This window comes from Larus michahellis, chromosome 19 (assembly GCF_964199755.1).
Source record: "Larus michahellis chromosome 19, bLarMic1.1, whole genome shotgun sequence".
Classification (NCBI taxonomy): domain Eukaryota; kingdom Metazoa; phylum Chordata; class Aves; order Charadriiformes; family Laridae; genus Larus; species Larus michahellis.
The window spans coordinates 4,592,536-4,727,967 of record NC_133914.1 but is presented as its reverse complement, the minus strand read 5'-3'; the positions used below and the strand labels follow the sequence as shown (position 1 = coordinate 4,727,967).

Below are 135,432 nucleotides of genomic sequence, written 5' to 3'. Positions count from 1 at the left end.
GAAGCCGGTTTGGGCTGCTCCGACGCTGGGGGTGGAGCGCGATGCCTCGCAGACAACCCTCGTCTGGGCAACCCAAAAAAAAAAAAAAAAAATTAAAAAAAAAAATTAAAAAAAAAAAAAGCGCCCCCACCTCGACGCCCCGAACCTTCCGTGGGGCCCCTCTTTTTTGTTGGTTTTTTGGGGTGGGTTTTTTTTTTTTTGTGTGTTTGGGTTTTTTTTTTTTTTCTCTCTTTTCGCCGGGGCCGGCTCGGTCACCCCAGCCAGCGGTTGAGTCACAGCTGAAACTTTCGAGCCGTTGGAGCTTCCTCCGCCCGGGGCCCCTCTCCGAGGAAGTGGTCTGCCGGGGCGTCGAGCCCGGTGGGGCGGTTGCCCCGGCCTCGGCGGGTGCAGCACGCAGGCGCGGGCAGCCGGCGCTGGAGGTTGAAGCGTGGGAGATTTTTATTTCTTCCCCCCCCCACCACCACCCCAACCCCACCCCACCCCCCCCCCTCCCTTGCCTTTCCTCCTTCCCTCCACCACCGCCTCCGCCGGCCCCGCTGCCAAGCCTGGGGTGGGGGGGACCCTTCAACGCCACCCTCCCGCCCGTCCGCAGCTGGCCACGGTGTCGTCCCCCCCCCCCTCTTCCGCTGCCTCTCCTCTTCATCCTCCTCCTCCTCCTCCTCGCCTTGAGCTGTGCTGCCGAGGGACTGCAGCTCCCGTGGATCAGGAGGAGATTTAGGTCAAGCGCTCGACTGAGTCGAAACAGCCATCTGTGTGCGGAGGAAACCGGCCACCCAGAGCCCCCGGCGCGGCTGGCTCCGGCACCGCCGCCGGGTCCCGGCACTGCCGGCACCCTCCGAACCCCACAACCGGGCACGCCGGCTGCCTTTGTCTCCTGCAAAGGGGAAAAAAAACCCAACAAAAAAAACACAAACCAAACGAAAATAACCCACCCTACGATTAAATCAATGGGGGAAAACATCCCCCCTGCCCACCCCTTCCGTCAGCCCTCGCTCTGCCGTGGGCATCGCCGCCCAGCGCTGGGAGGTTTGGCACGGAGCGGCCACGGCACGGCTCCAAGGTCGCCCTGACACGCCGCGGGAAGGTGCGCACCCAGGGGAAGGGAGGCCGTCGGGAGCCGGGTTGGGGATGCGGGTGCCCAGGGCCGGAGCCGTCCCCGGGCGGCCGCGGTGCAGGCAGGGCGGGAGGCGCAGGCAGGAGGGAGGCGCTGGCTGCCTGCCCGGAGCCCGGGCTCCTGGGTTCCTGCAGGAACAGGGTGGAGCGGGAGGAGGCCGGGGAGCTGGTGTCATCCCGGCCACGGCTGGTGGGGGGGGGGAAGAGCGTTTCCCTCCCCGGGAGGGTGTGTGGGGGGGTCTCCGCACGCATGACGGTATGCCGAGCTGCACCCCACCTGCCGCCGTGCCTCAGTTTCCCCAGGTGGGGAATCGCAAGGCGGCAGCACAGCCAGGCACCCTGGCGAGGTGGGGAGCCCCGGGTGCCCCTTCGCACCCAGCGCCGGGGTAGGGGCGGCCGCGGCCCCCTCCTGCTCTCCACCTGCCCGGCTTCTTCTCGCTTTCTCCATTTCCTTCCGGAGCCTTTTTTCGCTCGCCGGTGTCTCTGTCGCTGCGCCTGTGCACACGCCCGTGCGCAGGGAGAGGAAACGCCGCCGGTGCCGTGGGAGGGCCGGCGTGCGCCGGACCGGGACTTCCCGCCACGGTGGCTTCGCTGCGTCCCAACCGTGCGACAAGTTGTGCCTGGTCTCGAGCCGGAGCTCGGCCGGGCGCAGGGATGCTCCCCGGCACCTCGCCCCGTCCTCTGCCCACCCGGGGCTCTGCCCGCGCCCCGCCGGGCCCCTCGGCAGCCCGTCGATGTGCCCATCGTGCTTGGTAAGGAGCTTTGCCCACAGCCTGTTTGCACGGTAATCCCACTTTGGTTCGGGGGGATTATGCGTGGGGAGAGCCGTGGGGGGCCTGGAGCGCCCAGGGGCTGGCAGCCAGCTTTTGGGGATCGAGATTTCCCTCATCACCACGGGTTTTGGCCGGGGACATCCTCGTGATGGAGCGGGTCCTGCCAACTGGGGACCACTGGCGTTCGCTGCCAGCTTGCCCGGCCGTGGGGCAAAGCAGGCGGGAGCCCGGCGTCCCTGCGGAACTTCCCTGCGCCGAGCCGTGCCGGGGCTGGGGTCGGTGCTTCCCTCCGGTGGGACGGCGGCGAGCGTGGCTGCATCCGTCGCCGGCATCCCTGCTTCCCGCGGCGCGCCGGCCCGGCGGCGTGCAGGCACGTGCGGGCAGCGTTGAGGCGAGGCGGCCGCAAGCGGGGACACGCAGGCGGCACAGAGGAGGACGTGTCTGGCGTGGGGATGCGGGCTCTGATCGGGGGGTCCCATCCCGGCTTCCCCACAGCCCCAAGTCCCCCAGGGAGGGGGCTCGGAGGGGGGCTCGGTGGATGCCGGGAGCTCGGCGGTTCTTTATGGTCTCAAAGGGCTCCATTAATTCTTTAAATATCCAGCCTTTCCAGGTGGGTTTTGTTGAAAATTAATTTCCGGAGCTATTTTAATTTTGCTGTATTTAATTTGCTGTTTATTTTAATTAATTAACGTCGGGAAAATTCTCTTCTCCCCAGCATCCTGCAGCCGTCTGGGGTGGCTCCACCCCAGGAGGTGAGAGCAAGGGGGGTGTCGGGGGCGCGAGGGGCAGCGGCGGGGAGGGTGCTCGGCCCCCACGGTGCCCACCCGGCTCTGCCGCACCTGCGCCCACCTGCCTGGGCAAACAGGGAGGCGGCGAGCTGGGTTTTTTCCCAACTCCGTCCCCAGCTCCAGGGCTCATCCCAGGGTTTGCTGGTGGTCGTTGCATCTTCCCGCTTGGGTACCGCTTGCAGCCGCCTTCCTCCTCCTCCTCCCACTGATGGCGGGGGACCTGGGGGTCTGGCATCCCTAGGGATGCAGCCTGCCGTACCATGCCGTGCCGTGCCACGCCGTGCCGTGCCAAGGGGCAGAGCCCCGATTTCAAAGCCCAGCACGGAGCTGTTTCGCCCCACACCCACGCAGAGGGATGCGGGGCCGAGCTCAACCTCCCGCTCCCATCCCTGCATCCCACATCCCCCCCCAGCCCCGCTGCTCGATGCTCCGGACTGATGTTCGGACCCCTGCGAGGGGGTCCCTGGGGGGAGATGGGCAAGGGTTTGGAAGGCGGGGGGGGGAGGGGGGGGAGGGAAGGGAGGGAGCTGCCTTCCTCCAGATCAAGGCCTCTGGTCTCTCGCATGTCTAGACGCTGCCACACACACCTAATGTGGTTCTTGGCAGGAGCCGCGGCTGCTCTCTCGAGGTTAATTGCTGCGCGCGGAGCTCTGCAGACAGAGAGCCCGGCACCGCGCTGCCCCCGGGACGCCCGCCTCGCCCAGCCCCTGCCTCGCCTGCAGCCCCCCAGGGATGCCCAGACCCCCCGCAGATGCTCAGACACCCCCCCCCCCAGGGATGCTGGGACCCTCCCCAGGAATGCTCGGGCTCCCCGCAAGATGCTCAGACACACCACCACCCCCCACCCCCCCACCCCAGGGATGCTCGGACCCCGCGCAGATGCTCGGACCCCCACCCCAGGGATGCTCGGATCCCCGTCCCGGGGTAGAGGAGCAGATGGGGGATGCCGAGGGGATGCCGTGATGCCCAGCCGGGCGGTTTGGGGTGCAGCACCGAGCAATGAGGGGGGGTGTGGTCCCCTGGTTTTGGGGAGCAGGAGGGGGTGGAGGAGAGGTGCTGGCAGCGCTTCGTAAGGGGTAAGGGCGGCCCCGGGGGCTTTGGAGCCGGAGCAGGAGAAGAGTTAACGGCCTCTCCCTCGCCGCCGTCCTGCTGCCTGCTCTTGGCAAGGCGGCTGGGCTAGATAAGGGGAAGCGCGGCGGGGGGAGCCGGACAAAGGCAGAGCCTTATTCAGCCTGCGTGGCCGGATCCAGCCTCCGGAACGGGAGCCGGAGAGAGAGAGAGAGAGAGACAGAGAGAGAGACACGGCGGGGACTGGGGTGGGGAAGAGCCGTTTCATCCTCCAGCCCCAACATCTGGTGGAAAGCAGGGCTGGGGAAGGGGGGACGCCGGGGGTGCCGCAGGGATGAGTCCTGGGGTTCGGCTGGATCCGGACTCCTGGGGTGGGCTGGAAGAGCAGGGAGGTCTCCAGGACCCACAGGGAGCTTAGTGCAGCCGGACACTGGCACATTCCCGGGAGTAACACGGCCGAACGCTGCCATAACGCCGCGCTCGGAGCCGTCGGCACGGTGAGCCCGGTCTCTATATGGCCCCGTGCGTAGGGACCGGCTTCCCCAGGGGCAAACCAGCGCCTTGCCGGGCCCGTTGCTGGTTCCCGCATGCCATCGTCGAGGCCGAGCGGGGCTGGAAGTGGTGCATCCCGAGATGGGAAGCGCTTTGGCTCACCAGAGAGAGATCCCCAAAGCACGTCGTCCCCTCGCCTCGCACGTGGCCGGTGCCGGTGTTGGGGTCCGGGCTCGGTCCCGTGTCCCAGGACCGTGTTGGGGTGAGCCCCAGCCCCGCACAGGATCCCCGGGGGAATCGGGTGATGGTTTCGGTCTGAGCTGTGTTTTGGTTTGGGGTTTCGTCATGTTTTCATGGCAGGGAATTTCCGTTCCTAACCAAAGACAAGAGAGGAAAAAAAAAAAAAAAAAAAGAAGAAAAAAAAAACCAAAACCAAAAAAAAAAAAAAACAACCAACCAACCCTGCCTTGAATTTTTGCCAAAAAAATGGGATGTTTCCATTCTTGTTTTGGCTTTTGGCAGCCCCAGACTGCAGCCAGTGGAAGAAAATATCTGTGTGGAAACGCTGCCGGCCTCCTCCGCGCTGCGCAATGGCTGTTTCGGGGCCGGCCGGGCTGGGAGCTCCTACCCCTGCGGCCGGGCGGCTTCGGGGGATTTTGGGGAGACTTTTTAGCGTAGGGAGAAACTTGCGGAAGGCGTGAGAAGGAGCGTGGCCACCGGCCGCCGCGCTCTCCTCCCCGCGCCGTGCTCTTCGCAGAGGATGTTGCCCCGAGAAGGGGCCGGTTGTTTTGCGGGGAGCGTGGCCGCCAAGCCGGCGGGCAGCTGCAAGGACACCGGTGGCACACACGAGGCTTGCGGTTCCCGCGTGTCCTTGCAGCGGGTCGCTCTCTCCTCCCCAGCTGGCGGCAGAGCCACGTTCGGCTCCGGTGCCCGCCGTCCTCCCCGCCGCGCATCGCCTCCCCTCCCGGCATCACCCCCTTTCTCCCTCCCTCCCCACCCGGGCTTTTGGGGGACCGCGATGCTGCAGCGGGGAGGGTTTGGAGGAGCGGCCGCTGCAATGCTTAAATGAGGTTGGGGTGGTGGTTTGGTGGGGGGTTTTTTGGGTTTTTTTGGGTTTTTTTTTCCACCCTCCCCATCCCCGCTAGGAAGAATTACAGTCGCCCAGGCATCTGTTCTGGCAGAGTCGAGCTAAAGAGCTTGTCCTGGGCTTGGCAAACCGCAGCCGACAGCTTTTCCAAGGGCAGCCTTGGCGGATGCGGAGTGGCAGGTTGACATTGCAGGGAGAGGAGCCCCGCGCCGCAGGCCACCGCCCCCCCGCCCCCCCCCCCCCACCTCTCTGCTCCTGCCCGGCTGCCCGGGGGGACGGGGGTCCCGTGGGGAGGACGGGATGCAGGATGCTGCAAACCCCCTTCCCCAAAAAGAGCAGCATCCTCCGGCAGGTCTTTGTTCGGAGCGGGGAGAGGGCAGCCAGCGCCAGCGCATCCCGGTCCCCCCGTCCCCAAGGGGTAGGGAGGACGGCTGGTGGCACCCGGTACCGTGGGAGGGGGGCAGGATCAGTCCCTGAGTAGCCCTTTGCCTGGCCGGGGCAGTGGCTTGCAGACCCCTGCAAGGGGCCACCACCAAAAAACCCCCGCCATGTGCAACCCAGAGATGTCCCCCGGTGTCCCCAAGCTGTGCAGCATCCCCCGTCACTGCGCACCTCGCGGCCACCCCACGGATTCCTGCTGTCCCCCGCCCTCCGTGGAGGCGCCGCAGGTGGGCATGGCGGTGGCACCAGCAGATGTCAGAACCACGGCGTGCCTGGCTGGGGGGCTCGGCCGCCCCTTGTGCCACCCCCAGCCCCGCCATGCCCTGATCCTGCCCAGGCCTGCGCGCACAGCCGCCGTGCAGCTAATTAGCAGTAAATCTCCGCTCGTCAGCCGGGCTTGGCACCGCCTGTGGGGAGGATGCTGTTTGAAGGCACCTTTGCGACCGCCCGGCACCTGGCACGTCGCTGTACCGGTGCCATGGACCCGCCGCCGGTACCGTGCGAGGGCCGTATCCCTGCCCCGATCCGGCAGCGATGGAGGCAGGGAGGTGGGAGAGCCCCGCCGGAGCGCCGGGCTCGGGGCTGGAGCGTGTCAGGCACAGATGGGATCGTTAGCGCTGGTAAAAATTATCCAGCCTCTCTTAAAAACCCAGGCACAGCAACTCGACGCCGCGGGCTCCAGTGGCGGCCATTCCCACCGGAGCGGCGTCGGAGTTTGCTTCCCCCGCCGCCGTTTTACCCGTCCGTCCCCAGGCTGGGATATGGGGACACAGCCGCCCTTCACGCGTCACCACGTCCCCACCGCCTGGTCCCAGGCGAGGTGACCCCCTCGCCTTCCCCTCTGCTCCGCCGGGACGTGGGCTCGCTCCTTCCCCCGGCTCCGGGAGTGGGCACCCTGACCCCGCACCCATCCCCGGCCCCGCTGCCACCGGCAAACCCCATCCCCGCGGGCACCCCCACCCTCCCATCCCATCCACCCCAAACCATTTCCTATTTCTTTCTTAATGCGCCCGAACCTCCTGTTTGCTTTTTTTTTTGAACTGCAGTAACCACAAGAGGGAAGTTTCGGAGCGGTAGGAGCTGGGCTCCGCTGGGAAGGGAGAGCCGCCGCCACGCTGCCGCCCAGCACCGCGGCACCGCCACCGCGGGCTTTGCCGGTACGGCCCGGGAGGCGCTGGCAACTCGCGCTCTCTCCATCCCCCCTCTCCCTGCCCATCCACCTCCAACCCCTTTCTTCTTCGGGGTGGCGAATTTAGGGCTGGTTTTGGCGTCGCCGAAGGGACTCGGGGAGGCTCCCCCCTCCTCTCCCAGCGCCGATCGATCGCTCTTGCTCGCTCCCGCTCGCTGCTTTTTTTTTTTTTGCCTTTTTTTTTTTTTTTTTTTTTTTCTGTTTGTTTGCAGCCGCTTGAGGGCTCTTGTGATGAATCCAGCCTGGACAGATTTCAAGAACAGCTGAAACGCAGCCCGGGGTGGGGGTGGGAGTGGGGAGGGCAGCGGGGCCGGCCAGCACCAGAATGCAAAATGGTGCGACGGGTAGAGCCGGGACGGCAGGACGGACTCAGGCCGAGCGGCGCCCGAGGAGCTCCGGGGGTTCCGTGGGTCGGCGGAGCGTTTGGGGTGGTGATGGGGAAGCGGGTTCAGCCCCCCACCCCTGCCTCGCTGCCCGCGGCCGGCAGCTGGGCTGCGCTCCAAGCCAGCCCCTAATTGCACCTCTAATGGCCGGTCCCGCTGGCCGGGCTGTGCCGGGGCTCGGGGTCGCACCTGCGAGGGGGCCGGGAATGGGGGGGACGGGGGACGGGACACACAGGGACTGCGCCGTCTCCGCCGCCCGCCCCGCCATGCCAGGTGCCGTCCATCCCCGAGCGGCCCATGGGGACCATCCGCCCGGCCTTCCAGCGCTGTAAAATGGCGGCTTTTTAAGAAAAAAGGAAACCCTCCCAAAAAAATCCCAGCATAAGGAGGAGGGCGAGCATCCCCCCCTGCCACCCCATGTCCCCAGCCTGGGGACGCCAGCTTTGCCGGGGCAGGGGGACGGGGGGGTGACGGCAGCAAAGGGGGGGTGCGGAGATGCACCGAGAAGGACCGAAACATGGGGGGCAGGAGGAAAACCAGAGCTTTGGAGGAAATCTTCCCCATCTGCGGCGGTGCCGATGGGCGAGGGGGCGGGTGCCGCGGTGCCGGGTGCCGGGGTGGGCTGGGATTTCGCAGGCGTGAGGCCGGGAGGGAGAGCGGGACGCGCGTGTGCGCGCGTGTGCGTACGGGTGTGCGCGCAGGCGGGAGGAATAATTAGTTCCTACTATAGCACTTCTCACTCAAAGTGCTTTTTAAAAGCCTCCATTCATTAGTCTTCACGGCTCCCCCGAGGTGTCGTGGCCTGGTTCTCTCCCCTTCTCCGACTCCCCACCTTCCCCGGAGCAACTGGGGATCCTGAACTGGGAACGGGGAGGGCGACGCTGATGGCAGACGTCCGGTCTTTGTAGAAGCCGAGGACGCGGCAGCGGGGTTTTTGGAGACCTTCCCGGCATCCCCCATCCCGGTGGGGGCTGGTGGGGCGTCGCAGGCACGTGGGTGTCGTTGGGAAGTTCCCGCCAAGGCTGGGTTCGGAGCACCAGGGAGGAGAGCGGGATGGTGGGGAGGGGGCGTGGGTCCGGTGGGTGCCGCCGCCGGCTGCACCCAGGGAGAGCAGTGCCCCTCGCTGGGGTGCCAGGGAGTGTCACGGCGGTGCCGGTCGCCGAATTACCCAGCGTGTGCCGCGCTCCCAGGGGTCACCAAGCAGAAGGAAGGAAGATGCCGGAGGGTGCCGGTGCTGCTCAGCCCCCGGACCCGAGTGGGGGGGTGGCTGGGCATGTGCCCCCGGCGGGGCGCGGAGACGGGTGGGCGCTGGCGAAGGGCCTCCTCTGCAAACCCTAACCTTATTTTCCCAGGTCCGACGCCAGTTTCCATGGAAACAGCCGGGAGCAGAAACGGGGAACCAGAATCCAGAAATGCGAAGCCTCCGGTTCCCCGTTCGCCTTCCTGGATTCCCGCTCCCCGCGGCCCCGGGACTCCGGCTGGGTGCCGGCCACGGGGCACCCAGGCTGCTCCCACCGCGTCGGGGTGAAGGGCTGCCCCCCCCTCCCCCGGGGTTGGGGTGCACCCGTGTCCTCGCACCCGTGCAGGGTGCCCCGGCGTACGGCGATGTGCGCGGTGTGTGCACGGCAGGGAGGCACAGCAGGCGGGGGGTACCGCGGGATGGGGCTACCACAGGCAGGGGGTACCGCAGGCAGGGGGTCCTGGGGACAGGGGATACCACGGGCAGCATGTACCGTGGGCAGGGGGGACACCGAGGTGCCACCCCATGGGTGCCAGCTCCTACGAGCTCGTGCGGGAATGCAACGTGCTGCCGCAGACGGGAGGGACGGCGGGGCAAGGCGGTGCACACGCATGTGCGAGGCGAGCGCGCGTGTGCGAGGCGAGCGCGCGCGTGCAGGAGGTCGGCAGGGGGTATTGCGGGCCAATTGGGACAACACCTGCGCGCGTCTGTGCGTCTTCGGCGGTGCGCGAGGGCGGGTGTGCGACGTGCGTATCGCTGCGCCCGGGCAGGGGCACACGCACGGTGTCGGTGTTGGCGGGGGGAGGGTGCGGGCACAGTATGTATTGGTAAATGTCTGGTCTGGGGGTTCCGTGTTACTGGTGCGCACTGGGAGGACCCCAGTCCCGCAGTGTTTCCCGGTCCCCTCCCTGCCCTGACGTCCCCGTCCCCAGGACGCGGAGGGGACGGGGGACACCGGGAGCCCGGAGCGGGGCAGCACCAGCTGTCCCTGCGCATGGGGAGCTGGGTGCTGCACCAAACCAGGCGTGTGGCAGTGGGGGGACGCCCTGCTCGGGCCCCCCCGGGGCTGGGAGCCCCCAGACTGCTGCCGGGTAGCCCAAGTAGGGCCATGTTTGCGTCCCATCGTGCCATGTCCGTCCAGCCTGCGCTTTCTCCGCCGTCCGCCGACCTCCTGCACGCCGGTGCCCGCCTCGCACACGCGTGTGCGCGCCTCACCCCGCCGTCCCTCCCGTGTGCGGCGGCACGTTGTGTTCCCGCATGAGCTCGTAGGAGCCGGCATCCATGGGGTGGCACCTCGGTGTCCCCCGGCACATCCCGGCATCGCTCAGCACCGTCCCAGCGCCGTCTTTGCCATCCTTCCCCACAGCATCCCACAAGCCGATTCCACCCCAGCGGGCCGGGGCACGGCCGGAGCCGCTCACGGCTACCAGATCCCGGTACCCATCCCTCGCTCCTGGGGTGGGGGCGATGACGGCAGCGTGGCGACGCCTTTTCATCCCCTCTCCGTCGCGGCACGCGGGCCCCGCCGCCATTGCGCGCGGGCGCGCAGCCGTAATACATCATTTGCAGACGGACAGGTATTAAGATACATTATGGATAACTCGCCGCGCGAGAGGGAGAGACGCTATTAATAATACAGACACATACAGAGGGAAGAAAAGTGCACACTTGATTTCCATGTTGCTACCAGGAGTTGCGAGGCTGGCGCTGGCTGCCTCTTCCCACACGTGACTGCAACACAGTGGGTAGCTGACAGCCCAGAGAGCCTGGCTTGGGGCCAGGAAAAAAGCAGAAAACACAATGTCTGTGCATATCCTCTCTCTTAAAATAACACTCCAACACCGTCTGAGACGAATTAAAATAAGATCAGGAGCGGTCCTCGCGAAGAGAGAGAGAGAGAGAGAGAGAGGAAGGCGAAGAGGGGAAAGGCAGGCAAAAAGGGGGGATCGGCCGGGGCTGGGCGGCTTCGGATTCCCCCCCCCGTCTGCCTCAACGCCGCCGCCGCCTTCTCCCCGCACTCCTTGGCAGGGCAAGAGCTTGTTTTGCAAAGGGTTGGAGTTTAAAATGAAAAAGGCTGATGGAGGAAAAGAGAAGGCGAAGAAGGAGAAGCGGATCCCCCCCCCCCCCACACACACACACATACCCCGGGTGGGGAGGGGAGCGATGCTGGCGGCGGGGGTGCGAGGAACGGGGGGGGGGACACTGGCTGTCCAAAGCACATGGCTTGTCCTTTGGAGGGGAGCCGCGGGCAGGGCGGGGGATGCGAGAGCAGGCTGCAATGATGGAGAGCATCAGGAATTTCCTGCAGCTGAGGAACACACCAAATACCAGAATGCAAGAGCGAGCGGAGGAGAGCAGGGTGCCGGGGAGGGAATGAGGAGGAGGAGGAGGAGATGGCGGGGGGGGGGGGAAGTGGAGGGCTTGAAATAACCGGCGGGGAGAGCAGCGAGGGCAGGGGGCAGCGGGGTTTCGGGGACGGGGGGGAGTGGGGGAAACCTGGCGCTTTGGGGCTTTTTCCGTCTCTTTGCCTTTATTTTTATTGCTGGGTTTTTTGAACACCCCGCGGTGCTGCCTGTGCCCGCAGGCCCCTCTCCCTCCTGCCCGAGCGGGGAGGGGGGTGTGTGTGTGTGTGTCTGTGGTGGTTTTGGGGTATTTTGAGGGGGTTTTTACGTCTTTCCTCCCTTCTCTGCCCCACCCCCGGTTCTCTGGCACGGTGCCGGGGGACACGGGGGTCGGTGACGGCGGGGCGCGGGGTCCCGCAGACCCCTGCCGTGGGGTCGGATCCGGGTTCGGGGAGCCTGGAGAAGGGGCGCATCCCTGCGGGAGGGTGTCCCGGGAGAGCGGGGACCCATCGTGGGCGTGGGGACGGACGGACGGACGGACGGAGGGAGGGACGGAGGGACACACGACCCGCCGTGCAGGCAGGGAGGGAGGGCAAAGGCTGCCCGAGGAGCCATGGCAGCGCCTCCCACACGTGCAATGAGTTTGCCAGGCGCCCTGTTGGCCCCGCTCCTGCTTCTCCCCGGGCCGGGCTGGGTTAAACACAACCACCCCAAAATCCCCAGGCGGGCGGCGAGCTCCCCCCCAGCCCCCCGACTCCCCGCCCCGAGACCGGCCGTTGCATCCAGGTGCAGCCCGACCTCTCCCTCCTCCTCCTCCTCCTCCTCCTCCTCGGCCACCCCCGGCTCCCCCCCTCCCCGCCTCCCTGCATCCAGCTCCTGGCTGCATCCAGCTCCGGCTCCCCCGGGGATGCTGGGGGGCCGGAGGGGAGGGGAGATCAGAGGGGGCATCTTGCAGTGCCGGCTCCAGGTAGCCAGAAGGTCGCACTGAAAATCTGGAAGTGGAGTTTGGAGCTCAGCAGAGCGGTGAAAATCCCGTCTTTGCTTGAGGGTGGAGAGGAGGAGGAGGAGGAGGAGGGAGAAGGATGCGGTGAAGGGAGCAGGAGGGAAAGGGGCTGCGTGTGTCCCCCCCCCATTTTGGGGGGCTGGGTGTCCCCAGGTGGATGCCGCGCCCTGGATGAGGCTCCGCCGAGCAGCGCAGCGAACCGGTTTGGGGGGGGAGGGGGGGGCTGGGACCGAAGGGCGATGAAGAGGAGGCAGCAGCCCCCCCCCCCCCGCCCCCGAGCGAGTGCCGAAGGCTTTCGCAGCCCCCTCGCCAAATTCCTCCCGTTTTCCCACCGATTCCAGGCCGCGGCGTCCCCCCCATCCCGGGGCCAGCGGTGACCCACACCTGCAGCTCCCCCCCCGCCCCCCCCCGCAGGGGCCCGGGGATGCTGAGAAATGATGCTGAGCTCATTAACAGGCTCCAGCCTCCCCAGCGCCGGGGGTCAGGGAGCAGCAGCCCGGGGCGGGGGGAGCGCGGCTGCAGGCGCTTTGTGTGGGCTGCTGGCCCCCGCCATCCCGCTCGCCAAACCGCCGCCCCCCCCCCAGGGGAGTCATCCCGGCTCCTGCCATGCTTGTCCCCAAGGCTTGGGGGTTGCGGTGTCACCCATGGGGGTCTAAGCAGGATGGGTCCCCCCACCCAGCACTACACCCTGATGTGGTTTTTCCTCCCCCCACCCCGCACCCCTCCCAAAGCACCCAGTTTCCTTCGTTGCAGACCACGAGCTCTTGATCTGGGTGCTGGGGGGGGGGTGAGGGGGACCCCGTCACCCCCCGGGGCGGGGGGGGGTCCCAGCATGCCAGGAATCCAAGCTCACTGAGCTTGATCTCCAGCACTGCCAGGGGCAAGAGGGGTGCAGAAAGATGGGGCTGCAGGTGGGGGGGGGGGGGAGCTCAGGCAGCTCAGAACATCCCCCCCCCCCCGGGTTAACAAACCTGGGGACATACCTGGTGTCACCCTGCCTGGGCAGGAGACCCTAAGCCTGTGCTCACCCCAAGGTTGGGGTGTTTCTCGTTAGGTATCAGCTCCTAATTGGCCCCTCTGCAAAGTTGTGCAATGGGAGGGGTGGGGTGTGTGGGTGTGTGTGTGTGTGTGTGTGTGTCCTTTTTCCCAGGTGCCTCCCCCCCAGATCTGCCCCATCCTGGCAGGGTCCCCCATCATTTTGGGTGGGTGCCTGGCGTAAATGCCCCGTGGGGTGCCCACAGGGGACGTGGCACCTTGGCTGGTACCGTGGCATCAGGGCACGCTCCTCCACCACCCCTTTGGCTGGGGGGGGGGGGGCGGGCGACGACGCAAACAGGGTGCCGGTACCTGCCTTTGGGATGGGGACAAGGTGGGATTTCACCGTGCAAAACCCCACCAAGGGTGCCCTGATGTCCCCAACTCCCCCTGACCCACCCGCCCCCCCCCCCCCCCCACCGGCCCCTCGCTGCCTGCACATGCCTTTGCTTGGTGGGGGGCTCGCCGGTGGGGTGGCCGCTGGCCGTGGGGGCCGGAGGCAGGCGATGGCGGGGAGCCGGTGCGGGGGTGTGGGGGGGGAGATACTGGCTGGAGCAAGTCTGAACCTGGCATCTGTCGAATGTCACCTTACCCAGACAGTCTGTGCTTCCCTGTCTCCATATCAACCGTTCTGCTCCAGCCACCTGCGGGGGGGTGCGGGGGGTGGGGGGGTGGCAGGGAGCGCCTTTGGGGAGGAGGAGAGCTCACCTCCCCGCTCGCCTGCTCGCCGCAGCCTCCCTTCCTTCTCCCTTCTCGCCCCTCCACCCTGGGCTGCGAGGCCCCGGACTATAAATCGTGGCGGAGGCGCACAGCGATGCTCCTCCGGCCACCTGGGATGTGCTTGGGAGACCGTGGAGGTGGTGGTGGTGGTGGTGGGGGGTGACCCCGGAGCTGGCGGCTCCAAATTGCATCGTCTGGCTCCGCCGTGCCTCAGTTTCCCCTCCCAGGGACGCAGCGAGCCCCTACCTGAGCCGGTGCCTCCCATCCCCGGTGCAGCTGCGGCGCAGGAGGGGCGTTGGGGCTCGCTCCACCCCAGCCTGGGTGGCCAGGGCCTCTTCCAACAGCTCTGCACATTTCCCCGGACTGTCCCTCTTCCCTGCGACCAGATGTTCTCCTCCTCCTCCTCCTCCTTCTCCCAACGGGGTCCCGGCCAGATCCAGCTCCCCGTGGCCGCTCCGGGACGGACACCGCCTGCCGGCATCCCTCCTCCTGCCCCGCACCTGGATGGCGGTCGGGGACGAGGGACAGCTAGTGGCGTCCTCCCGTGTGGCCGTGTCCTGGCTCCCAGTGCTCCCCAGTATCACCCCGTCTCGCCCCAGTCGGGCTGTGACAACCCCAAACGCATCGGGGAGCTGAGCCCGGTCGGGGCTCCTCGGTCCCTTGTGCGCGTCAGGGATGGGATTGCAGCACCGGGGCTTTGGATCTGGGGGGATGCTGGAGGATTTGGGGGGTGCTGGGGCATTTTAGGGGGATGCTGGAGGATTTTGGGGGGGGATGCTGGAACGTTGGAGGGACGCTGGAGCATTTTGAGGAGATGCTGGAGCATTAGATGGGGATCCTGGAGTATTGGAGGGACGCTGGAGCATTTTGGAGAGATGCTGGAGCATTAGATGGCAATCCTGGAATATTGGAGGGATGCTGGAGTACTTGGGGGGAATGCTGGAGCATTTTGGGGGGGGTGCTGGAATGTTGGAGGGACGCTGGAGCATTTTGAGGAGATGCTGGAGCATTAGATGGGGATCCTGGAGTATTGGAGGGACGCTGGAGTATTTTGGGTGGGATGCTGGAGCATTTTGAGGGGGATGCTGGAACATTTGGGGGGATACTGGAGCATTTTGGGGGGACACTGGAGCATTTGGGGGGGATACTGGAACATTGGAGGAATACTGGAACACTTTGAGAGGGATGCTGGAACATTGGAGGGATGCTGGAGCATTTGGGGGAGATGCTGGAGCATTAGATGGGAATTCTGGAATACTGGAGGAATGCTGGAGCATTTTGGGCGGGTGCTGGAGTATTTTGGGGGATGCCGGAGCATTTAAGGGGGATGCTGAGGCATTAGGGGGGATGCTGGAGTGTTTGGGGTGGGGGTGCTGGAGCACTGGGGGGGGATGCTGGAACATTGGAGGGATGCTGGAGCGTTTAGGGAGGTGCTGGAGCATTTGGGATGGGGGTGCCGGGGCATTATGGGGATACCGGAGTATTTGGGGGGATGCTGGAGCATTTGAGGGGGGGATGCTGGAGCATTATGGGGATAGTGGAATATTTAAGGGATGCTGGAGCGTTTGGGGCGGGGGTGCTGGAGCACAGAGGGGGTTGCTGGAGCATTATGGGGATACTGGAGTACTCGGGGGGATGCTGGAGCATTTGGGATGGGGGTGCTGGGGCATTAGAGGAGATGCTGGAGGATTTGGGGAGATGCTGGAGCATCGCGGGGGCTGCCAGAGCGTTTAGGGAGGTGCTGGAGCACTTGAGGTGGGGGTGCTGGGGCACCGTGGGGGTTGACACTGGAGATCTGGGGGGGACACAGAGTGCTCTTCTCTGGTTTACCCCTGCCCCAGCGCCAGGGCGGGCAGCGGAGCCGAATTCCCGTGCGGCGTCGTGGCCGGGGCGCACGTGGGCGCGCGTGTTCCTCGCGGCTGCGTGTGCACGTGCCAACACGCGTGTGGCGCCGAACGACGCGGGGCGGGATAAGCCGGGGCCGCTGCTGGTGGGACGGCGGGGATGGGAACGGGAACGCCATCCCAGCCACGTGCTCCAGGGGCATCTCGGGAAGGCAACGGGGAGCGCGGCAGGCCCGGACGGATGGATGGATGGATGGATGGATGGATGGGGATGGCCACGGCCACCCGCTGCCTCCTCTCGCAGCCGTGCGCGGCAGCTCCGGCGAGTGTGTAATTTCACCACAGTGCCTAAACGAGGGACAGAAGTAAATTGACCTTTTAACCCGTTTTCCTACCAGGGGGATTATAGCCTGTTTCCTGTTAAATCTCTCCAAGAACTGGCTCCATCCTGCTCATGGAGCTGGCTGGGGGGGGGGGGAGACACCCACCCAAAATATGCGTGGGGGGGGACGGTGTGTGTGTGTGTGTGTATGCTTTGATTTCCCTCCCCATCTCCCCCCAACTCGCTTTTCCCGCCCCATCCCGTCTCCCGTCTCCGCCACCTCTCTTTCCCCCGTTCGATTCTTCTCGGGGCGCGAGGCGCGGGGCCGGGGTGGTGTTTTCCCCAAACCCCGGGAAAGAAAAAAAAAAAAAAAAAAAAAACCCCAAAAAAAAACCCCAACGTGGAAAATTGCTGGGAGGAAGGAACCGAAGGCGGAGAGTGATAAATATTGAAAGGGTGGGATTTCGATGTAGGCTGCAACAGCTGTGCCGGTTACAGTGTCACACTATCTCTCCACAGGTTTACTGACCCATTTCCATTCACACGGCTGCCAGTATCTTAGCAACTGCAACAGTCCCCCAAGAACAGGCATATTGCCTGCTATTAGTGACTGCTGCAACTGTGTCAAGGTTAGCTCTCTCCCTCCAAGCCCTGCCGGGTTTGTTTTTCGCCCCAAGCCAGCCAGCGGGGGCCGTTGGGTGACACGGCATCTTCCCCCCTCCCGCGGGCAGCCGGCTGGGGTCTTGGGACGCTCATCTCTGGCACGACGGGGTCGGTGGGGTGATGGCTGGGGATGCGGGGTTGGGCGGTTGGGATGGAGGGGGATGCGGGTCGGGAGCACCGGGAGATGCAAATCCATCCCTTGGTGCAAACCCATCCCTGGGTGCAAACTCATCCCTGGGTGCAAACTCATCCCTGGGTGCAAACCCATCCATTGGTGCAAACCCATCCCCAGGTCCAAATTCAGCCCTGGGTGCAAATTCATCCATCGGTCCAAACCCACCCCTAGGTGCAGACCCGGCCGCAGGGCTCTGCACCCCGTTATTTCACCTTCCAGCCAAGCCCCAGCACCCCTCTCCTTCCCCCGCTGCCCCATCCCACCCCAGTGCGGGGTGGGCGCCTGGTCTGGCTGGGTGTCAGCGTCGCCCCCGCGCAGCGCCGAGCACCAAGAAGTCACCCAGAGGTGGCTGCGGGCTGGTCCTGCCTGGGGTGTGACGAGCGCGGCCGGCCTCAGCCTGCACCCTCGGCGGCTCAGCGCTGGGTGCTGCCATGGCTGGGCATGGGCCAGGGGACAGCGCGTGTCCCTGGGCTCGGTGGTGGCACCGGGGGGGCTCGCAGGGGGAGGCACGCGTCCGTCCATGCTGGTGGAACCCTGGCACTGCCATGCACCGGCTTGGGACAGAAGTGCCACATCGGTGTCATCTGCTGTCACCACCTGCGGGAACAGGCTCAGCTTCGGTGAGGGACCCACTGGGGTCCCCCCACACTGCATTCCCCCCCCCCCCCCCAGCCCCTGCTCAGCCCCAGCGCTTGTCCAGGCAGGGCTGTGCCTTGGGGAAACTGAGGCACACGGGGCATGGGGCCAGCAGGGTGCTGTTCCCTCTGCATCCCTCTGCAGAGCCGTAGCCACAGCACGAGAAGGGACTTGAGCCCCCTTAATGTCCCCCAAAACACAGTGATATTGGGGTGACCGAATCCGCAGAGCAGGGAGAGGCGCATCCCTAAAGCCACCCATGCCGGAAGGGCGAGGGTGGGGGGAAACTGAGGCACCCTCCGGGCAGGCGGAGCACCCCATCACCCAGCTCCCGGGTGGGTGCTCCGCTTGCCGGGGGTCTCGCAGCCGCCCCTGGGCTGCACCCGCGGGCGAGGAGCAGCGAGGTGGGTGCTGGCGTGGGCAGGGTGCGTCCTGACCGCTCCCCCCCCCACCACCACAACCCCTGCGCCAGCTTGGTCCCCCCCCAGCACACCCCGGCAGCGCTGCAGACAGCAGGCTCCACACCAGCGCGGCCGCGGGGACGGCTGAGAGGGAAGCCACAAAAATGATTTAAGGGGCTGGCGGGATTGATTTATTAAGAACAATTAAAAGCGCTAAATACGCTTAGCTCAGCCAGACGCCGAGCAAGGGAGCCTGGGGGGGGGGGCGGGGGGGGGGGGGGGGAAGAGACCTGTCTGCTGCATCCGGAGGGCGAGGCTGGCAGCGGGAGGTGGGGGGGGAACGGACCTGCGGCACTTTGCGGGGGGAACGGGGTGGCACTGGGGTGGGATGGGGCAGCGGGGGAAGGAGAGGGGCGCTGGGGCTTGGCTGGAAGGCGAAATAACGGGGTGCAGAGCCCTGCGGCCGGGTTTGCACCCAGGGGTGGGTTTGCACCCAGGGGTGGGTGCGCACCCAGGGCTGAATTTGCACCCGGGGATTAATTTATACCCAGGGCTGAATTTGCACCCAGGGATGGGTTTGCACCCAGGGCTGAATTTGCACCCGAGGATTAATTTATACCCAGGGCTGAATTTGCACCCAGGGCTGGATTTATACCCAGGGCTGAATTTGCACCCAGGGGTGGGTTTGCACCCGGGGCTGAATTTGCACCCAGGGGTGTGTTTGCACCCCAGCTGGAGGGCTCATGGTGGGACGCCGGGGGACAGGAGGTCCCCAGGCAGCGCTGAAACTCAGGAAGCTCCTTAGGGACGGTGCGAGCTGCAGGATGACCCCAGTATGACCAGTAAGCCGTACTGGGCAGGGTGTAGCTGCCGCAGTGCTGCCCGGGGAGCTCAGGGCGGGTTCATGCCAAGCGCCGGTGGCGTGCTGGGCAAGGCATTCGGCAAAGGGAGGAGGTTTAGTGGCCACCGGCGGCGTCCCACGGGACCCCTCGCCCATGGGTACCCGTGGGGCCGCCAGCTGCATGCGTGGGTCCGAGGAGCTCACGGGGCAGAAATCACGGAGTGTTGCGACATCCGCAAACCCGCGTCCCGCTCAGGAAATCCCGGCTGAGAGTCCTTGGAGGCTGGGAGAGTCCCCGGCCGTGTACAGACCTGCCCTGCCCCGGCTCCTTCCCGGGCACCGGGGGGTGGGGGGGGGACGACAGGAGAGCTGCACCCACCGTGGCACTCCCGGGGTGCTGTCACCCTGCAGGATGGGCTTTACCGGGGGTGGCGGTTCGGTGTCCCCACCGTGCTGCTGGGACGCCGAGGGTGGGGGCAGCGGGCTGTGCTCTGCGTCCTCCCAGTCCCTGCAGCTGCCCGCACTGGGAGCGCTGGTTTTGTACCCATTCCCCAGTGCAGGATCCGTCCCCCCCCGGCCTCGGGGCTGGCTGCGCATTGGGGCAGCAGCTGGGGACCGGGGTGATGCTCAGGGACATGGGGATAGGGAGCCATGCTGCCTTCCTCCCCTCGCCCCCTCCCTCCGCCGCACCCCAGTGCTATCAGGGCGGGGGGGTCCGGTTTTCGGGTTTGGGTTCAAATCCCCCCCCGCAGAGCAGCCGCCAGCTCTCCCCGGTCACCCCACCTTGGGGCAGGATGCGCCCACGTCCCCATCACCGCATGGGGACGTGGCGTGAGCCACGCTGGCCACCTCCTGCCTTGCCCAGGAGGCATCTGCTAGCCAAAACCCCCGGTACCGGTGGGGGGGCCCTGCCCTGGCCCCCCTGGAGAGGATCTGGGGGAGCCGGGAGGTGCTGGGAAAGGTGCTGAGCGGGAACAAAAGGTGCGTGGGGCGGCTGGAAGGGGCGAGCAGCGCCGGAGGCTTTCTGCTGACCCTGCTCCGGCTGTCCCGGCCCCCTGGCCCCCCCCACACCCGCTCCTGTCGACGTCAGCGCTTCCCGGCAGCGCTCCCAGGTAGAGGAGCCGGCCGGGAGGTGGAAAAGCCATTTCTGCCTCAACCCCGGCACTTACGGCTCCGCCAGCCATGCCGAAGCCTCCTGGGGCGGGGTGGGGGCTCGTGCTACGTCCCCAAGCGTCACCGCGGGGCCACCGCGGGGCCACGCACCCTTTTCCCACGCGATGGAGCCGCGGCGAAGGTGCGGAGTGTGGCATGGGTTGGGTGGTGGCCACGGCATGGGTGCTGTTGGCCCCCTCCGCCTGTGCCCCGCAGCCTGCTGCGCTAGCCAGGGGCACCCGTGGGGCCAGTGGCTGGGGATGAGGGTGGCAGAGGATGGAGGTGACATGGGATGGAGGTGGCCCTGCCCTGGCAGCCCTGGCACTGCCGGCGTTCGCCTCCATGCTCCTGCTTGGCCAAGGGCTGGCACAACCGCCGGCAGCGGGGGCAAAGCCAGAGCCCACAGGGCAAGGAGAGGGGCTGCCCAGGGTGACCCCGCTGGCCGTGGCCACCAACTGGGAGGCACTGGGGTCCCAGTAGCCACCCTGGGAGAAGGCGGGGCATGGGCCCATTAAGGTGCCTTGCCCAGGGCCATGCAAGTGGGGCGGTGGCAGAGGTGGGCCAGCCCCAGGGTGCTCGGCAGCAGGTCCCTGGGTGCCCCCCCCGGGCCTCGGCAGCGCGCCCGCCGCTGGCTGCCCAAGGGTTAACGAGAGTTTGCTGCTCCTGCAGACAATTAGTGACATCTTTGCTGACAACGCCACACTGAGCCCTGCTTGCCCGCCCGCCACCGCCTCCCCCGGCAGCACCAGCCTGGCCGCCCCCGCGCCCCGTGCGGCCCCCACATCGCCACCGCCTGCCTTCGGCCCCGCCGTCCATCCCGGCACCTCGCCCCGGCACCTCGCCCCGGCGCCTTTTTCGGCACTGGCAGCACAATCGCAATCCCAAGCGGAGCAGCCGGCTCCCCTCGCTGCCCTCTGACCCGCTGTTGCTGTGGAAACTGCATCCCACGTAGGATTATGGAGCCTGAATCCGCAGGCTCCGAACTCCCCTGGAAAATCCAGACAGCCCACTGGGGTATCCGTCCATCCCTCCGTCCGTCTGTCCGTCCCCTGCCCGCCGTGCCACCCCCCCTGCCCGCGGTGCCCGATGGTGGCTGGGTGCTGGAGGAGGTGGCAGCAGCGCTCCCGGGTCCCCTGGTTGGCACCCACCGGCTGGTGACACTGCCAAAGGTGCCGCGGTGTCACCAGGAGGCCATCACTGACCCCTGGCCCCTCTGCTCCCCCGAGCATCGCCTCCCCGTGTGCCGCCATCCCTGCGTCCCAGAGGGGTGGGGAGAGGTGTGGGGGTGCCAGCAGGACCCCCCCCACACACCCAACCAGCAGCCAAAAGCACCCTGGGGAGGTGGGTCCACCCCAAGGACCCATCCCCAAACCGCGTCCATGGGCACCCAGCACCTCTGGGGCAGCAGCGGGAGCCGGGCACCCCCCAGAGCCCCCCACGTCCCCAGGGACAGGCAGTGTGGCTCCCCCAGGGCCGGGGTGCCCGCGCTGGGGGGAGAGCAGGGAGGTATTTGGGAAGCTCTCGGGGAGGGGGGGGGGTTGTGTTTGTGTCTCAGCATCTCTCCCCGCCACCCGGGGAGGTAGGAGCTGAATTAATCGCCATCAATTAGTGCTGCTTGCAGTCCCCGGCCTCCTCCCTGCACCAGCTTTGTGCCGTCGCACCCAGCGAGGGGGGCCCTGGCGTCCCCCACCAGCAGCCGGGCGCCGTCGGGGACCGCAGCCCCTCCGCACCCCGCCCCCGCCGTGGCGATGGTGGCGGGGGGGGACACAAGCAGAGCGTCCCCCAGCCCGCCCGGGCACCCGCCGCCATCGGCGAACACCCACGCCGTCAAATTTGGCGGCGGTGACGACGCGGGGACCGGGCCGCGTGAACCCCCTCGAAAGCCCCTCTGCCAGGGGGCTTGGAGGGGGATGATGCTAAAGGGAGGTTGGCGGGGAGTGGTGGTGGGGGGGGGGGGGGGTCCCAAGCGAGCGGGCCGCATCCTGCAGTATACTGCAGCAAATGCCCTGCAATCTGCATCCCAACGAATCCCACCTTTCCTTCCCCCGCAACGTGCTGCCCTGGGCTACAGCTAATCTATTGTGCGCTGGGCTGCAGCCAGCACAAGCTGCAATACAGTAAATCCTTCTGCAGTATCCTGCAAGGGGACCGAGCCCAGCCGCAGCCGCTCGCCGCCTGCCAGACAAAGCCGGGGTTGGGGGGGGGAGTTGGTTTCGGGGAGAAACGGGGTGTGGGAGCGGGGGGGGTGGGGGGGGGAGCCGCACGGGGACAGGGCTGCAAGCGGGTGGCGGGGAACCTCGGCGTCGTGCGGCCGAAGCTGGGAGGATGGAAAACACACACACACACCCCACACACACCCCCTTTCCCTGAGCGGGGTGGGAAGTTCCCCCCCCCCCCCCAACCCCGGGAGTTTTGGCAACGCCGTGGATTCTCCCCCCCTACCCCACCCCACCCACCACCACCCCCCCTCCTCGCACCCCTGCACCGCGGGACGGGGGGATGCTCCGTCCTCCGCACCCCCGCCACCCTGAGCGTGGGGTTGTCCCTAAAGGCTGTCACCACCGTGGGGTGTCGTCGTCGTCGTCGTCGTCCCCCCCCAGAGTGCCGGTGCGAGGCGGGGGTTTGCATCCCCGCCCTCTCCCCGGGCATGGCGCAACCTGCCCCGTGCCTCAGTTTCCCCACCAGCGCAGGTGTCGTCCCCCCCCCAAGCACCTCGTCCCCCTGCCGCAAGCGGGTACACGTGAGCCCCGCTGCCCTTTGCCGAGGGATTCTGCTTGGATACTGTTATTATCGCTATTATTACTATTATTATTATTATTATTGGGATGCTGGGGGGGGCTCTGCGGCTCTGCCGGACCCGTCTTTGGAGAGCGAGGCATCCTTCAAAGGGAAGGCGCTCTGTCACCGCCCCACAGCAGCTGCGTTCTCCTCAATTAGAAGAGGTAATGAAGCAATTTATGGGCATCTACAAAGTGATGTGTGAGTGACAGGCTGTGTACGATCCGCGCCGGGGCTCTGCCGGCAAGTTGCGTTCTTCCAATTTTAATGGAAAGCTCCCCAGCGAGGAGCAGGGGCGAGGAGGCGGGGGGGGGGGAAACGGAAAAAATAGGCGTATCTATAGGTGTGTGTGCTCTGAGGCTCCTACGTGGCTGGATCAGTGATGCCGGTGGGTGGTGGGTGGGTGCGGGGAGAGTTGGGTGCCCTGATCCCCCGTCCCTGGGGAGCTTGGCTCCCCCCCCCCCCCGCCCCGGAACACGCCGTGCCACAGCCTGGCCCAGGCGCGGCTGTAACCGGAGCCGGGAGGGCAGCTGGGTGGGGGGAGCGGAGCCGGGGGGCTGGGGTGGCGCAGGACACCCGGCTCCTCTGGGAGTGTTGGCTGCAGCTCCCTGTTTCCATCCGCAGCCGGGCCACATCCCTGTTTCCATCCGCCCCGCTCCCTGCCTCAGTTTCCCCATATATACTCATCGCCCCGGTTGCGTGTCGCTGCCGGACCCCGGGCGCTTCCCCTGCGTTCGCACCGGCGATGGCCCCCTGGGTGCGGGATGGGGGTCCACAGTTGCCAGCCTGGCCGTATTGGGGGGGGCTAAGGGGACCCATGGGTGCTGCCTGGGTGCCCGGCTGGGGCCGCCAGTGCCGCGTGGCCGGGAGGGTGCGGGGGCACAGCGGCGCTCGTCGGTGCGTTGTGCCCCCCGCGGGGGCGCGATCCTGCGTGTGGACGGGAGGTGGGTGCTGCACACGCCTGTGCCGTCACCCCTCCTGGGGGGGTGCAGCTGTGTGCCCCCGGGTGTCGGTGTGCACGCTGCGGCCTGGCCGTGTTCTGTACCTCCGGGTGCCCCCGCACACGCGTAGGTGTGCACCTGTACCCGCGCTTGTCTGTGCGCGTGCACCCCTGGGTGCACAAGCCTTCCTCCAGGGATGCATCCACACGTACACAATCCTTCCCCCATGGGTGCACCCCTGGGTGCACAATCCTCCCCGCTGTGGGTGCACCCACATGTGCGCAACCTTCCCCCCATGGGTGCTGCCATGTGTGCACAATCCTCCCTTCGTTGGGTACACCCGCGTGTGCACAATCCTCCCCGTGGGTGCACCCACGCGTGCACAATCCTCCCCCCATCGGGTGCCGCCACGCGTGCACAATCCTCCCACTGTGGGTGCACCCACGTGTGCACAGTTCTCCCCGCCGGGGTGCTCCCGTGGGTGCACAATCCTCCTCCCATCGTGGGCACACCCGCGTGTGCACAATCCTCCCTCCGTGGGTGCACCCCTGGGTGCACGATCCTCCCCGTGGGTGCACCCACGTGCGCCCAGTCCTCCCTGTGGACCCATTGCGCGCCCCTGGGTGGGCAATCCTTCCCCTGCGGGCGCATTCCTGGGTGCACGATCCTCCTCCCCGCGTGTGCACCCGCACCTGCACAATCCTCCCGCCGTGGGTGCACCCCTGGGTGCGCGTTCCCCCCACCCCCGTGCCCGTACCCGTGCCCGCACCTGCGTGCGCGCAACCACCCCGTGCACCTGCAGCCCCCCCAGCACCCATGGGTGGGTGCATCCCCTCCATCCCCACCTGTACGCGGGATGCCAGGCTGCCGCCGACGTGCCGGGGCAGGGGTGCGGGGAAGGGGGGCGGGGGGGGGGCAGCAGCCCCCCCCCCGCCCCCCTTCCCCGCACCCCTGCCCCGGCACGTCGGCGCTGGCATCGTCCCCAGTGGCTCCCACACCCCAGCTCGGCCCCAGCATCTCCCAGGAAACAGGATCCGCAGCCAGGAGTTTCCGCTCAACTCTGGTTGTGTGTCTGTGTGTGCGCGCGCGCCTCTCCCGCAACAAAAAAAAAAAAAAAAAAAAAGAAAAATTAAAAAAAAATAAAACCGCCAACCTACCCCGACACCAGCCCGGCCGTAAATCCTGCCCGGCCCATTCTGCTTTTCTTGTCGAGCCAGTTTCTAAAATTGGCCGAGGGAGGAGGCAACTGGCTGCGCTCCCCCTGCTTGTACCCCCCCTGTCACCACCACCCCCCCACGCACCCCCCTGCCACCTCCCCTGATCCCCACCTGGCCGCCCCCGGGGCGGTGTGGGCACCCACGGGGTGCAGCGGCCGTGCCGCCCGGCTCGGTGGGTGCAACCTGGACCCCGCCACGCTGCGAGGGGAACCGTGGCGGTGCCCGGTGTGTGTGTGTGGTGGTGGTGGTGGTGGTGGGGGGGTGGTCCAGGCCCCCGGTGGGCGCACGCTCAGCATCCCCGCATCCCGATGGGCGCCCCTTTGGTGCCTTGGGCAGCCGCTCAGCCCCAGCGCCTGGGGTTGTTGTTGGGGGGCCGGGGGTGCGTTTAGCCGGGGGGGAGCATGGCGGTGCCGAGCGAGCCTTCGGCACGGGCACGCGTCCATCTGGCGCCTTCCAAATGTTACTGGCCTCGCAGGATCCCGGCCCCGCTTGGCGTTAACCCGCAGCTCACCGCGGCCTCGCAGGCGGCTGGGGACGGGGAGGGTGGCGGCGGGAGGGAGCTGAGTGTCGCCTCTGCGACCCCCCCGCAAGACCCCCAGCAGGGTGTTGGGGGGGCGCTGGGTGCCGCGAGCGGTGGGGTGAGCAGGGGACGGAGCCCCCCTCCACGCCGGGGCGGCCGCGGGTGTTACATGACCCGGCATGGCCGGCGCTGGGCAGGGACACACCGGGGCTGTGACTCATGCTGTGGCTATAACAGGGAGCTCGGAGAGGGGGGGGTCACGGCCGTCTGTGCAGCCTCAGGCCTGCCAGTGTGTTTTTTTTGGGGCGGGGGGGTGTGGTGTGTGTGGACACGACACCCTGGGGCACGGTCACCACGCCGGGGCAAAGCACCCCACGGCCGTGGCACGGAGACGTGCGTAAAAAATACCCGGCGCCCCGAGGAGCCCCCGGCACCCCGACTCGGCACCCTGAGGGCTGGGTGATGGGGTGTCCTGTGTGTTCCCCAACGCCCCCCCCCACCACCACCACCCGGCCCTAAAGCGGGGAGAGGGCAGGGGAGGGGGCCAGGCCGGCTGCTCGCCTCCCGCGCCGGCTCGGCGGGGCGGGGGAACAAAGCTGGCACCGAAGAAAGCGGCTAAATTTAGCCCGTTTCCCTGCTCGCTCTGAACTGCGGCTCTGGGCTCCAGCCGGCCGAGGTGCCACCATCTCTGCAGTCCATCTGTCGAGCCGTTTCGCCGCCCCCGGTCCCCCCCCCGGCTTCAGCCCCATCGCCGCCTCCTGCCCCCCTCTTCCTACCCAGCCGGCGATGGGGGTCAGACCCCTCTGGGGATCGGGGTGGGAGAGGGGGCTGCGGCCACGCTGGGTGGTGCCGCTGGGGCTGGGGGCGCCTGGGCACGGAGGGGACCGTGTCCCCGGGGTGGCTGAGGCCACCCGAGGCTGTGGGGTAGGGGGAGAGGGTCCTTCCCCGGCGAAATGGGTTCTTGCAGGGGGAGATGATTGCAGGGGACGTGGTCGTTGAGGGAGGGATGGCTCTTGCAGGGGAGGTGGTTGTTGCAGGGGAGGGTTTTTTTTTGTGGGGGAGATGGTTGTTGCAGGGGAGATGGTTTCTTGGTGGGGAGATGGTCATTGCGGGGAGGTGGTTGTTGCAGAGGAGATGGTTTCCTGGGGGGGAGATGGTCCTTGCAGGGGAGATGGTCATTGCAGAGGAGATGGTTGTTGCAGGGGAGGTGGTTCCTTGGGGGGCAGATGGTCATTGCGGGGAGATGGTCATTGCAGAGGAGATGATTTCCTGGGGGGGAGACGGTCCTTGCAGGGGAGATGGTCACTGCAGAAGAGATGGTTGTTGCAGGGGAGGTGGTTCCTTCGGGGGGAGATGGTCGTTGCAGGGGAGATGGTCGTTGCAGAGGAGATGGTTTCTTGGGGGGGAGATGGTCATTGCAGGGGAGATGGTTATTGCAGGGCAGATGGTCGTTGCAGGGCAGATGGTCGTTACAGGGGAGATGGTTTCTTGGCGGGGGAGATGGTCACTGCAGGGGAGATGGTTGTTGCAGGGGAGATGTTTTCTTGGGGGGGAGATGGTCATTGCAGGAAGGTGGTCGTTGCAGGGGAGATGGTTATTGCAGAGGAGACGGTTTCTTGGGGGGGAGATGGTCGTTGCAGGGCAGATGGTTGTTGCAGGGCAGGTGGTTTCTTGGGGGGAGATGGTTTCTTGGGGGGAGATGGTCATTGCGGGGGAGATGGTCATTGCAGGGGAGGTGGTTTCTTGGGGAGATAGTTGTTGCAGGGGAGATGGTTGTTGCAGGGGAAATGGTTTCCTGTCAGGGAGATCGTCGGTGCAGAGGAGATGATCGCTGCAGGGGAGATGGTTTCTTGGGGGGAGATGGTCGTTGCAGGGCAGACGGTCATTGCAGGGGAGATGGTTTCCTGGGGAGATGGTTGTTGCAGGGGAGGTGGTTATTGCAGAGGAGACGGTTTCCCTGGGGGGGACACAGTCATTGCAGGGGAGATGGTTGTTGCAGGGAAAATGGTTTCTTGTGGGGGAGAGGGTCGGTGCAGGGGAGATGGTTTCTCATGGAGGAGATGGTTGTTGCAGGGGAGATGGTTCCTTGCAACAGGGGGAACGGGAACCTGTCCAGGTGGCCCTATCCCTGCCCACCTCGAGGGCACCGTGACACGTTACGGAGCTGAGGGCTGAACCCATCAAGGGTCCCACCGGCTCCAGGACCACCAGGCCCTGGGATTGCCACCAGCCAGGCTGGGGACTGTGCTGCAGGACGCCTGGGGCCAGGCCGGAGAGAAGGGCTGTGTCCCCCCAGTCCACATCGTCCCCAGCAGCGTGGGGTCATCGGCGTCCCTGGGGTCCCCGTTTCCAGAGCCAGCCGGGATTTGGGAGCTGTTTGGGAAAGGAGTTTCCCACCCTGCCTTGATGCGGTGCTGGGTGGTTGGGGGGATGCCAAGACCTGCAGCCACCCCCTGCTTATCTGCCGGTGCTCCCAGAGCTCCCTCCCCGGTGCTGGGGGGGTGCCTGAGCCTGCCCCGGGGACGTGGCACCCCGGGGTGCCGTGGGAGGGTGGCTCCCAGCCCCACTCTCCCTTGGGGCCACGTCTCCCGGGTACATTTGCCCCAGGTGCCAGCCAAGCCCTTCCCAGCACCATCTCCCGCAGCAGCATCACGTCTGGGGGGCCATGTCCCCCCACCAGCTCCCTCCTTAGGGGGAGAACCCCCAAAAAACCCTCTCCTCTGGCAACCGACAGCCCCGCCAAGGCAACCAGCGGCCGAGCAGCTCGTCTGGACCCGTTACCTAAGATGAAACCCAGGCGCCATCTGCTCCGTCTCCTAATTACCAGCGTGGCAGAGAGGGCAGGGCGGCGGGGGGACGTGGTGACAGCCAGCTTCCAACCGCAGTGGGAGCGGGGTGACACCCGACGGAGAGCTCAGGGCTGCCTGCAAGCACCCTGTGCCCCAGCACCCACCCGTGCCCACCCCTCCGGACCCCCGCCTCTTGCCCTGCTCCCAACCCGTGCGCTGGTGGCATCGCAGGGTGGTGGGTCCCCAAGGCGGGTGGGTGCCCAGGAGGGTTTTTAGGTGGGATCCCAAAGCACCCCTGGTGCTGATGGGTGCCCCCGTGCCGGAGGCAGGCAGGGTGGTGGCAGGGGACTCCCGGTGCGTGGGGGCGCAGGCAGGGTGACGAGGTGCGAGGAGGAAGAGGAGGGAGCAGGACCCATGTGCTTTGGGGTGCCGAGGTGAGGGGGACACGGAGGACGGGGTGGCGGGAGGGGGGGGCGAAGGCGGGGGGTCCTCCTGCCTGCCCGACCCCCCGCACGGCGCAGGGAGGAGGTGGCCGTGGCGGGGGGCTGGCTGGGGAACACGGAAACCCTCGGAAAGCGCCTGCCAGGAAGCTGTCACTGGAGGGGATTTTCCATTGGTGTCAGCAGGCGCAGGACGGGCTCCGGGGGACTCACGGGGAGGGGGGGCCGGGTGCGTGTCAGCGAGGAAAGGGGGGAGCGCAAGGGGCAGGGCACAGAGGGGACAGCAGCAAATCGGGGTGGGGGGGTTTGCAAGGGAGGAAAACCTCCGCCGTGCCCCAGTGTGCGAGGGAGAGGCACCGCCACAGTGTCCCCAGGCTTGTGCAAGGCGTGGGGACACCCCCATCGTGTGTGTGTGCGAGGGGGGGGCACCTCTGCAGCGCCCCAGATGTGTGCGCGCACACGCAATGGACAGCTGTGACTCCCAGCACAACAAGGGCGATGGGGGTGTCCAGAGACACCCCCCCACACACACCCCCATATGGGGGTATTTAGGGCCACCGCGGTGCCCCGGGACGCGGGAGGTGTCGGGGCGACGGGCAGGACCCCCCGTCCCCGGCGCTGCCGCCGCGGGCAGCTGGGCACGGTGCCCCGGCGGGGTGGGAGGCGTCGTGTCGGCGTGTCCCCATCTGTGTGGCGGCTGGGTCCCCCGCCGCCCGCCTGTCTCCCGGTGGCATCTCCGGCCCCACCCTGACGTCTGGGTGGCCTCGGAGCCGGGCACCAAACCACGTCCGTGTCTTGCGGGGCCATCCCTCTCCGCCGCAAGCTGCCGCCACGCCGGTGCCAAGCGAGCCCTTCCGTGCCCCCCCCCCCCCACCCCCCAACCAACCAACAGCGCTGGGGGTCAGGGCTGGGCGCCAGCACCCTCAGGGGACCTGCGTGGAGGAGGGGGGACACACACACGCACACACACACGCACACACACACAGCAGCCCCTTACGCCCCTCGCGGTGCCACATCTCCCACCCTGCCACCCAAGCGGGAGCCCGGCGGGGGGCGAGGAGGAGGGTGGTGTTGGGGGGGTGGGGGGGGGGGGACCATGGCGCTCGCCGCCAACCTCTGTCAAGCCTGAAACCGTTAAACTAATTAAAGCTTTGCAGCAGCAGGATTAAGCCCGGGCAGGGGAGGTGGCGAGCCCAGGTAGTCGATTAGTTCACCAGGCGAGGATATTGGATTTCTGCGAGGCGAGTCAGCAGTCTTCGGGGGCTGTTATCTTTGCAGGGCTGCGGGGTCAGGAGGTGGGAAGCGGAGGTGACTGCAATCTCGCCCGCTTTCCACCCCCCCACCCCCCGCCCCCCACCACCTCCCCGACCCCCCCTCGCCGCAGCACCCAGCTTCACCGCCTCTTCCCCCCCGCTACCCGCGGCGCCCATCTATCTCCCCTTCGCCTTTCCTTCCCTCCGTCCCTCCTCGCTTGTGTGGTCTGGGCTGGTGTTTTGTAACCAGCGAGGAGGGGAAAAAAAAAAAAAAATTTAAAAAAAAAAATTTAAAAAAAAAAAAAAAGGGGAAAAAAAAAAAAACCCCAACCAAGAAGGAAAAAGGCCCTACCCCTGGCGAGCGAGCCAGGAATGGCGAAGTCCGGAGAGCCTAATGCGAAACATGTGGCGGCTGCCTGGGGCTGAGCAGGGAGGTGAAAGTGAGCGCGACGGCGCGGCCAGAGCATCCCGGCGCGGCCGGCACCCCCCCGCAGCCCCCTCCCCGCCTCCCTGTCCTGCGCCCCGGGCCGTGGCGGGGTTGGGGGTTGGCGGGTGCTGCCCGCTGGGCGCAGGTGGTCCCCGCCGTGGGGGGCAGCGGGGGTTTGGGAGGAGCGCTGGCATGGCGCGGGGAGCGTCCCCCGCCTTGTCACCGGACACGTGGCCCTGCTGGGCTGGGTGGTGGTGGTGGTGGGGGGGGGGGGTGTTCGAGGGCAGGAGCCTGACGCCGGCCAGTGTGGGGTACGAGGTGGCTGGACGGGCAGAGGGGACACGCTCATGGCCCCTGCAGCCATGGGTGCACGCCGGTGGGTGCCACGCACCCCATTGGGGAGCCCCTGGGCATCCCGCAGGGTTTGCCAATGCATCCGCAGCTCCACGGACGCGTGGCGGGGGGGGGGGGGGGGGGAAAGACGACGACGCCGGGGCAGAGGTGGCGGGGGCCTGTGCCCCACGATGCCCCCATCCTCCCCGTCGAGCCGTGCGCAGCCTGTGCGGCGGGGACCGGCTCCCAGCGGCTGTTCTGGAAAACCTCCCGTTTGCTTCCTTCCTGCTTGCCCTCCCCTTTCCAACAGCTCTCCGGGCACATCAGCAGCTCCATCAGAGACTAGACCGGTCTTTCTAGCGCATATTTTCCTGCTTCCACATTGCCCTTGGTGTAACTCTACACCGGGGAGGCAAGATGGGGGGCTGCGGCGTTTGCCGGAGAGGTGCCCGCGTCGCCCCCGTGCCCAGCGCTGCGCCCCAAGGCTCGGGGCGGTGTTGGGGGGGGACGAGGAACACACACTGGGAGAAGGGGGTGGTGGTTGGGATGCGGATGGACTGACAGGTTTGAATTCTCTTTCCCTGCCTTGTTGATAAGTTGTCACGCTAATCCAGACACCGGGAAGAGCCTGGATCACGCCGAGCGGCTGCGTGTGTGTGTGTGTGTCTGCGGGTGTGTGCTGGGGGAGGGAGCCAACAGGCAGGGATTCACACGCCGGGGGTGGCAGGGGGGAAACAGGCGGACACGCTGGCACAAGGGGGACCGTGATGGGGTTGGGGGGCTCTCGCCGTGCACCCCTGTGCCGGATGGGCAGCTGCTTTGGGTGCCTGGCCCCCCAGCACGCCGGGATCACGTGGGAGAGCAGGGTGCCCCGCACGCACACGCGTGTGCAACACAGCACGAGCGTGTCGACGTGCACACGCCTCGGCACCGCAGCCCGCTGGGGAGGTGCCCTGCTCGGGATGGGGCTCAAGGCACGGCCACAGTGGGGAGGAAAGGGGTGTCCTGCCCCAAAACGTCACCCCGTGCCCTGGCACCCCATCCTGCGGGGTGGAGGGGACGGCGTGGGTCCCTGGGTGTCCCCGTGGGCGCTGGCTTCCATGGGGCGGCGTGAACCGGGGTTGGGGGGGGACGGAGGAGGACGGGGGGCACCCAGCGTGCCCAGCCCTGCGGTCACCCACCTTGCCAGCCCCGGGGCAGGGGGTGCTCCGTGGGGAGGGGGGGTCCGCCGGGCTGACGCGTGTGTGTGTGTTGGGGGGGGGGTGGGGGTGTCTCTGTGCTTGCTCGAGCAGATGGGAGCTCGGTCGCCTGCCAGCCCGTCGCACTGGAGAACGGTGCCAGCCCGCCAGCCGAGTGGTTCCCCCGCGCCCAGGGCTCCGGCCCCCGCCAGCCCGGCAGCGACGGCGACGGCAGGAGCTTCAAACTGAACCTCCATTGCAAACACCCCCGGCCCAGGTAACCCGGGGGGGCCCTCGCCCCGGGAACGGGGAACGGGGGCTGCACCGGGAGGGAAAGGGGAGGAGAGGGTGGCAGGAAATCTTGCCTCTGCTCTGCCCGGCCCTGCCTTGGCGGGAGTAGGGATGGGGGGGGGGGGCTGCGAAGCATCCCTGGGGATGGCGGGGAGGGAGGGGGGGGGGTGCTCTGCTGCTTTGCCTTGGCTGGGGTGGGAGGGTGGGGGGGGCAAAGAGGGATGCCCTGCAGCCCCCCCCCCCCCCCGGGGTGCAGGGTGGGCTGTGCAGTGGGTGCCTGGGCCCCGTGGGTGCCTGTGCAACGGCCCCCCCCCGCAAGCCCTCGCATTGCCAGGGAGGGGAAACTGAGGCAGGTGCGGGGCGGGGCGGGGCGGGGTGTGTGTCCCCAGGGGCTGCAGCGTCACCTCGGGTGGGTGGGTGGGAAGGAGGTGGGGAAGGGGGGGGGAGCGGAACATGCTGAGCCCCCTCCTCGGTCACAGAACTCCTTCCCCGCTCCCCGCCCCCCCTCCCCAGCCCCTTCCTCTTGGTCTGTCTGTCTGTCCCTCCGTCCGTCGGCCGGGCCGGGGCGCTGGGGGCGGGGGGCGGCGGAGGGGGGCGGTGGGGGCCGGGCCGGGGCGGCGGGCGGAGCACGGCTCGCCGGGGACACCTAGCGGCGACACGGCCGTAGGGCCCCCGCCTCGACCCCCCCCCCCCCGCCTCCGCCACCCCCGACCCCCCCCCCCCCCCTCCCCCAGCGCCCCCCGGCCCCGTGGAAGGGGTTGTTGGTGGTGGTGGTGGTGGTTGGGAGGGAGGGAGGGAGTAGGGGGCGGGGGGGGGGGGGAAGGGGGTAAACCTGTCACCCCTCTGTCCCCCAGATCGGAGGCAGCTTCCCCCCCCTTGCCCCGTCTCCCCGCCCCGCTGGCAGCCCCGACGCCAGGGTGATGGGCGGGCGCTGCCCTCTCGGCTGTGGGAGCTCGGGAGGATCGGCCCCTGGTATGTCCCTTGCAGGGACTGGCACCGAGACGAAGCCGTGGGCACCCGCCTCCCGCGTGTCCCCCCCGCTCCCCGGCTCGGGGCTAACCCTCCGCACCCCTTCCTTTGCAGAGAGCTCAAGTGCAACAGCAGGAGCAGCAGCAAAGCCGAGGGTAAGTCCCAGCCCCGGCCCCGCCATGGCTCCGGACCCCCCCCCAGCCAGCCCTGCCTCATGGCGGGGGACGGGGCAGCCCAGACCCCCATGGGCAGAGCCACCCCGGACCCCCATGGGCAGAGCCACCCCGCTTCCCCGTGCAGGTGACTCTGCGTCTGGGTGGCAAGCCATGGGGCTGGCATGGGTGGTCCTGATGTGGGGAGGGCATCCAGCCCCCCGCCCTGAGCAGGGGAGGGAGTCGGACCCCATTTCCCCACCGCTGCGGGCTGGGGGTGGCGGGGGCAGGTTCCCGCGGTGGCAGCCGGGTCCTCGCTGGTGAGGGGGCAGGGGATGAGCCGGGTGGGCCGCAGGGATGGAGCGAGGCGCTGCCGGCTGCTTTCGGCCAGCGGTGCCCTCGGAGCCTCACTGTCCCTCCCCCCCCCGCCCCCCGCTTCTCTCTGCCCCACGCAGGTCCCGGTGTCACCTTCCCCGACCCCCATGTCAGCAACTGCTCGGCCAAGCGGCACGCGGGGGAGGAGGAGGTCAGGATGCGCGTGAAGCCCCCGGGCCCAGTGGTAACGACCAGCGTTGTGCGTGGCTCGCCCGACTACGTCCGAGAGCCCAAATTCTACCCGCCGGGGCACCCGGTGCAGCGGCCCCCAGCCTGCCCGGCGGAAAAGGCCTTATCCTGCAGCGTGCTGAGCTTCCCTGAGGGCTCGTGCCCCGCGCTCGGCCGGGAGCACCAGGCAGGCTCGCTGCTGCACGGCGATCCGGCCGACCGGTGCCAGAGCGTGCACGGGGGCACCAAGGCGGCGGAGGACTTGCTGGGCTGCGCCGGCGAGCCCCGGATCCTGGGGGGCAGCGGGGAGGAAGCAACCGCCCGCGACCGGGCGCCTAAAACCTTCCCCAACGCGACGCTGGCCTCGGGCCGCTGTAACGTCGACAGCATCCTCGCCTTGCTCCGCAGCAAGTGCGGCAACGGGCACATCAACCTCCACCCTGTGGTGCAGCTCATCGACATCATGAAGGACCTCAACCGCCTCTCCGAGGACCTCAAGAGCAGCGGGGTGCACCTGGACTGCGGCAACCTCCGCGGCGGCGGCGGTGGCCACGAGGACAGCCGCCTCTTGCCCGCCGACCGCGATCTCCAGTACAGCTTCTTCTCCTCGCCCTCCCTGGCCAACAGCATCCGCAGCCCCGAGGAACGGGGGGTGCTCTGCAAAACCGAGCCGCCGCGGCATCCCCGGCCCCCGGCTCGCGATGGAGAAGCCGAGGGTGGCGGGGGGAGCGCCCCGCAGCCCCCCGGCCACAGCGGGGGCGTGGGGGGGGCCTCCAAAGCGCCGGCGGAGGAAGCCGGTTGCTCCCAGCCCGATGCCGGCGATTATTCGGACCTGGCCGAGGCGGATATCCTCAACGAACTGGCCTCCCTGGCGTGCCCGGGGACGCAGCTGCTGGAGTCGCAGGCGATGGAGCCGCAGCCCCAGTTGCTGCCAGCCCAAGAGCTGGACTCCCAGTCCCGGCTGCTGGATTCTCAGTCCCTGGAGTCGCAGCCCCAGCTGCTGGATTCGCAGAGCTTAGAACCGCTACCGGAATCGCTGGAGCTGCAAAACCTGGAGCCGTTGGGATTGCAGTCGCTGGAGCCGCTCTCCGAATCACTGGAGCTGCAGTCGCTGGAGCCGTTATCCGAGTCGCTGGAGCTGCAGTCGCTGGAGCCGCTGGCGGAGCCGCTGGGGCTGCAGACGCTGGAACCGCTGCCGGGGACGCTGGAGCCGCCGCTGCTGGACGCCCGGACCCCGCTGCTGCCCGCCGAGCCCTCGCTGCTGGAGACGCAGCCGCTGGGGACCGTGTCGGAGCTGCTGGAGGCTCAGCCGGGCGCCGGGGACCCGCTGCGGCCCCACGGGCTGCAACCCCGGCTGGGGGGTTGTCCCCTGGGCAGCGTGGTGAAGCGGGGACCCTGCGGGGGTCGGGGGGCCGGGCGGTGCGGCGAGGACCACCGCAAGTACGCCCTGCGCCGGACAGACAAGCCAAAGATGCTGTGCCGCCGGAGGAGGGCAGGGCGAGGGCGCCGGGTGGACATCACCCCCGAGAGCCGCGTCCTGTCCCCCCTCGCCCTGCCTGCCGAGGTGCCCCCCGGGCCCGAGGAGCCCGGCGCCGCGCTGCTGGCCCCCCCGCCGCCGCCACCCCCTACCACCCTGGACCCCGACGAGGCGCCCAAGGTCCCCGCGCCGGGGAAGAAGAGCAAGTGCCGGGGGGTGAGGAAGATGGTGGTGAAGATGGCCAAGATCCCCGTGTCCCTGGGGAGGAGGAACAAGACCACCTACAAGGTGTCGTCGCTCAGCAGCAACCTCAACCTGGAGGGCAAGGAGCTGGCGGCCAGCAGCTCCATGGAGCCCACGCCGCTGCTCAAGATGAAGAACAACGGGCGCAACGTGGTGGTGGTCTTCCCCCCCGGCGAGATGCCCATCATTCTGAAGCGTAAGCGGGGCAGGCCGCCCAAGAACCTGCTGCTGGGCCAAGCCAAGCCCAAGGAGCCGGCCCCGGAGGTGAAGAAGAGGAGGAGGAGGAAGCAGAAGCTGGCCTCGCCCCAACCCTCCTACATCGCCGACACCAACGACAGCAAAGCCGACTACTCGGACGTGCTGGCCAAGCTGGCCTTCCTCAACCGGCAGAGCCAGTGCTCGGGCCGCTGCTCGCCGCCACGCTGCTGGACCCCCAGCGAGCCCGAGTCCATCCACCAAGCCCCCGACACCCAGAGCATCTCCCACTTCTTGCACCGCGTCCAGGGCTTCCGCCGGCGCGGCGGCAAGGCGGGGGGCTTCGGCGGGCGCGGGGGGGGTCACGCCGCCCGCGCCGCCCGTTGCTCCTTCAGCGATTTCTTCGAAGGCATCGGGAAGAAGAAGAAAGCCCCCGCCGCCCTCCACGCCGACGCCGTGCACCCTCGCAAGCGGGGCCGGCCGGAGCCCGACCCCGTGGGCAAACCCAAGCGAAAGCGACGGGCCCGCAAGAACGGGGCCCTCTTCCCCGAGCCCAACCCCGGGCAGAGCTTCGGCGACGGCCCCGCCGAGTGGGCCAGCGGGGAGAAGGGCAGCCCCTGGGCCCCCCACCACGGCCACCCCGGTGGCCAGGCCGGCCGCAATGGCGGCTACCAAGGTGCCGAGGCCAGGCCTTTCCACACCGCCGGCATGGAGTCGGGCTCCTCCGGCCGGGCCGGCTTCTACGCCGGGAGCGCGCCGTCCTCGCAGACGGAGGCCGGCCCGGAGAGGCACAGCCTCTTCACCGGCTACTTTCGCTCCTTGCTGGACTCGGACGACTCCTCCGACCTCTTGGACTTCGCCCTCTCGGCCTCCCGCTCCGAATCCCGCAAGTCGGCGGCTGCCTACACGGCCCCGCCGGCCGCCCTGCCGGGCCAGCGGGGCCTGGCCGCCTACCCGTCCCGGGGGGGCAAGGTGGCGGCCGCAACCCCCGGAGCCGAGGCCGCCTTCCACGCGGCGATGCAAGGCCGGCCGGCATTCCCGCCCGGCCGCGCCGCCGCCGCCGCCGCCGCCGCCGCCGGCTACAGTGTGGCCCAAACCTCCTCGGAATGCCGGGGTGCCGAGTCCTTCCCTAAACTGGCACCACCTTCAGCCGTCTCGCGGTCGCCCACGGCTCACCCGGCGGCCAGCGGCACCCCCGGCTACTCCCCGTACGGCAGCTACGGCGCCGGGCAAAGCGTGGCGCCCGCCAGCGTCTTCCCGGCGGGGAAGCAATACCCGTCGGCGCAGGACTGTCCCAACAGCAAGGACTGCAGCTTCGCCTACGGCAGCGGCAGCAGCCTCCCGTCCTCCCCCAGCAGCGCCCACAGCGCCGGCTACGCGCCGCAGACGGCCGGCCCCAGTTTGCCACTGGGCAAAGCCGCCTTCTTCAACAGCGCCGAGCAAGGGGGACAATTCTCCAGCGCGGCGCACACCCCCTTACGCTGCGATAGCCGGGCCAGCACCGTCTCGCCCGGCGGCTACATGGTGCCCAAAGGGTCGGCTTCTTTCCAACCCTCGCCCGAAAATTGCCGGCAGTTCCCCGGTGCCGCGCCGTGGGCTTTCCGGCAAGGCTATGGTGGGTTGGACTGGAGCTCGGAGGCCTTCAGCCAACTCTACAACCCGGGCTTCGAGTGCCACCTCAACGAGCCCAACGTCATCCTGGACATCTCCAACTACACCCCGCAGAAAGCCAAGCAGCAGACGGTCTCGGAGACCTTCTCCGAATCCTCTTCCGACAGCACCCAGTTCAACCAGCCGGCCGGCTACCGGCGCGCCAACAGCGAGGCCTCCTCCAGCGAGGGCCAGTCCAGTCTCTCCAGCCTGGAGAAGCTGATGATGGACTGGAACGAGGCGTCCTCCGCCCCGGGCTACAACTGGAACCAGAGCGTCCTCTTCCAGAGTAACTCCAAACCCGGTCGGGGCCGACGGAAGAAGGTGGACATGTTCGACACCTCCCACCTGAACTTCTCCTCCTCTTCCTCCTCCTCCTCCGTGTATCCCTCCAAGAGGAGCACGGGACCCCGGCAGCCCCGGGGTTCCAGGGGGGCTTGTGCCTCCAAGAAGGAGAGGGGGACGGGCAAGGCCAAGTTCCCCACCAAGTCGCAGGCGGTCAACCCCCTCTTCCAGGAGAGCACGGACCTGGGCTTGGACTACTACAGCGGGGACAGCAGCATGTCCCCCCTGCCCTCCCAGTCCCGGGGCTTCGGGGTGGGCGAGCGGGACCCCTGCGACTACGCCGGCCCTTACTCCATGAACCCTTCCACCCCTTCGGACGGGACCTTCGTCCAAGGTTTTCAGAGCGACTCCCCCGGTTTGGGGCAGCCGGATTTGGAGAGCAAGCACTTCCCTGCCCTCCCGCACCAGCTGGCCGCCCCCCCCGGCCAGCAGACTGTCTTCGAGGCCGGCTTGCAGAAAGCCTTCTCGCCCAACTGCTCCCCGACCTTGGCCTTCAAGGAGGACCTCCGGGCGGGCGACCTCCGCAAGCTGCCCGCCTGCGACTCGCTCAAACACAGCATGCAGGGGGGGGCCCTGCCCCACGCCCCCCACCTGGCTTGCCGCGATCTCCCCATGCCTCAACCCCACTACGATTCCCCCAGTTGCAAAAACCCACCTTACTGGTATTCCCCCAACGCCAGCACCCGCAGCCCCTCGTACGACGGCAAAGGGGGGGCCGGTATGCTGGTGGACTTCATGGGTAGGACGGACCCCCCGTGTCTCAACCCCCACTTGAGCAGCCCGAGCGGCGCCCACCCCTCCAAGGGCGAGAAGGAGCCCTTGGAGATGGCCCGGGCGCACCACCGAGGACCCTACGCTTGTCCCTTGATCAATGACTTGAACATCTCCCCCGTCCCGAGAGACTCAATGCTGCAGCTGCAGGACAACTACAGGTACCCCAGTTTTGCACCCCAAGGGCACCCCGTCATGGCCCCCCCCCAGAAGAGCGGGTTTTTGGGCCCCATGGTAGAGCAACAGCACCCCGAGGACACTTTTACGGTCACCTCATTGTAGTGTCTGCTGACGTGCCAACCGGACAACGAGGTTTTGTTACAGGGTAGGTGGGGGAAAGCCCTCGGGGCGAGGGGTAGGGGGGTCCGGGGTGGGGTGGGGAAATGGGGCGCACCCCCCCCCCCCCGCCCCCCTCCCCGGGCCCTTCTCATCGTGTGTTTCCCTTCCCATCCCCCTCCCCCCCCCTTTTTCCCCTTTCTCTGTGTTGTGTTTCTCTTGCAGAGGTAATTTAGCCAGCACTTTTTTTCTGGAACACTTTTCAAGTTCTGTATTTAACTGGGATTGGAACCGTTTGTTTGTTTTCTAAAAAAAAAAAAAAAAAAAAAAAAAAAAAAGGAAAAAAAAAGGAAAAAAAAAGGAAAAAAAAAGTTAAAAAACAAAAGGAAAAAAAAATATAATAACGGACGAAGAGAGAAAAAAAAAAAAAAAACCCACCCGTTTTTTTCCCCCCCCTCCCAACACCTCCGCGCTCAAACCCGCTCCGCCTGCCTTGGCTCTGCTTTCCGGACTGCCGCCCCCCCGCCTCCCGCCCCGCAGCAGGACAATCGGACGGATGGACGCATGGATGGACAGATGGACGGCACCGACACCCCCCGCCCACACACACACCCCCCCCACCACCCCACCCCCCCAAAATCCCCCCAGCGCAGGGCAGGGGCGCTGGCAGGGGGGCAGGAGGCGACGCGGGGCCTGGGGGTCAGCGGCTGGGTGCCCCCTGCCCGTAGCCTGGCCGGGGGGCCAAGGCAGCCCCCTTGGCCACCAACCCCCACCCCCACCCTGGGGTTTGGGGGGGGTGGGGGGGGGTCTGGTTGGGGTATTTTTTTTTTTTTTCTTTTCCCTCCCGTCCGCTCGCTTGCCGGGGGTGTTTTTTCTTGCCGGATGGACGCCGAGGGGTGTTTGGGAGAGCTGACCCCCAGCAGGCTCTGGCGGCTTCGCCAGCGGGGCTCAGAGATGCCACCCGTCACCCGGTAAGTGCCACCCAAGTCCCCACCCGATGCTCGTCCCCCTGGGAGGGGCGGTGTGGGGTGGGGGGAACGCCGGGGGGCAGCGGGGGTGAGCTGTGCCCTCCGGTGGGGTTTCTAACCCAAATGGCACCCAGTGAGGTTCGCCCACCGGGTGCCCCCAGCCCCTACGAGCATCAGGCTGGGGGGCCCCATCTGCCCCAGGGTCTGGGGGGGCAGAGGCTGGGGTGGTGGGGTGCCGGAGCCCAGGGTGCGCTGCGTGACAGACCCCGGGGTGGTGGGGTGCTGGGTGCTGAACGCTGGGTGTGCCACAGCTCGGGGCGGGCGGGGGGGGGTGGGAGGTGGGTGCCCCAGAGTTCTGGGTATGTGGGTGACATGTGGGGGGTGGGCAGGACCCCAGGCCCCTGGGTATGTGGGTACCAGACCCACGGGTAGGTGGGTGCCATGTGGGGGGTGAGCAGGACCCCAGACCCCTGGGAACGTGGGTGCCATGTGGGGGGTGAGGAGGATGCCAGACCCCTGGGTATTTGGGTGCCACTTGGGGGGTGATAAGGACCCCAGACCCATGGGTATATGGGGGGTGAGCAGGACCCCAGACCCCTGGGTAGGTGGGTGACAGATGGGGGGTGATCAGGACCCCAAACCCCTGGATATATGGGTGCTAGATGGGGGTGATCAGGACCCCAGACCCCCAGGTAGGTGGGTGCCATGTGGGGGGTGAGGAGGACCCCAGACCCCTGGATATACGTGGGGTGAGCAGGACCCCAGACCCCTGGGTGTGTGGGTGCTGGCTGTGGGGTGAGCAGGACCCCAGACCCCTGGGAATGTGGGTGCCATGTGGGGGGTGAGGAGGACCCCAGACCCCTGGGTATTTGGGTGCCACTTGGGGGGTGATAAGGACCCCAGACCCATGGGTATATGGGGGGTGAGCAGGACCCCAGACCCCCGGGTTGGTGGGTGCCATGTGGGGGGGTGAGCAGGACCCCAGACCCCTGGGTACATGGGTGCCGGATGGGGGGTGAGCAGGACCCCCGCCTGTGGGTCTCCATCCCTCCACCGCGGGGGGCTCCCACCACCCATTTTCCACCGAGCGGGTGCCCCGGGACCCCCAACCTCACCCCCGGCCCCCCCAGCCAGGCCCGGGGGGGCCGCGGCGGTGGGCCACTCACCCTTTTCTCACCTCTCCCACCCCCCCCCCGACACCCCGACCTCCACCAGCCTGCCCGCCAGCCACAGCACCCTCGGCCCCGCGCCCCCCACCCGTCCCGGCCACCGGCGCAGAGAGGAGAGGAGGGGGTCACCGCCGGCGGGGTACCCCGACCCCCGTCGCCCCCCCAGCTTCGCCTGCCGGCCCCCCACTTCGGCCGTGGCGCCGGCGCCGCGTTCTCTCTCCTCCCGACCAGAAGCAGAGGCGGTGGCGGGGGGGGGGGACTGGGTGGGGGGGGAGACTCTCTTTGAAATTTTATTTTATTTTCTTTGATTTGAGGTTTTTTTGGTTGTTTTTTTTTTTTATTTGCCGAATTTTTCATTTTCTGCACAAAACCAGCAATTGTAAATAACTTTTGAAGAAAAGAAGGAAAAGAAAAAAAAAAAAAAAAAAAAAAAAAGAAAAGGAGGGGGGGAAAAAAAATAATGTTTAAGGACAAAAAAAAAAAAAATTTAAAAAGCTGAAAATTCACGGAAAAAAAGAAAAATTAAAAGAGGGAGAGAGAGAGAGAGAGAGCCGCGCACCGGAGGGAGAATCGCAAAAGTGCCGGAGAGGCGAATACGCAGGAGAGAAGAGCAAAAACCCACCAGTATGCACTGAGAAAAAAAAAAAATAAATAAAAAAAAGAATAAAAAAAAAAAATTTATTTACAGGTCGAGCGACGGGGGGAAAAAAAAAAGTAAAAAAAAAAAAAAAAGGAACAATAACCCTATTTATTGTATATAATGTTTTATTATAAATCGTGTCTTGTATATTGCATTCTGTACATCTGCTGTGGTTTTGTGGTGTGCAACTTGCATGGGCTCCGTGGGTTTCCGTTGCCTTTTTTTAAAACGCCGCCGCCGATTTGAGTTTTATTTTTTATTATTAATTATTATTATTATTATTAATTATTATTATTATTATCGAGAAGAAGAACGAGGCGGGTTTGAGGGGGGATTTGGGGGGTTTGGTTTGGTTTGGTTTGGTTTTTTCCCGCTCGGGTTTTTGTTTTTTTTTTTCCGGTTCGTTTTTGGTTTTGGCAGTACACACCCAAAGATCCAAATTTGTATTAAAAAAACAAAAAAAAAACAAACAAAAAAAAACCCCAAAAAACCCCACAACAACAACAGCAAAAAGAAAAAAAAGAGTTTAAAAAAGAAAAAAAAAAAAAACGACAAAAAAAATTAAAAAAAAAAAAAAAGAAAGAAAGAGAAATCAATCACACACCCTCTCGGGGCGGGGGGGGGGCCGGGCATGGTCTGGGGCAAAGGTTGGGGAGGGGGGGGCCACCGGTTTTCCTGTGGCCCCCAAGGCGGCGGCGGCGATAAGCTCAGGGGGTGGGTGCACATGTGGGTGCCGGGGGCGGGGGGGGGGGATGGAGTGGCGAAGTAGGGGGGGGGGGGGCTCTCCTTCCCCCCCCCCCTTCCTGCTCGTGTGTTTTCCCCCCTCCCCCGGGGTTTGGCAACTTCTGTACAGCTTGGATTGTGCAAAAAAAACCAACAACGACAACCCCCCCAAAAAAAAAGAGAAAAAAAAAAAATGCAAAACCCACCCTGAAATGGGGGGGGGGGGGGGGGAAGAAAAGGGGGGGGGTGGTGGGAAAAACACCCCCACCTGGATAAAATAGCCCCCCCCCCCCCCCCGTTTGCCCCCCATCGCCATCCCGTGCTGCCCGTCCCCAGCTGACCTGCGCAGTGCTTGAGCGGCCCCCCCCCCCCCTCCCCCCGTCAAGGCGAGCCCCCCCCCGGCCCCCCGCTCTTCCCCTCGACGGGTCTTTTTGTGTTATTTAGGAAGGAATTTTTAATAGGCACTTTTTTTATATTAAAAAAAAAAAAAAAAAAACCAAAACCAAAACCCTATATATTGAGCCATGGCCGCTGCTTTCTTGCTTCTCTTTGGCTGTGCCGAGGGGGGGCGGGGGGGGGACACGGGACACGACACTGGAGGGAGGCCGACACACGTCCCCGTCCCCCCCACCCGGCCCTTGGATTTGGGGGGGATGCCAGGATCCGGCCTAAGGTGGGAATTGCGGCCAGAAAGGTGAATTTTGGTGCATTTCGGGGTGCGGCGTGGCACGGGGGGGGGTCCCGCTGCTGCTCCCCCCCCCCCCGCCCCCCCCCAGGATGGGGTGCCAACGCGGCTCCTGGGGGACATGGCCTGGGTAGCACCTGGAGCGCACCAGGGATTCGCCGCCCTCCCCGGTCCCCCTGCTTGGGGCTGTGGGTGCAGGAGTTGTGCCTGGGGGGGGGGGGTTTCTTCCGACGGGCAGGGGGGGTGGGCACCACCCCCCCCCCGGCACCCATGGGCATCACCAGGGACATTGCCGGGGTGGCCGGTGGCACCTGGAGCATGTTGGGGACTCGCTGCCCTCCCCGGTCACCCTGCTCAGGGCTGTGGGTGCAGGAGGTATTGCTGGGGGGGGGGGTGTCTTTCTTTTACCAGGTGGGATGGGTGCTACCCCCCCGAGTGCCCACCCCCCCAGCACCCATGGGGGTCCTGGGGGACATTGCCAGGGTGGCAGGTGGCACCTGGAGCACGCCGGGGACTCCGCCGTCCCCATTCACCTCCTGCTCAGGGCTGTGGGTGCAGGAATTATTGCTGGGGGGGTTTCCTCTGCTAGGCAGGGTGGGTGCCCACCCCCCCCCCGGCACCCATGGGGGTCCTGGGGGACATTACCAGGGTGGCCGGTGGCACCTGGAGCACGCCAGGGAATCCGCCGTCTCCGTTCACCTCCTGCTCAGGGCTGCGGGTGCAGGAATTATGGCTGGGGGGGTTTCCACCACCAGGCAGGATGGGTGCCCACCCCCCTGCCCACCCCCCTGGCACCCATAGGGGTCCCATGGGACATTGCCAGCGTGGCCGGCGGCACCTGGAGCACACTGGGGACTCGCTGCCCTCCCAGTCACCTCCTGCTCAGGGCTGTGAGCGCAGGAGTTATTGCTGGGGGGGGGGGGTTCCTCTGCTAGGCTGGATGGGTGCTCACCCCCCCCAGCACCCAGGGGGGTCCCGGGGGACATTGCCAGAGTGGCCAGTGGCGCCTGGAGCGTGTTGGGGACCCCCTGCCCTCCCCAGTCACCTCCTGCTCAGGGCTGTGGGTGCAGGAGTTATTGCTGGGGGGGGGTTCTGCCACCAGGCAGAATGGGTGCCCACCCCCTCCCTGGCACCTATGGGGGGTCCCCGTGTCGCAGCCGGGGCGGCGGGGGCGGGGGGGACACACACACGCAGACAGACACAGGGCCGCAAGACAGCTTTGTGGCGATGGATGGGGGAAAGCGGCAACGCCATAAAGAAGCAAAAGGGAGAAAAAAAAAATAATTAAAAAAAAAAAAACCCAATCAAAATACTATTAAAAAAAATAATCAAAAAAAAAAAAATCAAAAAATCCCCCCCCCCAACTTTTACAGGACTGGGAAGGCGAAGGCTTGCAGCATCCTCCGGGCGAGGAGGAGGAGGTGGCGGGGAGCCGTGGGGGGGGGAGATGGGGACGGGGAGGGGGGGGGACCGGCTACCTGTGGGTGGGAGAGGTTGGCGATCCCGGCGGGGTCAGGGCTGCTGCAGCGAAGAGCTTGTGCAGCGCTGGGGGGGGGGGGGGGGGGGGGGCGGCGGGGGGGCGGGGGGGGGGGGAGGAGGTTGGGGGGGAGGCAGGAGGTTGCTATGGAGAAGAACACACGGTGCATACTGATGGCCGGGGGGGCGGGGGGGGTGGTGTGGAGGGGGAGTTGAGGGGGGGGGGGCGGGGGGGGAGCGGGGCTGCCAGCGCCGCCGCAGCCTGGGAAGATGCCGGTGTTGTGCGGGGAGAGCCCGGGGCGGGGGGGGGATGCTGGGGGACCCCCTCCTTGCTGGGCTGGGGGACCAGTAAAGCCCCCCTGCCCCCCCCGGGACATGCAGCTGGGTGGCACCAAGGGTTCAACGCAGGGTTCAACCCCCCCACACACCCCCCCCCTGCAGCGTTACAGGGTGCGAGGGGCACCCAGAGCACCCAGCCGGGCTCATGGGACCCCCCCCACTCCCCCACCCCGCACCCCGGGGGTGCCGGGAGGGAGACGGGGCGGGTGCCGGTCCCTGTGCCCCAGGTGAATGTGGTTGGGTGTTTGGAGGGGGCTGTATTTCCACCCCCCCCCACCCCAGGGCCCTGCAAGTGCCCCTGAGCGTTGCAATGGGGGGGCTCGGGGGGGGGGGCATGGGGGGTGCTCTGTGTGCTGGTGGGTCACGGACCCTCCCCAGCGCTTGGGGGTGTTGGGCGGCCGCGTGTGTGCATGGGGTGTCCCCGCTGGGGACGAGACGGGTCCCACAACGCAACCACAACTCCGCAGGGGACAAACTTGGGGGGGGGGGACACACATTGCTCCTTTGTACCCCCCCCCAAGGTGGGTGAGCTGGGGGAGGTGACGGTGAGGGCTGGGGGGCTCTGTTGGCGCAGGGGGGACCCTGCAGAAGACGCTGCCTCCCCGCCCCGGGGTCCCATGGGTGCCACGCTCACTGTGAGCACCCTGGTGCTGGGTAGGTTTTTTTTTTTGGGGGGGGGTCACTTGCACCCCGAGTGCCCCACACTGGAGCTTCAGCCAGGGACCCCCATCTGCTTCCCGTGGGCTGGTTCCCGCTGGGCTCCCGGTGGCCTCATCCAGGTTGGGCCATGCCAGGATGACCTTGAGGGTGCTGGCACAGCTGGTGGTTGCCTCCCCCCACCCCTGGGTGCTCCCCCCACCCCCCCAGGGTGGCTGCAGCACTGGGAGGCTGCTGGTGGGGAGGGGATGGAGGCTGGAGCACCCCTTCCCGCGGTCCTCGCGCAGGGTGTAGGCAGGGTGCTGTGGCCAGGGAGAAAGGCGGGGGTGGGGGGGGCACCCCATTGCTATGCTGTCACCAAACACCCCCGAGGGTGACGTTGCTCAATGGGGAAACTGAGGCACGGGAGGAGGGGAGGGGAACGGGGTCATCCCTGCCCACGCCACGGCTCTGCCTGCATCCTGCACCCATCCTGCGGATGCCGGACCCCCCCCCTCCGGCCATCTGCCCCACCGCCGTTCCTGGAGGGGGGTGTCTTTTGGGGACTGTTCCCACCTTGGCTCCATCGCCATGCTTCCCACCAGCATCGAATTCGCTCTTTTCCCCTGATTTCCACACCACACACACCCCCCCCCCCCCGGCCCTCTTTCCTTTCAGGTCACCAAAAGCAGCGGCGAAGGAGGACGAAACCCGCCGTGGCCTGATGAAACTCCCCCCCCCCCGGCAAAGCGGGTGCAAACGAACGCAAGCCCGCTGGTGGCACTGGGGCGAGCTGGGAGAGACACCCCCCCCCCGGCCCCGGGGAGGTAAATCCCTCTGGGAAGCATCTCCTGGCACGGCCACGGCCTCGCCGGGCACGGCTGGCTGCTCGGAGCACAGCTTGATTTTATTTATTTTCTTTTTTTTTTTTTTTTTCCTCCTTTTCTTTTCTTTTTTCTTTTTTTTTCTTTCTTTTTTTTTTTTTTTTTTTTTTTTAAAGACTCAATTAAATCTATCAAGCAGCGTGTGCCGTTTCTGAGGCTGAAAAGCCTCGTGATTGGGCTGATTGCTGGGGGGTTTATCAGCGCAGCCCAGCGTCGCTGCCGTGCCCGGCTCTCGCCCGGCTTTTGCCAGCGTCGGGGTGGGGTGGGGTGGGGGGGGTGGGGGTTGAAAGGAGAAAAGACTTCAAAATTTGGTGAGGAAATGGTCATTTTCCTACTTATTATTTGCGCAATATGGGTTTATCGAAGGTTTCTGGATGACGCTCGCAGGGACACGCGGGGGGATGCCGGCACAGCCGCGCTGCCACGCGGTGCCCCAGGGTGATGTGGGATGAAGTGGGAAAGGAAAGGTGGGTCCCCGGGCGCCTGGCTGTACCTGTCACGCCACCTCCCCGGGATGGAAATGATTATTTTAATTAAGCGGCTCTGCTGGGAAGGAGGTTTCTGGCCTCTCATCATGCTAACGATGCCGGTGCTGGTGCTTGGGGCCCAGTGACGCTGCAGGACGATGGGAACAAGGGATGCTCCGTGTCCTGGGTACCAGTAGAGGGGTACCAACGGCGAGCCGGAGCTTTGCCCGCGTGTGCCGTGGGGAACATGGCTCGTTGTGCCACGGTGGGGATCCGGCATGTGCCGGGGTGGGGAGGGAAGGCAGCTTTGCCGCCATTTCGACTTTTTCCATCCCCTTGGAAACAAGGCAGGAATTTGCCCTCCTCCCCCTGCCCATCGCATGGGGATGGATCCCGGGAGGGCGGAAAAAGGCTGGGGAAATGCCCCCCCCCGTTCCCGGGGAGGCGAGGGGTGAGGACGGTTTTCGTGGATTCACACGTGTTGCGCGCCCAGCCCCGGCACCGGGAAACACCCGGGATGCCCATCCCTGTGCCAAGCTCACGCCGGTCCAAGCACCCGGCACCCGGCTCAGCCGCTGCCCCCCGGCACCCGGAGCCGGGGCCAGGACCACGTCGCCCACCCCAGCCCTGGGGTCTGACCCCGGGGAGGGGCGGGGGGACAGCGGCGGGGACCCTGCTTTCACCCCGCGGGACCGGAGCCGCCTGGAGCTGCCCAGGAGGTTTGGACACCCCCTTCTCCTTCAAATTAATGGCTGTGCCGTGAAGAAAATTGAAGCCATTATTCTTAGCTCGCATCCTTTATACCCACCAACTTCAACCACTTGACATGCTAATCACAAGCTAACGAGGAAGGGAGGCGATTTCCCACGTCAGACCTGCAATCCAGTGCATCTGGCAGCCCGGGGTGGCGAGCATTTCGTGATTGGGGGTCACCGGCACCCCCTGCCCCACCGCCGGCACCCCTGCTGCCCCACCGGCCCTTCCCGCCGCCAGCCCCCCGGGCAAACAGCCCCTTTAGCCCTGTCGAAGCCCCCCTCCCCACACACACGCACCCCATGGCTGGCGTCACCCCATGCTGTCCTTGGCCCCCGCTGCGGGACAGCCGGGGAGGGGGCGCGGGGCGGTGATGGCGGTGGTCCCCAGGGCCGTCCCGCCGCAGGCAGCCCGTGCCACGTCCCCGCCATCGGATCAGCCTCCTGCGCCGGCAGCGGGGGCGGCGCGGAACCCAGCTGGACGACCAGACCACCCCTGCTTTTCCCAGAGGAAGGGCCAGGCCCTTGGAAGCTATTTCCACCCCCCACCCCCCCGCACCGTGTGTGTGTGTGTGTGTGTGTGTGTCCCACCCTCCTTCCGCTCCGCCAGCAGCAGCTCGGGGCCCCGTACGCGCCCCCCCCCCACCCCGCTCTCGGGTCCAGCTGAGCCCTGGCGCACTCATTGCACCCGCCTGCCCATCCCCAGCCACCCCGGAGGCTGGATTCATCCCAGCCGCCGGCCTGAGCAGAAAGCTCTGGAGTCCATTAACATTCCCCCGAGCGATCTAATCCCCCTCTCTGCCCTAGCTCTGGCTTTTACTCCGTTTTAATCAAGCCCAGCCTGGCGCCTTTTAAATAACCGGGGGGGGGGGGGGTGGGTTGCACCCCTGCACGGCACATGGGTGCTGCCGTCCCCGGTGGAAGGAGGCAGGCGGGTGGGTGGGTGGGTGGGGGGGAGAAGGCAGGGGGCGGCCGGGGGCAGAGCGTTTTGCAGAGGTCTCCGCTCTCCAGTAATTTTAAAAGGCGTTTTGGAGCCGGAGGAGCTGAGATCAGCAGAGCGGGGGCCAGGAAAGCCGGGGAATAAAAGCAAAGGCTATTGCAGGGGTTGTTATTAATATTTGCTGGCTGATGATGGCTGGAGGCGGCGGGGGGGGGTGGGGGGGTGGGAGTGGGGGGGGTGGGGGTGTAGGCTATGCGCCCGCCCCATGGGGAAAAGGCAGGCTCCCCATGGAGGGAGGGGGATTTGGCAGCCGGACCCCGCTGGGTTCCTTCCCGGCACCCGGGGATGGGGTGGGGGGGTGGTGGTGGGGGTGGTGGTGGTTGGGGGGGGGATGCAGGAGCCGTGCCAGTACTCCCGGGTGCTGCGGGGCCCCGGCTGGGGCGCGAGGCGATGCTTTCCGCACCGACACCCCTAAACCAAAGCCTCGGGGCACAGCCGGAGTGTGTCGGGGGGGGCAGGGGGCAGGACCCCCCTTAGGGGTGGGGGCACCCAGGGGATGTCCCCCTTGGGGGCCAGAAGGGTGCGAGGGGAGGGCACCCACGGGGGTCAGCCTGCAGGGGCTTCACCACGTCCCTGCTGCAAAGGGAGCAGGAGCCTAGGGGAGCAGAGCCCCCATGGGGGTCCCGGATGCGACCCCCCCTGCTGTGGAGGGGGCAGCTGGGACCCCCCAGGCGGGTCTGGGGGCTCTGCGGGGCCGTGGTGGCCAAAGGAGCCAGGACCGGTGCCGGTTCCCCCTAGGCTGGCTGGGGGGGGGGGGATTTGTTGGTGCTGGGGCGGAGGGGGGAACCAGGGGGCAGCACGGGGGGTTTTGGGGGGGCAAAGCGTGAGCCCGAGCGTTTGTTTTTGCGGGGGCCCCGGCGGTGCGGAGTTATCAGCGGCGGCAGAAGCGCGGTGCTTCCCGGCCGGGTGTGCACGCCGGCTCCTCGGGGAGGGATTAGGGGGATTATATTATTATTTGTTATCACTGAGGGGGGAGAAGGAAGGGAAAAAAAAAAAAAAAAGAAAAAAAAAGAAGAAACCTCCATCGCTGTGGACTCGGCCTAATCGGAGCAGAGATTAGCTCCCTGCCTCCCCCAGGCCGGGCTGGGACGGGTCTCACAGGCACCGGGGCTGCCTGGGATGGGGGAGTCCGGGGGGGCTGCCCTGCGCCTGTCCTGCCGGCAGCGGGGTGGCATGGGGCCAGTGGGTCCCCGGGAGCCGCCTCGCCTGCGAGCCACGTGTGGGACCGGATTTTGAAGGCGATGGTTACTGCCCGAAGCGGTTGGCGGAAGAAATGGCGGCTCCTCTTCCAGCATCACCCCGGGACCGCGGGGACTGTCACCCTCGGCCAGGCGCGGTGGCACCCCAGCCCTGGGAGGGGAGGGACCATCCCCATGGTTTGGTGCAGGACAAGGCGGGAGTGATGCTCTGTCCCGGGGATGGCGAGAGCCGCCTCGAAGGCTGCCGGCGAGGGCGAGCTCGTGGCCATGGCTGTGGTTTTCCATCTCCTCTGGCCGTGGCGGGGGGATCCTGACAGGCCTGGGGGGGAGCAGCAGCTCAGGGGGTTTGTGCCTCCCCTGGCATCGGGATGAGGGCGAGTGCCCCCAGCGACACCCCAGCATCCCCGGAGGATGAGGACAAACTTGGCTGCGGTCCCCCCGTCCTGCACACCCCAGGTAACTGGCTCCCAGCCCTGAGCCGCAGGGTGAGAATTGAGCCCCGGGAGGAGCCAAGATGGGTGCCCGGGCAACCCCGGGGCTCCCAACGGGTGAATCTCTCCCCGCCGCAGCGCTGGGACGTGTTGGTGGCCCTTCCTCCCCATTTTCAGCCACCTTCGCCTTCCTCTCGCAGCCGCTGCGTGGTGAGCGGTGAGGGATGCCACTGCCAGGCTGCTGGGAAAGATGGGTGGCTCGGTGGGGTGACAAGCCATGGGGTGATGTACCATGGGGTGACAAACCATGGGGTGATGTGCCACAGGGTGACATGCCATAGGGTGATATGCCATGGGGTGACAAACCATGGGGTGATATGCCATGGGGTGGCATGCCATGGGGTGACGTGCTATGGGGTGATGTGCCATGGGGTGATGAACCAAGGGGTGACGTGCCATGGGGTGACGTGCCATGGGGTGATGTGCCATGGGGTGACGTGCTATGGGGTGATGTGCCATGGGGTGATGTGCCATGGGGTGACAAACCATGAGGTGATATGCCATGGGGTGATGAACCATGGGGTGACAAACCATGGGATGGCATGCCATGGGGTGACATGCCGTGGGGCATCCCCGGGGGTGCAGGGGATGGAGGCTGGGCTGAGACGGGGTGCTTGGGGGCACGCTGGCATGCGAGGACGCAGGGGAGACTCGGCAAGTCAGCGTGGGCTCTGCCAGCCCCACGCCTGCCCCCCGTAAGGGCTGGCAGGGGAGCAGGAGGATGAGGAGGGTCCAGCTGAGCCAGGTCCCCATGAACGTCAAAATTTTGGGATTCCCAAGCGTTGTGAGCCTCCCCTGGTGAGCATCCCCTGCCCGGTGGGCTCCGGTGGGCTGGGGATGGAGATGGAGGTGCCCTGGGGCACCCGGCACAGAGGGGCCACCCCTGCCCTGCTCCCCGCCAGCTCCATGGGTCACACCGTGGGGCAGAGGAGGTGTGGGGCCTCTCCAGGAGCCAGTGTGGCCATCTCAGGAGATCAGGTTGGTTTTTTCCCCCCCTCTTTAAGCCCCCAGCTCTGTCTGCTGGGCCGGGAGTCCCCCAAGGCCATCCTCACTCATTACGCTGCAGCTCCCAAGTGCACGTCTCGATTTTTTTTTTTTTTTTTTCCCTTCAAAACCCCCAGTTTCCAGCAAGCGGAGGCCGAGGCAGGTTCAAACGTGGGGCGCGGGCATGGGACAAACCCCTCTGCGATTTTGCCTTGCCTGTAGCGAGGCCGAAGCCGCCGCCGCCACCGCCGCCGCCGCAGAAAGCCCGTCATTAGAGCTGCTTCCGCGCACCCTTTCCGCTGATGGACCGCGCTATTTTCTTTAGTCTTTTATTTACACTTTATTGCTCTTGTTTTTGCACCGGCAAGCGCTGCTGGAGTGCACAGAAATCCTTCAGATCTCGGCTGGCAGCAGAGCTCTGCCTAATCATAGTCATTATCTGGAAGCAGGTAATGGGCATCTTTCCCATGTTAATTTGAAAACAGAATCGGCGAGAGCAGGACACCGGGGACGGAGCACGTTCCCGGCAGCCGCCGCTGCCTTCGCATGATTTTTGGGTGCCGGTGGCTTCGGTGGGTGCTGGCCGCCAGGCAAGGGTGGGTTTTGGGATGGGGACACACGCAACCCTGAGCACAACAGCTTGTGCCGAGCCTCGCGGCTCGATAAATCAGCCGGGAAGGGGTTGCTGGCCGGCATCCCGCATGGCCAGAGCCTGTCCTTGCTGCCACAGCAATAAAATCCCCCTGGCCTTGTTTTTTTGGCAGCGAGGAGGATGGCGTCTCTCTCTCCTCCCCGCCGCAACCCTCAGAACTTGCCCCCGGCTCGGCCCAGCGTGGCTGGGTCCTTCATTAACAAGGACTCGTCCCTTTTATCCCCATCGGCGGGAGGGGACGGGGATGGAGGTGAGAGGCGAGGATTTCTCCCGGGGCCGGGAGGGGAAGGCTGGGTGGCGTTGGAGTTTCGTTTGCTGAGATACCATTAACGAGTGAGCAAAGGTTGCGGAGTCTCCATGGAGACAAGACAGCAAGCGAGACGGAGCGGGTGTGCAGCTGAGGTTAGAGCTGATTAGTAAATGTCAGCGGCGCAGCAACTGCCCGCCGCCACGCTGGCTCGGGGACCCGGCGGGCAGCGGGTGCCCCGGGCACCCCACGCACCCCTGGGTACCTCGTCTGCATCCCGGGCACCCTGCGCAACCCGTCCCTCCTGTGTGCCCCGCTGCATTCCAGACAACCCGTCCATCCCATGCACCCTGTGTGTCCTCTGCATCTTGGGTACCACCTGCATCCCACGCGCTCCATGTGTCCTCTGCATCCCATGCACCCTGTGCACCCCGTCCATCCCATCTGCTCCATTGCATCCCGGGTACCCTGTGCATCCCACGCACCCCATGTGTCCTCTGCATCTTGGGTGCCACCTGCATCCCATGCGCTCCGTGTGTCCTCTGCATCCCCGGCACCCTCTGTGCCCCATCCATTCCATGTGCTCCATTGCATCCTGGGCACCCCATGCATCCCATGCACTCCATGTGGCCTGTGCACTCCATCCATCCCGTGTGCCCCTTTGCATCCCGGGTACCCTGTGTATCCCACGCGCTCCATGTGTCCTCTGCATCCTGTCCAACCCCTGTGCCCCATTGCATCCCAGGTACCCCGTTCATCCCATGCACCCCATGTGTCCTCTGCATCTTGGGTACCACCTGCATCCCACGTGCTCCATGTGTCCTCTGCATCCCATGCACCCTGTGCACCCCGTCCATCCCATCTGCTCCATTGCATCCCAGGTACCCCATGCACCCCATGTGTCCTCTGCATCTTGGGTACCACCTGCATTCCATGTGCTCCATGTGTCCTCTGCATTCCAGGCACCCTCTGTGCCCCATCCATTCCATGTGCTCCATTGCATCCTGGGCACCCCATGCATCCCATGCACTCTATGTGGCCTGTGCACTCCATCCATCCCGTGTGCCCCTTTGCATCCCGGGTACCCTGTGTATCCCATGCACCCCATGTGTCCTCTGCATCTTGGGTACCACCTGCATCCCATGTGCTCCATGTGTCCTCTGCATCCCCGGCACCCTGTGCACCCCGTCCATCCCATGTGCTCCATTGCATCCCGGGTACCCTGTGCATCCCATGCACTCCATGTGTCCTGTGCATTCCATCCATCCCTTGTGCCCCATTGCATCCCGAGTACCCCATGCATCCCATGCACCCCGTGTGTCCTGTGCATCTTGGGTACCACCTGCATCCCACGCGCTCCATGTGTCCTCTGCATCCTGTCCAACCCGTGTGCCCCACTGCATCCCGGGTACCCTGTTCATCCCATGCACTCCGTGTGTCCTCTGCATCCCGGGCACACTGTGCACCCCGGCCATCCTGTGTGCCCCATTGCATCCCAGGTATGCCATGCACTCCATGTGTCCCGTGCGCCCCATCCATCCCATGTGCCCCATTGCATCCCAACATGCCCCATGCCCCCCGGGTACCCCATGCATCCCACACACCCCAAGTACCCTGAGCACCCTGAGCATCCCACATAATCCAGGCACCCCATGTGTCCTCTGCATCCCGGGCACCCTGTGCACCCCGTTCCATCCCATGTGCCCCATTGCATCCTCTGTGCACCATGCATCCCATGCATCTGGGTACCCCCTGTACCCTGGGCATCCCACATGCCCCACACATCCATGGGGCACATCCTGGTGCCCCATGCACCCAGGCACCCCAGCTCATGGCTGGGGCCCAGACTGATGCCAGGGTGTCGTGGTCCATGGGAACCAGGGATGCAGGAGAAGCCTGGAACACGCCGTTAGGTGCACATTTCCAGAGCATCCTCACAGCTCTGGCGCCAACAGCTCCAGCTCCTTTCCCTGGATGGCCCTGGCTCCTTTCCCACAGGGAGCAGGGATGCAGCTGGAGCTGCTCTGCCCTCATGCCACGCTGCCGTATGCTGCAGGGGCTCCTCAGCCATTTTGTGACATGCAGGAATGGGATGGCGGGGCTGGGACAGCAGCAGTCGGCCGGGGAGGGGACACCCGAGGCTCCCCAGTGGGTGACTCCAGGATCGCTTGGTCACCATCCCTGGGCAAGGACGTGGCCTTGGGGCAGCACACAGGCTGCGATAAGCTGCCACCTCCTCTCTCCCGTGCAGGATGACCCCTCTCCCCCTCTTCCTCACGCAGAGGAAGGCTGAGGCTGGACCTGCTGCATCCCACCTCATTTTTGGCAGAAGCCAAGCCCAGGCTGAGGGAAGCTGGGTTGGGATGAAGCCGGAGGTGGGGGCAGCAGTTTGTGCCAGGGTCTGCCTGGGGTTATCAGGGGCTTGGAGCCCAGCTGGGAGGGAGGCGGGAGGCAGGAGCAGCCCAGCTGCCCTTCCCCATCCCCGGGAGCATCATTTACCTCCAGCAAAACGCAGGGAGGCACCTGGCAGGCGAGAGCATCCCTCTTGCAGAGAAACAAGTGTCAGGGGGTACCGCGGCGAAGGCGGCGAGGGGGGGTGGGGAGGGGGGTTGGATCCTGCAATTTAGCAGGTATTATTCGGCAGCTATAAACAGAGCCTCTCACACAGCCGGGGAGAGATAAAGGTTGCAGTGCAGATACAGATTAGGTGGTTCCCTTGAGGCTGTGACACCTTGAGATAGAAGCAAGATCTTCTTCAAGGGAACGGCTGGCTGGCAGCCTGGAAAACCTGGAGCCGAGCGGCCTCCGGCAGCACCTCGACCCTTGCCTTGCCCCCACGGAGGGGGAGGTTCGGGGGGTGCTGGGGCATCACGGGGCGGCCGGCGGGTGCTGGGGGCAGCAGGAGATGCTGAGCGTCGCACCCAAGGCGACGGCGCGTGGAGGGGGGAGCGACGCAAAACGGGCAAAAAATGGCTGTTTGCAACACGTGAACGCGCCCGTCTCGCCCAGGAGGAGCCGAAGGAGACGGCAGCGGCGGCAGAGACAGCCCATGAGCGGCGAAAAGCTGTGCCATGGGGCAGGGTGGGCAGGAGTTGTGGGCAAAACGGGCAGGGACGGCACACACCAGACACCCCCCGCCCCGGGCTCTAAGTCGGGGCCAGCGGCTCTGCCCGTCGGCGATGCCTGTGGCCGGGCTGCCATTCCCCGGCTACCGCAGCGCTGACATGGATTTGTTTGCTTCCCGTCGGGGGAAGAGCCGGTGATTTACTCCCTGCGGTTGGGTTTAGAGCGGGAGCGCCGGGAGCACCGCAGAGATAGATGGCTGCGCCCGCCGCCCTTCGTCCCGCTCCTTCTTCCCCCTTCTGGAGGCATAAACGAACCCGGAGCTTAATGTTAATAATCAGGCAGGGGAGGAAAGATTTAATAGCCAGGTGTGCAGGCAGGGCTGTGTGCTGGTAATTTTTGACCAAGTCTTTGCTCCCGCGGTTTCTGAGGGGGCCACGAGCATTGCTCCGGCTCTGCCAAGGGCTGGCCTCAGCCGAAGGGTGCTGCTGAGGTCACCCGGGTTCGAGGATGGGGCTTTTCCGAGCCCTGGCACACTCAGCCGGGGCTTTTCCGAGCCCCAGCCGTGCTGCCCATCCCTGCGTGACCCCCGCTTGCTGCAACCACGGCGCGATGTCCTTGTGGGACCGGGATGCATGGCGGTACCCACTCAGCGGGTCCCAGCCCCGTGTCCCCCCCATGCACACGCTGCCAGCCCCTTTCGTTAAACCAGGCTCGTTAACATGGTGACTCCCCGCCTTGTCAGGCCGTGGGGAGAAACCCAGGCGGGAGCCAAAATCGGCGTCACCCGCCTGCTTCCAGCAGCCACCGCCCCTGCACAGCCAGCGAGGAGGGCGGCTGGCTGGCCCCGTGCCCCCCAGCTCCGGGTACCCCTGTGCTGGGGAACCCTACCCTGTTTTTGGGGGTGGGAGGTGGCTGGGGACGCCCCCCTGCCCTGGTTTGGGGACTGGAGGTGGTTGGAGGGGGCTGGGGACCCCCCCACCTTGGTTTGGGGTTGGAGACGGTTGCGGGGCTGGAGACGGATGGGAGGCTGGGGACCCCCACCCTGATTTGGAGACTGGAGGTGGGTGGGGGGCTGGGGTCCCCCCCACCTTGTTTGGGGACTGGAGGCAGATGGGGGTCTGGGGACACCCCCACCCTTGTTCAGGGGCTGGAGGCGGTTGGGGGGGCTGGGGACACCCCCTTATTTAGGAGCTGGAAGCAGATGGGGGCACTGAAGACGCCCCCCTGATCCAGGGCTGGAGGTGGTTGGGGGGCTGGGGTGGGGACCCCCCCCGCTTTGGGGCTGGAGGTGGATGGGGGGGCTGGGGACCCCCCCAGTTTTGGTGCTGGAGGCGGATGGAGCCCCTCTGGGTTTGCAGCAGGGGGACAGGCCCCGCTCCCACTCGCCAGCCCAGCACTGACCCTGTCACCTGCGCCCCCCCACCCCTTCCTCCTCCAGCCCTGTCCCCTAAGCCCCACCCCACATTCCTGGCCCCCGATCCCTGCCCCACAGCTGCGCCCCACCCGCCATGGAGTGACACCCCCACTCCCCCAGGTGGAACTTTCCTCGCAGGGCGTGAGACCATAGAGGCGAACGGCGACACCAAAGGGGAGCTCTCTGGAGCGGGGAGAGGGGGACACGGAAGAGACAGAGCCCCCCTCTCCTCCAAAGCCACCGGAAGGATATCGAGATCTGGCGCTCACAGACACAGACTGCCGTTTTAGAAATGTCGTGGATGTGCGTGGTGTCGCGATTCTCCTCTCAGCCCTGGGAATTTGTCCCAAAGCCGCGCGGGGATCCCCCCATCTAGTCCCCCCGATGGTAAGTTCCACTCTGTTTACTCTTTTTGCGCGGCCGGCTTGGGTGGGGTTCTTCTCCTGCTCCAGTTTCGTACGCAAGTGGCGTAGGGCGGCTTTGATAGACATTAGGGAAAGCCAATAGTGTGGCAGCATCTTTGGCCGGCGAGCCAATGGAACAACGGACCGGCGGCCGGGAGGAGGCGGGGCGAGGCTCAGTCAGGGCAGGGAGGGGGAGCTGTGGAATGGCGGACGGCCGGGCTGGCCCGCCCTGGTGGTAACGAGCCGAGGGGGCCGGAGGGGACAGCCGCGGAGAGGGGTGAGTACGAGAGGGCCGAGCGGCGACTCCCCGGGCCTCCCGGGCCGTCCATTCCCGGGGGAGAGAGGCGGAGGCGCTGGGGTGGGCTGCTAGGCCCTTGCCAAATAGTGAGCTATTCGGTTGAGCCGGGTACTGTTTCCTGCCACATAGTGAGTCTCCAGGTGGTGTGGGCCCCGGTACCCCGGGCTGGAGGGTGTGGGGCCGACCTGGCCCCGGCCTCGGGACGGGGAGAAGGAAATGGCTTCATCCCTGGACTGACATTTACCCAACCCCTCCCAAGGGCCATGGCTCAGTGCAGGGTGTGTGCCCTGAGCCGTGGCCGGGCTGGCCGGAGGGGCTGGGGTGTAGTGGGGGAGGGCTGGCCTGGAGGCCTGGGTGTCCCAGAGCCCTGTGTGGGGTTAAAGAAATGCCGGTCCGCTGGGCTCTCCCGAGGCCTCGCCGGTGTCTGCTGTCCTGGGGCTGTTACAGAGGTCTGACTTAGTGTGGAATGGCCTGGGGGAGCTGGGGAGAAGGGGGGGTGCTGCAGGGTCCCCTCTAAGGGAGAGGCAGTGGTGTTGTGCTGGGGGAGAGGGGTCCCTCCCTTTCCAGGCTGGTTGCAGCCTCTGGTGTGTGGCTTTGCTATCAGTGCTTGTACAAACGTGTGCGTGTCTGTGTCCAAAGTCTGCCTGTCTGGGTGTGAGCTGGCTGCCCTCGTTGGTGCAAGTTCTGGTGATTGCACTCATGGAGCGTTGCTGTGAAAGCGACTTCTCCCTCCTGGCTCTCTCCCTGCCCCACAATTGGGTGTACCCTTTAGTGTGTCCGGCTACACTTTAAGGATGTGTGTGAGCCCCTTGACTATTAACTGTGGGCACACAAAATGTAAAACTAGTTCGGGTGAGACTCTGTGGATGCTGTAGCATGCTTTGGAAAATGTTTTCCTGAGTATTAAGTCCCTAGGCTCTCTGTGAAAGGAGGCTTTGAAAGGCATAATGGAATATGGTTGGGTAGTTTGGTCAAACGCACTGACCTGCCAGTGACCTCAGACCATATTTCTTCCAGAGAAGAAATAAGTTGTTAGGGAATGTCCTTGGGGTTGTACCTCACCAGCATTTAGGTTTGTGTTGGGGTACTCCTTTGGCATACAAATAGCATATGTCCTTTGGAGAAAGGTAAGAGACTGCAGTTTCTTCCTGTTAGCTATTATTTGACCTCAAGGACTTTCCCATGGTGGGATTTTTTTTTTTTCCTGCCAAAAGTTTCACGTTTGGCATTACTCTTTTACTTTCTTTAGTAGCAACATCAGAATTGGGCACCTCTACATAGATCAGACCACTGGTGGGACTGCGTGATGTGTCAATGCCAGGAGTAGGCCTGTTCGATAAGACACTAGAAAACACTGAAAGTCTAAGTCTTTCAGCACTGCAGATGTTGGTGGATGTGAGATTATATTAATAATGGTAAAAACCCCTTGTATTAAGTACACCTGCTGAAGACAGGGTCATGATTGATGGACCTCTCTGTAATCCTCGCACTTCCACGTCCTTCCCAAAGACTTGTGAGATTGAAAAATTGAAAGTAAAAGATGAGAAGCCAGCAGGGTGTGTGTGCTTCCCTGTGACAAAGCTGATGCAAAATGTTACTTTATGGGAAGTGCTAAAGTCTGTATGCCTGGTCACATGAGGAAGGGAAATAGTTACATTTTCCACCCATTTTAAACATCTGCAGAATCGGTTGTTAAAGGCTGCAGGAATTTAAAATGCTGCGTTGCGACACTTTTCATTCTGACTTGCCCCTTATTGACCTTGAGTGGGTTTTTGTCATAGAAACCGATACAGAGTTTAATCTAAAACCTAGTTAAAAACAAACCAAAGCTAACATCTACCCACTGAAAACACAGACAGCATGTTGATAGAGTGACTTTGAAAATCCACTTGCATTCACAGCCAAGGACAAGCTTTATCCAGGAAGTGGGGTGGAGCAGGCCGGGAACTCCAGTTATTTATTTATATATATATATATGTATATATACATTAAAGTATTGTGCTTGAAAACATGAAGTTTAAGTGAGAGAGTTTGACCCAAGCTTTCAAGACCCACCTAATGCCGATCCTTGGTCAAGCTACGGTTGTCAGTATTGTCCCTGGGTGGGCTGGTGATGGTGGGGGTCAAACCCAGGACTTCCAACTTCCAAAGCATTGATCTCTACTTGGTTAAAAGCCTCATTATTTTTGGGGTGAGGAGCAGGTTTACCAGCTCCCCGTGTAGCCCCGCTGAGGCAAGGTACTTTGCTGTACTTTCTAAGTATGGGTTAGAAGTATGGGTTGTAAGAGGATACACTTTCAGGGGTGAACTGAATGTAAACTTTTCCCTAAACTGCTTATTTTCACTACTTTTAAAAAGAAATATGCTATTTTTTTTTTATTCGTCCGGTAACAAGTTCAAAAAGTAAATGCCACAATTTCCATTTTTTTTATTTAAAAAAAAATAAAAATCAATCACCCTCTGATGGCTCATGCCTGTCAGACTCCTTCCTCTTCGCAGCTGTGAAGATAAAGCCTTTCCGAGCTGTCTGCTGCTGATCTGGTTTTTCCAAGCGGCTGCACAGGAACATTAGCAAGACCCCTGCTTCATTTCACTGTTCCCACACCTCTGTCCCCAGCCCCCCTCCAAAAAAAAAAAAATAAAAAAAAAAATCAGCGGTGCAGCAGTGCGATGCCACTGCCTGATCCCAGGCTGGGGCTCGCCCCCCAGTTCTCACTTCAGCTTCTCTCTGGTCTACATTCCTAACAAATCTTTCAAGCTCTGGTTTTACAAAACTATGCTAGGGGGGTGGGTAGGAGGATGCAGGCTAAGGTTGCGGGGGGCGGGGGGGAGGAAAGAAGGAAATACAGTGTGTTTCTGGCTACTTTATTTTGTACGAGTCCTGTTTGAAATGTGTCGTGAAGTGAATGGCTTCCTGAAGAAGGGTCGAGGCTGGAGCTGCAGCCCTCATGTCTTTAGAGATATCACTGCTGGGGTTTGAAGTGATGAGTTAACAGTGAGGTTCTTTTAAGCGGAGTATAAAACTGGTTTCCCTGTGAATAATGTGACACACCGAACAGAAATGGTGTATTTTTAAGTTACAGCTCAGAAGGTATTTGTGAGCAGTGATTCATTAAAAAGAATACAACCTTTATGATAACTACCAACCCAGTTTCTCAGCATGCTTTGAATATATCTCATTCTTCAGGGCTGGTCTAGGAAAAGTTGATTTCATTCACAAAGCTTAGATAATCACGTAGTGTGGGTGGAGGGGTTAAAACTTCAGTGATTGCCTCATATGCATATAGTTACAGCAGCAAATCCATCTCCTGGTTTTTGGTTTGGTTTTTTTTTTAGTATTTTTTGTGGTGATAGAAGAACAAAAAGAAGGTTGTTAGGATTAATGTTTCCACAAAATCAAGTTAGTTTTCTTTGACAGACTGTAATAGGGAAGATTTGAACAAGTGTAAGACTGGGCTTTAATCCTTCTAGATGGTTTCTCTCTGTGGGCTTTCTGGATTCAAATGTTTAATAACTTTAAATGTAAGGTTTGTGTTTTGTCTCTGCTAGGTTTGATGATAATACTTAGCCCTTGGTCATTCAGCTGAGCAAAATACCTTGCTGCGTGTGCTGCACGAGTCGGTCACAAACCAGGAAAAGGACTGAATAGCAATTGTATTTGCATGTGTATAAAGTTCCCGCTGTCCTCATACAGGGTGGCACACCAGCACCCAGCAAAAGCACTGCCAAAAACTTCTTCTGAGGATTAAAATAGCCAGAACAGGCCACCGTCTTATGGCTTAGCGCTGGGCTTGCTCCTTTATCTAGTTTCTAAAGTAATACTGTGCAAAATGCACAGGAGGCAAACGAAAAGTGACACTTTCACTGTGCAGAAATCTAGGAAAGCAAAACGCAGCTATTTTCCCAGCCTGTCTTATGGTGTGTTACTGTTTTCAGCAGCACTCTTGCTTCTGATGGGATCTGTAGTAAGAAATAGTGTATTTGAATATTTATTCTCACTGTGCAAGGATAAATATTTGTGAGATCGGGCCCTTGGTTACCACCGATTAACATTTATTTAAATATTTTAGGTATTTATAAACACTGGATTTAAAAAAAGGCATGTGGAAATGGCTTCTGGGTAATAAGCAAATGACTGCTCAGAACAGAACTACCCTGGTGACATTTACTTCCTTTGTATTTTTGCAACTCTGTGTAATAAAAAGACCTTGTGTTTTCTTTTTGAGGAGGGGAGGCTACCGGTGCTGCCGATCGGGCTCCGCTGCGAAGGGTGTGCTTGCTAACAGGAGCTTCTGCAGAAGGTTATCAGATTCAGACCTGATTCTGATTTATATAGCATTTGTTTTTCCATCTGGAGGTTTACAGGACTTTTTTTTTTTTTTTTTTTTTCCTCTGCCGGGGAGGCTGTAGCAGGCAGGTCCCCTCCCAGAAGAACTGAAACGTGAATTTCTGTGTTATTTTGTCGAGCAAGCGGCACAGCGGCAGTGCAGAGCGTTAATCACATTCTCCATCCCGAGCTCGCCTTCGCTGCAGTAATGGGCCTGGGAAATAGTTCCTCTAGATCCTACCCTAATTCTTGAAATCGCAGTAAAGCTTTCTGGTATTACGTTGCTGCTGGAGAAGTGGCGGAGCACAGGCATATCTCACGTATGCATCTGCCAGGGACTTTGATGAAGAAAATTTAAAGGACCAGGAATCTCAGCTGGTCTCCCAGGAATGGGGTCAGTGGTGACCTGCTCTGTTCCTTCAACGCCTTCTGTGTTGTCTCTTCTTATAGAGCAGTTTCCCAGACCTGTTTTGGGGAGAAGCGGTGGTTTAAAGGACGCTGTGATGCTAAGAGGGGAAGGAGGGAGATGCCTGTGAAGCAGCAGCAGTTAGCAGTTGTTCTCGAGGGCTTAAATGTCTGCATGGGAAGCTCCACCGCTTCAGAAGAGCTGCTCTGAGATCACCTGTTGTCCTGGGGGGTTTTGGTTCTCCTGCGTTACTGTTGGAAAAGGTGCACAGTCCAAAATGGAATGGACGACACACAAAGAGCTGCCCTCTAAAAATAATTTGTTCTTACCGCTGCCGCAAATCAAACCTAACCCATGAGTTTATTATTTTGGTTTCTGCTGAAAGTGCTCAATAAGAATTGAGAGCTTCCTTTGCGTTGTCTGATGCAGGCAGATAACCTTCTCGGAAGGTGCTTGTTTAGTATGAATGGTGATGCATTTATTCAAACAACTCCTTTATGAAGCAAAGACACACATAGATTGGAGATTAAAATCTCCTAATTGTAAGGTGAAGGGCATAAAAGGAAGCGTCTTTTCACCTAGCCTATGATAAATGTGGGACTTGCTGCCCCGGGATCTCGTGGATGCTGACTGTTTAGTTGAGTTCAGAAACGGATGAGACCAGTTTATGGAAGTGAAATCCATAAAGGTCAATTAAATGATAATGTTTGTTTCCGCGTGGCCTTAAGGTGCGGTGGGACGCTGCAACGTGGAAAAGGACAGCAGGGAGAACTGTTGCTCTGTGCTTGCCTTGTTTCATGCTCTTTTCTTTATGCATCTGATATCTGGCTACCGATGGACGGAGGATGCTGGTTTACCTGGAGGCTGGATGACCTAGCATGGCTATTCTTAAGTCCTGCGGCTTAGAGTTTCTTCTCTTGTTTGTTCGCTGACGTTGCCGATGATGTTGCAGAGCAACCTGCCTCTTCCCAGCCTCCATTTTCCCCCCCGCTCATAAAACTGGGCTAATGACTCTGACCTTTTGTTTGTAAAGCAAAAGGAAAAGGATCAACAAAATACTGGGGCTTATTTACTATCATTACTGAAATGATGAGCAATGCCACTTTGCGCTACTTCAAAGAGGCTTCGCTTATAAGATGCTGGAAATCCCTAGAGAGAGAAAATGTTTCAGATGGAAAAGGAGGAGGGGGGAATATTCCTCCTGTTCTCATCTCGTAAGTGTACTCTCCCGCAAGGCGTGGAGGTGGTATCTCCAGCCATCTCCTCTCCCAGCTGGGCTATTTAAAATAGCCCCTGACAATCTCTGCTTTTTTCCGTACTAGCCAAACTGGCTGCTGTCACTGATCGCGTAGGAGCGAGTTCTGCATAAATTGTTCACATGCTGTGGAGTTTTGCGAAGTACTTTGTTGACCTATTGTATTACCACTAATAAGATTGAATGTGGTTTTAATTTCTCGTTTCCTCTTTTCACTGGATGCCCTTTTCCTACTTCTTAGAGTCTTACTTCAAGTCTCTGTGTAGCAAAAGTCTTTTTCTGCCGCTCAAAGAATGAATGATGCTTTGCTTTCAGGCAGCTCCGCACTGGAGGGCTTTAAGTGGCATTCAGAGAAGGCTATCAGCCACAATATCTGATGTATTGGTGTAGCTGCGGTTCATGCATGGAGTGCAAAAAATGGGATTTAATTGGGAGGGAGGGGGAATAGCGGCCCTGGCTGAATGGATGGGTGAAAGTTCCCCGACCACCCCTTAGCCCGGCAAATAGTTCGTTGAGTGCTCGCCAGAGCGGAAGCGAGTTCCCTTTCAGGCACCCTGCTTTTGTGCGCCGTAAGAAAAAGCACACACTCTTATGGTTTTGGCCTTGCAGCTGCAAAAAAAAAAAAAAAAAGTGAGAGAGAACGGTGCACACACCCAGATCCTGTTCTTTCAATACCAACAGCTGCCGAGCCCATCCTTTGCTGGAGGAAGGCATATAGCTATAAACACAGCTTGTGTAAAACCTTTACCTTCTGTCTAGGGCAGCATGAAATAACTGGCCGCTTCCCTTTTGGAGGCTAAATTAAAGACGCGTGTAATTAACTTATACAAAATAGCCTTTTGGTTGCTATTGAGAATTCAATATTGTATCAAGGAGGTTACATCTAGGGTCTGGCTTCACATGAGAGGTTTCCATAAAGCAGCTTATTATAGACCTTGTGGTGAGCTTTGATAGAACGACTTGCATCTTTAGCATCCCTAATACGGTCTAATCTCTCTCCTCCCGAAAAGATTGGTTCAATGAAGTGATGGTTTCAAACCCTCCGAAATAGTTTTGGATGGGCCAGAGCCTGGAGTTTGCGCTGCAGATTACATAAGGTGAGATCACTCCTGGGCTCAGAACATGCAAAATGGAAACAACTACAGCTCGAAAAGAATATTTTTCTGACTGTCCCAAGGAGATTACACAGGCATCTGTCACCCCGTCCAAGCTGAAATTTGACCCTGCTCTGTCAGACCGGGGGGCTGATTGAAACAGTGGGGCCTTGCTGAAGTCTGCCTGGAAGGTTGTTCGGTCCCGCTGGCTGCCGGGATGGAGAAAGTGACTCCAAGGATTGTCATGCTGTTGAGCAAAACCAGAAGACCGCTACTCGCGGCTTCCTGCAGCTCTGCCTGCAAATCCCAAACGGCAGCCCGGGATCATGCGCCGTGCCCGTACGTTGCACAGATGGCTTGTGTGCACACGAAAACCAGATTGGGTGTTCCTGTGGGGTCTCCTGGCTGGGCACCTCTACGGAAGAACTGTGTAGTCCCAGATATGGGATAGGATCCTTCTCCCCCAGCCCTGGTTCCTCTTCCCACCCTTGGACAGGACAAACCATAGGCATGGGGGAGGAGAACTGTCTGGAAAACCCCAGATACTTGGTGGCTTTTGGTATTGGTGGGGTTGGGACCTGCCTGTTCACCCAAGCTCATAGTAGTACCCATCTCACTTGACTCCTGAGATCAAAAAAGCATATTCAGGGTCTTAATGTGGCATCATGTATATCTCTTTCTTTTTTTTTTTTTTTTTTAATTTTCCCCCCTCTGCAATAGAAAACCCATGTGTTATTTTGACTTTATTATAAAGACGCTGCTCATAAACCATTTTAATTTAGATGCTCAAGGCTGTTCTCTTGGTTTTTTGTGACACAAATCCCAGCAGATATAACACTTCTGGAAAATATCAGGGAGTCGGTGTCTTTTTTTTTTTCCCCTCCTTGTGTCAAAGGTTAACTTAAAATATTAATGTTGCAAAGATTCATTTAAGATATTAAAACTGTTCAGGCAAGAATACATGTACATATTGTAATTACTTCCTTTTTCTTACAATTAAAGTAATTGGATTATATTTAATGAGCTATTTACATTTAATAATTAAGAAAAGACTTATCTTTCCAGCATTCCCCAAGTGGAGCAGAAGGGTGGGGGCACTCGGAGCTGTGATATAATTATCTAGGCGTGAGTTGAAACTGAAAGAGCAGTTGAGCTGTATAGAAAACACTTGGAACTGGTTTGTTCCTACTCTTTCATTAATCAAAATAGTTTAGTGTGTGTTAAAGGAGGGGAGGCCGAGCTTTGCTGCAAATGAGACAGAGTTTATCTGCTGAAAAGGAAGGTTAAAATATGTTCAGACTTCAGGAATAAGTCATTTAGAAGAAAAACCACACCCTCGCTTTCCGTATTAATTACCGAGCGCTGCCCTAGAATGAAAATGTGCTGATGTATTGTGAGAGTTGTGCTTTGCACTGCGCGCTTTGTTAGCGCTAACAGGCACAAGCCTTTCCTCTTGCTGGAGGAGGCTGGTGTGAAGGAGAGGAAGAAAACACGCTATCCTCATTAGCAGTAATTCAGCCCGGCAATGAGCGATTCAGCGGTGTTTGCTTTAGCAGCCGCGCACCATTTGCAGAAGTCGGGCTGTGGTTCTGCGCAGGAATTCCGCAGCGACGGCGTGAGGCTCGGAACCCGCACTCCCTCCAGATGAAGCTGTTGGGAACGACGCTGCTTGGGTTGCCACCTAAATTGCATCTCTTCTAGTCAAAACCTTTACGGTGAATTCAGTGCTGTTACGGACTTTGGGGCTTGGAAAATGAAATCTTGTGACTTATATCCAGAGCTCGTTTTGCCTGGACTGGGACAGAAACAAACGGATGATTCTGCCAAGGAAAGCTCCTCAGCCTTGACCTTTAAGGACTGGCTTTTGGGACAAAATGGCAACCCCGTTTTAGTAGGCATCTCTCTCTCGGGTCGCTGTCACTGCTCACCCTGGTGGCTGTTACTGCTCAGGGGACCCGTCTCCTGGGACAGGTTGAGGCTGATTCCTTGAATAGTCTCATTGACTTGGACAATGGTTTGGGCTCGGTGATGTTGGAGACCTCCTGCCCGTGGACTGAAACCTGCCCATGGACCAGGCCTCTCCTCGCATACTCCTAAAATATTTGAGAGTCGATAGTGGGTTTCCTGTACTTGAGTACGCCAAAGCTACCTGTTGATCGAAGCTTGTGACAGTACGTATTATCACTGACCTTGTCAATCCTTGCCAAAACTGTCCCTAGGTTGAACAGAAAGCGTTCTGCTCCCTTTGCTGCTCCCGTTTCCTAGGAAGCAACAAAGCCAGAGCTCCTCTGGCGCTGAAGGAGCCCTGCCTCTCTCCTGATGTATATCCTCACGGCAAAGACCTTGAAACCTTTCTGTTTCGGAGCTTTAATTCCTGTTTAATCAATAGTTCTGTATTCTGAGAATCAAATCCCTGTGACAGCTCTCTTTAATTGAGCTAAACTGCCTTTCTCTTGTCACATCTCTTCTAGAGTTTTATTTAAATGCGTTTGTTCTGCCTGTATCCTCGTCAGGCATTGATAGGAACACCAGGTGACCCTCTTTGTTTAACTTGTTTTTCAGCTAAATGAATGGAAACATTAATTAGGGCAATGGTGTGTTTTTTAGGAATAAAAAAAAAAAGGAGTCTAGGTCAAACTGCTGGCTGTATTTGCACTCCAACAGAAGCCGGGAGGATCTGCATGTTCCCTGTGAGTGACGCCCCCATCCTTCCACCCCCAGCTTGATTTCTGCCAGCAGCTTCGAGCGAGTCCCTCTCCAGGAGAGCAGGCTGGCATTTGTTCCAGCAAGATCGTCTTCAGCAAAGCTGATAACAAAAGTTTGAAAGGAAGAGCCAAATTTTCAGTCACACCTGTGCAATCCCCTTGAGGGCAGTAAATGATGACGATAATGTGTGAGCCAGACAAAAAAAAAAAAAAAAGAAAAAAAAAAAGGCAGAAAATGGCTTTCTGAGCCTCTTTTGCATTTTTCAGAGCCAGCAGACTGGAGGGAGGGGGGGTGAACAGGGGAGGAGAGGAGGAAAAAAAAAAAAAAGAGTATTTTTACTCTGGGAACTGAGCGGGCTGGGTGTTTGTTGTCTCAAGGACTCCACAGCGCGCTGTACAATGCTTCGTTATTCTGCGAGATCAGGGCTGACGTTTCCTAGTGTCAGAACATCGCTGTGGAAATGTGCAGCGCTGCTCTTGCCCCACGCTATTACCGAAACACCTCTTTCGTAACGCCGGCAGATCGTATCTGCGAAGTTCCCGAGTTGGTGATTGAAATGGATTATTAATATACAGAGGGGTTATGTATGGTGGGGTTTTTTTTGGGGGTTTTTTTTTTTTTTTGCGGTTGGCTAACTGTGGTCTCCTGAAGGCCCCGTGTTTTCGGTAGATCCTGCTTCAGGAAAGCTTTTGTGCGCTGGTGGGTGAAAACGCAGCCTGCGCTTTTCCATCTTAGCTGCTGGTAAGAGATGGTGGGCAACGTTTTCCCCGGTGCCTGGGGTTTTTTTTTTTACCAGTGCATCTCCCTCCCCTGTGGCTTTTGGGGGAGAATAGACCACTGTGAAAGGAAGCAGCCCTGCAGCTGCCCTTCACTGCTGACTCCTGCTCAGCTGCTGGCAGGCTGGGCTGTTAATGACAGATGAGCCTGTGACGCGTTTTTGGGAATGAATACTTGTTACAGCTGGCGGGATGGAGTAGTTTGTGGCATCACATGGCAGTTTGCTCTATAATTTCACTCCCTATTGCTCGGATGCAGCACTGATTGCTAGGTCTCTCTCCGAGTGGGGAACTGTAGCATTTCTGATTGCTGCATCCCACTTCTCCGTGGCTGCATTGTGAGCTTGGATATAGCCCTGAGCACTCAGCAGAGCCTTCTGCTGAATTTTTTTTTTTTTTTTCTCAGTTCTCCGTGTGTGCGTGTGTGGCTGCTGCTTCCCTTTCTGCTAGTCTTTTGGGGTTACATAAAAGCCAGTCTCTTTCTGGCCATTACAGCTACATGGGGGAGTAGTTACTGCTGAGAGAAGCTTGAAATTTGAAGCAGAGTTGTCACAGACATTAGAAAGAACAGTCAGTCTGCGTTGGCAAGCTACTGAGTTAAGTCTCATTTCATACTGATGGGAATTTCAGATCTGATTATCTCCTTCCTCCCTCATTCCCAAACCTGCTGGTGTGTCTAATCCCCCGATGGGTACTCCTAAAGGCTGCTCTCCAAGGCGCTTAGCTGAAGGCTTGGTCTCCTTGGCTATGCTGCTTGTTTGTGTCCGGGCAGAGGATTTTCGAAGCCTTGCTGAGGGCAGGGTGATTGGTCACCCCGACGTACTTGAAAATCAAGCCTAATTTCCCTCCCCTTCCCCCAAAATGCGCTCTGTCCTCCTTAGGTGCTTTGTGCTACACCAGACACTATGACAGATGATATCACTGCTGGGGTCCAGATTTATTTGCAGATGGTCCCTGATCTAAGAGGTTGTGTGTCACATTGAGTGGGGAATTACCCAGGTGACTCCCAGTAATGCTATGCTAACTGGTCAAATACCAGTGAGAAGAACCTTGCCAGATCTCTCCCTCCAACTCGCCTGTTATTTACAGCTCTTTGTGTGCGTCGCGTACGCGCGTCTCACCTTGTAGTCCTGCCTGCCTTCTCCTCTGCACCGTGGTGTTGACTCTGCTATCTGCCTGCTCTACGAAAATAATTTTTAAAAAAAAAAAAGAGGCTGGTTCCTCTCTTGCTGTGCAGTGCTGTTTTCTGCTCTGCTCCAAACTGCTTGTTAAGGAGTATTTGCTCCGAGTTGCTGTTTTCAGTTGACAGAACTCGGCGTTGGAAAGCAAATACTCAATCCTAGAATGTCCCTGTATTGCTTCTCAATACTTGTAATCAAAGGCTGTCTCCTTTATTGTTCGTAACAATTGTCCAATTTTACTGTGCCAGCCCTATTTATTAAAAATAGTCAATAAGATGCAGCTTTGCGCGCGGGGTTTATAGACTGGCAGTTCTTGTTTGAGACGAACCAATTGTACTTGATTCTAATCCAGAACTGGGATTCCTGAGCGATCTGCTGCAGCAGAGCTCATGGGGAGAGCGGTCGATGACTTGCTGATAAGAAATCTCAGAGCGGCACGCTCTTCTTGAATTTACCTCGTGCTTTGCTCAAAGCGCTGGATTCGGAAAGGCAAAAATTGCAAGGCGCGTGGTTTTTTTTTCCCCTTTATGGGCCTGTGTTGCGCCATGCTTGTTCCTCAGTGCCCCGAGAGTATTTACAGAAATAATCGCCAAAGTCAGAATTCACCTAAAAACTGGTGAGCAAGGCATTCGAGGTGAGAGCTTATCTTAGAGGGAGCAGGGTGTCAGATCGGCAGCCACGTGAAGAACCGCTACGCGTGGATCCTGCTTTCTTGGAGAAATACGAGGCACCCGAGACCACCGTACATGCGGTGAGCGAGCCCAGGACGGGGAAGGATGATGGGGAGCAAAAACCTGGTGAAGTCTGGAAACGAGGTGCCGGTTGCGGCTGGAAGATCGGTAGGAATGTAGGAGCGGTGAGCTCAGCTTCCAGGGCTTTTGTCGCGCTCAGCAAACTTTTTCTGGGCCGACGCAGGGCTGCGGAGCGGGCCAGGGCTCGGCAACGCCTGCGTAAGCATTTTGGGAGAGGGGAAATTATGAGGAATTCTGGCAATGCCCGGCTGGAGGTGGGGCAGTGTACAGCTGCGGGGAGGCGAGGGGAAAAGAGCTACGGGGCGAAGCTGGGCTTTTCGGATGGTTTGGCTTTTAGTCACCGCCATCATAACAAGGCTGGGAGCCTTCTTTTTTTCAAGCCGTGACTTGGAGACTTCAGAGGAAATGCTTGCCCTGAGCAGGTAGGAAGGTTCTGATTCAAGTAAGAGAGAAAAATCATTCGTTACCATAAGAAAAGCCCTTACTACTTGTTTTTAAGAAGGTGTGAAGCACGGCGGTTGGGAGGATGACTATTTTGAACGGTGATTGATGCAGCAGTGCGTGTGGATTTGGCACAGGACCGGTTTCGGTGTTGGCCCATTTCCTTACGGCTCTCCCAACCAGCGGTGCTCTGCAACCAGCAAAGATCACTTAACTTCTCTCCTCACATCGCTAGCGCTGTGTTTCAATTTGCTGCCTGCCTTTTTTTTTTTTTTCCTCTGCATATTCATTAGAAATCTGTTGCAGACAGTTTTCTGTTTCTTAGAGGCAATTTCCTTTTACTTTTAACATCCTCCCTCTCTTGTCCTGTTACAGCGGGATCGGGGCAGGTCCTCTCTTGCAGCTTCTTAAAACATGGGGTATGCACCCCAAATTCTAGGGCTGAAAACAAATCTAATCTTCAACGTTAATAAGCAAGCGGAAACGCTTATCTTTGCCTGAAAGATAAGGCATTTTGGCCTTGCAATCCATTTAACTTGCTTCCGAATGGTAGGATTTAGTTATAATATATGGCCTGTGGTAGTTAGGTGACAGTGAGTAATGCCCGATGACCAGTCTGGCTAGCTGGGGTGCAGAACTGCTGTGCTGTCATGCCCTGGCCACTGAAAGTAAAGTGGATCTGGGTGGCCCTTGCTGGTAGCATGCTGTCAATCGGCTTCTTAATGACTCTCTTAAAGAATAAAATCAAGAACCTCCTGGAAAGCTTTTTTTTTTTTTTTTTTTTTTTTTTTTTAAGTCTGTCCCTTCCTTGTTTCATTTACTGTGTCTCTTCCCTGCCGGGCTTGTGCTGTCTCCAGTGTTTTGCTTCCTCCTCCTCCTCCCTCTGCTCTCATACCTTGTCCCTTCACCACACGTGATTTTCTGCCCCTCCTGACTGCTGCTTTCGAAATCCACCGCTTATTTTCCAATCCAGACTATTAATCTTTGTCCCACCTACTCATGAGGCATGAAGGTTTTACAGGAGCCCATTAGCTGTTATCTCTATAGCTACCCTCCGCAGACTCACGGGGAAAACCGAGGTCTAACTGTGACGTGCCTTCTTGGGGGGACGTCGACTGTGCTTTTCGCTAACGTTGGCACCAAGCTCTGGTTGTAGGTCCCAGATTTCCTATCTGCCCGCCTCCACCCTACAAAAACATCTGAAACCTTGAAGCTCCTTGTCCTTCCGCTCAGAGGAGAGGAAATTTTGCTTTAAAACGCTTCTTATCCCAGAGGCGGCTGGGAGAGAAGAAGGGTGGCTCTCCGCAGCCCATCCTGTCCTCCCTGCCTTGCTCGTCTCCGCTGCTCCACGGGGTTAATCTCCTCTTTTACTTCGATCCCTTGCTGGATCCTCACTGGTGTTAGGAGCACCGGCAGGGCAGTGGGAAGAAGCGGTGCTGCCGTCCTCTTTGCGAGGAGGGCTGGCAGAGGCACCACGAGGGCGAAACTCTGGATTCTGCAGTGGAGTGTGGCAGGCTGTGCTGGGAGGGTGGGGGTGGCTGGCGGGATGAGCCAGGCTATAAAGGGAGCGTTTTTCTTAGCCCTTATCGCTGCTGTCTTGCACCGGTGCAAATTCATAACGTACGTGTGCTATACCATTGTTAATTTTCTAAATAAATAAATAAATAAAATCATATTTAACTTTCACCACTACTCTTTGCTTTTAGTTTCAAAACATGCTTTGAAGGCAAACACTTTTTTTTGTGGAGGGCTGTATATAGACAACATATTCTGAGCCTTTGTTTATTTGTGGGTATTTGGGGCACTAAATATCCGTCAAATCCATTTTCTGCCCTCTTCTCCCCACGCTTGCAGAGATCAGTGCTACCTGCGTCTATCTGACCTAGCATACCTGTCGTTTTTGGGGGGGTTTTTTTGTCTCTTTATATACATGCGTGCTCACATCTCTTCCCACTTACAGGCTTATTTTTCCTCTGGCCGTTTTCCTGCTGTCTGTCCCGCACCTTGGAAGGTTTCCAGCCGGGCTGGGCGATGGACTGGCCACTCCGGCTCGGCAGATCCCACCGCGGGTGCTCCCTGGCCGAGCCCCGGGGAAGCGCTGGGAATGAGGGGGAGAGAAAAAGCTCGATGCCGGCAGCCTGCAAATGCTGCCTTGTTTATGAGAGCTGCTCGTTGGTGCAGACTGCAGTCCTGGGGGGAGCTGGGAAAGTTTGTCTGGCGCAAAGCGCTAAAGCTGACAAAAGATTGTAGGGCTTCGGCTGTTAATCGATAAAACACGGGGTATTTAGAAGCGAAGGTCAGGGTCCTTCCTTACTTCACCCTGTTCTTTAAATATCCCAGCAGTTACTGATGGCTGCTGCAGTGCTCGGACGCGGTGAAGAACAACACGGACTTCAGTCCTCGGAGAGTCTCTGCTTTTATTTATTTGGAGGCGGATCTCACTCCCTTCTTCTAGAAGGTGGATGGTTTGGGGGACCGTTTCCCTACGTAGGGACAAGCAGGCGGAATCTCGAGCGTAGAGGCGTTGCGAAATGGCAACCTACATCTGCTTGTCTGGGAGATATCCGTGTGCCCGGTGTGCTGCCGCTCTTGAACTCCTCTGCCTTAATGGGTCAAATTTAGCAATTCAAAATCTGGCTTGTGAGGTAATTAGGAGGGATAATGCCCACTTCTTCCTCTTAACACCCTGATAGAAAAGCATCCAGGAAGGACTCCTGGACCTCAAAGATAAGCTGCCAGCTGCCACAGAGACTATCAAAGGGTGGCTCAAAGTCAAGAGCAAACAGCTGATTTTTTATGGTTCTTGGGTTTTTGCTGTTGGTGACAGGAAGCCATGTTCCCCAAGCTGTTAGCTTCCTGTTTTATTTTTACACCCAGGCCGAGCAGATCAGCGTGCCTATCACATGGGAGCTGGCTGCTCCTCTGGGGTTGTTCCTCAGCTGACCTAGAAAAGTGATTCTTTCCCCTTCTAAATTAATCAAGAAGTTGGGATGTATTTGCTTTCACTTAGTCTGAAAGATTTCAGGTGTGTATCATGCTCCTTCTCCTGAGCTGTTTACCCAAGTTTCCTCCTCTCTCTTGGAGGCAGACGATTTGAGACGAAGCTGTTTGTTGCTTCAGTGTTTCAGCCTGTTAGCAAAGGAGATTTTTGTTAGTTCAAGGCACTGACCCGTGGATAAAAGCGTTTTCTGTCCAAAGCATAACTTCCGGACACTTATGTTTCCTTCTTTTTTTTTTTTTATTATTTTATTTTATTTTTTTTAAAAAAAGAAAGAACTGGAAGTTTGTCCTGAGTGTTGTACGATCAATCTTGACTTCTTTCTGAGCACGCTCTAGTCCTGCATCCTGATTAGAGTTCCCGCAACGTTAAACTGCTGGAGCACGAAAACAATAGTCCAGTGTAAACCTGGTCCCCGGGGGATTTCCCAAGGGAAGAGGGGTGCAGCCTGCAGGATAAGGAACAGTCACCAGAAAGTTTCCTGGTCAGCTGCAAGCGCTTCCTGTTGTTTCAGGAGAGCCCTGTCTCTGCTGCCGCCGCAGAGAGGCACCAAGTATGCTTTGGTCTGCTGGAAAAAAACTGGTGTTTGGGTTTGGTTTTTTTTTTTTGTTTTTTTTTTTTTTTAACATCTCCCCTCTTCATCCTCTCAGTTTAAGCAAAAGTATTGATGGCGAGTTTAAACTATTTCTGAAGAAGAGCTTGTACGACTCGCCAAAGACGCTGTGCGTGAGCGCGGGAGGAAGGAGCCCGCTCAGGGGCGGCGGATGGGTAGGAAGGGAACAGCGGCTGCGGTAATGCCAGCAGCACCTTGCGCGTGGGCGAAGATGTGTAGTTTTCCCTCTCTGCCTCCGTACCTGAGCTGGTGGGGCTTTGCTGTCACTGCAAGTCATAGAACAGCGGGAGCTTTATTTCTGATGAACCAGTTTTATAAGGGTGGGGAGGGGGGAAAGAAGGCTTATAAATAAAGCCATTTGAGAGCAGGAAAAACGAACACCATGGCTCTGGTGTGCCTGGAATTTGCGGTTGAGTAATCCTTTCCTGTTTCTTTTTTGGGTTGTTTTTCATCTTTCAGAACAGTGCCTGAAGCAGGTCCACCATGCCGTTAGTAACGAGGAACATTGAGCCAAGGCACCTGTGCCGTCAGACGTTGCCTAGCGTTCGAAGCGAGCTGGAATGCATGACCAACATCACCCTGGCAAATGTCATTCGACAGCTGGGCAGCCTGAGTGAGTACCATGGCGAGCCTGCGCGTTGCCCTCAGGAGTCGCTAGTGCTCTTTATTTAGCTCCCTTTCTACTCTCGTGTTCCTATTTCTCCCCCATCTGCCTTCCCTGGGTAATGCTAAAATGTTTTCCTAAAGAAATCTGATGCTAATTTCATATCCCTGGTCCCACTGCCTTCCTATCTGAGAGAGAATGGGGAAGGGGGGGTGTGCGTGCGTGTGTGCGTGCGTGTGCGAGAGGCTGCAGTGAAACTGCAGATGGAAGGATGGAGCACAACTCAGGCTTGTAAAATGGGAGGCTCTCGGAGCAGCCAGGATCTTGTGTCAGGGAATGTGCCTGTAATTGCACGCGCTACTAAATGGAGCTTGACTGTGTTGAATCTACGCTGTGTCAGTAGTCTTATTTTTAATGAAAGATAATTAAAGCGCGCACGCGGAAGCTGCCTGTTTGCCCCTGCTGTTTGTTGCGTTGCAAGACCCAAAGTCCCCAGTCTGAGCCAAGCGTCCCCTCTGGAGTATTGGGGGTTTGGGGCCGCTGGCTCCAACGGCAGCACGAGCCGAAGCGATGCCTAGCTCAGCTCTCCAGTGGGCTGACCAGTAGCCTTGTAAAGGCTGGAGGGAAAACGTGGGCCTACGTGCCATAGGAGAAAGGAAGAGTTAATTGTGGTCTCTCTGGGATGACTCCTTAGTCTGTTGAAATGCTCTGGATTCTGATTAGCCACCTCTGCCCTTGAAGCAAGACTTTGATAATCAAATTAATATATTGTTTAGCTTCCTCGTGGTGTCTGCAAGCGCTTCTGCTTGCTCTGCAAAGCAAGCCCCTTGTCTTCTGCCATGGCGTGAATGTGGCAGGGAAAGTTTGGGTGCAGTCCCTTTCCAGCAGTGAAAACCATGGCTGTCGCTAAAATCTGGGCCTGCGTTTGCTGCCAGTCGGTATGGCATTCTGTTGGGTTGCAGAAATGTCACTGCACAGGCAAGACCAGTCTCTCCGCTCGCGTTCAACTGGCCCTCGTTGTTCATTTGTTAGGTCTTGTAGCCAAGGTGGTTGTGGAGTGTGGGCAAAATCCATCTCGTGCATGTGAAATGATGAGGAAGAAGGCAGTAAAGCTGCGCAAATCTCAGCTGCAGAGAAAGCTAATCCCAGTCCAAAGGCACGCGGCGGGTTAGTGTGACAGAGCCGTGGCAAGATCCTTCAGGTTTAGACCTCCTTTGCGCAGCTTGGATATTCCAAGCTTCTCTGCTTCTACCCCGTCAGAGAGGGGTGAAGCGCTGGAAGCCAAATCGCAGCCTGGTTTCTTTCTCGGGAAGGTACCCGGGGAGCTTTGCTGTGCGGCGTGGGGAGGGAGGTGCGTGCTGCTGGACCAATCCCAGGTACCTCCCAGAGAGCGCTGGAGGGAAAGCTCGGGAGAGGTGGCTCTTGCTGCCGCTTGCGTGCTTGTCTGCGCGAGAGGGCAGTGAGGCAGGTGGGGAGGAAACGCCGAGCCACCCTCTCTTCCCCGGGGTTAGCAGTATTTTAAATGAAGCACTATTTAGACTAACCGCTTACAGAACGCTCGCACCCAAATGACCAAAACTCCTGCCTTCTCCCCTCCTTTTCTCTCTCTTATTTCTGAAAAAGAATTGCGCTCCTTCCTCGTACGTTGACTATTACAGGAACGTAAAGCAGGTTCAGTAGGCTGTGACAGCCCTGTCAAGTGAATAATCAGCCATGCCTAGTGCACCACAGTCTCTATACAAAGATGCAAACATAAATCTTGTCAAACTTTCATATTCCAGTGAGTTTGCCCTTCGTTACTATCACAGCTGGTAGCACTTTGTATAAGTCGACTGTGCGTTTCTGTGCGACTTTATAGAATCCACAAGCTAAAGATGGAAAGACCTATTAAATCATGCCGTCTGTCTTCCTGCCAGTGCATGACAAAGATAATTCTGATTGTAAGCTGCACTTTTGCAGTCAAAGTAACTAAACCAAAAAATTAATCTCTGCCTTACCCCAGCTGAAGATATACGTGAAACACAGAAGAGCATGTGAGATGCTGGATGATAGCTCTGTACAGGTGCACTTACGTGGGCAAGGGGATACAGACCATCCCTTCTTCTCCCCCCGGGGTCAAGACCGATACATACAATGCTGTTCATATGTTATTTTATGCTTCAAACATACCACTAAGCATTGCAAACCAAAAACTTTATTCTTTTTCCTTAGTGCTTGTTGCAGTTCCTTGTGAAATTCAGAAGTGATTTTCAGTTCTTGTTATTTGGTTTCTACTTTAACAATTATTTTCTTTTTTTTTGAACTGTTGCTAGGAGGCGTTAAATTATCCCATAGATAAAGGTCCACTCTCTTTGGTCAAATAGGAGAGCTGGTCTTGTGCTGATGTCGAACAGGGAGAGCGCTTCACAAAACCTGGCTATAGCAAGAGCTACCTGGCCCTTAGGGCTCCAGAAATAAAATCCTTCACGTGAATTTGAGGAAAGCTGGTTGGGCTCGTTAATGGACCGTATGTGGAGAATGTATTGCCTAGGAGAGTGGAAGGAGGAGGTCAGTTGAAGTTAACGTCCAGCGTTTGCTTCCTATAAACACTTCAAGCTGGCGTTGCCACCAAAAGGGGTGGAGGAGGTTGATTTTTAACCTGGCTGGTTCCCCGTGCTTGGCAGTGTAAGGAGAACTGCACGGGAGTATGCACAAGTAGCTGATATGTCAGTTTAGATAGCTGAAAGTATTTGTGCAGCTGGGCTTTGGGGGATGCCCTCCCGTTGCCTCGTGGAAGGGGCGCTTGTCTTTCTGCTGTGACTCATTGCAGGCAACCAGATTTTTCCGAAAGTGCTGTTAGAGTTAGGCTTCCAACTGGTTATCCTTTCCTGAATGTCGGAGAGGATCTTTAGGAGTAACAGATTCCAGAACAAACTGTTGACCATATGATGATGCACTTCAAAACCAGACTGCTTATTGGGAGCAGCCTTCGACTCGACAGCCGTGGCTGGAAATGTTTCCCATCAGTGGGAACTCCATGGGCCTGTGTCTGCTGTCAGTGCCAAGTCTGCTCTGATCAGCCTTGTCCTCGGTGTGGTTTGGGCTCCCTGGCTTGGGTCATGCCTGAGAGCAGAACGAAAAGCCAGTACTTACTGTAAGTTCTTGGGTTTTCTCCCAGTCCTCCCATCTCTGTCTACCTGTGGCGATCTCTTGTTGCATGCGTAGATTTTAAACTCTTAAGGAGAGGAGACATCTTTTTGTTATGCTTCTAAGTGGCGCGGCGAGCTCCTGATCCAAGCCCCTAGGCGCTCTCATAGTCCAAACAATGGATGATGTTTGTTGTAGCAGCCCACTGGGCAATCCAAGCTGTTACCGAGAGAACATCCCTGTTTGAGAAGTTCCCCTTTGGTTTTGATTTAGAATAAACGTGAATGCATCAATTTTTCAGACACTGCCACCTGAAGGAACAAAAGGGTCAGTGCTTTCGTCTGCGGTTATAGCTCAGGCTTTAGGATCAAGGACTGGGTCTGCTCTCGAGTCCCAGAGTACTTTGAGCTTGTAAATATGTGCCAGTTACCCTGGAGGCAGGCCTGCTGGAGACTGGGAGCCTTTGAGATTCTCCAGAGCAATAAAAATCTAACTGTATTTCCTTGTCTAATAAACAGAACAGCAGAGAATCTTAAAGGACCTACAGACCCATGTAGATTCAGACCAGTATGGTGTTGTCAACCCTCCTCGCTTTGTTACTTTAGTAATGGCTTGAAAGTATGTCTCAGTTGTTTCTTTATTGCTTGAAGATCCCTTGAAACTGTCAGGTTTTGGTGGAACCAGAGCTTTTTTCTTCCTGGATGTTAAACTCAACCCTGACAAACTTGGAAAAAAAAGCCCGGTTTGTTCGTTCGTTCTTTCTTCATTCTTCAAGAAAACAAGCTGGGAGACTGAATATGGTCTGATGTGGCTCAGGAGGGTAATGTGGACACTTTAATATTCCAGGTAAATTTGCAGAAGACATATTTGGAGAGTTGTTTACTCAAGCCAACACCTTTGCCTCTCGGGTGAGCGTTCTAGTCGAGAGAGTTGACCGCTTGCAAGTCAAAGTCACTCAGCTGGATCCCAAAGAGGAAGAAGGTAATGGAGTGGAGCGCGGTCCTTGCAGACCAAGCACAGTAAAGATTCTCATTGAATCAGCGTGGTTGGTTCACAGCCATAAAATGAGCATGACGCTGCAATGGGTGTTGGAACGTTCTTCTCTTGGACTAAGAGGGACCGTTTCCTCCCCTCCTGAAAAAGCACCGTGGATGCCCTTTCTGGCCGAGTCTAGGTTTGCTCGTTAGCAAGTCCCCATGTGGAAACTCGCTTTTCAGCGGTTTGATAGCGGTGCACTTCTTGAGTCTTGGTCGCGGGGGTTTGAAACCACATTGGCAACTCTCAAGAGAGCCGTGTCTATATAGCAGTGGATCTTGGCACGGCGTGATCTGAGATTTGCTGGGTTTCCCAAGAGATCTGTGGGAAAAGGAACCTGACCTTAAGAAGTGCTAAGCATGCCAAGAACTCCAACTGAAATCAGATGTTTGCTACTTGATCTTCAGTGTCGTTGGCCTGGGTCAAGCTGTTCTTCACTTGCTCTCTCCTCTTTCTTACAGTCTCCCTGCAAGGCATTAACACCAGGAAGGCCTTCAAAAGCTCCACTACTCAGGACCAGAAGCTCTTCGACAGAGATTCTCTCCCCGTGCCTGTCCTTGAAACCTATAGGACCTGCAATAATCCTCCACCTCTCAACATTCTCTCACCGTACAGGTATGGATGCGACACGACCTTGTCCCCTTGTTCCCTCACAGAGGAGGACCTCTTCCTCCCAACCCGCTGAGGAGGTCGTTTCCTATCCCGTGCTGTACTGAAGTAGCCGTTTCCAGAGGGAAATGGAGTTGCTAAACTGAGATCCACCAGGAAATCTCCATCTTCTGGATTACGTGAAACTCTGCTTTTGGGGCTGTACAAATGAGCGTAGCTAGAAAATTATATATTTGGTTACCTGCTGTCACTTTTGTTGACTGCCTTGGGGCAAGGCTTGGCTGGCACTGCATAAAGATGCTAGGTGTTGTGCAGATGATGCATTTTTCTTCTGCTTCTCTGTAGCCCTGTGGCTTCTTTCCAGAAAGCCGCAGTGCAAACTGCAGAGCATACATCTGTAAGTGGCTCTCACCCAGGTGGGTGCAGCAGACTCCTGTAGATCTGGAGATGCTTTCTGTGGCCTTCTGTGCCCGGTCTGAGACATCTGATGTGACCTAGACTGGCTGTGTAACCAGTTCTCCTGAGCAGTCCCGCTCTGATTTCATCTTGTTGGTAGTAGAAGTAAAGGGGGTCAGAATACAGAGAGTTAGCCCACATCCATAAATATCTTTTGAACAGGTAAAAAGTAATTACAGATAGCTGGAGGCAGCTGTCTTCTGCCAGACGCGGCTGCACTGCAAAGTAGGAGGAGAGTCGTGTGTGTGTGTGTGTGCTCACTCATGAGTTTCAAGGACGCTGCTGGTCTGATTTAGGGTTCCAGGGCTGCAGAAGGTTTTTTTTCCGCACCAAAAATACAACACAAACAAGTGGGAGTTGAAGTGAGAGACCTGCTTCTCTCTTGGTGGTTGTTCAGAGCAGTTCGGCTCTTCAGGTGCTGAGGAATGGAGAGTTTGCGAGAGGGCAAAAGCGAGGGCAAGTGGGAGAGTTGGGACACACGAGGCTGTGGGTCCGCTGCCTGTTCCGAAATGGAGGACAGAGGCGAGAGCAGCATGTTTGACCTTCTCTCTGCAGACTTTTAAACTGTCATCTGGCGTTGTGGCTTGTGTTTTCTTTGGGCTTCGAACAAATGCATGACTTCGTCCTTGTTTGTGTGGTTTTTTTATTTTTTTTTTTTCCCCCCTCCCTGTTCTAGGGATGATGGCAAAGAGGCGCTTAAATTCTACACAGATCCTTCATATTTCTTTGACCTTTGGAAAGAGAAAATGCTTCAGGACACCAAGGATATTATGAAAGAGAAGCGGAAACATAGGGTGAGGAAATGGGAGATCTCTGCCAACAGAGGCATGTCGGGGAAGAACAGGAGGTGGGAAGTGTTAATGAATCTCGGACTCCAAAGTTGCTATCCAAAAATTCACGTTTGCTCTCTTAAACTCTTTAGGGATCAGCTCACTGAAGTTTTTATCTGGCTTACCTCATCCTCGTTAATTGAAAAAAGAAAACAAAGATACCCTTAATCTGTTTTTTCCAAATGCCACTGTCTTGGTGTGGTTATAATGGCTTAATTTGTAGTCCTCAAACATAGCGCTGGTGCAGTCAGCAGGGGAGAAAGTTGTCTTGGAGTCTTTTTCTGCCCTTCTGATGTTCCATAGGGGTCTGTTCAGTGTTGAAGCAGTGCAAATCCCACTGCCCCGGCACCGCTGAGCGTTGAGTGCTGTAATAAATTCTACTGTGGAAGAATGAAGGAAGGAGAAAACGTCCCTTCACGAGTGCAAAACCAGGCCTTAATGTTAAATTAGGGGCAAGCGGGAGGCTTAACAAACCCAATTAAGCTGAAAATGCCAGGTAAAGGTCCTGGTTTGGTTGCTTGGGGATTTGGACCCATGTTTACCAACACTGAAACTTACACCGCGAAAGATTCGGTTTGAGTATACTTTATTTAGCGTTTGAGCAACTGGTGTATTAAATATCACAACACATAATGATTTTTCAGTCAAGATAACGAAGGAGAGAGTTCGGGCATGTCAGAATACAGAGAATGAGGCTAGTTAAAGCCCAGTTCGGGCAAGTGTCCGTATTGCACACCCAAAGCACTTAACACCAGCAAAGTGACGGTGAGATTTGGCAGAGGCTGAAAACTGAATCGATGTGGGGAAACTGAGCTTCCGCTCTGCCTTCAAGGTGGTCGTGCCGGGGAGTAACGATGGCATCGTGTCTGGGCTGCACTGGGGAAATCTGATGTTGCCTGTCTCTTTCTTTTTATGCTATCTGTGCCCCGACTTCTTCGTATGGGAGATCTTTGGAGCTTGCAGCAATCGGAAAAGTAAATTAAAAACCCTGGCCCTCTTTGAGAACGTATCTTCTTGAAACTGCTACAGGGCTGTCCTGTCCCTCCCTATTCCCAGTGAGCTTAAAGCAAAATAAGGTTTCTGTTTGATTCCTCCTCCCTTAGAAAGAGAAAAAGGAGAATCCGAACCGAGGAAACGTGAATCCGCGGAAAATCAAGACCCGGAAAGAAGAGTGGGAGAAGCTGAAAATGGGACAAGAATTTGTTGAGTCAAAGGACAAACACGGTCCTGCTGGGTAAGCAAGTCTGGGGCTCTGCTCGGCTCCCCAGCGAGGGGGAGCGGGCGGGCGTTGTTGATTATAATGCAGTTCACCGTGCTCTGCAGCTTCTCCAGATCCGCTGCACAGCGCCGATCGATACTGCCACTAATCAGATTCTCCAAAGTAAATCCGTCTGCTGATTTAAAATTTGCTAAATAAATCAGGGAGCTGCACGGTTTGAACGAGGTGGCAGGAACAGCTTCGGTAGCGAGTCTGCTCTCGGCTGCCTGTCTTTGTGGGCACAGGAGTGTTGAGAGCTTCGGCTCCCTGCCCCATCGCGATGCCCTTCCCATCGTACCCAGCCTCTGGGCCTTCTGCTGAGGAGCGGGGTGGCATCGCGGTGGTATTGTGCCATTGCTTTTGTTACATTTCACAAATGGCTCTTCACACCCGAAAGTTGAAGCGGGGGGCTGTCCCCGTCCAAGTATTTCAAGCTAGAGATCTCTCTTTGGCGCTTCTGGTTTGGGAATTCATTTAACTTTTGACACCAGCAAGGCTGGAAGCGGACCGAATTCCCCACAATGCACTGCTCGCTCGCTCCTTGCAGCTTCCTTTCATATAAGAAAAATCTCTCTTTAAATCACACTCTCCGGCTAAAAATAAAACTTGCTTTTAGTTTAATAGGAGAACGGGTTTGGTTTCTAGCAGAGGAATCGAGCGGCACAACAGCACCCTTTCCTTGCTCCTCTGATTTCTCGTGTAAGCGTGTTCGTGCCTTTGAATTCAGTGGAGGTCCAGAGTCCCCCAAGAACGGGGTGGTTCTACCACCCCACAGTGAAATGAGCTCATTGAAAGTTGATTGGGAGAGTGGGCTCTTCCTTCAGTGCTATTTCAGCTCTGGATACTTGCTTTTAATGGCATCGCTGTTTCTTGGGTTCTTCTCGATGTTCTGTTCTCAAGCTTATTTTTTGGCATCTTTGAGTACCTCTTCTCTTTTGCTGCTGCTGACACCCAATGTAATTGGGAGTCCTTCACGTCCAAATGGGCCAAAACACACTCTTATAAATGTGGTTGGGTTTTTTTTTTTTCTCTAAGAAACATATTTTGGTGTTTTCTTATTCACTAAAATAGATACTCGTACTGTTCTGCTGTGTGGTAGCAATAAACAAACATTGGGAGCATCTGGGCAAATTCTAGCCAAAGAATTAGGCAGAGCAAAGCAGTACAGCTGTACCTGCTTCTTCGTATGGGATGCTTTGAGAAAGAGAGACTTTTTTTTCTTGAATGTTGCTTTAGGGTTTTGTTTTGTGTATCCTGTTGTGGTGGTTGATGAGGTCCCACCTGAAGGCGGGTCCCACTGTGCTGGGCAAAGCCATTCCTGCTAGAAAAACCTCATTTCTAAATCCCGCAGGTTGATCCATCCACTGGGTTAATATTGCTGGCGTTCGGTGGTTGAACTGCTGCACGGTTGTTTGTTGTAACCCTTCCAGGAGGCAAAGCTCCTGTGGGTGAGGGGATAAATGAGCTTTAGACATCGCTTTGAACTCTTTAAATAAATGGCTTGTCTTGCTTTCCTGCAGGTACCCCTCTAACATGGTGTATCAGAACGGCAGCATCGGTTCAAACGAAAGCATGGACGTGAACTGCTACCCGCCACCGCCGCAGACTGACTCTATTGTGCCACCACCTCCTTCATTCCCAGATGACAGCCTGCCTCCACCCCCGGTGGAATTTAGGTAAGCCTACGGGATCCCTTCTGTCACCAAGGAGTAGTAGGTGGTGTAAAAGGATGACATGAGACAGGCTGAGATAGTTCAGCATAACTTCCTAACGGGTGTTGTATGGGAATCAGAATGCTCCTGTCTGGAGGGGAAGTGCAACTGCAGGCAGGGACAGAGGCACAGGCAGCACAGCTCTCCAGAAATCCCAGCCACCGGCGTTGTTCCCGTGTGGAACAGGAGAATGGGCTTGGGCGAGAACTAGAGCAGACTTATTTCCCTTTTTCTAGAAGAGTGGGGTCCTAATTAATGATCTGGCTCCGACGCAGTTGTTCCAGAGCATGTACCTTCCTGATAGAAGTGGTTCTTTGCACAGCTCTTTTGCCTGTGTTTTTTGTCGCCGTTTGCCCTGGGATCTTCGACAAATGCACAACGTGGGCGCTGAAGATGTAGATGTAGTTAAATTTAAAGGACTTGAGCACGCCAGCTGACTTCTTCCCAGAGACTTCAGTGCAAGTTCAGGGCAGCTGCTTTGTATCAGATGAAATGGTGACTTCCAGTCACCCCTGGAGATGAGAGTTATGGTCCAGCAGTGGCTCAAGACATAAAAGGTGAAACAAAAGAGTAGCTTCTTTTTTTTTTAAAGGCAGTAAAACAGAGTCAAGAGTAACAGGAGGAAGTACGTCTGATAGACAGGACTGCGTTAGCTTGTCTCCATCTTATCCAAAGGCAGCAATGCTGCAGAAAAGGCTCTTCTGATGTGTCAGAGAGACCAAGCACTCCACTCTGCAGCATGTTCCTCTAGGGCAGAGCAGAAACGAGCTTTCAGATGGAGCTTATGCAGCCTTATGCGGTTGCTTAGATCTCTGCCTAGCCACAGAGATCCCCCCCTCTCTGGTTTTGTTTTGGTGGTTGTTTTTAAAGAACCCTGGGAGCTAGGTTTGATCTCCAGTAGTCTGTCTTGGATCAGCACTGTGCACTGTTAAAAAATGCGATGTTTTTGTGGCAAGTGTAACTTATTTTTCTGTCTTACCATGGAAGGAGGCGTCAGTTTAGGACTTCCCTTACACGTGCATAAGGTATTACGGTATCTTATGGGCAGTAGTGTTTTCTGGTATAAACCCAGCTTCCATAAATGGGAGATTTGGTCACTCCTGAATCGGTGCTTTCCTTAAAAGCACGTTGGGTTTCCGTGTCTTCCTCTTCACTCCCCACGGCGAGCTATGAGACATGGCTGCCACACTCCAGCTCCGAGCCGTGGAATCCGGTGAAGAGATCTGTTCCTAGCAGGTGTTCAGAGCATATGCTTTCCTGGCACACCCACCAGTCCTTGTGCGATTTATCATGGTAGACGTCCCTGCGTGGCGTGTCACAAGCCTGACCTCAGCGTGGAGGGGTAGTGGCTTGCGTTGCTGCAGGAGCTCTTAAGCCAGGAGGCTGCTCTGAGCTCAGACGTGACGCCTGGCCTCTGGTGGAGAGGTGAGATGGCTCATGTTCTTGTCAGCCCGGGAGATGGGGCGGGTGATAGCGTTTCTGCCAGTCCCCAGAAGCTTTCCGTTGTTCTGGTGGTGTAGGCCAAAAGAAACACTGCGAGGGAACTAAAACCGAGGAGTGAGCTCTCATGGAAACACCAGTTAAAGCTGGAACTTAGATTTTTATTTTTTTTTTTTCGTCTGGGCTGCAACAAACACACATGATTTGCGTTAACATTGAGACTGTACAGTCTAATGTGGCCTCACAGCTAATAGCTTTATTTCTCTCACTCTCTCTCGTTCTCTTGCAACAGCTATCCTGTAGACAACCAAAGAGGTTCTGGTTCTGGAGGGACCAAACGATCCAGCCTGGTTAGCCCGAGTCACCCGCCACCAGCTCCTCCGATCGGATCCCCCTCAGCAGCCAGGCCGGGCTTTGCTCCCCCTCCGGCACCACCTCCACCACCACCACTGATGGGAAACACTCCCCCTCCACCCCCTCCCATGGGCTTCCCATCCCCAGGAACCCCACCACCACCCTCGCCCCCTTCTTTCCCTCCTCACCCCGAGTTTGCTGCCCCGCCGCCGCCGCCACCCCCTCCAGCAGTCGAATATGCCAGCGTGCTCCCACCTCCGCTGCCGCAGCCGGGCAGTGGGAGCGCGCCGCCTCCCCCTCCACCACCACCGCCTCCTGGCCCACCGCCTCTGTCTTCCAGTGGCCTGGATGGTCCCCCGCCACCTCCTCCACCCTCAGACACCTCCTCCTCCAAGCCCAAGTCATCCTTGCCTGCGGTTAGCGATGCCAGGAGTGATCTGCTTTCAGCTATTCGTCAAGGTAAGGTTTTCTTTCGATTCCAACCTTCTCCTTTTCCGCTGGAAAAAAACCCCACGGTATCCAAGTGCGAGCACTTGGGAGCCATCTCGTGAGCAGTGGTGCGACTGCCTCGCCACTTGAGACCTGTCCCTTGCGGTCCCTCCTTGTCTGCCCACCCTGATGACAACCTCGCTAGGTTTTATGCCCCCACCTGCGCCTTTGGAGTGCTGGATTTGGTGTGGTCCAAGTTTGCGAGTGGTTTAACCCCTCAGAGGAGCAGGGAAATGATCCGCTTCCCATTCCTGCTGCCCACCCAGCCTGTCTTGGCTGTCATTCACCACCAGTGTTATCCCACAGCGTGTCCAATACTCTCTGGCAGAGGACAGGCTGCCTTGCTCGGAGGATTGTGTCAAAGGGATGGCTGCTTTGGAGATCTCAGTGTGACCAAAGCCTTTGCATGATCCCCTCCGTTGCCTTCTTCCCAACAGGCTTCCAGCTCCGCAAGGTGGAGGAGCAGCGGGAACAGGAGAAGCGGGACGTTGTGGGCAATGATGTGGCAACCATCCTGTCGCGCCGCATCGCTGTGGAGTACAGCGACTCTGAGGACGACTCTTCGGAGTTCGATGAGGACGAATGGTCGGATTAACCATGGTCCCGTCCCCTTCCTCCCTTTCTCTCCTGGGTTAACATCATCTTAAAGAATCAGGTGGCCAAATCTTCCACCACTTCCTTTTTCATCCCGTAACCAAAGATGTGCCAAGGGTTTTCAGACAACCAGCAGCATATCTCCCCTCTCCCTCCCCCTCCGGCTTTGGCAGGACTTCGTGCTCTGCCTCTCCAAAAGGTCTCCTCACGGACACTGAGGATGCGGTGTCGGGATTTAGCTGGAGGGGGTGTAACGGTTGCTTATTTAAAAGAGAGCTAAACCTCCAGATTCTTGATGCCACCAGGCAGAGCACATATAAAGCCTCCATCCTGAGGGATTTTTAAAGTAAAGATGGATGATCCTGTTGCGGCCGCGTGGCCTTTTAGATGAAGGACATTTTCAGCTAGTTTTCTCATTGCAACAGCAGACAGTTGATCTGATGGCTCTTCCTTTCCAGTGAATACTGGCAGTGCTGCAAGAAAATGGGCTTTAAATGTCTGTTCTCTGCTGCATCCCACTGTCAAATAATCGGTTTTTGGCAATAGTGCACAATTCTTTCCCCTCTGACCCCCTAGTATTATTTCCAGACCTACCCTGCGTGGGGTGCGCTTCCTGGCTCTAGGGCTGTGGGAATGCGTTGGGTGCAATGTGAGGAGGGACTTTTTTTAATTTTATCTGAAAAAGCTGCCTTTTACCTTCCTCAAATCTCCCGGACTTTTTTTCGCCTGGTCTGCCGAAGGAGATTTGCCCAAAGGGATGCAAAACCGGGGCAGAATGTTATTGGGGCTTCCCGCTCTTGGGAGAGCAGAGCCGCTGCCCCGCTGAGACCCAGCTGCCTGGGCAGCGGTGAAACTCCGCTGCGCCAATTTCTCCAATTCGCTGAGAATGTGCTTTTTAAAAAAAAAAAAAAAAAAAAAAAAGTGCCCAGAGTGGGGAGATGGTGTGTGGGGAAGGGTTCTCTGAACACCAGGCACTTTGGTGATCTTTGGCCTGTCCAGGACGATGCCATGGTCAGTTTGGAGAGGCGCTTTTTCTGGCGGGGTGACCATACTTTTTCCACGGGGACTTGAGCAGCAGAAAACGCTGGTATTACCTTTGCTTCCTCCTCCCTTCCGCCGAAAGAGGGGAGTTTGCGTGCCTAAAAACATCTAGTGTGTGAACGGAGTAGCCCGTCAGCTACATCAGACCTAACCTACGTTGTTTCCCCTAATTTTATTATTATAATTCATTAGTTAATTTTAAGGAAACGTTTCTTCTCCTCACTAACCCTAGGAGTTCCCAGGCCGCTCACTACAGATACAGTACTGGCAGGGGGAGAAAATGGCAAACTTGAACTAGCTGACTTAGGTTTTATGGCTGTTTTATATTACCTTACATAGAATATAAGTGTATCTTGGAAATCCAGAAGCAAATACCCCCCAATGCTACGAACCTGTATTTTAATTTGGACGTGACTCTCTTGGGGTCACGCAAGAAAACGATTCCAAAGCTTTTTGGAGATCGTGGGTCCAGCTGTCGTGGGGTGGGACCGGCTTCGTGTCCCATTAAGACCAACTCTCCAACCTCTTTGCCTTTCCTATTGTAAAGTATTTTGCCAGCCTGTGCCTGTTCTTCCTTCCCTGCCTTGCCTCCGTTCGTGCTGTTGCTGATACCTGGAACGCCAGGCCCAGCCCAAGGCTGCCACGTTGCTGAAAATCCATCTCAGGGTTTGATTGATGGCTTCGGTTTGTGCCATTGAGTTCTTACCGATTTGGGGTGTGTGTGTGTGGTGTGTGCTTGCGCATTTTTAATCTTTGACAGAGCAGATAAGGGCTTGGAGGACGGGCTTTTCTGGGGTACGGATCAAGCCGAGATCCAGCGCGACCCTGAGCACAATCGGGAGAGATTTACCGGGCTGCTGCACCATCAGATTTTTGTCTGCAAATCGGCTGCTAGGCAGGATGCGAAGGGCGTAGACGGTGAGGCATCCCGATGGGCCGGGAACATCTGAGCAGCGCTAATTCCAGGTTCTGGAAGAGGGAACGAACCCCTCGAGTGCCAGCGAGAGCCATCGTGCAGTGGAGGGACTTGGAAATGCAAAGTGATTGTTGCTGCGAGCTGGGTGAGGGGGGGTTAGAGGAGAAGGACTGCCTCTTGTTTTTCTGCTCTTTCTGTAAGCATCCTCCTCTGGCTTCTCTCGGAGACAGGTTCCCGGGGAAAACGGACCTTTAAGCTAACCCGGCCTGACAGCATTATCACACAGGGAAACGAGGAGCTCGCAAATGCCAAACCTGGGTTAATTTTAAATTGCCTTAACGAGACTTGGCCCCTGCTGGGGGAAAAGGGGAGCCGTGTATTCCTGTCGGGTGAAATACAGAAAAGTGCCATATTCTCCGCGCCCCAGATGGATGGTCTGTCAGGCAGGGCCCTGCCTCGGGGCGTTGGGGACAGCCTTGCCCCACGCGCCGCCTGTTGCACAAGGGATGCTTGTGTGGGCGATGCGGCATGGCCGCGGGTGGAGTCGGCTCCTCCGGCTGCCTCGCCTGCTCGCCGGGCCCTCCTGGCAAGCGGTAGGGACGCTGCTTTGTCCCTGCAAGCCTGCTGGAACCACCCTCTGCTTTCCAACTCCCGTGCCGAGGTGAGAATCGAAACTGCTGGATCCTAAACAGAAGGGTTGCGGGACAGGTAGGGAAGGTTTGGTTGCGTCGTTTTTCTTAAAAATCTCCTTTTAGATGAGCTCAGCGCGGAGATCCCTGAGAAACGACTGGCGTAAAGCGACCGTCTTTTGAGTATTGTTGCAAAATCGCAGAGCGCTGGGCCACCAAGTAGGCTTAATATTTCTCTAAACCAGTAGGGGAAGAGGAGAGGTGCCAAAAACAACCTTTGCAAGACAGAGCAGCTGTGCTGAAGCTTCAGAGCCGCTGCCCAGCGTGGACCGAGGGTCTGTGCCGGATTCCCCTGCCATCTTTGTCATTTGATGTTAACTTACTCCTTCCTCCCCTTTCCCCCCCCCCACCCCCCGCGTAAGGCTGGGTTGAACGGCCCGGCGGGCGAACCTCAAGCATTTCACAAAGCCAAAAGCGAAATGTTGGCAGCTGGGGTCCTCCCCGTCTTTCCATTTCAGCCCGATCCCTGTCCGTGCGGAGCCGCGGAGCCGCGGCGGCCCGTTTCTCCCATCCTGGGAGCCGTTCTCTCGGGGCGGGCTCGCTCCTTCCCCGCACACGGCGAGTTTGGGCAGGCCGCCGTGCTCCTGGTTAAACATTCTCCCGGTGTCCTCGCCCGCAGTGCTTGGCTGCTGCTCCCGGCAGCTTTTTTCCCCCTCCCCGCCGCCCCCCTCGCAGGGAAAAGGAAAAAAGGAAAAAAAAAAAAAAACAAACCCTCAGTCCCGGCTCCCCGGGCTCAGCCTGGAGCCGCAGCCGGTGACCTTCACCGCTTTCTCCTCTCCTTATCAGACCCAAAGCACCAGACCAGATTGAGGGAAGGGGGCTCTCGGAGGTCCCAGATGGCCAAGAAACTGTGCGGAGTGCCGTTTCAGGGAAAGGAGAGATAGAGATAGATATATATATATATATATTTTTTTTTTTTTTTCCAATCCATGAACTTATTTAACGTGCCTCTTCCGAAAGTACCTGCCGTGATGGGCAGATGCGGCTCCCCCCCCCTTCCCCAGGTCAGGTTTCGTTGCTGTTGGATTTCGGGGGGCGGCCGGGGAGGGGTGCGTGTGTGCGTGCGCGCTTTCTTCTTTTCTTTTTAAAACAAAGCCTTGAAGTGGGGAAGCGGATCCGATGTTTTTATTACTGTATTAACATTCATTTTAATTCATTTCAGAAACTAACCCATTTTTCTTCTTGATTAGAATGTCATAGAATTAGACAAGCTGTAACCCTCCTGAAGTGCCTTATTTTTCCTACATGGTATAAATATATTTATAAGAGTAATTATTCCACTCGTATCTTAGGGGTTTATCGCTGAGCAGAAGATGTTGGTGGGAGGAGAGATGGGAATTGCCCTCGCAGGACCCAGGGCGATGTTTGAGGGATACTCTCAGGGTGCCGGGGTTGGGGGGGGTGGGTGGGGGTGTGCGTGGGGGGGGGGGGGGGGGGGTGGCGTTGCTTCAGACCAAAGGAGTTTCAGCAGTGAAACTCTGCTTAGAAAACAAAAACAAAACAAAACAAAAAAAAAACAACAAGAACAACAAAAATCAAACCCAACCTCAGGAGCGAAATACTGTAGATTTGTTTGGTTTTCTTACCCCTGCAAGATGATGGCGGGGCTCTGCTCCCCCCCCCCGGCGTGGGGGGAGGCAGCGGGTTAAAGCTGCCGCGGGAGCCGAGCGCGGACCGTGTCCCACCCGGAGCCTCCCGGCGCTGCCTCCTGCTCCCCGCCGGTACCCTCTGTCTCTGCTTCTCCCCGTCGGCTGCTGCCTAAGCCAGCCTTTCCTGCTGCTTTTATTTTATTTTATATATATTTTTTTTTTTTTATAATCAGCTCAGTAACCCCTGGTTGAAGATCCCCATTGCGAATGATTTTGTAATTTACATGTTTAAAAAAAAAAAAAAAAAAAGAGAGATGATAATTTTTTTTTTTTTTTGATCCTTTTTTAAAACTTGTCAACTTGATAAAAACCTTTCTATCCGACGGGTGCCTGCGTGTGTTACTCCGGGCGCGTGTGCGGGAGCTGCGGTGTGCGGCCCCGTAGCACCTGGGAAGTGGCTGGTTGGGGGCAGAGGGGTGGCCGTTGACCCCTCGGTGGGGTGGGGGGACTTCTCCTGCCCCGGGGGGCACGGGGAGGTGCTGGGCCACCCTCTCCGTCCCCCCGCCCCGAGTGTCCCGTAGTGCGTCCCGCAGGGCTGTGATTTGGGGAGCCCGGCTGCCTTCGGCGTTTCGTGGAGGGGCTGCGTCCCCTCCCCGGGAGCCCGGGCAGAGAGAGGGTCCCAAGCTCCGCTGCAAACGCCGTCGGCCTCTTCCAGTCCCCAAAGGCAGCCCTGCCGAGGCGGGGAGAGGATTATCCAGGGTGGGGAGAGGAGCCAAGGAAGCGGGATCCAAGAGGAGCTCCCAGCCTCCCGCCTGTGCTCCCTGCCATACAAAATGAGCCCGGGCTCCATCTTGCCGGAGCGGAGCCGCTGCAGCTGGGGCTGCCGGGGGGGCTCTTGCTGCTGCTTTGCTTTGCTTTGCTTTGCTTTTTTTTCTTTTTTTTTTTTTTTTTTTTTCTCTCCCCGCCTCCATTTCAGCTGCTCAAGGTCCCTTCTGCACTTCATCCGCCACCGTGGCTCCTGGCCCTGGTTTTCAGGTGCCTTGTCCGGGTTCGGTGCCTGAGCCTGTTGTGTGGATTTTTTGGGTTGGGTTTTTTTGGTTTTTTTTTTTTGTTTTTTTTTTTTTCTCGCCGGTCGGTGGAGAGCAACAAAAGGACCCGTCCCCGTTGCTCCTCGTCCCTGCTTTTACCCTCAGCTTCCCTCTGCCAAATTCCCTTGGCTTCTCGGAGACACCCGTGCGCTCGTTCTGCAGCGCTGTGCCTTTCTTGGCTGACAATAGTCCCTGGCTGCAAAACCTCATTAGATTAATTGGCCTTGCCAGCTTCTGAACAAGCAAGCCCTTTAGTCGTGCTGGGGCGCGGAGGGCAGGGGAAGGAGGGATCTCTTGGGCTTCCACCCTCCCTGCTGCTGCGTGTCCTGGCTCCATCTCGAAGCCGGGAAGGAGCGGCCGGAGCTCCGGCTCCCTTCTCTGGATGGGAGCGGTGGTGGCCATTGGTGACGCTGCTTTTTTTGGGGTCCACGCTAACACCCAGCCTTCGCTTTTGGGCCACCAACCCTTAAAAGTCATCCTTGGGGTGCGTAGCAGTGAGTGTCGTGCTGGTTTACCCCCGTTAAAAGACAAATGGGGGAATTTTGGTGCCGTTTGCCCGCAGCGAGGAGCTCGCAGGCTTCGCCCTCCACCTCCACCACCGACCCATGGAGCCGGGGGCGAGCTCTGGAGCCGGAGGAGAAGCCCAACAGCGAGGCCAAAAGCGTGTGCCACTGCTTTCGGAGCCGGAGCCCGAGCCCTTTCCCTGAGCCGCCCGTTCCTACGGCGGAGCTGCTGCAGCCGGGGCAGAGTCTCTCGGGCTCCGCGGTGCCGCAGGACGCTGGCCTCGGCCCCAGCCTTTGATGCCTTTGCCCGGCTGCCTCCTCCACGGGGCTCGGCATCACAGCTGGCCGGGCTCCGGCTTCACAGGAGCCCCCCGTCTCCAAAGACCTATTTAATTTTCTCCTTCAAGGTGGTGTTAGCAACACCCAGAAGATGCTGCCGGCTGCCTTGGACGAGTGGGCTGCGTGTCCTTTCCACCACTGACGTCAGCTTCTCTCCCTTAATTCCCCCTCTGGGACCGAAGCGAGTGCAGGCGCTGCCAGCTCCGATCAGCGTTAACAGCCTGCTCTCCCAGTGTGTGGCAGCGCTCCGCCGTGCCAATGTCACCCCCGACTCGCGCCGCCTTCCCTCGCCAAGCAGCCACGGGTGGTGGGAGAGCACTACCCTCTTCCAACACCCCGGCGAGGGCCCGCTGCCAGCAGAGAGTCCCCGTTTCTTGCACGTAGGTGTGCTGAGATGGCAGCTCGGCCCCTGTAGAAATGGCTGACTCCTTCTCTCTCGCTCTTTCTGCCTCTTTTTTTTTTTTTTTTTTTTTCCCTTTTTTCCCCTCCCTCCTCCCTGCCTTTGCTGTTGCCTACGCGGTTGTGTGGGGAAGGCAAATCGGCTCCCGTGCTGCGGATGGCTTTATCTGTAACTCTTCCATCTGCTCACAGCAGCTCGCAAATAACCACGGGGTGCCAGAGGAATTATGGATTTGGAGCTCAAGTTTCTGCAGGCTGGCAGGGCAGCGGCTCCGCGCCGCCCTCGCCCGCTCCCGCAAAGGCCAGCGCCTGCACCTCGGAGAGTTTGAACGTGGCCGGGGGCCAAATTTCCCCCTCCCCATCGCCGTCTCCAGGCCGGGGCGAGTTAGACGAAGCCTCGTGGGTCCTCCATGAGGTGGGGGCGGAGGGTGCTGCCACCCCCCCGCCTCCCCACGCCCCGGCCGGGCAGCCAAGGGCTCGTGGCACGAAGCTGCTTTTTGCAGGAATAAAAGGGGAGGGCGCCGAAGACCGACCCGCTTCCCACCACCCCGCTTCCCACCCTGCCCTTTGCTATCTCCCACCCGGAGCAGCGCTTTGGGACGGGCTCTCCTCCCTAAGAAACACCATCCGATGCCTCCCCGGGGCCACGGTTCCGATGGGGACGATGCTCCGCAGCCCGCGCCCCGCCGGGAAATGCCTCCCGCTGCCTTCGGCATTTGGTAAAACGCTTACAAGCGGGGCCGCGTTTTCTTCATTTCCTGCCTGCTCCCGCTTCCAAGGAAACAAAAATCCCCCAAGCCAGGGCTGAGGTTTCTCATTTAAACCTAACCCGGGCCAATAACCGGAGCTGCTCGGCCCTTCCCGGGGCCCGGCATTCCCAGCCCGGCCACCCGCCGGGGTGCAGGGGGGGGATGTCGGGGCTCGTGCTCCCCGCCGGGACGCACCCATCGTGGGCCCCCCAGTAAATCCCTGGGAGCAGAGAGCATCCCTGGGACGCGGCGTGGGCAGCTCTCGCCCCTGCCCCAGGCAGGTCAGTCGGGGTCGAGGGCCGTTTTGGGGCACCGCTGACCTCCCTCCATCCTCCAAGCTGGCAAATCCCCCCTTTTTTTTTTTTGGCACCGGGGGGAGCGAGGGCTCTCGCCCGGCAGGAACCAGCTCTGCCTTTGCCATGGTTAACCCCAGCGCTCGTGTCCGGTGTCCCCGCTCCCGGCAAGGTGGCAAAGGGCAGGCGCTCGGAGCCGGAGCCGATGCCAACGGGGCTGCCCATGGCGGAGAAAAGGAGCAAAACCTGCCCGGAGCCCGGTGCCTTCCCCACGGGTTCGGAGGCATCTGCTGGAAGCCCCGGTGCTGGTGGGGGGGGGAGGGCTGGGCCTGCCAGATGTGCGCGCACAGCTGGGGGTGATGGCATGCCTTTATCCCGCTCGCAGCCTCTTAACTCCGTATTTTAACCCCAAAACTGGGCTGTCGGTCTCCCCCTGAGCCTCTCCGGCACATCGGGGGCGTGGGGGTGGCAGCTCGGCACTCGGGCGCCTTCTCAGATGGATTTGGCTGGTTTTTACAACTCCTTTTTCTGCATCTTTCTCCACCAAAAAAAAAGGGAGCGGGCTGGTTATCTCCCAGCTCGGTGCCGCCTGCTCCATCCCCCCCAAGGCCTGGAGCAGCCGGGAATGTCTCCGGACTTGCTGGCTGTGTGCTGGGAGAGCAGCCAGCCCCACAGCGGCGTCGGGGTGCCGGATTCCTCCAGCCCCACGGCGGTGTCGGGGTCCTGGATTCCTCCAGCCCCATGTTCAGCCTCGGCTTCCCGCATCCATCCCGGCAGGAGGGAATCGGACACAGGTAGGAGCCAAAGAGTGAGTTTTCCAGCCGGGAAGCGGCAAGTGGGGCAGCCACACACTGAGCCACGGCCACCGTGGTGTCTGGTGGCAGCAGGGGACGGGGCTGCGAGGGGTGACATCCTCAGGGGACCCATAGTGGTGGGTACGAGGGCTCCCGAATTCCCGGCGGGGGTGGGAAAACAGGGATCGGCAGCCCCTTGGCTTGACGTGGTGCCACGTGGCTGCGTCCTGGTGGCTTTTGACGCCGGGCTGTCCCTGCGGGCTCACCCCCAGCTCCTGAATGCTGTGATTACTCCCCCCCCCCCCCCAAGATGAATTTGGGGACACCACCGGCTTCGGCACAACCCTGCCGGGAGCTGCAGCCCTCTGCCCGCCCCACGCCGGCCAGGGTTGGGGGGAGCCCGGGGTGGGGGCCCAGCAGACCTGCGCAGTGCTGCCTTTACGCTACCTGCTTACACACCCCCGGCATGTCCCCCTGTCCCCAGGGGAGGTCACAGGGACCCCCGGGAGCAGGAGGGAGCAGCCGGGATTGCTCGGAAAAGCGGAGGGGCTGGGGCTGCTCCCTCTGAAGGCATCAGCAGGGGAAGCGCGAGGGGCAGAAAAGCTATTTAAGCTGCCGCACGATGTTGACATAAGAACAACCAGGTCTAAGACTGCCCTGTGAATAAAGTGGGGCTGGGAATTACAGGATTTTTCACTGCCAGGGCTCGGAAATTATCCCCTGGCTGAGGGATGGAGGGGCCTCAGCTCAGCTTCGGGCCACGACGGGCATCTCCAACCCCTGAGCTTTGCTCCTTTCCGCTTGGCTTAACCTCGGCGGAGCCCCAGATTCCTCAACCCCGTCCCCAGCGCTGATCCCAGCCCCCGGAAAGCAGGGGCAGTCGCTCCGTGGGTCCCTCGGCCCCATCTCCTGCTGCCGTAACCCCTTTCCAGCGCTCGGTTCGCTCCAGAAGCGGGAAGGAAATCTTTATTTTCTTTGCAATAAACAGCACCAACCCTCCGGGCTGCCACCGGGTCCCTGAGCCCAAGGTGAAGCCGAGCCTGGGGGGGGGTGGAATGAGGGATGGGACCGGCACGCATCCTGCACCCCAGCACCCAGCCGGGCTCCGGCTGCTCCTCAGCCTTGGGCTCTGCCACATCCCGGCGCGTCTGCGGATGCACAAATGCCTGTAAGAAACCTGCTGCTCCCCGAGCGGGGTGGGCAGGGGCACGATGCGGGGGGAGGTGGGGGGGGAGAAGGCGGCGGGGTGGTGGTGGTGGGGGGGGTCTCTCGGGGCGCAGAGCCCTGCTCCCGGAGGGGACGAGCTGCCCTAATTAGCTTTGCTGTCATTAACCCTGCTTTCCCTGCGTGCAAAGAGCATGGGGCAGCAATGCCCAGATGCTATTTGAGCGGTGGCTCTCGCAGCACGGGCATTTCGCTGCTGGGGGCGGGCCGGGGGGGGGCCTGGGCAGAGCCTCGAGCCCTCCTGTGTCCCCCCCCCCCCCCGCCCTCCCTCGCCGGGGTGCAGGCAGCTGCCCGTGACCTTGCCGGGATGGAGGCGGCGATAACGGCACAAGGCTGGATGCAGCCCCTCCGCCTGCCGGGCGCCGGGAGGATGAGGAGGATGAGGAGGATGAGGAGGATGAGGATGGCCATGGCCCTGGGTGCTGCTCCCCGGGGCTGGCTCCTGCTAACAGGATGCGATGGGGTGGGGGGGTGGGAAGAGCTGTCAGTTGGGATTTCTTAGCTGGACGCAGGGAAACGGAGCCCTGCCCGGACCGGGGGGCGACGGCGCGGGGGCCTCAACCCGCTCCCCCCCCATGGGAGATGCCGTCCCCTCCCCGCCCCGGCATCAAACAGCCCCACCTCGTATCACAAATTACTTTTATTCCCTCCCTCCCACGCTTGTAAACAAGAAGCAGCCCCCCACCACCACCACCCCCACAACCCACTCCCCCCCCCCCGCCGCCCCCGGCTCTGCAGCACCCCGCCGAGGGCTCCCCTTCCCAAGGGACCTCTCCACATCCATCTCCACCCCCAAAAATGTGGAAATGCAAACCCAGTGCAAAGAAAGGCTTTGGCGGGGGGGCGGGGGGGGGCACAGCACTCGGGGGTCCCCGAAACTGCTGGGTTTGGGGGTGTGGAGCCCCCGGCAGCACCCTCCGCCCGAAGGCAACGAGCACTAGAGGGCAGCAAGTCCCAGGGCTGGGCCGGCGTGAAAATCCTATTAAATAATAATTAAAAAAAAAAAATAAATAAAGGGAAGGGCGGCTGGGAGAAGGTGTGTGGGGGGGGGTGGTGGTGGTTTGAGTCCCTCCTCCTCCGGCAAAGGAGTCTCCCCCCCTCCGCCCCCCTTCCTTCCCCAAACGTACAAAATATATTTTAAGAATCGGAGGTAAATAACGAGGCTGTGAAAAAAATAAGCAAGGGGGGAGCAAACATTCCAGGTGTCGCCCCCCCTCCCATCCTCCCCCCCCCCCCGCTTAAAAAAATAAAGCATCATAAATAGTTTTAAAGAAAATATGAGGCTCTCCCCCCCGCCCCTGTGCGTGTACACGCATAAATATAGGTTATATTATGGATAAAAAATATGTTTTTCTCTCCTGTAAGTTCAAAAAGTGCAAAAATAGAGGAGGGGGGGGGTATGCCTAAAAGAATGGGGCTGGGAAGAGCAGCTTGATTCCAAGAGCTCCTGTGACGGTCTTCATTCCCATCTTTGGGAATGAAAAAAAAAAAGGGAGAAAAAAAAAAAAAAGGAAAATCCCCCAACCGCGATCGGGTAAGTGAAAGGTGCAGAGAGGCTGGGGGGGGGAACACACATGGCGGGGGGGGGACACAGACCCGTGTCAGACGTCACTGGGGGAGCGGGAGCGGAAAGGCATGGTGGAGGAGAAGCAGCCGCAGCACACGGTCCACAGCACTTTCTGGATCTCCTGGTTCCTGAAGGCGTAAATGACGGGGTTGATCATGGAGTTGTAGGTGGCGGGGAGGAGGGTGACGTAGGTGTAGAGCGCCGGGGAGCTGGAGTCCCCCAGCAGGCAGTAAATGGCGAAGGGCAGCCAGCAGGACGCGAAGGTGCCCAGGATGACGGCCAAGGTGGCGATGCCTTTTCGGGTGGTGACGTAGTGGGAACTGGCCAGGAAATGTCTCTGGACGGCGATCTGGTGGGCGTGCCGGCAAATGATCTTACAGATCTGCACGTAGAGCTGGAGCATCACGGCGAAGACCATGAAGAAGGAGACGGAGAGGATGATGAGGTGGTTCTTGGTCAGGGGCTTGACGATGCTGCAGGTGGAGGGCTCCTTCAGGCAGTTCCAGCCCACGACGGGCAGGAGCCCGTAGCAGATGGAGGCTCCCCAGGTGAGGATCAACATGATGTAAGTCCTGGTGACCGTCCTCTCCGAGTAGTAGGTCAGGGCGTTGTAGAGGGACAGGTAGCGGTCGATGGTGATGGTCAACAAGCTGCTGACGCTGGCCGTGAAGGAGGTGACCAGGAGCCCCACCGTGACCAGGCTGACAGCCTCCGATGGGATGAAGTAGACAAAGGCGAAATGCAGGATCAACCCCAAACCTGCCAGAAGGTCGGCCGTGGCCAAACTACCGATGAGGAGAAACATCGGAGCCCGGAAAGCCGGGGTGTAGAAGATGACCACCACCACGATGGCGTTCTCACAGGAGATGATGGTTCCGGAGATGCAGAGGATGACGTCCCAGGGGTTCAAGGGCAGGGGTTGCACCACCGACTCCAGGTCCAAGGAGCTGCCGCTGCCATTCCTGGCCGCGAACCAGCCTTGCTGGCCCTCGCTGGAGTTGGGGGGCCCTTCTTCCATCATGCTGCCGGAGCCGAAAGCGAGAACAGTCCCCTCAGCACCCGCTGCCCACGGCGGGGACCCACCTGCGCCATCCCTGTGCCCCCCAGCCCCAGGCACAGCCCTGCCTCCCCCCAAAAGTTGTCTCCGGGAGGGGGGGCAGAGCGGGGTGTGTTTGGGATGGGGGGGGGGGGGGGGGTGTCCCTCACTGTTTGCTCCCAGGGGATTTTTCTGGACAAGGTGGTTTGGGTTTAATTGTTTTCCAAGAAAAGAAAAATAAATATGTGAATAGAAGGTGCGGGAGGGGGGGGGGGAACTCAGCCCGCCCCTGCCTGAATTAGCTGCGGGGGGGGGTGTGTGCATTGCACGATTTTGGTGGGTAAATAGAGGGGAGCAGGACCGGCCCCCCCACACCCACCCCCAGGTCTTCGGGGGTCCCAAGCAGCAGGTGAAGGGGGCGGCCCCGCTTAGCGGAGACCGGGAACCGCGGGGGTGGGAAAGGAGCCCCGTCTCCCCCCGTCTCCCCCCCCCCCATCATTCACCCCCCAACCGGGGGAATCCCCACTTACCTTGGGGGTCTGCCCCTCGCCGGGGCACCCGGGCAGGCAGCACAGCCCCTCGGCCCCCTTTCCCTTTGCCCAAGCGGGCTCACACCCCCTCCCGGTGCACCCCCACCCCCCCCCCCCGGTGCCCGTGTTCCCCCCCCCCCGTGCCGGTGTGTGTGTCCCCCCCCGGGTACCCAGCACTCACCTGCCGGGATGCTCGGCCCGGGCTGGGGGTCCGCTGCCATGGGCGCCTCCGAGTTATAGTGACCGAGCCCCGCCGGGGGGGAGCGGGGGGGTGGGGGGAATTTGGTGTGTGTGGGGGTGACTCACCGCCAGCCCCCCCGCCACCCCCCACCCCCCCCGCCTCACTCCTGCTCCCCCCCCCAGCCCCGTTCGCCCCGCTGTGACGTCAATGGCGCGCCGGAGCCAATCAGCGCCCCGTGAGGCGCGCGCGCCGCATAGTAATCACGCCGGGGATGGAGCAGCCCATTCATAAAAAACAGCCCCCCCACGCCCCGGCCCACGCCCGCTCGCCTCCACCCGCCCCCCCACACACACCCACGCCGCCCCCGGGACCCCCTCCCCGGCCCGGGTCCCCCCGCCACGTCCTTTCAAAGCCCTTGCAGGGCCGTGCTGCAGAGGAGGGGGGGCGCCGGCTTTCCGCCCCCCCGCCACCATTGCAGAGGTTTGAGGGCTCCGCTTTGCACGCTGAGCGTGGGGTGCGGAGGGGGCGGCCCTGGGGGGAGAAGGATGGGGGGGGGGCGACGAAGCCAGCTCCTCTCCCGCACACCCGGGGGTGCGCAGTGCCCTCCCCCCATCCTCCTCTTCCCCGCGTGGTTCTTAATAATTTATCACCGGGAGAACCGGGAAGGCCTGGAGGTTGGGGGGGGCTCCGGGAAGGGTGGGTGGCAGGGAGCCTTCCTCCCCGGGGGAGGAAGAGGAGGCGTGAACCGCCACCCCCCCGCCCCGGGACTCTCCCCCCCTGCCCCGGTTCTTCCTTTCAAGCCTTCCTCGGCAACAGACGGGGCGGGGGTGTTTGGGGGTGTTGGTCATTCCTGGCCCCGCTGCTAAAGCGTGGGGGGGGGCGCGGCGGTGCTAGCGGGGCTCCCGACCCCCCCGGGGTTCTCGCCAGCGCCGCGGTCGCCCCTTCGGTAGCCCGGCCCGACCCGGCCCGGCCCGGCGGGAGCTGTCCGCGGTGCTGAACGGTGGTGGCGGGGGGGGACGACAGGGGCCGGCGGAGGGATCCTCCGTAGCCCCCCGGAAGGGTGACGGTGACCCAGGGAGGGGGCTTAGGGGGGGTTGAAGGGGGGTTAGTGAGGGGGTTGGAGGGTTTTTGGGGGGTGTGAGTGCGCAAGTGCGCGTTGGGGGTGCGGGGAGAGCGTGCAGCACACGGGATGGGTGTGCCGTGACCGCAGCGTGTGCAGTGAGTGCAGGGTGTGCAGTGTGTGCAGGAAGTGTAGGGTGTGCAGGGAGTGCAGTGTGCGCAGTGTGCAGGGAGTGCAGTGTGTGCAGGGTGTGCAGGGAGAGTAGGGTGTGTGGGGTGTGCAATGTGTGCGGTGAGTGCAGGGTGTGCAGTGAGTAAAGAGAGTTCAGGGCGCGCAGGTTGGGCAGGGTGTGCAGTGAGTGCAGTGTGTGCGCTGTGTGCAGGGACAGTAGGGTGTGCAGGATGTGCAGTGAGTGCAGGGAGAGTAGAGTGTGCAGGGAGTGCAGTGTGTGCAGTGTGCAGGGAGTGCAGTGTGTTCAGGGAGAGCAGGGTGTGCGGGGTGTGCAGCGTGCAGGATGGGCAGGGTGTGCAGTGGGTGCAGTGCGCAGACAGTGTGCAGTGCACACAGTGCACAGCATGTGCAGTGTAGAGGGTGTGCAGTCGCAGGCAATGTGTGCAGGGTGTGCAGTGCGCGCAGTGAGTAAGGGATGTGCAGTGTGGGCAGTGAGCACATCGTACGCAGTGAGTACAGGGTGTGCAGTGTGTGCGGTGTGTAAGATGTGCAGTGCTTAGGCAGCGCGTTGTGCGTGCAGCCCGCAGGGTGTGCAGTGCCCACGCGATGCGCCGCGCATGCAGCGTGCCGTGCTCCGGCAGCGTCTGCAGGGAGTGCAGGGCACACACAGTGTGCAGTGTGTGCGGTGTAGAGGGCGTACAGCGCACAGGCGGTGTGCAGTGAGTAAAGTGTACAGAGTGTGCGCGGCGAGTGCAGGGTGTGCAGTGCGCAGGCAGTGTGTGCAGTGTGTGCAGGCAGTGTGTGCAGCGTGTGCAGTGTGTCCAGGGTGTGCAGTGTGTGAATGGTGTGCAGTGTGTACAGTGTGTCCAGGGTGTGCAGTGTGTGCAGTGTGTGAATGGTGTGCAGTGTGTGCAGTGCGTGCAGGCAGTGCGTGCAGTGTGTGCCCTGCAGTGCGTGCAGTGTGTGAACGGTGTGCAGTGTGTGCAGTGCGTGCAGTGCAGTGTGTGCAGTGTGTGCAGTGCAGCGTGTCCCGCGGAGCAGTGCGTACCGGGGGGTGCAGTTCCCGGCGCCCCCGAGCGCCCCCCGCGACCGGGCCATCCCCACCTTTCCCACAGCAGCGTGCAGGCGGCGGGTGGGGGTGGGTGGGATGCATCCCCGGATCGGCCCCCCCGCCCCCGCCAGGGGCCATGCCCCCCCCGGGGCGGGGCAGGACGAGGCGGGGCCGCCCCTGCCCGCCCCCCTCCGCCGCCGGGGCCGCCTCCCGCGGGCGCGCATGTCCCCGCCGCTCCGCTCCGTTCTCCCGGGAGTTCCGCGGCGTGGCAGCCGACACCTCCCGCCGGGACCGGGCCGAGCCGAGCCTGGCTAAACCGAGCCGTACCGGGCCGGGCCATGGCCCCGCCGTGCGCCGGGGCGTTGCGCTGCGCGCTCCTCTGCGCGCTCCTCTGCGCGCAAGGGCCCGCTCCCACCCGCGCAGGTACGGCCCGGGGCGGGGGGGGGCGCGGGGGGAGACCCGGGGATGGGGGGCGAGGGGAGTTTGAAGCTTTGGGGCAGCTGAACTTTTTGGGGTTTGGGGTTGGTTTGTTTTTTCCGAGGGCTCCCCTCGCCCCCCGCGGGACCCCCTCGTCCCTGGTGGGACCGGGAGAGCCCCGTTCCCTCGGTTGGCCCCGGTTTGGGGGGAGAGGGGCTCCGTCTCCTGCTCCCCGATGGGGGGCTGGGACCCCCAGGGCCAGGAGGGGTGAGCTGGGTCGTTGCAGGACAGGCGGGGTGCAGGGTCCGGCCTCCTCTCGGGAGAGCGGGGGGATCTCGTGGCGGTTTCCGTGGCGGGGGGGGAGGAGGCGTCACCCTCCTTCCCGGGGTGCCTGCAACTCCGGGCATCAATTATGCAAACCCCAGCCTTGCTTCTGCTCCCCTTCTCCCTTCCCCCCCCCCCCCCCCCCCCCCCCCCCCCGCGCTGCTCCCGGGACACATTTCCACCCTGACTTATCCCACCGGGACCCACGCGTGTTCCCGGAGCACCCATCGGGATGGGGCTGCCCTCAGCCGGCCCCGCTGCCCCCCCCGCCCCGCCTCGCCCCGCTTTATTTTCCTCTCCCTCCCCACACCTGACGGCAGGAGCGGGAGTTGACAACGTTGGGCTCAAACGTCTGTTCCTGTGCCTGCCGCGATAAAAATAACTTAAATTATAAACCTGCCTGAAACCCTTGCGAACAAAGTCCTACTTTCCCATTGGTTCCCGGCAGGTCTCTAAATGCTGGAGTGGCGGGGGGAGGTGGGGGGGGCCGGCGGCGTGCCCACCACGCCGTAGCCATGGCAATGGGTCCGCAGCATCCCACTTGGTGCCTTCCGCCACCAGTTGCCCCCTTTGCTTTTGCCGGGGGTGGGGGCGCGTTGGGAGAAGGAAGGGGCCTCTGGATTCAGGCAGGCATGGTCCGGGAGGCCGGGAAGACCCTAAAAGCTTGGGAGGGGAGGGGGGCGCTGGAGCTGCCCACCCCAAAGGGAGGTGGTGTGGTGGGGAGCCCTCCGCAAAGCGCTGCCGCCGGGGATGGGGTGCAGCTGCTGTGGCAAAGCCACACGCCAGGCCAGGTTGGTCCCTGCGGGACAGAGACCCCCCCGGGGAGCCAGCCCCCTGCCATCACCCATCCTCCTCCTGCAAGCCCTGGGGGGGGGGGGTGGTTTGTCCCCCGAGAGCCTGGAAGCATGTCCAGGGTGGGGAATGGCTCCCGGCTCCTTCCCGGGATGGTGCAAACGTGGGCGTGGGACGCGGCGAGGTGCAGGGGCCCGGCCACGGCTCCCCATTGCAGCCTCCCTCGCTGACAGTCATCGCTGTAAATTAATGATGAGCGGGTGTGGGGGGAGGGGGGGGGGAAGAGCTCATGGCAGAGCAGCTCCGCGAACACCCAAGTGACTCACTGCCATTGCTGGGGCGATGGGGAGCGGGGGGTCCTGCGGGACGGTCTGGGGGGGACAGAGGGGCGATGCTGCTCAGGGAACCCCAACATGGGCTGCTGCTGCCGCCGCCTCCTCTCTTCTAGACCCCCACCAAAAGCTCCGGGGCTGGGAGGGGGGGGCTTGCCCTGCGCTGCGTCCCGCCGTTGCTGCGGGCGATGGGGTCAGCCCTGTGCGTCCCGGGGTGGCTGTGGGGTGCGGGATGTCCCCTCCCCGGAGAGTTGGTGATGCTACAAACACACCTGCAGCCTGTCGGGACGGGTCTGGGAGTGGGTTTGGTGCTGCAAGAGGTGCCTTCGTTCCCTCCCGCTGCATCGTGAGAAATCCCCCTCCATGGAGAAAGAGGGTCCAGCCCCGAGCCCGGCTGATGCGGGGACGGATGTCGGCCCGAACCTCACCCTTCTTCCCCCCATCCCGGGTTTGGCAGGAGAGTGTGGCGAGCTGAGGTCCTGCGAGACATGCACGGCCGGCACCACCGCGCACAACGGCACCGGCTGCGTCTGGGTGGGCTGCGGGACCCCCGAGGAGCCAGGTGAGGGGGTCGGTGGGGCAGGGCCAAATCCGGAGGGGGCTCAGCCTTGTGGGGGGAGAGTGAGGGGCTCCCACGGCCCCCAGTGTTCGCAGCCAAGTGTTATCCTGGGCCTCTGACCTCCCACCGGGCTTCCCCTGCCGCTGGGCTGGGGCCGTGCCGGGATGGTTCTGGCAGCTCAGCACCCTTGGGTGCCTCATCCCGGCTGCTTTCCACGGTCGAGGTCCACTCACCCGACCCATCCCGGGTGGAGGCAGGGGATCCGTGCCAGCCGAGCGGGCAGGGGTGTGGGATTTCAGCGTGTTCTGGGTTTGGGGTAACGCTGGGAACCCCCCGCCTCCCCCCTCCATGGAGGTGCGGCTGGAGCAGCACCAGGCGATGGAGGTGGGAGAAAGCCGGCTGGTTGTAAAGCCCTTTGTCTGGGGCTCTTCCCCGCCGGGGTGCAGATGCGAGCCCCAGCTTGCAGCCCCTCAGATGGATGCCCAGCCCCGGGAACAAGTCGTCGCCATCCCAAACCCTTGCACCGGGTGCCCCCACGGGCTGGTTTGCTGGGGTGGGGGGGTGTCCCTTGGGAGAACCTGACTCCCTCTTCCCGCAGAGCCAGGGAGCTGCGTGCCGAGAGGGGCGGCAGAGCGGGAGACCTGCGTGCTCTACAACACCAGCACCCTGTGTCGAGGTAACCCCCCTATCCCTGCGAGAGCGGGTCCCCCCCAGACCCCGCGGTGCCCCCAGACTCAGCAGCCTTCGGGATGGAGGTGCTGCCGCGGATGCCGGGGCTGTGGGGATGAAATGCCACCTCTGGGACAGGGACATGGGGCTGGGGGTGCACGGCTGTGTCCCTTGACAACCCTTTTTCCCCCCCTTCCCCCTGTCACTCCCTCCAGCGGCGCTGAAGTCCCCCACTGAAGAACCTCCACGGTCCCATAGCAAGGAGCCGGTGACGCACTCCCCAAGTGAGCGGGTCTGGGGGGGGCGGCGGGGAGGTGGTGGGATGGGGTGGGGGGGTCCAGGTGCCCCAGGGGACAGTGGCCAGTGGGATGGGACAAGCCTCTTGGTTGCGTCAACGGAGCTTCAACCTTGGCTGTGCCCCAGGAGGTGCCAGAGCCATCCCGGAGGTCACAGCTCGGTCCCTTGTCCCCCATCTCTGCTCCGAGCCATGCTGCTGTGGGCTGCAGCGGGGCTGGGGGGGAGTCACAACACCCTGCAGCTCCCCCCCAGGAACCAGCCCTGCTGCCATCCTTGCCAGGAGGTGCCATCTCCGGCCGGGTTGGAGCCAGGGCTGGGAGCGGAGAAGGAGCCTCTTCCAGGAAGCGGGAACTGGAGAGCATCGGGCTAATTACGGCACGTAACCGGAGCCCGGAGCCCTCTGAATTATTGATCCCACTGGGATCCTTTCACCGCTGGCTCCTCTCCCGCGCGGTGCCGGCTGCTCCGGCACGGGAAGGGGCCGACCCCATCCCTGCATCCACGTCTCCATGGGGAAATTCCAGCCCCGTGCAGATGCTGGGGTCCGTGAGGACCCCAAAATCCCTCTCCTTGGCGCGGGCACCAGTGCTCCAGGGATGCCTACAGCACCCGTAACACCCCCCCCCTGGTTTTCCCTGCCGTTAGAGACCACCACCACCAGCGCCCCGTTGACGGGCAGCCCTGAATTTCACCCTCCCGGCTTCGACACGGCCAGCTTCATCGGCGGCATCGTGCTGGTGCTGAGCGTCCAAGCCGTCGTCTTCTTCATCATCAAGTTCATCAAGTCGAAGGACAGCACCTACCAAACACTGTAAGGCTCCCGTGCCGCCCCCCCCGCAAGCCGGGATGGAGGAGGAAGGGGGGGGGTGTTGGCGGGGGGGACACCCGCACGGGCTCGTGCCACCAAGCCCACCCTGGAAGCCAAAAATGGGGGTCAGCCCCCGGTGTGTGGGGCTCCGTGGCCTGTCTTGGCCGTGTCCTGTCTCGCAGCTGAGTGTTGTCTCCCGTGGCTGTTTGTGCCGGTCCATCGTCACCCGGCGGGGGGGCATTTGGGAGATGGAGGGGGCTCGTCCTCCCCTGTGTGTCCCCTCGCTGTCCGGCTGTCACCTCCTCTGTCTGTTACTGCCCGTCCGGATCCTGGCTCCCAGCCCTAGGGTTGGGGGGGGGATGACATGGGGTCCCCAAATCCATCCCCCTGAGCTGAGCCAAGGGGGGTGGGGGGGGCCCATTGCTCTTCTCCCCCCTCGCCTGGTGCCGTGGGGCTCGCCGTGTCTAACGTGGTGGGGGGGGGCCGTGCCCCGTCTCTCTTTCCTTGCACGCTGCCAGAGAGGACAACCAGTAGGTGCTGGGTGCTGGCGGCGATGGGGAGGGGGCTGCCCCTCTGCACCCCCAGAGCTTCACCCTCCCCTCGCCCCCTCCCCGTGGCCGGGGGTGTGGGGGGGGTGCGGATGGCATGGTCCCTCTCTCCTGGTTTGCACGAAGGGGACGTCCCGGCTGGTTTGCTATTTTCCTGGGAGTCTTTAACGATGGAAGGGAAGGGGGTGTCCCCCCTGCCCCCCCCCCCCCCCATTTCCATGCATGGAGCCCCGGGCGGGATGCACTGATGCACAGCCCCCCCCACCTCCCCGGGCCCCACGGTGGTAGGGTGCAGCCCCCCACCCCTTCCCCCTGAGCACCCTCGGCAGGACGGGAGCTGCGGGGCCCAGTTTGGCCCCAGTTAGAGAGCACCCAGCAGTCCCCCTCCCCACCCTGGGCACCCCCCTCATACCCACCCCCCCCACCCCATTGCCTCCCCACAGCCTTGGGGCTCGCCGGGTGGGGGGCTGTGGGGAGGGTGCTGGGGGTCTTCTCTTTCCCCAGCGGGCTCTCAGGTGCTTTTCCCTTCAGCGTTTTGGCTGGAGCCCCCAGCCCCCTGCTCTGACCCCCCCCCGCCATGTTCCCCCCTTCCGCCAGCCCCTCCGTGCCCGCCGGAGGAGCAGAGCCAGGGCCTTGCTGTGTGCTTTTGCTGTGCCTTTGTGTTGCTGGGGGGGGGGGGGCTGTGGGGGGTCCCCAGTCCCCCCTCCAACCTTTCTGTGTGTTGTTTTGGGGGGGGGTGGGGGGTGTGGTGTGTGCGTGCTGTGTGTCGTGGGGTGAGACTTGTAGCTCGGGTGTCCCCAATTAAACTCTGCGAGGTGGTGTCTGTCTCCTGTCCGGGGGCGGAGGGGGGGGGTTCGTGTAGCTGGGGTGGGAGTGGCGGGGGGGGGGGGGGGGGCATCCAGAAAGCCTGTGCCCCCCCCCCCCATTCCTCCCCTGTGGGAGCTCCCCCATAATTCCCAGGCGCGGGAATGCCAACCCTCCCCCAGGGCATTGCCACCCACATGGGTGCAGTAGGGTGGGCACTGTGACCCCCCCTGCCCCCCACCATCATCCCATCCTCCCTGGGGGCTGTGGGGGTCCTGGACCCCCCCCCAGGGCAAAGCCACCTGGGCCCTTTCTGCTACTGCCTCTTCTCTGTCCTCTGCACCAGGATCTGAGGCCACCGCGGGGCTGGGGAGATGCTGCCCTCGTGTGTGTCCCCCCCCCCCCCCCCCCGCCCAGGGAAGGCAGAGAAGAGGCCAGCGCTGCCAGCGTCCCTGCCCGCTGCCAGACTGTCCTCCCCCGGCTGCAGGACCCCTGCCCACACCACAACTATGCAAAGGTGGCTCTGCCCCGGGGCCGCCCTCTCTGCCCCCGGGGGGGACCAGGGTGGGACACGTCACCCACCCCTGGCCCCAGCACCCCCGGGGATGTGCCGGGGGGGTTCGCACCCAGTGTGGCCACAGTTGCACCCTCCGGTTGCTCCCCGGGGAGGGGCAGAGCAGGGTGGAGGGGGCAAGTTGGGCGTGGGGGTCCCATCCAGCCCTGAATGCCAGCCTTGGGCTCCCCGCTGCCATGCTCGCCAGGAGCCCAGGGGACACAGGGCATCAGGGACACGTGGCCGCGGCTGGCAGCGGGGTGGCCCTTTGCTGGCCAAGCCCCCAGCCCCACGCTGGGCCGAGCCTGCGCCGGAGACCCAATAAAGGATTTTCCTTCTATTTCTGGTGTCCCTGTCGTTGTCACCTGTCACCCCCAGAGCCCGAGTAGCGGGTGCTGCCCCGGGAGATTTTTGGTTGCAAACCCCGTACCCGCAGCTGGGGACGCGGCTGCGTCCTGCCCACGGGTTGGCGTTGGCGGGTGCCTCAAATGAAACCAGTCCTCCCAGTGACCCGGGGAGGGGAACCAGTATGGGTATGGGAGGTGCCATACTGGAGGACAGAGTGGCTCCAGTCTTCCCAGTGACCAGGGGAGGGGAACCAGTATGGGTATGGGAGGTGCCATACTGGAGGACAGAGTGGCTCCAGTCTTCCCAGTGACCAGGGGAGGGGAACCAGTATGGGTATGGGAGGTGCCATGTTGGAGGATGGAGCGACTCCAGTCCTCCCAGCAACGAAAGGCGGGGAACCAGCATGGGGAGGGGTGATGCCACGCTGGAGGATGAAGCAACAGGACATCGTCCCCTCCTGCCCTGGGGATGTCACCCTGTGGTGTCCCCCTCCGTGGGGCGCATCCCCTTGCCTGGCTGGGGGGGCTGTGTCGGGCAGGGGTGACTGTGAGCTGAGGCTGGGGGAACTGGGGGAACTGCTGGGCTGGGCTCCCCAGCTGCAGAGGAGCGTGGCCAGGCTGAGCCGGGGCTCCGCGGGGCGGGGAACCTCTGCGGCCGCATCCAGCCCCGCTAATGCTGGGTGGCCCGGAGATGGCGATGGGGAGGAGGGACGCCTTCCTCCCCAGGGTGGCAGAGGAGGAGGCCGGGCAGGGTGTGTGCCGCAGCCACCGCACCCCGGCTCTGCCTTCCCGGAGACGGCGGCGGGGCTGAGCAGCAGGCCCGGGCAGGCAGGGCTCCGTGTCCCGACGTCCCCAGGCACCCACTGTCCCCGCTCCTCCCTCCTGCCCCAGGCTGGCCCGGCCCTGCCGTGGGAACAAGGCTGGGATGGCTTGTCCGCCAGCGCGGTGGCTTCTCTGCCTGCGTGGTGGTTTGCCTATACAGTGGCTTCTCTGTCTGCACGGTGGCTTGTCTGTCTGTGCCGTGGCTTGTCTGTCTGCGTGGTGGCTTGTTTGTCTGTGCCGTGGCTTGTCTGTCTGCGTGGTGGCTTGTCTGTCTGTGCCATGGCTTGTCTGTCTGCACAGTGGCTTGCCTTTACAGTGGCTTCTCTGCCTGCATGGTGGCTTGTCTGCCTGTGTGGTGGCTTGCTTTTACAGTGGCTTCTCTACCTGCACAGTGGCTTGTCTGCCTGCGTGGTGGCTTCTCTGCCTGTGTGGTGGCTTGCCTTTACAGTGGCTTGTCTGCCTGCACGGTGGCTTGTCTGCCTGCATGGTGGCTTCTCTACCTGCACAGTGGCTTGTCTGCCTGCGTGGTGGCTTCTCTGCCTGTGTGGTGGCTTGCTTTTACAGTGGCTTGTCTGCCTGCACGGTGGCTTGTCTGCCTGCATGGTGGCTTCTCTACCTGCACAGTGGCTTGTCTGCCTGCGTGGTGGCTTCTCTGCCTGTGTGGTGGCTTGCCTTTACAGTGGCTTGTCTGCCTGCACGGTGGCTTGTCTGCCTGCATGGTGGCTTCTCTACCTGCACAGTGGCTTGTCTGCCTGCGTGGTGGCTTCTCTGCCTGTGTGGTGGCTTGCCTTTACAGTGGCTTGTCTGCCCGTGCGGTGGCTTCTCTGCCTGCGTGGTGGCTTGTCTGCCTGTGCAGTGGCTTGCCTTTACTTGCCTGTCTGCCTGCACAGCGGCTTCTCTGCCTGCGTGGCGGCTTCTCTGTCCGTATGGTGGCTTGTCTGCCTTCATAGTGGCTTCTCTGCCTGCCCGGCAGCCCCCCCAGGGCTCTGTGCCACCCTGTCCCCCGCATCCCAGCCCGGACGGTGGCTTTCCCGGCAGGGACCGCCGCACCTCAGAGCCGCGGGTGCCAGCTCTGCCCGCCCGGCTCCCCCCTCCCCGGCCGCTTTGGGGCCGTTATTTCGGCTGCAACACGTGCAGGGAGGGGGAACCGGCCCCGGTGTGTGTGTCCCCCCCCCCCGCGGTGTCGTTCAACCCCCCCCCAACTTCCCCTTCCCCTCGCTCCCGTTTCGCAACCGGCCCTTCGCAACCGGTGCCCGTCGGGGGATCAGGATCCGGCCGGGGGGGGTCCATCCCGTCCCGGGGTGGGGGGGGGGAATGAGGCGGGGGCCGGGGGGGGAGGCGGTGCCGCCGTTGACTCACGGCCGGGACAGGCGGAAGCGGCGCCCGGTGCCCGGGGCGGGGCAGGGCAGGGCGGAGCGGAGCCCGGTGCGGGGCGGCCCCGGTGCGGAGGAGCCCGGGAAGGAGCTCGGGGAGCGGGGCGGGCCCTCCTGGGACGAGCCGGTCCGGTAGGGAGCTCTCCCGGTGGGGAACGGGGCAGGCTGGTGCGGGGTCTCCCGGGGGGAACAGGGCATCCCGGTCCAGGGTCTCCCGGTGGGAACGGAGCAGCCCATTGCGGGGTGTCCCGCTAAGGAACGGGTCAGGCCAGTGCGGGATCTCCCGGTGGGAACGGAGCAGCCCAGGCTGGAGTATCCCGGGGGTAAACGGGTCAGGGCCGGTGCAGAGTCTCTGGTGGGAACGGGACAGCCCGGTGCGAGCTCTCCCACTGGGAAACGGGGCAGCCCGGTGTGGGGTTTCCCAATGGCGAACGGGTCATCCCGGTGAGGAACAGCCCGGTACAGGGTACAGGCTTCCCCAGGGGGGAATTAGGGCAGCCCGGTGCAGACCCCGGTGGCTCTCCCCAGGGGGGGAATAGGGCACCGTGGTGCGGGGCAGCCCGGTGCGAGGCGAGGGCTCTCCCGGTAAGGAACAGGGCAGCCCGGTGCGAGGCGAGGGCTCTCCCGGTAAGGAACAGGGCAGCCCGGTGCGAGGCGAGGGCTCTCCCGGTAAGGAACAGGGCAGCCCGGTGCGAGGCGAGGGCTCTCCCGGTAAGGAACAGGGCAGCCCGGTGCGAGGCGAGGGCTCTCCCGGTAAGGAACAGGGCAGCCCGGTGCAAGGCGAGGGCTCTCCCGGTAAGGAACAGGGCAGCCCGGTGCGAGGCGAGGGCTCTCCCGGTAAGGAACAGGGCAGCCCGGTGCGAGGCGAGGGTTCTCCCGGTAAGGAACAGGGCAGCCCGGTGCGAGGCGAGGGCTCTCCCGGTGAGGAATGGGGCAACTCGGTGCAACGTAAGGGCTCGGTCGGTGCGAGCCCCCCCGGCGGGTCTGGGCTGCCCCAGCCATGGAGGTGTCAGGGACCCCCCCGGTCGCTGGGAGCTGCTGGCAGGACCCGCTGGTGGTGGCGGGTACCACGGGCCGACCAGTGTGCGGGACCCGGGGACGGGCGAGCGGGCGGCGGGCGCTGAGCGTCGTCTTCGTGCTGGGCCGGGAGCCGGCCGCCTGCCCCGCGCTGCGCAGCCTGCGCGACGCCTGCCGCGACCTGCGGGCACGCCTGCACGCCCTGCCCTTCGACACCCTGGCACTGGGCGACACCGCCACCCTCGACCGCTTCTACAACGCAGGTGAGGATGCGACCCGCTCCCTCGGCGTGGGGTTTCCGTCACCCTCCTTTCCCTGCTCTTCTACCGGCTTATCCCAGCTATCCGGGAATATCTGGGCCAAGACTTTTCCCCTAGCCGCTGCGCAATTCCCGGCGGTTCGCTGTTTGCTTTTCTGCCTTCCTCCTGTTTACTTTTCAGGTTGGTTGGACATTTGCCGGGATATCTTCCTCCCCGGCGTTAACACGTTGGGGGGGGTGTGATTTCAGAAAGGGTGTTTTTTTTGTGTGGAGGGTTTCACCCTGTGCCTGGGGGCAAGCGGGTGCCCCTCATCGTGGCCTCGGGCGCCGTAATGGCCGGGGCCACCCCCTCTCTTTGGGAATGCCACCGCCCCCCCCCCCCCGCCAACCTGGGGGTGGCTGGTTCCCCTGCCCCATGAATCCGGGGTCCGGCGTCGCTCCGGTGAGCATCCCCCCTGTGCTGCCCGCAGACGTGGCCGTGGTGGAGCTGAGCGACTCCGTCTGCCAGCCCTCCCTCTTCTACCACCTGGGCGTCCGCGAGAGCTTCAACATGTCCCACAACGTCCTGCTCTGCTGCCAGGATGACCTGCCCCCCCTCCAGGCCCTGCAGGTCAGCGGGGACGGGGACACGGACACCCCAGCCCCTCGGGTGCTGCTTCTCCAGGGTGGGAATAGCCTGGGGCATCCGTGTCGGCAGGAGGGGGGATCTCCATCCTTCCCCTGAGCTCGGCCGAGTTCCCACAGCCGCATCCTGCTCTGGCAGAGAATTCCCTGCATGGGATGAGGAGGGGGTGGCTGGGGACCCCGGTGAGCCCCGGGGCCGGGTGCTGGGTGCTCCCCTGGCCCCAGCTGGGCGGGAATTTGGGAACAGGTGCTTTTCTGTGGGAAAAGCCGATTCCTTGGAAGCGAAACCCTCCGCACGGAAGGGGCTGGTGGGAGGGATTCTCGCTGCTCGGGGGCGGGGGAAATGTGGATGGGAGCACGTTCAAATCGTCCCCAGATGTCACCCTGATCCGGGGAAGCACCCATTTGGAGACCCCTTCCCTGTGCCGGGTTTGGAGGAGAAGCCGGCTGCGTTTGCAGCCCTGCCCGGGGTTGGGGGGACGACACACACATCACCCGTGTCCCTTGTCCCTTGCCCCACCGTCCCTCGCTGTCCCTGGCTGTTTTCCAGGTCACTCCGATCCCTGAGCCTGAAATCAGCTCATTTCTTTTGCCAGGGCGGGGGGCGGATGCTCGTTAAATTCCTCCTCCCTCCCTTTCTCTCTCCCCAGGAGGACATCTGCCAGAAGAACTCGGTGCGTCTCTTGTGTCCACGCTCGCTGCTGCGGTGCTGGGGGGTTTGAGCCCCTCTCTCCCCCCACCAAGCAGCTTCTGCGCAGCCTCGGAGGGTGGACATTGCAGTCAGGGAGCGAGACCTCTCCCCACATCTGAGATGATGCAGGGCGGGGGGGGGGGCGGGGCGTGTCACTTACCCAGAGCAATTGCCAGGAGCAGCAGGACGGACAGGGGTACCTGGTTTTGAAAAGAACCAGGAATGTTCACTCTGGAGTGTAATGATGGCAGTCAGAGATAAAGCTGGTTTGTCTTTCCCTGCTAATGAGTTATGGAAGGTGGTTCTATTAGCGTGGCCTGGGCAGGTTTGCGGAGAGGAGACTGGTCCATGACACGAGTAGAGGAGTTCTCAGCTTGGCTGGCACAGCCGCTCACCTCTTCTCCCCTCCCTCAGGACCTCTGCAGCAGCTACACCTTCATCCCCTACGTGGTGACACCCCACAACAAGGTCGTCTGCTGCAACACCGGGGCCGTGAAATGCCTGACGGAGCTTTTCCAGCCCGGCTTCGAGCCAGAGGCCGCCTTCACCCCGCTGTCAGCCCGGCTTGTCCAGCTGCTGGAGGGGATCCCCACCAACTCCTGGTACTGCCACCCCCCCGCTCCGGCTGCGGGCGAGCCCCCGTAGGCTGGCAGGGCTTGGCGGAGAATTGCTACCACCCGAAAAGCCCCACATCTCTTCCCCCCTCCCCATCCCCAGCGGGTATTTTCGGGAGACGATCCGGCGGGATATCCGGAGGGCACGGGAGAGGTACCGAGGGGAGCAGCTGAGCCGGGAGCTGGCCCGTATCCAGCAGCGCCTGGACAGCATGGAGCTGCTCAGCCTGGACATCGTGGTGAACCTCCTCCTCTCCTACCGCGACGTGCAGGTGAAGGGACTGAAACATCCCGGGGACCGTGTCGGCATCCCAGGGGCCGGCTGGGGGGGATGCTCCACAGCCTGTCCTTGCTCGGTGGAGCTTGGTCCGGGAAGAGCATCACCCCACGGAGCTGGGGACGGGCGGCCTGGGGGCCACCGGCTCAGCCCCGCCGTCGTCCCCGCAGGATTACGATGCCATCATCTCGCTGGTGGAGACCCTCCAGGCGCTGCCGACCTGCACCGTGGCCGAGCAGCACAACGTCCGCTTCCACTACGCCTTCGCCCTCAGCCGGTGAGCGGTGGCGGGGAGGGGGGTGACACGCACCCCCGGTATCCCGATGGCACGGAGCCGGGGGGTCGGGGGGAGCGAGGGGCCATGCTGGTGGTGCTGGTCACCCAGCGCCGGCGGCGTGTGCGCAGGCGTAACGGCGTCGGGGACCGGGAGAAGGCCCTGTCGGTGCTGCTGCCGGTGGCGGAGCGCGGGGAGGGGGCTGCCCCCGACCTCCTCTGCTTGTGCGGCCGCGTCTACAAGGATATGTTCATCGACTCCGGCTTCACCCACACCGAGACGAGGGACCGGGCTTTCTACTGGTGAGGCTGGGGATGGGGCTGGGAGCCGCCTGCCTGCCCGTCTCCCCATCCAGGGGGTTTTGAAGGGGCTCGGGGGGGGGGTCTCTGGGCGGCGCAGCCCCACATTCAACCCCCCTCAGCAGCAATGCTGAGGCAGAGGATGCTAATTCCTGCTGGGCTTTTGTATTTTGACTTCTTTTCTGTTTTTTTTTCTGGTTTGGGAGTGCTTCCCCATCATGGGGGGCCGCTCCGGGATGCCAACGCAGCAGTGTTTTGGCTGGGGGAAGGGGGGGGTGGCAGAGGCCGTACCCTCCACCCGGCATCTCTGCCCAGGTACAGCAAAGCCTTCGAGGTGGAGCCGAGCCTCCACGCGGGCATCAACGCCGCCGTCCTCCTCATGGCCGCCGGGCACCGGTTCGAAACCTCCGCGCAGCTGCAGCAAATCGGTGGGTGCCCACCCGCAGGTCAGGGACAAGGACCCACTGGGGACGGGGGTCCGTCGGCATCGGGGCACCCCCCGAGCGGCCGTGGCCGGGTGCGGGGTTGGCAGCAGAGGGGTGATGGGGTCTGGCTCCCGCATCCAGGGGTGAAGCTGAGCTGCCTGCAGGGTCGCAAGGGCAGCCTGGAGGAGCTGCACTACTACTGGGATGTGGGATTTTGCCTGGGAGCTGGCATCCTGGCCAACGACCTCGGCAAAGTCATCCAAGCCTCTGAGAAGCTCTACAAGCTCAATGCACCGGGCTGGTATGGCACGGCACGGCACGGTGTGTGCCCACCCGGGCAAACCTCTGGGTCTCCAGTCCCTGGTGGCTGTGCCCAGGAGGGGGTTTTGGGGGGGGTTTAGGAGACGCTGGGGACGTCTCTCTCTCCTCTCTTGTCCCTCGCGTCCCCGCAGGTACCTGGTCTCGGTCATGGAGACCTTCCTGCTCTACAAACACTTCCAGAGGAGCCCGCGGGTCCCCTCGTCCCGGCAGGAGCTGGCTGATTTCTGGCTGGGCTTCCTCCTCGAGGCGTGCCAACCCTTCGCCGCCGCACCACACTGCCTGGTGAGGGGCCACGCGGAGCCCACCCCCCCACCCACACCCCCAGAACCTCCCTGGGGACCACCCGGTCATCCGGGCTCACCAGGGTGACGGGGAGGCAGCCAGCAGCCCACCGGTGCCAACCCTGGTGGGAGGATGGGGGTGCAGGGATGTGGCAGGGGACCCGGTGGGTGCGGGGGGCTCATTCCGCAGCCCCCCACCCTGCCACCTTCTGCCACAGGTCCTGGTCCTGGAGCTCAGCAAGGTCCTGCGGCCGGCTCGGTTGGCACTGCGCAGCGGCACGGAGGATCCCACCCTGACACTCGCCCTCGTCTGCCCCACGGAGGAGGTAGGGATGGGGCTGGGGGGCCTGGGGGGGGTTGTCCCCACTGAACCCCTCCTCATCTGCCCATTCTCCTGCAGAAAGCAGCATCAAGCTGGACCTTCGCGGCTACGGCCATCCGAGGCGTCAGGTGAGCATGTCCCCTGCCCCTCACCGGCAGGACCGAAGATGCCCCCCCGCCATGGGCCTGCAGCCCCTCCACCTGCCCCATGGGCAGCATCAGCCCCACCGCTGATGGGGCGGGGGGGTGGTGGTGGCGGGTCCTGTCCCTCCAGCATCTGCAAACATGACGAACGCGGCTGCTTCCTCTACGTGGTGCAGGCGGAGGAGGATTTCCAGCTCTACTTCCCCTCCCAGCAGCACTGCCAGTGGTGAGCCGGGGGGCTTGGGGGGGCACGGGGAGCCCCACATTGCTGGTGGGGGCACAGGGGACCCCCAGTCACCGCCCTGGTGGGTGGGGAGGGATGGAAGCATGCAATTATGCAATTTCTTCTCTATCTTAATTTTGGGGGGGGGGAGAGGTGTCCTAGGGACCCAACCCCTGCAGCTGGGTCATGCCACTGGTGGGGGACAGACTGGGATGGGGACCAGGAGCCCCTGTGTGGCAGGGGGTCGGTGGCCACGTCGCCAACATCCTCACGGGGGCTCGGGACCGTCGCCTTCCCACCGGCAGGTTCTGCCACCAGATCCAGTCCCTCCTGGCCGAGCAGGCAGCGGGCGGCGAGGAGGTGCCCAGCCCCACGCAGCCCATCCTGGAGGTGAGATGGGGACACGGGGGGGGGGGGGGGAACACATGGGGCACCGGGTGGCGCAGGCTGGCACCCCGCATCTCTGCTCACAGTACAGCTACGAGTACTCGGAGGCGGGCGAGCGGGTGGTCCTGGGCAGGGGGACGTTCGGGGTCGTCTACGCCGGGCGCTGCCTCAACAACCAAGTGCGCATCGCTATCAAGGAGATCCCGGAGCGGGACAGCCGGTGGGTGCCATGACGGGGGCGGGGGGGCGGTCCCAGGGGAGCCTGGGCACCCCCTCACCACCCCGTCCCGCTGCGCAGGTACTCGCAGCCCTTGCACGAGGAGATCGCCTTGCACAAGCACCTGCGGCACAGGAACATCGTGCGGTACCTGGGCTCCGTCAGCCAGGACGGCTTCATCAAGATCTTCATGGAGGAGGTGCCGGGAGGTGGGTAGCGCTGGGGACGGGATTTGGGGGTCAAATGGGGACACGTGGCTGTATGTAGGGTCTAAATTGGGGGTGCTGCCCCACTCTGTGTTCCCCCCATCCCCCCGCCTCCAGGCAGCCTCTCGTCCCTGCTGCGCTCCAAGTGGGGACCCCTGAAGGACAACGAACCCACCATCATCTTCTACACCCGCCAGATCCTCGCCGGGCTCAGCTACCTCCACGATAACCACATCGTGCACCGCGACATCAAGGTGAGGGGGTGGGAGGCATCACCCCTCCTGGGGGCAGGAGGCCTGACCATCTCAAAGGTCATTGGGCAGCCAGGAGCTGCCCCTCCATGCCCAAAGCCCCTGGGGTGATGCCCAACGGTGATGCTCGAGCTCCAGGAGCTTTTTGTGGCTTTGGTTTTATTTTGGGGCGCCCTTCTCGCGCCAGGGAGACAACGTCCTCATCAACACGTACAGTGGGGTGCTGAAGATCTCCGACTTCGGTACCTCCAAGAGGCTGGCGGGCATCAGCCCCAGCGCCGAGACCTTCACGGGTAAGGCAGCCCGGGGCTGGGGACAGTGTTCCCCCAAGGTGGGGATGGTGGGATGCTGAGGACCAGGAGATGATGGGGTCTGCAGCCTTGTACCTGCCGCAGGGAGGAGGAGAAGAGGAGGAGGAGAGGAGAACCCATCCGGGGCGGGTGTTGGGTGATGGATACAGGCTCCTCTCGCCCCCTCCTCATCCTCCCCCCAGGCACCCTGCAGTACATGGCCCCAGAAATCATCGACCAGGGGCCATGGGGCTATGGGAAGCCAGCAGATATCTGGTCCTTGGGCTGCACCGTCATCGAGATGGCCACGGGCAAACCCCCCTTCTACGAGCTGGGTAGCCCCCAGGCTGCCTTGTTCAAGGTACCCATGGGGTTGGGGAGGGGGTGGCGGGGGATTCCCCAGCCTTGAAATTGCCCCCCCTCCCCGGGGTTGGCCGGCCCCTTTGCAGCCTCCCCTCCCTCCAGGTGGGGATGTTCAAGATGCACCCGGAGGTGCCCGAGTCCATGTCGGACAAAGCCAAGAGGTTCCTCCTGCGCTGCTTCCAGGCCGACCCGGCTGAGCGGGCCACGGCCGCCATGCTGCTGCGGGACCCCTTCCTCGCCCATGCCAGGAGGGCCCGCAGCCGGCCCCTGCCCCCGGCGGGGGGTGAGTCTGAGGGAGGGGGGGGCAAAATAGGCGGGGGGCAGGGGGGGGCGCTGGCATGAGCTGCTAATAACCATCTCCATGTCTATCACCTCCCCGGCAGGTGATCCCCCCGACTTTAGGCAGCGGGACGGGGGTGTGGAGGGCAGCGATGGGAGCAGGGGATGTTCCTCGGCCAGGCAGGATGCCCTGGTGAGGGGCACAGCGGGCAGCCCCCTGCTCCCGTGCCACCCCGGTGAGGCAACCTCCAGCCGCAGCTACTCAGGGTAGGACATCCTGGGCATGGTGGGGTGGAGGGACCCCGGGGTGGGGGGAGGTGGGGGGGTTGGCTTTCAGCCTCCCGTGACACCCACGCCCCCTGCCATGTGCCAGCACTGTGCCCCGCGATGCCCCCCGTCTTGTGCCAGAGCATCCCATCCCTCCCCATCACAGCTTGGGGGGCGGGCAGGGGGTCCCCCATGCCCTCTCCCACGCCCAATAACGTCATCCTAAATGCGTGAGGGTGGGGCGGGGGGGGGGACACATACACACACACACAGTGCCAACCCTGCCCGCCTGCCCCCAGCACTGCCCAGGGCTCGGCCGGCTCCGACCGCAGCCTGCGCTCGTCCTCCCCTGAAGAGAGCGGGGACGGGTTCCTCCTGCGGAAGGACAGCAAGCGCCGGGCCACCCTGCACCGCGTCCTCACCGCCGAGGCACCCGCCATCGTCACCGCCTTGGAGGAGAGCCAGGTGGGTGCTGGGTGCCCGGGGTATGGGGTGGGGCATGACGGCAGCCCCCGAGCATCTCCTTTGCCCACGCAGGGCACGGCGGGTGCGAGGTTGGGCTCGGAGCATCTCGCTCGGCTGCTGAGCTGCCTGCGGAGCTACATCCAGCGCCCCAGCCAGCACCAGCTGTGCCAGGACCTCCTGGCACTGCAGAGCCGGCTGCGGGCAGAGGGGCTGAGCCTCCCCCACCTCCAGGCTCCCCTCTTCGGCTTCCAGGCGGCGGTGAGTGCCCGGGCTGGGGTGGTAGGGTGCTGAGTGGGTGATGCCCCCGGCACGGTGATGTCCTGGTGAGGGTGATGGCCCTGGCACGGCAACGCCCTGGTGCAGGTGGTGCCCTGGTGAGAGTGATGCCCCCGGCATGGTGATGCCCTGGTGAGGGTGATGCCCCTGGCACGGCAATGCCCTGGTGCGTCTGATGCCCCTGGTGAGGGTGATGCTCCCAGCACAGTGATACCCTGGTGCAGGTGATGCCCCCAGAACAGTGATGCCCCAGTGCAAGTGATGCCCCTGGCACGGCGATGCCCTGGTGAGGTGATGTCCTTGGTGCAGGTGATGCCCCTGGCACGGCGATGCCCTGGTGAGGTGATGTCCTTGGTGCAGGTGATGCCCCTGGCACGGCGATGCCCTGGTGAGGGTGATGCGCTGGTGCTGGTGATGCCCTGGCACAGCGATGCCCTGGTGAGGGTGATGCGCTGGTGCTGGTGATGCCCTGGCACAGCGATGCCCTGGTGAGGGTGATGCGCTGGTGCTGGTGATGCCCTGGCACAGTGATGCCCTGGAGTGGGTGATGCCGTGATGCAAGTGATGTCCTGGTTCAGGTGATGCCCCTGGCTTAGCAATGCCCTGGCGCAGGTGATGCCCTGGTGGGGGTGATGCCCCCAGAACAGTGATGCCCCAGTGCAAGTGATGCCCCTGGCACGGCGATGCCCTGGTGAGGGTGATGTGCTGGTGCTGGTGATGCCATGGAATGGGTGATGCCGTGGTGCAAGTGATGCCCTGGTTCAGGTGATGCCCCTGGCATGGCAGTGCCCTGGTGAGGGTGATGCCCATGGTGAGGGTGATGCCCTGGTGCAGGTGATGCCCCTGGTACGGCAACGCCCCGGTGTGCATGATGCCCCTGGTGCGGGTGATGCCCCCAGAACGGTGATGCCCCCAGAACAGTGATGCCCCGGTGCAAGTGATGCCCCTGGCACGGCCATGCCCTGGTGAGGGTGATGCCGTGGTGCAAATGATGCCCTGGTTCAGGTGATGCCCCTGGCATGGCAATGCCCTGGTGCGGGTGATGCCCTGGCGTAGGTGCTGCTCCTGGCATGGTGATGCCCCTGGCACAGTGATGCCCCAAAGGGGGTGATGCCCCGGCACAGCTCTGCCCCTTCCAGGTGAGACGGGTGCTGCGCCAGCACCACATCAAACCCCACTGGATGTTTGCGCTGGACGATGCCGTGAGCCAGGCGGTGCAGGCGGCTTTCACCGTGCTGGCAAGAGGTGGGTGGCACTGGGGGACGGCTGGCATGTGGGTCTGGGTCCCACCATCGTGGCCAGGTGGGTGCAGGAAGAGGGTGGCTGGCCCAGGGTGGGCTGGGGGATTTTGGGGTGCTGGGAAAGGGAGGTGGGGGGGAGGCTACCACTGGGGCAGCCTTGGCTGGGCCCAGCTCCCCGTTTTCTCCCCGGTGCTTCGGGGTCCGAGGCCATCGGTCACCTCTCTGTGCCCGCCACTGCCTCTGCCACCGCAGACCTGGGACTGAAGGCCAGCTGCCTGCGGGGGGAAGGCACCAAGGACACGAGTGACGAGGACGACGCCGTGCCACCAAGGCTGGCCATCCCCAGGAGCCAACCCCAGCAGGACAGCACCAATTTGGGGCTCAGCACCGACCCCAGCACCCAGGTGGCCCCCCTGCCCTCCCTGCAGCCACCCTCGGCACTGGTGGCACAGCTCTGCCGCCTCCGCACGGAGACGGGCAGGTAGGGCTTCGCTGGTCCCTGGGCTTCTCTCTCCCTGGCTGCCACACCGTGTCCCCCCCTGCCCCCGGGTGTCAGTCCCTGCTCCGCTCTCCCCCAGGCTCCTCCAGGAGCTGGCCGAGAAGGAGCAAGAGTGGCAGCGGCTGATGCAGCGGGTGCTTTGCTCCGGGAACGATGACATCGCCGTCCCCAGACGGCCCCAGCGCAGTGGGGAGGGCCCCATGGGGTGCTTCACCCTGGGGCAGGATCGCTCCCCCCCAGACCCCCAGCCCCCCCAGGGCCAGGCTGACCCCCTGCTCCTCGAGTGGCTGCAGCAGCACGGCACGGACTTGGCCACCACGGCCACGGTGAGGCCCGCGGCCCCTTGGCACACAGAGCTATGGGGGGGGCTGGGGGTTGGGGCTCCCCAGCATGAGCAGGGGAACCCCCCCCCACCCATCAAAGCCCCCCGCCACCTCCCGCAGCTCCTCTCCCACGGCTTCACCCTGCGGGACCTGCTGGGCTGTGCCACCCGTGATGACCTCTTCTACGTGGGCATCAGGTACCCCCAGCCCCTGTTGTCCCTCCCGGGGGGGCCTGGACGGGGTGGGGAAAGCTGGGTGGCAGCGCTGGGGGAGGGACAGACACGCGGTGGTCCCCTCCCTCCAATATCCCCCGTGTCCCTGCAGGCGGGGGCCGGCGTACCGCCTCTGGGCAGCCATCCTGGAGCATCGCTGGACCCTCGCCCAGGCGAAGGGGAGTGAGCCCCCCCCGGGCTGTGACACGTCCTTGGGGGACCCAGCCAGGGGGGCTGGCAGGATGGTGACAGAAGGGACACCCCCACAGCGGGAGCAGGCAGAGGCAGCGTCTCCAGCCCCGCTCCGGAGGGAGAAGTCGGGGTCCACAGGGCAATAAAGAGCCACCCAATGTGCCCTCCGGTGCCGCTTCATTGCTGGAAGGGTGCGGGGGGGCCACACACCCCAGCCCCGCACGGCGATGCTCCAGGCTCAGCTCTGTCCCCCCTCCCGTGTCCCACAGTCTCACTGGCACCGGGTTGTCCATGGGGGGGTCAGGGGGGCTATGCCCGGGGGACCAGGTTGGTCCTCAGGGGCAGCAGCGCTTCCACCCACTGTCCGGGCTGCTGGAGCAGCCGCCCCCACACCCCCCGCTCCTCCGCCGTCGAGTCCATCCAGCCCACCGGCAACCCGTAGCTGCTCCCTGCGGAGACACCGCCGCCGTCACCCCCCCAGGCCATGCCACTGCCACCCCCACCGCCCCCTGGGGTGCCCGGGTTCCCCCCCCAACACACACACACACACTCCCTACCTGTGCCCAGGCTGAGCCGGATGCCCCCCAGCTGGCGCTTGGCAAAGGCTTCGTGGTGCCAGAGGGTGAACTCGGCGCACGCCTCGGCCAGGTCCTTGGCCTGGAAGCCGTCGTACACCATGGTGTGGTTAAAGAGAGGGTTGAGGCTCCTCTTCACCACCCGCGTCTTCTGCCGGCTCGCCTTGCTGTCGTCCGGCAGCACGTAGCTGAGGAGGGGGTGGGGGTGACAGCGGGGTGAGGGTGACACACGCACCCCCCCCCAGCCCCTCTGGGTGCCCCCACGGGTGCCACCCTCCCCCCTTACCACTGCACGAAGGCGTCCACGGTGCCGCTCTGCAGGGGGATGAGGCTCTGAGCGTCCTTCACCCAGATGTGCAGCTCGCCCGTGGGTGGCATCCCCCCGCCTGCAGGAGAAGGCGGGGGGGGTGTCAGGGGCACTCCGCCACGCTGGACCCTCCCCACCCCCCCTACCCACCCCACGGGCACCCCTCACCTTCCGAGCCCGCGGGGATGAACTTCAGTGCCAAGTTGAGGTTGCCCCGGCTGGTGAGGCCGTCCGAGGAGATGGGCATCTGAGGAGGACGGACAGGGGGGTTATGGGGGGATGCGGTGGGGTGGGGTGGGGAGGAGAGCTGGGGGGTGCTGAGGACTCACCCGGGGCTGGAGGCTGAACCACTCGGGACTCGTGTTGGCCCAGTCCCAGGTGCCCAGCGCGATTTCCACCTCCCCTAGGAAGAGGTTCCTGCCCAGGCTGTCGTGGTGCCACACCGAGAGGTTCAGGGTCCGACCCTGCAGGTCCCTCTTCTCCAGCTTGTACTGGTGGGGAGGGGACACCCACAGGGCGAGGTTACCTTTAGGCTCTACAGAGAGACTTGGATAGATTGGCTCGATGGGCGGAATGAGCTTCAACAAGGCCAAGTGCCGGGTCCTGCGCTTGGGCCACAACAACCCCACGCAGCGCCACAGGCTGGGGGCAGCAGAAAAGGACCTGGGGGTTCTAATTGCCAAGCGGCGGAACATGAGCCAGCAGTGTGCCCAGGTGGCCAAGAGGGCCAATGGCATCCTGGCTTGTAGTAGAAATAGTGAGACCGGCAGAAGCAGGGAGGTGATTGTCCCCCTGTGCTCAGCGCCGGCGAGGCCACCCCTTGAGTCTTGTGTCCAGTTCTGGGCACCTCAATACGGGAGAGATCTCGAGGTGCTGGAGCGAGCGCAGAGGAGGGCAACGAAGCTGGTGAAGGGCCTGGGGAATAAATCTTACGAGGAGCGATTGAAGGAGCTGGGTCTGTTCAGTTTGAGGAAGAGGAGGCTGAGGGGAGACCTCATCGCTCTCTACAACTACTTGAAAGGCCATTGTAGGGAGGTTGGTGCTGGTCTCTTCTCACAGGTCATTAGTGATAGAACAAGAGGGAATGGCTTCAAGCTGCAGCAGGGGAGGTTTAGGCTGGACGTTAGGAAAAAATTTTTCCCAGAAAGAGTGGTCAGACACTGGAACAGGCTGCCCAGGGAGGTGGTGGAGTCACCATCCCTGGATGTGTTTAAGACTCGTTTGGATGTGGGGTTGGGGGATATGGTGTAGGGGAGAACTGTGTAGAGTGGCGTTGATGGTTGGACTCGATGATCCCAAGGGTCTTTTCCAACCTAAATGATTCTATGATCCCCCCTTGAACCAGGGGGACCACCCCCCAAAAACCACCCCAAAGCAGAGTTAGAAACCTTGAGGGTCTCATTGAAGATGGGATCCAAGCTCCTCTTCCGCACCGTGGTCTTGCGCTTGCTGCGGTTGGACTTATCCGGCAGCAGGTACGTCTTGATGTACCTGGAGCCAAAAAATTGAAGTGTGGGGGGCGGGCACGGCTACCAGCCATGGGCGTTACGGCTCGGGGAGGTGGGGGGGGGGGGATGGGGACGGGGGACTCACGGGTCCGAGCGCTGCTTCTTGGCCTCGGCCAACTCCCGGCACCGCAGCACGTGGACCTGCAGCTCCTTCTTGGCCGGGTCGTAGCGGAGGGAGAACTGGACGCAGCCCCGCACGGCCACGCTGCCCAGCTCCCCCTCGCTGTACAGGCTCATCAGGCTGCCGCTCAGCTGCGGGGACAGGGTTAAGGGGTGGGGGGGGAGCTGGAGAGGTGACTTCCCCCTGCCCCCCGCCCCCCTCCAGCCCCCCCCAGCTCCCCCAACCCCCTACCGTGGAGGAGCTGAGGCTGGACACGGAGGAGCTGGTGGTCAAGAGGCTGCGCGGGGGCGCGTGGCCGTTCTGCGGGGACCCCCGGCCCGGGGACGCCTGAGCCATGCGGGGGGTCCTGGACCCCTGGCAATGTAAAGCAAAGCGGGGTCAGCACAACCCCCCGCCCCGTCGCCCCCCCCCCAGCCCCAGGGCGGGCTCCCGAGGGCACCCAGCTCCCGGCAAGTGGCTGGTGCTCGGGCACAGCCTGTGCCGTGCTGGCTTTCGTGGCCCAGACAGCCCCCCCTGCCCCATAGAGCACCATACAGCCCCCTCCACCCCCATACAGCCCCCTCCAGCCCCCCCAAGCCCATACAGCCCCATACAGCCCTCCCCAGACACATACAGCCCCACAGAGCCCCCTCCAGCCCCGTACAGCCCTCCCAAACCCCATACGGCCCCCTCCAACCCCATACAGCTCCCCCCGAGCCCCATACAGGCCCCTCCAGCTCCTTCCAACCCCATACAGCCCCATACGGACCCCCTAATGCCATACAGCCCCCCCAACAGCTCCATACAGCCCTCCCCAGCCCCACACAGCCCCCTCCAACCCCATACAGCCCTCCCCAGCCCCACACAGCCCCCTCCAACCCCATATAACCCCATACAGACCCCCCTAATGCCATACAGCCCCCCCCAGCCCCATTCAGCCCCCTCCAATGCCATACAGCCCCCCCAGCCCTATACAGCCCCCCAGCCCCACACAGCCCCCTCCAACCCCATACAGCCCCATACAGCCCCCCCCAACCCCATACAGCCCTCCCCAGCCCCATACAGCCCCCTCCAACCCCATACAGACCCCCCAACCCCATACAGCCCTCCCCAGCCCTACACAGCCCCCTCCAACCCCATATAACCCCATACAGACCCCCCTAATGCCATACAGCCCCCCACCGAGCCCCATTCAGCCCCCTCCAACGCCATACAGCCCCCCCAGCCCCATACAGCCCCCCAGCCCCACACAGCCCCCCCCAGCCCACCTGCCCAGCATCGGGGCCGCTGTGTGCGGAGTCGGTCTCCTCCTCGTCTTCCTCCGCGCTGGACGTGCCGAAGGGGTTCCCACCCACCGTGTCACCTGCAAGGCCACCGTGTGGGTGGGTGGGGGGGTCCCAACGTGGCAGGGATGGATGGGGGGGAGGAGGGGGTGTCCCCTTTTTTCAGCCAGGCAAGCGAGGGATGGGGGGGCCGGGTTGGGGAGGGCTGGGAGGAGGTAGGAGGCTGGTAAGCAGTGCTGGGGGGGCTCCAACCCCCCCCCAGATCTCACCGTCCGTCCGTCCCCCCCCCCATCACGGTTACCTGGCTGGGCTGGGGTGTCCTGCTCCCTCGTCGGGATGTCACCCTGCTGCTGTGACACCGCCGTCCCCTCCGGAGCCGGGGCCGTGGGGCTGGGCTGTGAGGTGGGACACAGGGGAGAGGGTGAGAACGGGCACCCTCCTGTCATCCCCCCCCCGCACCCCTCGGTCCAGCCCCTCTGGGTCCCCGGGGATGGGGTGGGGGCCATCCCATGGGACTTCCCGCCCCCCCCCCCCCATCGCTCCCCACCCCGCGCAGCTCAGGACCACGCTTTGCGAGGGCACGCACAAGGCTGGCCCCCACGACAATGTCCCGGGGTGACGCTGCGGCTCGGGGGTGACCCGCTGAGCGAGCCCATCACCGGGGCGTCGGGTACCGGCTGCAGGTTCAACCCCCCCCACACCCCCCCACACCCCCCCCCGGCCCCAACCAGGCACCAACCTGGGGCTCCGCGGCCGCCGGCGCCTCCTCCGTAGGGGGGCTGCGAGAAGAGAGGATAATTAGTCTCTCTCCACAAGGCATCAGGCTAACGAGCGCTTTCTGTCCTTCCCCCCCCACCACCAGCAGTGGACGGACAGACAGACAGACAGACAGACAGCAGGGTGATGGAGAGACAGAGAGCGGGATAGTGGACAGACAGACAGCGGGACGATGAACAGACAGACAGTGGGATGATGGACAGACAGACAGTGGGATGATGGACAGATAGTGGGATGATGGACGGACAGACAGACAGACAGTGGGACGATGGACAGACAGACAGTGGGATGATGGACAGACAGACAGCAGGGTGATGGAGAGACAGAGCGGGACAGTGGACAGACAGACAGCGGGATGATGGACAGACAGACAGCAGGGTGATGGAGAGACAGAGACAGCAGGATGGTGGACAGACAGACAGACAGTGGGATGATGGACAGACAGACAGCGGGATGATGGACAGACAGACAGCAGGGTGATGGAGAGACAGAGCGGGACAGTGGACAGACAGACAGCGGGACGATGGAGAGACAGAGACAGCAGGATGGTGGACAGACAGACAGACAGACAGTGGGATGATGGACAGACAGACAGCGGGATGATGGACAGCCAGCCAGCAGGGTGATGGAGAGACAGACAGCAGGACAGTGGACAGACAGACAGCGGGATGATGGAGAGACAGAGACAGCAGGATGGTGGACAGACAGACAGCAGGATGGTAGACAGACAGAGACAGACAGCAGGATGATGGACAGACAGACAGGAGGGTGATGGAGAGACAGACAGCGGGACAGTGGACAGACAGACAGCGGGACGATGGAGAGACAGAGACAGCAGGACGCTGGACAGACAGACAACGGGATGGTGGACAGACAGACAGTGGGACAGTGGACAGAGACAGTAGGACAACGGAGAGACAGACAGCGGGATGATGGACAGACAGACAGACAGTAGGATGATGGACAGACAGACAGGCAGCAGGACGGCGGACAGACACTGGGACATGCAGCTCTGGCTGCACCATCCCCTTCACCACGGGCTCTGCTCCCACTTCCCCACCTCCAGCTCCCCCCCGGCCACCCCAGGGCCGGGCCACCCGCAGCAGGGTACCAACAAGAGATGCCACCACCCCTGGGGCACCCGTGGGGTGAGAGACACCCCCCCACCACCCCCCTCACCTCTCCTCCGGCTCCGCCACACCATCCTCATCCTCCTTCTCCTCCGCCAGCGGTTCGCTGATGGCTTCCAGCTCGCCCAGGCTGGGGCCACACTCCGGGTCCCCCGCTCCTGGGGACACGGCGGGGACCTGAGCGGGCTGAGCCCTGGCCCCCGGTGTCCCCCCCCCCACCGCCTCGGCGTCCCCCCCCATCCCTCGCCTACCCCGGGGCCGCCTCCTGCGGCGGATGGAGGCTCGGACGAGGTCGGAGCCCAGGTGGTGGCGGTGGCGCTGGGCGCGGGCGTCGCAGAACCAGTCCCCGGTGAGGGTCCTCAGCCGCGCCGGGTCCGACACCGACTTGCGGAGCTTGCTGGCGGCAGGAGGGCAGCGTTGGGTGTCCCCATCCTGTCCCCCCACCCCCCACCCCCGGCTGCTGCCATCGACCCCTGCGCCACCGTCCCCCATCACCCTGGGGGACTGATGATGGGCTGATGGAGCCACCACAAGTAGCCCTGGGGACAGCAGCCACTGTCTCCCAGAGGGTTTGGGACCTCCCCGATGCCAGCGTCACCCACCGCAGGGCTTCAGCCTGGCTGGGCTCAATGGGTGCCCCCGTCCCCAGGGGACCCCCCAGCCTGGCTGATCTGTCCCCAGGGGTGACAGATGCCAGGCTGGCTGCTGCTGGGGGGCTTCACGCCGTCCCCAAGGGTGACGTACCCCAGGCTGACTGCTCTTGGGGGGGGTGGTGGGGGTGGGGGGGTTCACACCGTCCCCAGGGGTGACGGGTACCAGGCTGTTCTTGGGGGGCTTCACACCGTCCCCAAGGGTGACGGACCCCAGGCTGGTTGTTCTTGGGGGGGTTCACGCTGTCCCCAAGGGTGACAGGCCCCACGCTGGCTGCTCCTGGGGGGCTTTAACGTGATCCCCAAGGGTGACGGACCCCAGGCTGTTCTTGGGGGGCTTCACACCGTCCCCAAGGGTGACGGACCCCAGGCTGACTGCTCTTGGGGGGGGTAGGGGGGTGGGGAGGCTCACACCGTCCCCAGGGGTGACGGGTACCAGGCTGTTCTTGGGGGGCTTCACACCATCCCCAAGGGTGACGGGCCCCACGTTGGCTGCTCCAGGGGGGCTTCACGCCGTCCCCAAGGGTGACAGACCCCAGGCTGTTCTTGGGGGGCTTCACGCCGTCCCCAAGGGTGACAGACCCCAGGCTGTTCTTGGGGGGCTTCACGCCATCCCCAAGGGTGACGGACCCCAGGCTGGCTACTCCAGGGGGGCTTCACGCCATCCCCAAGGGTGACGGACCCCAGGCTGGCTCTTCTTGGGGGACGTTCACGCTGTCCCCAAGGGTGACGCTGAAGAGGGGACCCCCCCACCTCACCTGATGCGCCCCTCCTCACGCCGGCGGAGCTGCCAGTCGCGGCGCAGCACCTCGCCGATGGCGCGCCGCTCCTCCTCCGTCAGGAAGCTCAGGTCCAGCAGCGCCTCGGCCCCCAGCTCCAGCGCCATGGCGGGGCGGGGGGACACGGCGGGGGCACCCCGGGGTGCTGGGTGCCGAGAAACGGGGGGCTGCAGCCGGGGGGGCTCAGCGTGCCGGGCATGCACCAGCGACGCCAGCATCTGGAGAGGGCTCTCGGGGCCACGTTGGGGTGGGAATCATCCTCACCCTCTGCGAAGAGATGGAGCGGAAGCTCAGCGTAACACCCCCCCACACACACACATTGCACCCCAAAACCACCCCCGGGACCCCCCCCAACGGGGACAAGCTGAGGGGTGGGACGATGCCGAAGGTGGGGAGGGAAGGGGCAGGGGCGATCCCCCGGGCCAGCTCAGGGAAGCTCTGTCGCTCCTCCTGCTGCCAGGCCCCGCTGCCGGCCCCGTGCCAGGGCCAACCCTGCCCCGCCGCCGGCGTCCTGCCCGCGGCCCGTGTTTGCCAAGGGTGTTTGCCCAGGGCCAGCTCTGCCCCTGCCTGCTTTCCCACGGGTTTCATCAGGTGCCGCGGCCCCGAGACGGGTGGCGAAAGGGGGCTCAGCTGCCCTCCCCCCCACCCCCGCCCACGATGGGCTGAGACCGAACCGGGCTGAGACCGTACTCAGCTCATCGCAGCTGCCAGGGCAGAGGGTGCGGCAGGGGCTCTTGCCCCACGGCCCGGCGTTGCCTCACCGCTGCCCTTCCTGGCCCCCGGCGTTGGGAAAGCGTTGCCCGGCGTGGGATGCCAGGGCAGGAAATTGCAGCAGCGGTGGGATGGGATCGGTCCCCTGTCCCCTGTCCCCCCCCCCCCCGGCACCCCACTGGCACGTGAGCAACGGCACGGCTGCACCCCGGCGCGGCCGTGGGGCTCTCACCTCCACGGTGGGGCTCGGACCCCAGTGGCCCTTGTCCCCAGCCCTGACAGTGACTCTGTGCCTGCCCCACAGGTAGCCCTGTCCCCAGCCCCACGGGGGGGGTCCCGTCCCAGCCCCACGGGTGCCCCTATCCCAGCCCTGTGGGTCGCCCTGTCCTGCCCCACGGGTGGCCCTGTCTCAGCTCTGCCCCCCAGCCCCACGGCTGTCCCTGCCCCAACCCTGGGGCGGCGGCGGGGGGGATGTCACAGACAGCCCCCAGCACACCGGTGACAGCGGGTGGGCTGGGTGCCACCCCCACCACAGCCCCCCCCCCCCACCAAGCCAACACCAGGGACCCCCCTCCCCCCAACATCACACACTGGGGACCCCCCACCATCTGCACCCCCCCCACATCACACACTGGGGACCCCACACACCACCTGGACACCCCCCCTCCGGCTCCCAGCACCCCGCTCCCCACGCTGGGGAGGGGGATCTTGCAACACCCCCCCCAGCACCCTGCACCCAGTGGGGGGGTCTGGGAGGGGGGGCACACACACGCACGTACCGGTTGTCACCGGGGGCTGGGACGCTGCTGCCGCTGCCTCCCCACCGCAGCCCGCTCGTATCCTGTTTACTGGCGGCACACGGGGGTGTCCCGCCCCCCCCCCCCAAACCCCGGAACAGAGACGGCACCCAAAAAGTGTCACCCGCGTTCTGTCCCCGGTGCTGCCTCAGTTTCCCGCGGTGGGTGGGCACAGCGGGGCTGGGGGGGGAATAAAGAAGCACCCACCTCCCGCACCCGCCGGCGTGCAGAGGGGTGCTGGCACCTGTCCCCCCCCCCAACCCTGCACGAGAGACCAGTCAAACCAGTTAAACCTCCCCAGTAAGCCATAGTTTGGGGTGGGGGGGGGGGTGTGAGTGTGCACATCCCCCTTTTTTCTTTGCAAGCAACCCACGACGGAGGGGGGGGGCCATCGATGGCGTGAAATGCCCCCCCCCCCAAAATACTCAGCCCCTCTTGTCACCACCCCCCCCCGCCATCCCCCTGGTGACTGGCAGGCCCCGACTGCCCCCCACAGCTGCACACCCCCCCCCCCCATCACCTTCCCACCTCCTCGCCCCCGCACCAGGGGCCCTGCAGCCCATTACCGTGGCCTCAGACCCCCTCCAACACCCCCCACCCCCTCCCCGGCCCCCCCCCGGGGCCTGGCCTCCAGCACAGCATGGGCAGGATTAAAGCCGCCGCAGAAATTCGGGTCCCAGAGCCCCCATCCCACCCCTCCTCGGGAGCAAGGAAAGGGGGGGGGGAATGCAGCCCCCCCCCCAAAGAAGGGCGAGAGGAGCCAGACACACACCCCCCCCACACACACACACACAAACCCCAGGGTGCTGCTGCAGCCCCGCCATGGGGCAAGCAGTGGGGTCAGCCCCACGGCCGCCCTTACCTGCCCAGGGTCACGGTGGCTCGTGTGTTCCCCCCCCCCCCACCCCCAGCACCCCACGGGGGACCCTCCTGGTGGTGGGTGTCCCCCCCAGCGCCTCCTCCCCGGGTCCCCACCCTCGTCAGGGTGCTGGTGGCCCAGAGCTGAGTCAACCGCAGGCGAGAGCAAGCGCCTCCTCGCCCCGGCGGCACGAAAGCAGGGACTGGAGCCAGCAGCGCCCGCCGGACGGGACTGAACTGGGTTGAACTGGGCTGAACTGGGAGGCGTCAGGGGACAGCCCCCCCCCCCCCGCCTCCCGCGAAGCCGGAGGAGGATGGAAGTCGAGCGTGTGGGTGCGGGGATGGGGTGGGAGACACACACACACACATCCCCCATCCGCAGCTTGGGGGGGGTCCTGGGGGGCGCATGGGGCAGGATAAGACCTCGGGGTGCCCAGTCCGGAGCAGCTCTGGGAGCAAATCTACCCTCCCTGCAGCCCCCCCCCCATCCCCCCGAAAGCCCCCAGTGGGGCAATGCAGGGTCCCTGGGGCTTTAAAGGTCTCCCATCCCATGGAGTATTCCCCAGCCCCATGGCTCCCAGCCCCACAGCTCCCAGCCCATGGGTACCCCAAGCCCCATATCCCCCGTCCCATAGGCCAGCCTCAGCCCCACATCCCCCACCCCATGGAGTAACCCCAGCCCCATGGCTCCCAGCCCCCACGGCTCCCAGCCCCCACATCCCCCATCCCACGGGTTATCCCCAGCCCCACAGCTCCCATCCTGCCTGGCACAATCCCATATTTCTCCAAAGGGCTGGGGCTCCCGCCCACCCAGGACAAACCTGGGTGCTCAGCCCCACGCAGGATCAGGCCAGCAACGCCTGGCAGTGGCAAATCCCGCACCCAGGACAAGAGCATCCTTCCCCGGCACAGCAGGGGGCCGTGCCTCAGTTTCCCCCCATCACAGGGGGAGGGCGGCTGGCTGGGGGCTGGAGGGGGGGGGATGTCAGGCTCCTTGCCAGGCTCCAGCCATCCCCCAGGCAGCTTTATGGGGGAGGAATCGCGGCGGGGTGCAGCGGCAGCACACGCCGAGCACAGGACCGCAAGAAAAGGGGATTATTTTTAGCGTGGTTTCTAAGGAAATGAGACTTCAGCGACGGCGCGGTCTATCGGCCGCCCTCCTCTTCCTCCCCTCGCGGGGCGTCCGCTGCTCGGCTCCGGTGGGGAGAGGCCCCAGACGGACGAGGTCCCTGCTATGGGCACTCTGGAAACGCAGGGAGTGTAGCCAGGTCTCTGCAGGGTGGCAGCGGCTCGGGGACCGTGGTGGCCCCAGAGGGGTGATCGTGGGCTGGTGGCTCAGCTCCGGGTCACCCAGGGTGGGCACCGAGCCCTTTCCGGGCATTCCGGAGCAGCAACATCCAGGGAGAGAAAGGTTTATTGGCTGAGGCTGGGATGGGAAAGGATGTGGCAGGATCCATCCACTGCTCCTGGATCTCCAGGATGGACAGATTGATGGATGGACAGACGGTACCCGACACCCCGGTGATGGGCTTGCTCAGTGGGGCAGTGCCCCTCCTCGGGGCCACGGGCAGGTGGCTCGGGGCAACCACGAGCTGTGGGGGAGCAGTGGGTCACATCGCGCGCTGTGTCCCCACTCTGTCCCCAGTGACCCAGAGGGGTAGTGAGTTTGCCGGGTCTCAGCTGGTGCGGTGCCGGTGGAGCTGAGCCTCCCTCGGTGCCTCCTTCCGCCCGGGGTGGCCACGGCCGGGGGCTGCGTCAGCCCGGTGACACCCAGGAACACCCTGACCACCAGCACAAGGCGAGCCAGGTGCCGGGCCAGCCCTCAGGGATGGTTTTCCTTGGGGAGCCCCCGGATAGGTGCGTAGCCCGGCTCCGGCCACATCCCGAAGCAGCATCCGAGGGAGCAAACCCTCCTCCTGCCCCTTGGGTGCCGGCTGCTGGCAGCACCCCCAGGGGTGCGCAGAACAGGTTCTGCCTCATTTCTGGGCTGGGTGTTCGGGCAGCGGGGGCGAGGAGCAAGTCCCGTCCTGCTCCCCAGCCCTCGTTCCCCCCCCCCTTGCCCCCCGGGACTCGTTCTTTGGGGCGGCGAGGCACGGGCAAGCCCGGCTCTTCTGTGGGGGGGGGGGAAACTGAGGCAGGGAGCACGCGCCGGAGCATCGGCAGCGTCTCGCCCGCCGGTGGGTTTGCAGGTGGGGCATCAGCAGCCTGGCTCGGGGGGGGGCAGCACCTGTGCGACACCGGCCGAGAGCACCCGGGGTGCGAGGCTGGGGGGGCATCGAGGGAAACAGAGGCTTTGAAGGCTCCTGAGGGAGCTGAGCTCCGCGGCCACCAGCCGCCGAGAGCATCTCCGGAGGGATGGGGGCCCTGGAGCGTCCCCAACCCACATCCCCCCAACCAGGAGGTGCTGATCCCACACGGTGGTGGGGAGAAGGCCGGGAGGGATGGGGGTCCCTCCCCGGGGGACACTGGAGGGGACGGCAGGGTTTGTCCCGACACATGGAGCCCACGTGGGCAGCGGATGTAGGAGATGCAGGACACAAACACCTCTGCAGACCTGGGGGGGGGTCACACCCGCTCAGCAGCCTCCCCCAGCCCCAAACGCCCTTTTCGCTTTCTGCCATCCCTTTTACACCGCCACGTCCCCCCGCCCCCCCCAGCAATGGGGCCATCGGCTCCTGTCACCCTCCCAGGGACGCGGCTCCCCCCTGCCCTCCCGCTGCCTCTGATGTGCTGCTCCAGCGCTCCCTGAGCAACGTGGGGACAGACCCCAGCTCCCACTGGGATGTATCCCAGATCCCACTGGGATGGATCCCCACTCCCACTGGGACGGACCCCAGCTCCCACTGGGACGGATCCCAGATCCCACTGGGATGGATCCCCACTCCCACTGGGACGGACCCCAGCTCCCACTGGGACGGATCCCCGATCCCACTGGGATGGATCCCCATTCCCACTGGGTTGGACCCCAGCTCCCACTGGGACGGACCCCAGATCCAACTGGGACGGATCCCAGATCCCACTGGGACGGATCCCAGCTCCCACCGGGATGAACCCCAGTTCGTGCGGGCGGGGAGGCTGCTTGCTTGCAGCCCCCTCTTAATTTTTAATCCCCACAATCCAGCAGGGACCTCGTGGCGTTTCCACCTTCGGCTCTGGCTGGGGGTAACACGCAAGGCCTGTCCGGGAAGACGCGGGTATCAAAAGCCGCAGTGGTGGGTCTTGCACCCCCTTAAAGACCGGGGACGATATGGGGGCTGAGGATGAGGAGGGAGCTGCAGCCTCGGAGGCACCACGGCCACAGGCAGCCCAGCCACGGCCGCCACCGGCGTCTTCAAAAGCTTCCACCGTGCAAAAGCTTAAGTGCAATTTGATTTTGCTCCCCAGGCAGCCCTTTGATGCCCCCCACTCGCTACGGGGATGAGAAACGGGTCCCCCCCAGCTCCGGCTCCCGCCAGCTGCAGCAAAGTGACCCCCCCCTTCAAAGGCGGCTCCACGCCAGCCCCGCGGCGGTGGCACGGCCAGCGATGGGGTGTCTGCTCCCCCATCCCCGCGGGGAGGCCGGGGACCCGCAGCCCCTCTCCCTGCGCTGATGAAGCCCCCGCACCGTGGTTACCAGGGTGGGTCGGTCACGCTCGGCCATCCCGGGCGAGGGCAGAGGGGCAGGAGGCAGCGAGGGCCCTCCGATAATCCGGTTCAGGCCATTCGGCAGGTCGGGACGGATCCTGCCACTCCGTTTTGCAGCCTCCCAGGCTTTCAGCAGCCTCCGTCCCTCCCGGGGCTGGGCTGGCCCCGCTGAGAGGTAGAAGAGAGAAATGAGGGGAGGAAGGCTGGCAGGGACCAGGCTCCTGCCGCCGCTAGAGAGCTGTGAACACCCCGGGGCACCCGAGTGTGACTGTCTTGGCACATCCAGCCTGGCTGCTTCCCTCTAATCCCCCGAAACCATGACCCGAACCGTGCAGCTCGGCTCCCACGCACCTCCAGCTGGATTCTCCCCCGGGCAGCAGAAGGGGGTTAGAAAAAAATCCCGCCACGCTGCGGAGGTGAGCAGGGAGCCAGCAGGACGGCGACCGCAGTACGGAGCCACACACGCCGGGGCAGAGCACCTTCCGGGGGGGGGGCGGGTTTCGCATCCTCACCTCATGCTCCAGCGACAGCCGTGTGCGGGATAAACCCCTCAGAGGCTGCCTGCCGTTGTGCCTCCCCCCCCACACACCCCCCCGCTGCCGTTTGGCAGCCCGGGAGCCAAAGCAGGGCCTGGAGTTAACGCAGCCGCAGCGGGGTTTGGATGGAGGGGCCGAGCAGGAGAGGATCCAGGTGGCGTTTTGTAAGATGGCTGCGCCGTTAAATCCCCCAGCCTCGTACACAACCTAATTTTAAGGCTGATCTACTTCCCCCCACCGCGCAGCTTTGGCCTCTGGATATCAGATGTTAACGGAAAATCGGCTGCCGCATTAGCAATCGCTACGGCACTCGGAGGCCCAGCTTCCCTCGCTCCCAGTTCAGGCAGTGGTATCCTGCTGGGAGAGGGGAAAAAGGAGGCCGGTTCTTTGCATCCCGCTCTGCTTCCCGCTCCTCCATTGCTCCTGGCAGCCCTGGCCCCGGCACACGCGTTCCCTCCCCAACAGCTTGCAGGGAAATGGAAGATGGCAGGGGAAAGGAGCCCAGCCTCCAAGAAGAGAGAGATGCCAGAGATTTAGGACTATGGAAAGGGAACGGCTCACCGGGATCAGGCTGCAAGAGGGGGTTTATCTTCTAAAAAAGCATCCCCCTCCCCAAAAGGCTCAGCACCCCCCTGCCCAGGGCCAGGC

At 62.0% G+C, this 135,432-nt stretch overlaps 6 protein-coding genes across 21 annotated transcripts in view; 4 read left to right on the top strand and 2 right to left on the bottom strand.

The window, feature by feature from the left end:
* The window catches only part of AHDC1 (AT-hook DNA binding motif containing 1), a 60,529-nt gene extending 19,102 nt beyond the window's left edge, over window positions 1-41,427 (top strand). For 5 of the 10 annotated variants that reach the window (XM_074562660.1, XM_074562659.1, XM_074562653.1 and 2 more), the window contains 5 exons: window positions 31,699-31,861; window positions 32,863-32,999; window positions 33,452-38,545; window positions 38,722-39,467; window positions 40,680-41,427. In XM_074562660.1, the coding sequence (XP_074418761.1) occupies window positions 33,529-38,502 (4,974 nt within the window). In that variant the 5' untranslated portion in view covers window positions 31,699-31,861; window positions 32,863-32,999; window positions 33,452-33,528 and the 3' untranslated portion in view covers window positions 38,503-38,545; window positions 38,722-39,467; window positions 40,680-41,427. The other 5 variants (XM_074562656.1, XM_074562657.1, XM_074562652.1 and 2 more) reach the window with 5 other exon arrangements.
* Window positions 41,428-56,841: 15,414 nt separating this feature from the next.
* Window positions 56,842-87,630, top strand: WASF2 (WASP family member 2). Of its 2 annotated transcripts, none has more exons than XM_074562661.1 (9): window positions 56,842-56,969; window positions 73,999-74,152; window positions 78,116-78,250; window positions 78,766-78,919; window positions 80,046-80,163; window positions 81,303-81,433; window positions 82,978-83,133; window positions 84,902-85,422; window positions 85,890-87,630. In XM_074562661.1, the coding sequence occupies exons 2-9, from the start codon at window positions 74,023-74,025 to the stop codon at window positions 86,045-86,047; spliced, it is 1,503 nt and encodes a 500-aa protein (XP_074418762.1). In that variant the 5' UTR covers window positions 56,842-56,969; window positions 73,999-74,022; the 3' UTR covers window positions 86,048-87,630. The 2 variants fall into 2 exon arrangements, with proteins under 2 accessions (XP_074418762.1, XP_074418763.1); XM_074562662.1 differs by having other exon boundaries at window positions 56,857-56,969; window positions 74,004-74,152.
* Window positions 87,631-94,160: 6,530 nt separating this feature from the next.
* On the top strand, window positions 94,161-107,709 carry CD164L2 (CD164 molecule like 2). Of its 4 annotated transcripts, none has more exons than XM_074563175.1 (6): window positions 94,161-94,446; window positions 103,589-103,693; window positions 104,289-104,366; window positions 104,575-104,643; window positions 105,302-105,467; window positions 107,163-107,709. In XM_074563175.1, exons 1-6 carry the CDS (start codon window positions 94,278-94,280, stop codon window positions 107,167-107,169), a joined length of 594 nt encoding a protein of 197 aa, XP_074419276.1. In that variant the 5' UTR covers window positions 94,161-94,277; the 3' UTR covers window positions 107,170-107,709. The 4 variants fall into 4 exon arrangements, with proteins under 4 accessions (XP_074419276.1, XP_074419274.1, XP_074419277.1 ...); XM_074563173.1 differs by lacking the exon at window positions 107,163-107,709 and adding an exon at window positions 105,983-106,142 and having other exon boundaries at window positions 94,168-94,446; XM_074563176.1 differs by lacking the exons at window positions 94,161-94,446; window positions 107,163-107,709 and adding exons at window positions 100,989-101,689; window positions 105,983-106,831.
* Window positions 96,300-99,111, bottom strand: GPR3 (G protein-coupled receptor 3). Its single transcript, XM_074563172.1, has 2 exons — window positions 98,985-99,111; window positions 96,300-98,259 (listed from the first exon to the last, which is right to left on the bottom strand). Exon 2 carries the CDS (start codon window positions 98,256-98,258, stop codon window positions 97,272-97,274), a length of 987 nt encoding a protein of 328 aa, XP_074419273.1. The 5' UTR covers window position 98,259; window positions 98,985-99,111; the 3' UTR covers window positions 96,300-97,271.
* Window positions 107,710-110,031: 2,322 nt separating the features above from the next.
* On the top strand, window positions 110,032-121,403 carry MAP3K6 (mitogen-activated protein kinase kinase kinase 6). 3 transcript variants are annotated; one of them, XM_074563193.1, is made up of 28 exons: window positions 110,032-111,191; window positions 111,658-111,797; window positions 112,462-112,485; window positions 112,917-113,104; window positions 113,220-113,388; window positions 113,564-113,670; window positions 113,799-113,969; window positions 114,282-114,394; window positions 114,533-114,692; window positions 114,844-114,994; window positions 115,212-115,319; window positions 115,394-115,443; window positions 115,589-115,684; window positions 115,987-116,071; window positions 116,155-116,288; window positions 116,367-116,494; window positions 116,609-116,745; window positions 116,930-117,035; window positions 117,236-117,393; window positions 117,498-117,678; window positions 117,779-117,941; window positions 118,241-118,406; window positions 118,479-118,664; window positions 119,822-119,927; window positions 120,176-120,404; window positions 120,502-120,748; window positions 120,866-120,942; window positions 121,070-121,403. In XM_074563193.1, exons 1-28 carry the CDS (start codon window positions 110,912-110,914, stop codon window positions 121,293-121,295), a joined length of 4,086 nt encoding a protein of 1,361 aa, XP_074419294.1. In that variant the 5' UTR covers window positions 110,032-110,911; the 3' UTR covers window positions 121,296-121,403. The 3 variants fall into 3 exon arrangements, with proteins under 3 accessions (XP_074419294.1, XP_074419295.1, XP_074419296.1); XM_074563195.1 differs by lacking the exon at window positions 110,032-111,191 and adding an exon at window positions 111,294-111,368; XM_074563194.1 differs by lacking the exon at window positions 112,462-112,485.
* SYTL1 (synaptotagmin like 1) lies at window positions 121,329-129,853 on the bottom strand. The gene is made up of 15 exons (XM_074563196.1): window positions 129,749-129,853; window positions 128,238-128,525; window positions 127,081-127,226; window positions 126,879-126,987; window positions 125,662-125,701; window positions 125,224-125,317; window positions 124,908-125,002; window positions 123,892-124,014; window positions 123,625-123,791; window positions 123,420-123,522; window positions 122,361-122,522; window positions 122,200-122,278; window positions 122,011-122,110; window positions 121,707-121,912; window positions 121,329-121,598 (listed from the first exon to the last, which is right to left on the bottom strand). Exons 2-15 carry the CDS (start codon window positions 128,474-128,476, stop codon window positions 121,459-121,461), a joined length of 1,803 nt encoding a protein of 600 aa, XP_074419297.1. The 5' UTR covers window positions 128,477-128,525; window positions 129,749-129,853; the 3' UTR covers window positions 121,329-121,458.
* Window positions 129,854-135,432: the final 5,579 nt, after the last annotated feature.

Coding starts and splice junctions, on each gene's coding strand:
- SYTL1 (XM_074563196.1), bottom strand. CDS start 128,476: ATGCTGGCGTCGCTGGTGCATGCCCGGCACGCTGAGCCCCCCCGGCTG. Junction 127,227..128,237: donor CGTGAGGAGGGGCGCATCAG/GTGAGGTGGGGG, acceptor TCCTGCCGCCAG/CAAGCTCCGCAAGTCGGTGT. Junction 121,913..122,010: donor GTGGACGCCTTCGTGCAGTG/GTAAGGGGGGAG, acceptor CCCCCTCCTCAG/CTACGTGCTGCCGGACGACA.
- WASF2 (XM_074562661.1), top strand. CDS start 74,023: ATGCCGTTAGTAACGAGGAACATTGAGCCAAGGCACCTGTGCCGTCAG. Junction 80,164..81,302: donor AAGAGAAGCGGAAACATAGG/GTGAGGAAATGG, acceptor CTCCTCCCTTAG/AAAGAGAAAAAGGAGAATCC. Junction 81,434..82,977: donor GACAAACACGGTCCTGCTGG/GTAAGCAAGTCT, acceptor GCTTTCCTGCAG/GTACCCCTCTAACATGGTGT.
- CD164L2 (XM_074563173.1), top strand. CDS start 94,278: ATGTCTCCGGACTTGCTGGCTGTGTGCTGGGAGAGCAGCCAGCCCCAC. Junction 94,447..103,588: donor CAGGAGGGAATCGGACACAG/GTAGGAGCCAAA, acceptor CGGGTTTGGCAG/GAGAGTGTGGCGAGCTGAGG. Junction 104,644..105,301: donor GCCGGTGACGCACTCCCCAA/GTGAGCGGGTCT, acceptor CCCTGCCGTTAG/AGACCACCACCACCAGCGCC.
- MAP3K6 (XM_074563193.1), top strand. CDS start 110,912: ATGGAGGTGTCAGGGACCCCCCCGGTCGCTGGGAGCTGCTGGCAGGAC. Junction 116,072..116,154: donor CCACGCAGCCCATCCTGGAG/GTGAGATGGGGA, acceptor CTCTGCTCACAG/TACAGCTACGAGTACTCGGA. Junction 119,928..120,175: donor TTTCACCGTGCTGGCAAGAG/GTGGGTGGCACT, acceptor CTGCCACCGCAG/ACCTGGGACTGAAGGCCAGC.
- GPR3 (XM_074563172.1), bottom strand. CDS start 98,258: ATGATGGAAGAAGGGCCCCCCAACTCCAGCGAGGGCCAGCAAGGCTGG.